Below are 132,543 nucleotides of genomic sequence, written 5' to 3'. Positions count from 1 at the left end.
CTTGTGCCCGTTTCCACCCGCTCTTCTTTTGCGAATATGCGCCGCGAGATGACGACGTCGTGACGGAACTTTGGGACAATGGGGAGTTCCAGGTGGGAATGTTGCTTTTGACGGACTGAACGGAAGTAGTTTGTTTTGTTGGCGTCCCTCCCGCATGTAAGTGAAGTGTGTCGTTACATTGAGAGCTGATGTTAATAAAGCCATCTAAAATTGCAATGTTTTTCCCCCTCAATTAATTATAAAAATAACCGTGTTTCTGCGTCTCCCCAAACATATCGTACTTTATCATCCGCCATTTATTGGTACTACAAACGTGCGTGTGTATCCGGTCTTGTTGTCGCTTATTCGCAAAATCTGTTTCCATCGCCAATTTTTTTTTCATTTTTGCGATACGCTTCAAAAACCACCCCCTCCAAGCGTAAAAACGTTTTTGCGAATTTTTGGTAATTTCTGTTTTTTCCATTCAGTTTTTTTCTGCAATTCTTGAAAATTCAAATAAAAATAGGTGGCTGGAAACCCACCTTGTGGCTCCATTAGAGTGCCTCGTTATCAGCTATGAGTGCATGCATAGAGAGAAATGAAGAAAAACGAAGTGCAGATTTCACAGTCAGCGTGTGCTTTGTGTTAGCATGGCTGCTTTAGAGCGCCTCGTTGTCACAGGGTGGAAAAGCCCTGCGATGACCCGTTGGTATATATTCCAGCCAACGGAGACTTTAAGTGGAATTTTCACAGCTCACACCTGTAGGCATAAGAAAGATACTTCATAGCAGAGGTATTTGATTGACAGCTGGCTGGTGAGTGGGGCGTGGCTTCAACGGACACACCCACATTATTCCTGAGTGGAGAGAATAATTGATTTTGTATCATTTCGAAACCTCATTTTAAGTTTTCGGATTAAAAAAGAAAATACTCCAAATTGTGCAGTGGTTTTTGTTGTTGTCCCTTTACATGGAGAAAAAAAAGGTTTTCCAATAAAAGTCTTGTTTTTGTTGTTGTTGTTGTTGTTGTTGTATCATCCAGTTGGAGGCTATCAGAATTTGTACAAATCTATCTTACTATAAACCTGCAAGCACCGCCTTTGTGCCATCTGCATCTCGACGCCGATCGATCGGCGTAGTTAATGTTCAGCGCCAAAGGGACCAATGTCCTCGTCCACAAACATTTGCATTAGGACACCAACCAGTAGTCCACCAATCAGATCTATCAACTGATGCTAAATAATCATGCTTATCGTTTCATTCTTGCTCATGGGCGTGTTTGTGTTGACAACAATGGCAGCATGAATTTATACAAGTGCTCAAGAAATCTAACATGAGTTTGAATGGGATTGGTTCATTCTGAACACAGTCACATTCAGTTATAATAGGGTGTGCACACTTATGCAACAACATTATCTTATTTATGTTTACATTCCCTTTTAAATGTGTATATATATTTCAATTTCAATTCAGTGGCAAACGTTTTAAAATGACTTATCTTGGTGTACTTTTTAATATCACTTTGAACAGGGGTGTGTAGACTTTTTCAATCTGCTACATGTTTATGTAGGGTTAACGCATTATTCTAGTATAAAATTACAACTTTTTGGGGGGATGAAATTCTACTTTATTCTACAACTATGACATGTCATTGTTTTGAATTTTAAAACTTCCTTTTCTTGTGAAATGATTAAAAAAAATTCAACTTAATATTTTTCTTTCCATTATCAATTTTTAAAGGGTCTTTTTTTCTTGAAAATAACATATTTTTTCTTATAAGATTGCAATGTTACTTTGCTAAACTTTTGAGAAAACTATGATTTAATTAGTTTTACGCATAAGACTACCATTTTCCCTTGCCAAAAATACATTTTATTCTAGAAAGAATGTAACTCTTTAAAAACAAAGAAAACTAAAACAAGTCTTGAAAGTTTGAAATGAGTGTTTAAAAATACAAGTTTGAAAAGGAGGTAAAAAACGGAGATTATTGTTAAATGTAGGTCAGTGCTACTTGGACTTTGTGTCTATTTATTGTCAAAGTGAGGAGGTGTCATACTGGTGTCTACCACAGGAGGGTGCCAAATATGGCATAAAACATGACCAACTTGCACTGCATTTCTTACACTTATTTCTATTTTCCTAAACACTAAACTTGGATTTGGAAATTATGATTTAAAAAAACATGTGAATACTAGATTGTCATTGGCGTAGATACCTCGCAATTGATATGGAACTTGAAGTTTTCAGCCTTGATGGTATGAAGGAAATTAGGAATCTTTTCAACGATAAAGGGACGCGGCCTCCTCGCTGGTCAGCTGTCACAAGCGCGGCGTCACGTGACCTCCACTTCCGCCTTTCAAAAAAGAAAAGGAGCATTGAGCGCACAATCTGCTCGTTCGATTTTTCCTCCTTGACTTAAAGGAGACAACGTTAGGTGGGAAATCACCGAACACACGAGGCGACATTGGACGCGTCGCCCCACTTCTTCCTTGTTTCGCTTCACGATACCGGAGAGTCGGTAAGTTTCTCTCACGTTACAAAGTCAAAACGCACTGTGTAGTTTTACTATCAATAAACAATCGGGTTGTGTGCGGTTCTTCGACAAATTGTTTCTAATAATGTTTTCGAACGACAATGTGTTGTTAAGGTGAGTTCAGGGACCTTCGAAACACGCAAAACTGACTGGCTAATCCAATGTTATTTTTACGTGTTACTGTTTTCCAGCGTGCTATTTAAAAGTTTGTTTTGCAGTAAAACTCAAAATATTTGTAGATGTTCTGTGATGGTGACACTAGTATTAGTACTCCGAATGTTGCTAAACTATATGTTTTAAAAATGACTGAAATAATTTCAAAAATGCTTATAATTGGCTAGTGCAAGTGAGAGTGCGAGAACTTAATTGGCCTTTTAAATGATCAAAGATTGACCGTTTTGAGTGACCCACAAGGGAGAGACATTCACCCTGATCCTGTGCCTTCAAGATAAGGGACTCAAAGAGTTGATGATGGACACAAAAGTGGGCTCCGTCTTGACTGCATTGTGGCAAGACAGACTTAATAAAATGCTATCAACTCAAAATGAACCACTCGATTCCACAGTGATGCACTGGACGGTGCTTGTGTTGGCATCAGGACTCCTTGTGGCCACTGTCGCCTTGGACAACGGTCTCATGCGGACCCCTCCCATGGGCTGGTTGGCTTGGGAACGCTTCCGGTGCAACATAGACTGTGAGCATGACCCCAAGAATTGCATCAGGCAAGTTGGTCCAATTCTGAATTGTTCATGCAATTGGTTGCTAAAAAATTCCTAACATGGCACAAGTGTCCTCCATTCCAGCGAGAATCTGTTCACAGACATGGCCGACAGGCTGGCAGAGGACGGGTGGAGGGAGCTGGGCTACGTCTACATCAACATCGACGACTGCTGGTCGTCCATGCAAAGGGACGAGCGGGGGCGGCTCCAGGCGGACCCGAAGAGGTGCGCACAAACACACGCTAACGCTAACCACACGCTAATCTTTAGGTCAATAAATGTTTTACTGAAGGCGTGACAGTCATATGACCGCTAATAAAAAGCAAGAGTCAGCAGTTTTACAAGGATGTCGGACGGATATAAAAAATAAATAAATAAAATGGTGCCCTAATTTGAGGTTTTCAAGTTAGCACGAGTCACTTTTTTTTGCCGTGTGTTGTTATTTTAACATCACCTGGCTTGTGGCATGCACATGAAAACTTGTAAATGGAATGGAACTCCTTCAAAACTAAGGAGCTGTCGATTGGTACTAGGTGGTGTACCACAAAGCTCTATACGAGGTCCACAGATTGTTACAAGTTACGAATGGTACCCAATGAGCTAGCTGCGTAAAAGCTGTTTTTACTCTGTTTTTTTTTTCTTTTTTCTTTTAAGGCTTAGTTTGTCCATGGCATGACAAAAATACTCATCCCCAGTGTTGGTCTTGTTCCTTTCAGGTTCCCAGGAGGAATCCGCCGGCTCTCCCGTTACATGCACGACCGCGGGCTCAAGTTGGGTATCTACGGCGATATGGGCACACATACCTGCGGCGGCTACCCGGGCACGACGCTGGACAAGGTCGAGGTGGATGCTCAAACCTTCGCTGACTGGGAAGTGGATATGTTAAAGCTTGATGGTTGCTATTCCAACGCCAAGGAGCAGGAGCAAGGTAACCCACATCGACGGCGGTTCGCTGTCGATCCAAATTTGATTGTGTTCCTCTTCTGGATTAGGCTATCCTCGCATGTCCAAGGCGCTAAACGCCACAGGCCGTCCTATTGGCTACTCCTGCAGCTGGCCGGCCTACCAAGGCGGTCTGCCACCAAAGGTGCCATAATCATGTTGTCGAAAAGGGATAGTGTTTTGCACTTGCTCTAAAATGATTAGATTATTATTATTTTTTTTAGGTGAATTATGGTCTGTTGGGAAAGATCTGCAACCTGTGGCGTAACTATGGCGACATCCAGGACTCATGGGACAGCGTGCTGAGCATCGTGGATTGGTTCTTCGATAATCAGGAGGTTCTGGTGGCCGCAGCCGGGCCCGGAAGGTGGAATGACCCTGATATGGTTTGTGCCATCAAATGAGAAATTGGCATATTGCGGTTGGATCTGAAACAAAACCCCATGCTATAAATGACACGGAATATGAACGTTCACAGACAGTTTATACTTGTCGCAAAGACATTTTGAACATATTCAGACTTTTTTTTTTTACTCTCTGCGAAGATGTTAAGAAACCTTTTAGAAGCTTGACAAAAAAAACAAATTAGCGACATTCGCATGCATTTGTCGGTCAGTGAGATACAGGAAACTTTTCATTTATGGATTTATTTAAATTTACACTTTATTAAAAAAAATATATAATGATGCTGACACTGGGAACTCCCTGCACTTTTTATTTTCAACAATTAAAAAATAAATAAAATTAAGAAATAATGTTGAAATTTTGGAAAACTGTTTACAGTAGAAAACTTTAGGGAACTATTTACTTGTTTCTTTAATGCCACAAATTTTTTAACGTGCGATTAATGACCGCCCCTTACTTGGAAAGTCTGTACTGGCGAATTCTAGTCGCAACGCAGCAGACACGTCGAAATAAACGAAAAAAACAATTTTATTGTACATTGAGAACAGATATAAAATTTGTGATAAATTGTGAGTTAATTATTGAAATCATGCGATTAATTACGCTTACAAATTTTAATCGCCTGACACCCCGAGTTTTAAATTGAGCTTAGCACATGCTGATAACTCTGGAAACTCCCTGCAATTTTTGTTGGAATTTTTAAACAAAGCTGTCAATTCTTTATATGTTTAAACTAATATTTTCTATTTGACTGCAAATGAATATCGCTATTACTTTTTTTTTCTTTTTCTTTTTTTATAATATCAGTATTACTAATAATCGGTATCGGCCTTGAAAAAAACCCATATCTGTCTATCACTAATTTGTATCTACTTTGTACACGTTTGTGTCCTGGCAGCTGCTCATCGGCGACTTTGGCCTCAGCATGGAGCAGTCGCGGTCACAGATGGCTCTCTGGGCCATCATGGCCGCCCCTCTCTTCATGTCCAACGACCTACGCACCATCTCCAGCGGCGCCCGCAGCATCCTGCAGAACAAAATGGCCATCGGCATCAACCAGGACCCTCTGGGCCTTCAGGGAAGACTCATCCTGAAGGTGTGATGATGCTCATTTTTCATCTCCTTTTGCTGGATATCCTTCAAAAATGCGGTCGCTTCCCATCAGGAGAAGAGCAGGATTGAGGTGTTTTGGCGTCCGCTGTCAAACGACGCCAGTGCACTGGTGTTCTTCAGTCGGCGCGATGACATGCCGTACCGCTACCAAACGTCCCTCGGCAAGTTGAACTACACTACAGGCACCTACAAGGTCTGTATCCGCCAAAATGAAAACTGTACTTAGAATTTTCAGTTGATTGTTTTATATTTATGGCTTGTAAGTGTTTTTTTTTTTAATACAAATATTTTTGGGCGTTATGACTTTACCACTGAGTTAGCATAGGTTAATGGCATGCTCGGGAACACATCCTTACTATTTTTTTCCTTTCACAACTTACATGAAAATTTGGGTTGCGTCAATACTATAGGAATGCATTGCCGCTGTAAACCGAGGACCTCTTGTGTAGTACTAGTTCAGGGCTCTTTAGTCCCGCCCCCTGTGGCTCCCTGTGAATCTCTCTCTCTCTCTCTCAAAAAAAAAAAAAATGTAGAATTTCATATTTTTGTATTCTTTAGATAACATATTCTTGGATTAAAAAAAAATACTTATATGGAAAAAATGAATAATTTAGCATTCCAAAAAATGTCTGTCAACATTTTTAAGTTGTTAGAAAAAGATGAAAACGTTTTTTTTTTATTACCTAAAAATTTCCAAAAAGAAAGATGAAAAGCAGAAATTTACCATAAAATGTCCATGAAATTGCCCAAAATGTCAGAAAATGGAATTATAAAAAAAAAAAAAAAGGAGGAAAAGAAAATGTTCAAAAAGTAACCTTGAATGTCCAAAAACAAAAGAAAGTCAGGAAATTAGCATAAAATATTTTTGGAATTGCCCAAAAAGTCAGAAATTTATTTATTTATTTTAAATTAAAAAGGCAGAAAAGAAAATGTTAAAAAAAATAACTATAAAGTGTCCAAAAACAAAAGAAGAAATCAAGAAAATTACTATAAAATGTCCAGAAAATTGCCAAAAATGTAAAAAAATAGCCATTAAATATTCAAAAAAGAAGACGATAGGCAGAAAATTAAATGAAAATATGTCCTTAAAATTGCCAAAAATGTCAGAAATGTAACAGAAAGGTAAGAATGTATGAAAAATCACACACACAAAAATCCAAAAAGTAAAGATGAAAGGTAGAAGAAAATCATTGTCAAAGTATTGCTGCATATTTTTGTGTTGTGGTGAAGCTCTAATTAGCTCTTGGGCCCTCAATACAGTAGACTAACTTTAACACTGTTTCCTTCATCACAATCTTCAAATATTTTGCGGCTCCACACACACGCACATTTTTGCTTATTTATTTGGCCTAAAATGGCTCTTTTGACACAAAAGGCTGCTTGACCGCTGTACTCGTCAAACACTCGATTTAAGCTGATCCACCTGCTGTATTTTTTGCATCTTTTAGATACATGACGTCTTCTCCGGGAGGACGGTGATGCTTAAGGACTCGAGCGTCTTCGTAGTGTCAGTGAACCCCACAGGCGTGGTCATGTGGTATGTCGCGGCCCCCGCCAAACCGAGACCCCTCTTCCGCCAGTTCTCTCAAAATGACCGACTCAGAGGACTCAACCGGAGTGACCTCGCCAACGCCATTCCGCCCGTTTTCCTGTGACCTCCCCCCGTTCTCCGAGCTTTTCGCTAACAAGACCTCGGACCACCTGATGATGAAGGATCTTCATTAAGTGGGGTGTGTTCTGAAGATTGAAGTTAACTCGGGGTCAGACTTTTTCTTTTTGTATTTCTCTACAATCGATGTGATCCGCTTTCAAATTCACACATTACATGGTTTCTACAAGCGCAAAATATCTTCTTATGATCAGCTTATAACCGATGTAGGAATATTTCTTCAGCGGGACCCATTGGGCCATTAAAAGTGACAAATGACAATGCTGCACTATTTTGTAAAGATTTGAATGTATGACCGTACTAAACTTGAATGTTAATATTAATTAGGAACTGCTCTGATTGAATTAAATATATATCACATATGCATTTGTATTTATTGCTCATATATGTTGCGTCCTCACAAATTCCAAAATGATGTCAATTATGATCATAAAAAAATAATACATTCGAAATTGTACTAATCCCCAAAATATTCTGTAATTGCTAAAACCCTGGGCAGATTATATTGATTTGGTAACTCATACTAAAAAGGCTAAAATGTGATTGGGCAAGCTAACATCCACATGTACTAGAAGCAGTGCAGCCAATAGCATAAACTGATGAGGGGGGGTTGGGGGGGGGGGGGGGTGAAATATTAGAATTTAGGTTTCAAATGTAGCTCAGTGTTTCTGACAGTGGACAAAACATTTTTAGCACTACTTTTGAATAACCCACCCCAACACACACACACACATTTAGGGTTAAAATAAATCTAATAGTTACACACTTTTATTCACACTGTTATGTAATGCTGCAGGTAAACATGAAAACTTCCTGGTGGAGGTAATGTTAAACCAGCAGAGGTCAGCGCTGCTCTTCAGACGCTGACGTGACCGCGTTCACTGCCAAAAAAAAGTGCACCTGCTGATTCACACAAGGCCAGTCAGCTGCTACCTTGGACTTGCACTACATTGTACCGTCTGATCACCTGCTTTTCTTTCTAGCCGCCTCCCCGTCTTGTGCTCGGCGCCAGCTGTGACCTTGGTACTCTTGTAACGTACCAAGAGTTGCTATCTTAAATTGCCCAAATTTCTTTTGCATTATCTCAGTTCAAATCAACTGTCATTAGATCATAAAGTATGTTGTGGTGTGTCAATTCAATAGGATCTATAGTTCAATTGGCCGTCGGGATTAATGGTAACGAAAGAGAAAAGGGAGCAAAGGGAAAGATTTAAAAAAAAAAAAAAAAAAAAAAGCCAGGGAGTTTTTTTTCTTTTTCTTTTTTAAATGAAGAGCCTTCCTGCAGAAGCTCACGTAGGCCCACAGCTGCGGCGGAAGGCACTCGCCAATCGTTGTGCCCCACTTATGCGGTCTGATTCGATTAAGTAGCCACCACCCCTCAACCCCCCCACGGCCACCACTCATCTCACACGGTCGGGCCTCTTCCAATCGCTGAAAGTCCAAGCGAGATGAGAGGATGACTGGCTTTTTGCTGACAATATTAGCATTTCCTCAATTTGGGGCAAACGCGCTCAGCGGCCTAATAAAGCTAGTTTTGGTTACGTTTTTAATGAGGTACAATACCAAGTATCATAAGGCAGCAAATATTAGTGGACAGATTTGGTCATGTTATCATTTAAATCTACACACACACACGCAAAGTCAGATATTACAAGAACAGAAGGATGGCGACCCCAAGTGGACAAAAAAATACTCTCGTCTGACATGCAAGTTGTAATGAACATTATTATACTATTATTTTTCTATCTGGTTTTGGGACGTAACCCTTGCAATAAATGATAGACTACTGTATTGTCTTAATTATTTTTATGTTAAATACATTTGTATTAAATATTTAAGCACTTTGATTAAAAACATTTAGTTATGATTTTTATTTACCTTATATGCATTTCTCTTATAAGTATAGTTTTGTTGTACTTTCCTGTGTTACTGTTCAAATTCTGCATAATGTTAAAATGGCTTGGATAACTAAATATTTTTCAAGCCGGTACGTGTAAAAAGTTCAAGATCTACTGATTATAAAAAAAACAACACTGGAAAATTACAATAGCGTTCTATTAGTAGAATGAATCAATACCCCCATTCGGCCGCTAGCGGCCGCTGTTGTAGAGCAGATGAGCATTGAAGAGGAGCCTTCCACCAGCCGCCGAAGCGAACGAGGTGGGCTGCACGTTGCCTTGAGGCGTCGGGTTCGCGTGGCTTCCGGCCAGGATGCCGCTTGCCAACTGGCAGCCGACGAGGGTCACAGTCAAGACACTGTCTCCTCAGAGACACGCACGCACACTGAAACGCTACTTTGAAACCCTAACACTAGTTGTTTAAAACCATACCTTGAAACTGTAACCCTAGTTTAAAACCCAAACCCTAGTTGTTTAAAACCATACCTTGAAACTGTAACCCTAGTTTAAAACCCAAACACTAGTTGTTTAAAACCATACCTTGAAACTGTAACCCTAGTTTAAAACCCTAAATCCAGTGGATACGTGACTAATATTTCCCAATCTTTGGTGGTCTCACCAAACTTAACATCCGCAGTGTGGGGCAACACATTAGCAACCTCCTGTACATCTGTTCTCCCGGTTTGTGTGTGTTCATTGTTGCGCAGAGGTTTTCCATGTCGGTGGCAGGAGGAGCCTTTCTGGGCAGAGGCACAAAAACCATTCCGCCGGCTGGAGCCCAGCGCGCGGCCAACACAGCAGCGGGATTTGGCCCGAATCAACCTCAGGGAGAATGCTTGGAAGCTTTCAGGGAGAGCAGGTGGATGTCTTTGGTATCAAGTGTGATACCTTGACGTATGGGTTTCATTTGTTCCATTACCAAGCTCACAACTCCATTGGCTTTTTTCCCCTTTTTTTTTTTATTAAATCAATTTACCCCATTAAAATGACTTGAATCTGTTCAGTTCCCAAAAAAAGAACCACCAGTTTTTTGTCACATGCTTTTCGTAAAGAAAAATAGTACTATACTGTATAAAAATGACAAAAATAATATATAGCCATTTTGGATTTTTTTTGTACATCTTGTAGCTATTTTGTTCTGCCCTTTATTGACTGTGGTTGTAATTCCACTGCAGGCCACTAGACGGCGGCACACTATTTTGTTTGACACAGTAAATGTGAAAGAAGTGTGAAAACCGGAAGCATTTCAAGCCCGTCCTAGAGTTTGCTGACGATGACCGAATGTGAAATCCTTTTTAATCCTGCTTTTTATGTCGACAGAAAGCTGTAGGTTCATTTTTAACATACATCTTTGTGCACAATTTTTGATGTTTGGGGGAAAAAAAAACTTGTTTGCTCTAAACGCATAGAAGGATTGGTACCCTGTAAATATTTTAGTCTTATCCATTGCTCTTGCTCTCTCTCAATATATTATATTTTTGAATGCATTATTATTAGATATGGGCGAGTACCGATACCAGGCCAATTTCATGGTATCGGTACCGCTCTTGTGGGGGGCGGGAAGTTTTGTTCCGTCACTAAATCACTATCACTAAATTAGGCTACTTGAAATCCTATTGTAGGAGCCACATTATTTATTTTTGCTTTTATTTGCGGTGGATGACCACAGGTGGCAGTGTAGGCACTCTTCACGCTCCCTCCCTAATCCTTTTAAGCACAGGTGTAGGTGATTAGGCGGTTGGAGTGCAAGGTCATGCGGTTTTTATCACTCGCAAACACGTACACATTTGCTTAAGCACGTGCTCATACATACACTCAGGCATTAATTTCAGTTATAAAGTTAACAGAAATTTATACCACGTTTGTTTTGGATTGAACCATTGAAGCCATTATTTTGTGGACAAATATTTGCCAAGTCGAGCGTGTCAAAAACATCTCCCACGTCCATCCACGGCGACTACAGGACCCAAGGTCAGTCGCTACACCTATTGTGTTGAATTGAATTCTTTGCACTTCACTCTATTCCTTAAAAATAAGTTGTACAACGACATATTTTGGTTGGGACTTTTTTTTTTTTTCCTGGCCACTGGATTATTTGTTTCATCTATTTTATGGTTTTTTGAAATTCATTTTATTGTGTGCTCTATGCAAAATGGGTTATGAGCAAATTGAAAAAATATATATTTGCGATTAATTTCATTACATTTTAAGGATATTTGCTATAGTTAAGATATATGTATATGTCATTTTTCTTAATTATTTATTATCTGTCATTGTTTTTGGGGAAATGTTATGTATCGTAAGTACTTGGTATCGGTGAGTACTGAAGGTTTGAGTATCGTATCGATCTAAAAAAAAAAGTGGTATCGAGCATCCCTAATTATTGTTGTATTATTTTAAAAGTGTGTTCAAAGACCTTAAAAAAAATTGTGCAATAAATGTAATGAAAACAAAACGAGGGAGTATTTATGTATCATGGATTTCACTTCTTGCGGGGGTGTTCTGAAACGTATCCCCTACGATGAAAGGGGATTTACCGTAAAGGAAAAATACTTAAGTCAACCGATTGTCTTGGCAGGTTCTGTGTCACACAACATAATATTTTGTTGGACGTTCAATACATTTATGTCTTGGGTCAAGCCAAGGAATGAAAACAAAGGCCTGATGCTGTGCCGAGTTGGCAAACAGCCTTCATGTGACCGCGGCGGCCAATAAAAATAGAGAGACTTGATCGGTCAACAATGCCTCTCACAACCTCTCATGTGGTCATGCGAATATCCGCGCGCGGGATTTGTTGTGCTATTTTTTGCCCCGTCAGCATTTGGACGCAGCTGGATTTTTCCCGTGTCTCCGTCACCCTGTCGGCTTTTGTCTGACCATTTTGCCCGTCAATCTGTCCCGCACTCATCTGTCCTCGCTCGCAATGATGCCACCTAAGTGGCATTTCAATTTATTAAAGACAGCTGTGTAACAAAATCCGATTCAAGACAAAAGAAGGAAAAATGATCAGCCAAGTCGATGACCTCAGTTGAGTTAATGTGTGTACACTCCCCGGACGCAACATTAGCGGTCCACTTGTCACAGACAGTGGCGGGCATTCAGGGCCATCGAGGACTTCTCTGATGGCCTAAACGCAAGCAGAAGTATTGACCTACATTTACCAACAGCATTTTAATATCTGTTCAATTAAAAATGTATCAATAAATATTTCAGACAGTCTATTTATTTTGTAGCATTCATTTTGGCTGCACTCCTTCCAGTACTGTTTGTGGCTATCCGATCTTTTTGTGCAATCACCATTTAGCCTCTTTGCGTTGCCATGTCATTCTGACCTTCTCGGCCCCACAACAGCTGTGTCAAACATAGGGCCCATGGGGCAGAACTGGCCCGTCGGGGGGGGGGGGGGGGGGGGTCTTATCTGGCCCACGGGGGCAGAACCCAAACTGCAATTTTTCATTAAAATGAACTGTTGTGTCTAATTTTGTCCACTGCAGGTTGCACCGACGACCACGTAAATTACATTCTGAAATTTAATAAGAAATGTCATATTATTCTGCAAATATAATATTAAATAAGACTTTTCAGAATGTGTACTTATATTAAATATTTGCACCAAAGAACAGGAAATATTTTTAACCTTGTCATTATTTATATCGTATTAGGCCATGGACATACTAGTCCGGCCCACTTTAGATCAAATTTGTGTGAAATTAGACCCTGAATTAATATGAGCTTGCACCCCTGCCCTACAAATATTCTAGGACCTCAAATCTTAAGAATTAGCAGTGCTGTAACTAACTTTGTGAGCAATTGGACTGTTTCGGTCACCAATCAGCTTTCAGATTCCCCGAAAACACTCCTCAGCCTGATTTTTATTTTTCATGTAATTAGATGCATATTGATTGTGAACCCCCAAAATGTTGAATAGTTTGTATTTTAAAGATCTAAAGGAGGCTTTTGGGGGAGTAGAGCAGGGTTTTCTTTGTTTCTGAAAAGAGGAAAAGAAAACCAGTACACAAAAAGTCTCATACACACCCCCACACGTTGCGGCCATTTATATCAGGGGCTGTGAACCCTGGTCCTCGAGAACAACTCTCCTGCCTGTTTTCCATGTCTCCCTGCACCAACACACCTGATTTGATGGAACAGGGTGGTTATCAGGCTTCTACAGATTAGCTGATCATTTGAGTCAGCTGTGTCGGAGGAAGGAGACATCAAAAAACAAGCAGGACCAGGGTTCCCTACCCCTGATCTATACTTTATCTGCCTAAAACCACCGCTATTAATTGTTTGTGTCCTGGTTGAAACCGACTTCCTTTCTGTTCGACGCAACACGGTAGAAACAAGTGCACACACGCGCGCACACACACACACACACACCCAGATCAAAGCGGACATGCAGACTGACCTTCAGCCCAGGCTGCGTATATCTTGCTAGGCCGAGCTCGTCTAAACATTAACTCTGGGGACTTGGCACAGTTTAGTCTAATTGAGCACGTCTGTGTGGTGAGTGTGTGTGTGTGTGTGTGTGTGTGAGAGAGAGACCTGTTGTGTAAGTGTTCATGAGAGAAAAATTAAGGTACACAAGGCGGGATGGAAGTATCAGCATTATTCTAGCAGGGATTTCTATGAAACGCCGTTTGATATCCTTGAATCGTAGATTGTACCAAGGTTATGCTGAACAAAAAAGAAAATAACTCAAAATTGGCTTACTAGTGAGGTCAAAGGGTAGTACATGGACCTTAGCCTGGATATCGAAAAAGGATATCAAATAAAAGTGCAAACGGCTTTTTTAGAAAGCTATTTGAGCACTTTCCATACCCCCGGCAACTTGACCACATGTCTCATTGCACTAATGCCTTAGCATGATGCCACATGGCTCATAAAGTCCATTTGTGTCCAATGCCACCTGCATGCACCACAGGGCCTTTTTTTTTTTTTTTTTTTTTTTTTTTTTTTACCCCCGGCCGTCAGAGTCTTGGAGCCGACGCGTGATCAGCTGCCGTTTCATTCCTGGGCGAGCACAGTTTAGGCTTTGTGTGTGGCGGAGGGAAAGCGCTGACGCAAAAGGCGACGCTGTGCTGTGACGGTGGAGTGTGCGCGTGTGTGTGACTGTGGCCACGTACTCCCTCAATGAGTCTGGCATTCGCTGAGTCAAAAGGTTTTACTTTTCCCGGATAAGTCAAAGTACACCGGATCCTTTCTTATCAAGGATGTTGTACTCTGGCATTCGAGGGCGTTAGATCAGATTTTGTCAATGAAGAGATGCTTTTTTAAAAAATTTTTTTTTACAAATAATTTCATGGTCTGTAATCCTCTTTCAGATCAACAAGGTCATTTAAATCTGGCTGGTGACCACTGGGGGGCAGTAGGGTGTTACATGTCTACAAGTGCAGGCGGCACAAGCACAAATTTGGAGAACGTCTGGAGAAAGCCTGGCTCAACCAGACTTTTGGAAGCGCCATGGAGGTCCCGTGTATGTCAGAGACCAATCCAAGCATGACGTCAAAAGGAATTGTCTGAAGACCTATGAGACGTGTGACTGTCTGAAGGAACAACACCTGGAGTAGAGTACAGACAATCTTGGTTTAAAGGTCCTAGTGAGCATAATAGCCTCCATCATATCCATAGGGGGAAGAAGTTTGTAACCATCAAGACTTTCCCTAAATCTGCGCGACTGTCTAAACTTGGTGATCAGGAGGGAAAAGGCCTTAGTCAGGGATTGTCACTCTGTCAAAGCGTCACCGGTGCTCTGTGGAAATAGGAGAAACTTTCAGAAGAACGATCATCTGTGCGGTAATCCACCGTCCCACGGAGTGACCAATCGGGAAGCCGCTCCTTTTTAGTAAAAAGGCACAATTCAGCCGACTTGGAGTTCACTCAAAGGCACTTGAAGAGATCTCAGACGAGAGAGAAAATTCTTCGGTCTGATGAGACTAGCCAGGATTAATGGAAAGACGAACGCAGCGATGTACAGAGACATCCTGTTCCAGAGTGCTCAGACAGGACAACGACCCCAAGTACACAGCCAGATATCAAACGAGCGAGTGGCTTCAGGACAACTCTGTGAACGTCCTTGAGCGGCCCAGACTTGAATCCGACGGAACAAGATTTGAATAATGGCTGCGTGCCGACGCTCCACCTCCAACCTGATGTAGCTTTTGAAGTGCTGCACAGAGGAATGGCTGAAACTGGTCAAAGATCTTTTTTTTTTGTTGCAGAAAATATACATTTTACATTGTTAAACTGATGCAAGTCTTGAAGACTTAATCGAGAACTTTTGGATCCAAAAGGGGAAATTCTACATTAGGTCCGCAGAACATGAGAAATATAAATACAATTGTATAATTCTGCCTAAAACAAAACGTTCCAACACTTCAAATTATTGTTGAAAGTCTTCCAAGAAGACCAACTCCAAATATTTCCTCCATTTACACTTTAAGTGTCATGACAGGCTTTTCCAGTTTTCCTTCCATATATTTTTTTAATGCAACTCATCCTGTTCAGGGTTCACGTGTCAGTCAATGGGCGCACGTAGAGACGGACAACCTTTCACACGGTCACTAACGTCAGGCGGGTGAACTATTTGACTTGGTATCCAGTACATTGATTCATTTAAAGGAGTTCAGGTGTTTAGCTAAATATATACAGCAAGTGAATGAGCAAACCTCTAGGAATAGAATTTGGACAGATGCTAGTTTTAGACACCCAACCCCCCCCCCCCCCCCCCTCTCTCTCCTGCGTAGTATAAACGCAGCGGTAACTACAAAAGATAGACCCGCATGACAAAATGTTTCCTGGAACGCTGGCCTGAAAGTTTGCCTCTGCCAGTCAGCAGACTACGTAAGGTTACACTCTTGAGGGCATGAATGGGGAGTGGAGAGAGAGAGAGAGAGAGAGAGAGAGAGAGGACGATTCAACTCGTGGCTAACTAAGCAGATGATCCGTGACATTTTTAATCACGTCTGTTCTATCTTTCTTAAAAAGGAACACCTATAAATCTCACGGCTCATTTTGACCAATTCTAATCCACCCCTGCGGCACTCGGAGGTGAACGTAATGAAAAGCACCAATTGTTAATTTCGGAGCAGGCCGGAGGACAAAAAATGCGGATCTTGTGTAAATGATGCTGAAATTCCACAAATAGGAAGTTGGGAATGCGGTAAATGTGTGACTATGATTGTAATTTATCCCCCCCCCCCCCCCTTGTCTTGAATAGAAATGAGGTACTGTATACGTATTCGTCAGCCATTTTATTTGTTTTGGCAATTTCTTGTCTGACGCCCCAAAAATTATTTTAGTGACAACTGTACAGGAAGAAAAACTATATTTTAAAGCTTAAGACCTAGTCATGCCCAAAACAAATCGTATCTGCCTGTTTTTCAGTAACCAGAAGTTTGCGAGTATGGACCAAACATTGCAGTACCAGTGGAAACCATGGTGGCAGTGTTGGGATTTCCAGAAATGGTGCGTACCAATGAAAAAGCTTTACTTTTCTTAGAATCCGAGCAGCGTACCAAAGCATAAATGAGCCTGAACGTAATTTACCTAACACTAACCCTTTGTTCCGATACCTGTGGAAAATATGACAGTATAACGTCGCAGGGCTTGCTGTTAGCCAGTGTCAAATATTTACTTGGTCATTATAGCCACCTGTCTCACACTAAAACACACACACGCACACACAAATTTGAGACCTAAGAGAGGAGGCTTGCTTCAGTTCCAACCATGTCCACCGTCTTCAAAATATACACAAAAACCAAACACTGATAACAGACTGACAACCCAAATGAACATGATCTAATGGCGAAAAGCAAAATAAGTAATACAGTACTTCTATCTAGAAGTAGGTCACATAGAGTATGTGCAGGTCAAATGAACTATAAGTCTCAAATGTTGACCTTTTTAAGTTTCAAGCAAGTCCCAAATTAGTGTGGCAAAAATCAAGCAAGTCAAGTCGCTAGCGTTGGTTAGCTGAAATGAGCACATTCCCAGTCACGTCGTTTTTCATGGTCCCACTCTCAAACCAATCGCCGTATTTCTTTATTGTCAATTAACCGACATTAAGGTTTGTTTCACTTTTGCCAGTTTCAATGTCTGATTGGTTTCTCTGTGAGGTTTACAACACAAAAAAAAAATAGAGCAAGGTGTAAATTGAGCTTCCCTTTGAGGGCTTATGAGTTTAATCAAAAAAGCTAAAATAGAAAAAAAAATGGTACACTACCATGACGATGCAGATTTTCAAATGTAAACAGGTAGGTCTTAAGCCAAAATCAAGTCGAGTCGTTCATAAATTTTTAGCCACGCAAGTAGCAGGCCTTAAAATTGGTGACATAAGTCTGACTCGAGTCAAATTTTGTAGCTCGAGTCTGCCACCTACAATACAATACAAGTGAGTTTCCAGAACACATGTTGTCATCTTGCATCATCCCTCAAATGAGGATGCAAGAATTCAACCCTACGACTGTTTGCGTCAGTGAGCGATGTTTATTTACAAGTAAATACTAAGAAGCGCCGAACAAATATGAGCCAATCAAAAGTAGTTGCACGATAAAAGACGCCGCCATCGCACAATGATGATGACGACGACCACTAAACTTCACAGCCCAAGCCAACTGGTGGGTATTTTCGACGACACAGCAGAATGTAAATAAACACATACCATTTAGTCACGGGTCCAAAGCCAGCAAACCTTTCCTGGCAACAGCGCTCCATCACTTTATGCTAGGTCACAATTACTGGCAGACCACAATGTATATGCGGTACGTGCTAGGCCACGCTTGCAGGCAAAAGATGATGGAAGATGGGTATCGTTGCTGGGGAATCCTGCAACTGCTTTGCCACAAGTGCCTGCAACTCCCTTGAAATGCATGATATGTGCTGATAAGTAACACATGACTGCGTCCTGTTCTCATGAGCGTTTGATAAAATAAAATAAAAAGGCACTCCAATAAGCGGAAAATTTAAATAAATGTCCTTAAAAGAAAAGCTTTGTATGCTATCTGCTGGCTGGAATAAATTTCAAGTTTTCAACACCGTGACAATGAGGCACTCTAAAAAGCCATGCCAGCCCCAATTCTATTATTGACTATGAAAGAATGGCTTTACATGGTTTATTTATCGTAAAAGAGAGCCAAACAATGGCAGAGAATTGAAAGATATGAAGTAGACAAACGGTAAAAGTACAACATTCTGAATTGTTCAAACACACGAGCAACCGAAATTCGATTTTCAAATGGAGAACACGCACCATTTGTCTGTGGGCAGAAGTTGCGCACATGTACGCCCGTCATAGATATGATTTTTAGCGGCTTCTCATGATTTATTTGAGCCATTCTTTCGTGAGTGTGGAACGATTACAAAATGTTCAATGATTAAAAAAAAAAACCAACAACACAAGTTTGGGTTGATCTGTTCCTAAACGTCTCCACCAATTTCCTTTCATCTCAGGGTGACAATTTATCACCGTACTCTTCCTTGGCAAAGTGGTGACAAGACCCACTAGCTTAAATTTATATACAGATATTTGAAAAGATGATCATGGAATCTGGAGTTGTTAAGCTATGGCTTAAAAAAAAATGAATCCCCAACTAGTATGAATCTCAAATTCTCCTCTTAGATCTTTATTGTGTTCTTTGGACATTCTCATTGTTTAGAGTATTGGTCAATCCAATGAGCGCTGTGTTTTTTTAATTTTTATGCTGGCAAAGAGAATCTAGCAGCTGCAGCCAATCATGACCGCTAACAAGAAGGTAATCGGGTTTGGCCTTGTCAAGTAAAAAGACACTCTGGAGCATTCAGCACAAACATTTGGATGAAAGTAATGTGTTTATTGTGCTTGTGTGTATTGTTTTGATCCTGTGTTGATTAGGAAAAATCCAAAATAAATTTTGAAATGTTTTCCTCCATTTGTTGGTGAATGAGTTTGTTTCCTACAGCCGTGGCGTAACCAAATCTGTACACACAAGTCGCAATGCATCGTAGACTCACAGACACAAGAGCAAAGTCGGAATAGACCGTAAAATACAAAAATCCGAGTACTGGGTACACATGTGAACTGACCAAAAGTATAGATTTTTGAAAAAATATGAAATTTGCCTAATTGTGACTTATGAGGCCAGCGATATACAAAGTGTTTGCTGTTTTTGTTCCCTCCTAAATGCCCTAAGATGCGACAAGGAATTATAGTACTGTAATTATTTCTATAAAAAAAACATAAAATGTCCAAATGTGTAGCGAGCCTGGTGGAACATCACCAGATCTCTACTGTAACAAGGTAATAAACATTTAAAATGTAAAAAGTCCGTGGATCTGTCATAGAGCCTTGCGGAATACCGCCGTTATCTACAGTAAACAGATTTCTTCTTTATGATCTACATAATTTGTAAGGCGGGTCATAATTACTACGAGTAAAAGGTCATAATTACTGTAAATATTTGTATGAAAAACATTTGTGTCATAAATATAAAGCAATCAAATAAAAAACGGTATACACGGCAGTAACTGAGTGCGCCTTCTTCTGCCAAACTAGTAAATTACCCGCCCTCGGTAACCTCAAAACCTCATGTCGGTACCGTCGTAAACCGAGGACCCTCCTAAATGTGACAAAGACCAACAACTTGCTCCAACTCATGTGCCTGCTGGCGCAACTTGCAGCGTTAGGAGAGGTCATTATCACTTCCAGGAAACTTGGGCTGTGCCACTTTCTTCTGAAACCGGATCGCCGACATTGACATTATCTCTGGCAAGATGCGTTTATTGCTGGGGGAAGACGATGAGGAGAACAAGAGAGTAGAGATGCTTGCCTTGGGTCTGCCAAAGGTCTTGAAATGCTACAAACGCATAATAATGTCTCACTATTATTGCGTTGTAATATCATATTTTTAAAAACTCAAAACAACTCAATATACAGGAAATTGTGTTCCACCAGCTGATATAAATGATATCCAATATCCATCCAATTTTTTAAATTTAGGTAAGATGCAAAAATGTCTCAACTCGTTTTTGATATTGTACATTCTAAAAACAGTTGGGTCAAAAGTAACCCAATTATGCATCAAAAATGGACTGATTCACTTTATAGGTCAATTAGACCTAACTTTCTGGGTTGTTTTATACAAAATGACCCAAGTCAAAGATCTGACCAAAGTTGTTTTACACTAAAAGACCCATTTCTTGACTCAAAGTTGGGTCAAATAGACCCACGTAGAGGATCGGTCCATTTTTGACTCATAGTTGGGTTATTTTTGACGCAACTGTTTTTACAGTGTAGTATCAAAATTGCATTACTTATCAATCCTTGTACTTTGTGAATGAGAGTTCTTAAATTTGACCCAAGTGGAACTGAAATTTGGCTTCCCTTGCAGGTACCTTGGCTTGTCTGACAGATGGGGAGGTTATCGGCAAAATGACCCGAGAGCGCCTCTCATTTGTAGTGGTCCGCGTCCGTTAAGCTGCCAATTGGGTTCGCATGCCATTCCGGAGAACTTTGAGGGGCTTGTGGGGATCTGGTGACAGGGGCACTTGGCTTACTGATAGTCGAGGCTAAAAGGAGATCTAGATGCCTCGTGGGAGGTTTGACAGTTGGGGGGGGGGGGGGGGGGGTATTGGACACTTCAGTGAGTTTACGTCCCTTGAGACTGAATCCTCTTTTATATATAGGTTGGTGTCGAGAGAGTTAAGTGGCGGCTTATTGGGGTTTTATCTCCTCTTGATTCAGAAATGTTAATACACTCCATGTACACATGCAAGGAGAGAACCCTCGCTTCACTCAGTTGTCATGGTAACGAATGTCATAGTTGGTAGTGGGCGGTCCTGTCTCATGCAAATGAGGCAAGTGTCACCCAGCCTCCTCAAAACAGGTTAATTTCAGTGAAATTAAAAAAAAAAAAAAAAGGGTGAAAAGCCTGCTATAAATCTTGATTCTTAGGACACGTGGATGGAAATATTCCCAATGAATAGGAAATATAAGGTCACAAAATATATCCTCAATTTGCTGATTTAACGGTAATCCACTGGTTTTAAGTGACAGAAGGTAACACTTTGGAAATCGGACATGGCATGATTCACAAGTCAATTCCTCCCGGACTTTTTTTTTTCCTCGAATTTGATAAATGTTTGATTTGGTCTTGGAAACGTGTATGCATAGCGAGTGTTAGTGAGTGCGTGCGTGCCCCATGTTATCTGTTCGTCCTTGAGCTTCAGCTTGCCAGACAAACCAAAAGCTTGCAAACGGGAGGAGTCAGGCTTTCCCCAAATCCATTTTGTAAACCTCTGTTCGCTGTTACTGTCGCAATAGTAGTCATGGAAAAGGTCTGCCCTACATATAGCATTGTGCTTGAGGAAAATAAATAAATTAATAAAAAAAAACAAAAAACTGAAAACTGCTATTTAGTGTCGTTTGTGGGTTGTTGTTTTTTTTTTACTTGTTAATCTGGTAATTTTTTGCTTTCATCATTTGATTCATTTTTACTTTTAGTACTAAATGTATTAGTACATACTTTTGTTGACAAAAGGGACCATTTTCCTGAGAAAGCATAAGCCTCATCTGTATAAATAAAATATTAATCAATTCAGACCCCTTTGTGTAAAAGCCACGGTGACTGTGAAAACAGCTGCATGCTACGTTTTGACCACGACGGGTTAAAATTAAGTACATGTGGTGATGTAAGAGTTTTCCAAATGTTGCCACACACTCTGCGCACACACACTTGGAGCAAACAGTTGTGTACCGTTGTTCAGTGTGATTTCTGTGACACGCCACTTGACTTTGTGACACTGCACTTGTACCTTTTGCGACGACGCGGAGGTCTGCCTCACTTGGGGGGGGGGGGGGGTCCTCCATTTCCTCTTGGGATTTGTCTGCAGCTATCAATCTACATACGTGAAAATCCTCCAATATGGCACTGTAAGGAGATTAAACGTAATCCACTTATAGTTTCAGATTATCGCCCTAATGTATAGGCAATATAGTGTGTGTGATCACAACATGACATTTAATGCGACAAGGTCACACATGATGCCTGTTTAACAGGGGATGGAGGTGTGGAAGAAAAGATACAAACATACTGACAGTGTCTATTATATTCTTGAATACCTGTAAAATTACTACTGTTCTTGTATATGTAATACCCATTTTGAAATCTGGGCACATAAAAAGTGAAAAAATACATTTGACCTGTATGTGTTTTTTCACCAGAAGATGGTATTTTACCGGCTGACACAACACATTCAGCAATGTTCTTGGTCCTGACAATATATATATATATATATATATATATATATATATATATATATATAATTTTTTTTTTTTTTATTGAATAGACACGGATGAGGAATATTTTAGCTTCTCAAAATATGTTTCAAAATCATTAATGCTTCCTAGTTTATGTTCCTCCATGTCACTACTGTTCTTGCACGATTTTGTATCCTTATAAATCCCACAAAATCTCAAATCTCAGTTTGATGACTCAGCCAAACAAAGGTAATCACATGTAAATGATTTAAGTGGTCATGAATAGGCCGATTTTAGCGAGAACACGCTGGGAATGTGTTAATCTCACTTTATCACGTCCCCCGCAAACTCGCCGCTAATCTCCTAGAAACGTCTGCTACTCTTGGACCAGACGTCTCTCGGCCGCCATCCATTCAGCGATGAAGGGTTTTATACCTGTTAAAACAAAGAGACAGACAGCACAAGACTTTAACCTGATATTTACTTATTACAAGTCAAGTTTGATCATCTATCAAAGCGAAATAATTGCTTGTACAACTATTAGGTTTTGTACTATTCATTCAATTAAAAAAACACATCTTAAGCATTTTTTTTTCACAAGGTCAATTTGCAGTTTTTTTTTTCAAAGCTCATCTCTGCTGTCATGCATTTCTTTCACTAACATCATGGCTGCCAACAGAGCAGGACTACTTTTAAAAAGCATCAATAATATTATTGTAGGCTATAATAAAACATGGTATGTTTTAACAACTAAGGACATATTTTACAAGATGAATCATGAAGCACTTGTTTTATCTGTAAAGATTGTTAAAAAAAAATAATATATTATTTCTGTGTATGTTGATTAAATAAATAAATAAATAAATAAAATAAAACTGTTTTAATAGTTTTTTTTGGTGGTAGAAATAAAAATAAATCCCTGTTCATTTTTCGTCCTCACCACTGTGTAGATATATATACACTCTTTTATAATTTACTCACCAGCTGTTACTAAAATACTTGTACTTGAGACGATTTTCTCAACAAGGTGATGAGGTGACAAACCTTTTGCGTAGCCAGTTGTCGGACTTTAGCAACATGCTAAACGTTAGCTTTGCTCTAATGTGTGTTTTACTGCTGCTGTTTTTGCCTTAAAACACAGACTGTTTGTATTTTCTTCTTTGCCCGAATGACTTTATACAGTCTGTTTACACTAAATTATAATACATTTGACTAGTTCGCTGTATTGTTTTGAAAAAGGACACACAAACAAGTGGCTAATTTTTTAGCTCGTTTCAATAGACGATAGCAACATGTCTTTTCTTCTTTGCCCCGTAAGTATATTATCTATAGATACACTCTGCTGCTTTCCACTTATTAATCATTACTCAAATCGACACACTATATATTTTTAGACAAATACTCACAAGGTGGCATAACTTCTGGTTGGCTGGTAAAAATGGACGAAACATGTTAGTTAGCTCTGCTCTCAGTGCAGCAGCTGCTGCTGCAGTTTGCTTAAAAACATGCATACTCTGTCATTTTTCTTCCGTAATAAATATGCCGATGTGTTCTGTATGACATATAATATCCCTATGATTGAATTGTACGGTCCAGAAGTCTGAAAATCTGATGACATTTTGGCAGTCAAAGAGAAAGTATATAAAAAGCCAATGAAGGACGGCTCTGCTCTTATGGGCTGGCTGCTACTTTTGCTTAGAAAAACATTTTATTTTGTAATAAATATGCTCCTATATGTGAGATATACTAATCCTTTATTTATGTTTTGTGGCCCACAAAACTGAAAAGCTGGTGACATTTTTTTGCAGTCACAAGAGAAAGTAAGTAAAAAGGTCAAATGAAGCATTGTGTGTTTATTGTCAGCGGAATGTTGGTCAAAGTTAATTGTGTTCATTCTGAAGGGAAACAAAATGGATCCTGTGACTTCTGGGAATCTAATCGCATGGGAGATAGCAGTGAAGACAAAATCAACTTTGACATAATATGCGCAGAATTCTTCTGATGTGGCCGTAACGCCAGACAAGACACCACCGAGTTAAACAAAACAAATCTGGTCAGTGTCACCTATATAAATGTGAAAGACAACCAACATATTATGCAATGTATCAATTTAATGCCTCAATAAAGCAGCCTGGGAAGTGGTCAAATGATACAAGGGGTAGAAACGTAAGATTTAGTGTGTTTAGACTGAAGAGGGTTCTGTCATATAAGAACCAGGTGGTGCATTTAAGAGGCACCGTTATGTACGTCAAGCAGTCTGTTATTTATTGTACAATATAGTATGGTAGAGCATCTTATATAGAAAATACTGAAGCAGAACATATGAAGTTTTTAATTCCAATTGTCCAAGTAGGAAACAAGAGGACTGAGAATATCAATTAATTAAGTTTATCGACAGTCAGAAACCCCACACGGTGTTTAACGAGGGAACGAACAGTGATGGTAATGTAAAAAATGAAAAATAAAACCCTCAGTGTTTAACGAGGGAACGAGCAGTGATCATAATATTAAAACTTCACACATTCATCAACCTCATTTGAGTACAAAGTGATTTGTGGTGGATCAGGAATTTGACATTGATGCCAAACTTGTTTCCCGAGCTCTTTAAAATTTGTTTTTTTTAAACAAGGCCAAGCTTGTGGCTAATAAACAGAGACGACAGCTACTATTTAGGGGGAGCCTAATAAATCAATGGTCTGGTTTCCAGAGGCTTGAAAGACAATTTGGACATTTGATTTTTGGTTCATTATGAATTTATCTTGGCTTGTAGACCCAACGCCAGCTGCATGGTGTCAGCTTTTGAAGCACTAAACAAGCAATGGCCCAACATTTATTTATTTTTGTCATTTCTGTATTCCAGCAAAACAATTCATATATTCTGTGATTCTTGGATGGAGGTTCTAAATTGTGGAAAAGGAGGACCCACTTCTCTGGAAGTCCAGGAGGGATCCTGGGTGTACCCCACCTCTCACCCACTCAGTCGAGTAACTGGAAATATTCGGTAGGGAGTTATTACCATGTCATTTTGGAACATAAAGTGATTAACGGTTCTGTGTGGGAGCTCACTATGCTACACAGGCAAAAGCAAAATTAATACATGTATTGGTAAATCCCAAGTTTCCTCTATCACTCACTTATCAACTTACTTACTTCCTCTTTATTGTATCAATTTGTCTCTTCTCCTACCTGCCAACTGATTTCCGTCTTATTATTCCCCGCTGCCCCCACTCCACTCCACTCTCGGTCACAAACGTGGGTAAATATAGATTAAAGGCATTGTACGTGTGAGTGAGCACATATTATACCTGACCACGCCGTAGACACGCCTGTGGGCCGGGCTTGGTGCCAAGTCGTGATTAGAGTCCTTTTATATCCGCAGAGTGCGCTCATTTACCTGCTGGGAAGCACGTTTACCGCCTCGGGTCTTGACTATTAGTCTCGCCAGGCTCCATGGTTTCCAGTGTCACGAGCTAAAAGGTCACAACAGTTTAGAGGGCAAAATATTGGTCCGATTTACAGCAAATTTCTCTTTCTGGGTTGGTGTGATTGTGAAGAATAAAGTCACAACTTTGAGTATTTTTGTACATTTTATTAAATAAAAAGTAATACTTTTATTTAAAAAAAAAAGCTGTAATTTTAAGAGAATGGAGTTGCAATCTACAGGGGAATTGGCAATTTTATGGTAATAAATACTTTTACAAGGAAAAATCACAAAATGTCACAATCTAAAAAGGTGCAATCTTATAAATAATCTCTTAATGCTTATGAGAAAAAAATTGAAATAAAGTTGTAATATTACAATAAAAACTTCACTTCACTAGGCCACACCCCTTAAAGGCCTATGTCCAAAACCCCAAATACTACAAGTAAGTACAGTATTTTTCCTATATTAAAAAAATGACAAAAATTGTGGTATTTTTTCATTAGGTTTTCAGTTTATATGGGCAAAATTTATTAGGCGGTAAATCTGACTTATATTTTTATGCAATTGAAGCACACTTGGCATCTACTTAGATAACAATTCCTCTTATGTTAACAAACCTGCCAGACTGACACGGAACAAGCACAATTAAACTAAGACAGGGATCTAGCTCGCACCCTGGGCCCCGAGCTTCCGTTAAATCACAGATTAAATGTTTACGGCATTCTTTTGGGAGTTGTACACCGTGAAACCAGGAGGGGCCCCCAGAATTTACTGGGATTATAGGGTGTGCTTTATATATGTAGGTATGCATGTAAAGAGAGGGGAGCTAATCCGGCCAGGAAGCGGCGGTGCAACAGGGCTTAGAGGGAACCGGTTTCAAAACAAACATGGCCAAAGATCTCCAAAGGTCCACTTAAAGCACATTCAGAGGGCTTAGATTGGTGCCATGGGGCCTGCAGATCAGATACTGCTAAAGTGTTACTGAGCAAGTTGCTAATCCCACAGCGATAACTACTACTTAAAAAAAAAACATTAAAAAAAGAGGGCAAGCAACACCACAGTGTGAATACTTTCAGTTTGATCAAGTCTTAAGGTGGTCAGGGCCAGAAAAGCCTTCTCTGCTGGCCTAAACACCAACCGACTTCATCACTAATTTATACTTCCAACCTGAATTATAATATTTCTTAAATGAAATGTAATAAATTTATTCCTAATAGTCTATTCTCTCTCTTTTTTTCCCTTTTTTTTTTTTTGCACATATGCGACATATCTGCGTATCTGATTTTTCATGCAATGTGAAGACTACAATTCAGATTTTTTGGGGGTATGTGGATATGCAATCAGTTGGAAATGGATCCAATGTTTCTTGCTTTGTCTATTGCGGAAATACCTTTCATCAAGCATCCAGATGACTAAAATGCCTTCATGCTTTGAAGTTACAGGGCATCCTGTTGCTTTGGAACGCACTTGTTAGCCTACAAATATGTTTTTGTGTTGGCAATTGAAACAAAAAAGCTTTTGATGTCAACAGCAATTTGTCATTTTATTATTGATGCAATATTTAAGCCATAGAACCTTCTGAACCTCTTGACGTAGGGTTGTTTAAGAGTAATGACACTAAATTGCGTTAATGACTCACACTTTTCCCATGACCCGCTCATCTGATGTCTTTGCGTAAGATGTTTGGCACGGAACACCAGATGTTATTGGCGCGTCACGAGCGACAGCTGCTCTCGCTGCAACGTTGCTCCTGGCTTGATTAATCGATTATTCCCGCCCAGACTTGGCGATCACGAGGCGGCTCATCCGACTGTCTTTCGGGGATAAGAGTGCTGTAATTTCTTCAGTAGACCTCTGAATCTCAGTTTTTCACTGGCTTCTGGTAGTGTCCCATCCCGTTTTAAGCAGGCAGTTGTTCAAACACTGGGTTGAGGGAATTAGAAGGCGTCTCAGGGACCACACCTAATGGTTTTGTATCTTATTTAACAAATAGTGTCTGTACCACTTTCCTCTGGGGTTCCTCAAGGGTCAATCTTAGAGCCCATCCTAAAGTACTGTTTTCTATAACTAATTGAAGCACATTGTGAGTTCTTTTTGTGAAAAAAGTTAAATAAATAAAATGTGCTAATGTAAAATAATACTCAACATACTAGCAGTCTAACATAGTGACATACTTGCCGTCTCGATAGTTATTTTTTTCCGATGTAATTGCACTCACCGTGTCGTATCCTCACCTTACCTTAACACATTGCATAGAAAGTGTAGTCACATGTTTACATTTTTAGGTGTGGGAAAGAAAACGCAACACAAGAACCTTTTCTGTATTTTATATAAAACAATATAATTTCAAAATAAATATGCTTTACTGTTTTACATGGACACATAAAAACAGGTTATTAGTGTTGGGACAACAACAACAAAAAGGAGCTAATAAATCAGGTTTCTAAGACTGATGGCGGAGGTGGTTGTTTTTTTGTATATACTACAGTATTTCGAACATGTGTTGGTGGTGGTAGTAGTAGTATTTGTAGTGTTGCTTGTAGCAGTAGTTCTTTTGTAATTGCATGTTGCAGGACGGACAAATCACACGTGCTACTTAATTACGTACACATCGACGCACGCGTTGCGTACACTTTATAAATCAGGTGTCCTCCTCGCTACTAAGGAACCATTTAGGGAATGTTAGTAAATATCTGATCTTTTTTTGGTTGGCGTATTTTTTTTTTTAGTTATATATGTAAAAAATAAGATAAAAGCACAGAGGATCCATGCCAAATGGGACAGTCGTTGGGAGAGGTGAGAGACAACACTGCATATATAAATAGAGCACATTAAATATGGGCAATAAAATGAATACTGAAAAATACTCTATGACATTATAAATTATCTAGAATGGACTATGGCATGAAGGGATAATATTAGATATATATACACAAGTTCAAAGAGGACGTACGGTGTAATCAAAGAACTACTGCGTTAAATCCCCATTTTCCTGGAAAAAAAGGAACAAATAATTTATAAAGCACTTTTCTTAGTCTTTTTTTTTTTTTTTTTTTTTTTGAAGCGAGGCACTGGTTTTCCCGATGGAATCAAACTACAGTAGAGTTTTCATTCAGTGGTTTTCTTTCACGCCAGCTATAATAGCACGTTGGACGACTTGCAGTATCCCTTTCAAGGCACTCCTCGTGTCGTGTGCTGAAAATGTCCTCGGAGGAAAAAGTAGCCATCTTTTGGAAGATTCACCACCTACTGAGCCAGTAAAAGCAGACATCCGTGTTGTGAATCCATGCCAGAACGCTCTTCCTCCTCATCCTTGTCATTTTAAAGCAGTCTTAAATCTCCCAAGCATTTTGCGCACCAGCACAGTAGACTCGCATCCAGTGAAGTAAAAGCAAAAAGGTGGTTAGAAGGCGCTTCCATCAAATGATGCGTTGTTTTAGTTGTTTGATTGTTGTTGTTTTTTTTGTAGCAGCAAACAGTTGTGTAGTATGCTGGTCTACACACTGACTCTCACACACACACACACACATACTGTAGCTATACAGTGGGAGGCAATGATCCGTCCATCTCTGTCAGTCCAGAGCGGAATGCTCACAGAAAACGGGCTTACGGGTCAAAAATGTCAAAGTGCTGTGCTGTGAAATATCCATTGTATTACGTTCTAATAATAGAACGGAGTATTCCTTCATCTTTTATGTGCACGGTGCTCCTCCTTTCTCATCTTCTGGGCTTGTCACATCTGAAAGAGGAAAATCCAAGTGAGACGCACATTTGATCTATTTATACGAACTTTTAAACGTTTTGCAAACGGATCTGAACAAAAGAAAAAAACTAATGGCAAGAAAAAAATATATAGGTAATATTCTACGTATGGTTGCGTCTATTTATACGTAAGAGGCGGGTTCTTATGTTGCTGAAACAAAAATAAACTCAGAAAAGCAAAATAAAATAAAAATCTGAAAATCGGGCCAAAGAAAATTGTGGGGGGTTTTCCATCTACAAAACACTGAAAATAATAATAATCAAGCATAGAAAACTAGAGTTAATAATTTGACCTCAAAAACGTGACCTGAAGTGAGTCTCACCTGCAGGTCCTCTCGTTCAGCTCGAGTTGGCGATCTTTACAAAACTCGTCGGTGTGTTTGCAGGAGCAGCGGCAGGTTTGCGGATCCTGCAAGAATAAATGCTTCCTCCTCTCCGAGCACGGCTTGCAAACACTGGTAAAAGAAAGACAGACAGACAGACAGGAGAGAGATGAGGATTATCAAGAGTGTTGAATTGCCAAACCAAGAAAACCGTCACCCTCTCTCAGGACATATGGCCCAGTTTGCTCTACCAAGTGTTTGCATAGCATGTAACAGTCTGGCTAGTATTGCACGCAGGCAAAAACGCACGCGGTAAAGTGAGGCCGCCTTCACGGACGGCCCTTGAACCCTTCCTCTTCCATCGGACCACTCTCACATGCCTTACGTTTGTTAGGCATGCCAACAGTAAGAAAAGGTATCAGTCTTGTTTTTACCAAGCAGAGCAATCTGCAGTGGTACCCTGACTTGCGAGTTTCAAGTCATTCGGTGAACAAGCTTGTAATTCAATTTACTTGTATATCAAATCAATATTTCCCACTGAAATGAGTTGGGATGCCATTAATATTAATCTAGTAACCCAATATATATATATATATATATATATTTTTTTTTTTTTTTAAGTATTGGAGCATATACATCCGATCAGGAATGTATGTTAGCACCCTTGTCCTCCCTTTGGCAGTTAGTTTAAATTCTGGAATATACTGTACTTGGAGAATCTCCTGCTTTACCAACACCGTAAGAAGGCTTCTTTTTTTTTTTTTTATCAGAAAGAAAATTTAGTGCTGCATCAAGTGAAGACTTTGGAGTACAAACTCTTTCGCGCTTCAGGCATGGAATAGGCATTTATCAACTGTGTTTTTCACACAAAAAAAATGTGGGTTTGGTTTGGCAGAGTAGTAGAAGTAAGAACTCGTCAGACCGTCACAATTGCTTTCAACACAACAAGGCTGGAGGAGATCTGAATCTTGGACGCTTACATGTCACACACTAATCCCGACTTCTGTTGCTGTTCAAATAGGCAGCATTGTGAAAGTGTCTGACTACTGTGGCGTCAGGCTGAACTAACATCATTCCCCCTTGTGTATCCTCAAATATTACAAGGACAAATTTGCTCGACCAATGAGTGACCTGCTGTAATTGACGTCATACGGTATGTTATCAACTGGCCGCCGTTGAAAACCTGACTAGAAATACCACCTGGTTTTGCCAATGCAAATGTCTCAATAAGAAGTGGAGCCATGTTAAGGTTTTCTGTGTGGATTCACAAGTCATCCAGTTCAAGTCAAAGGCTTCTTCAGTGTTGTATCTTAGCGTTAGCAGTTAAACTGTGTGAGGCGTGTTCACTTAGCAAGAAGAGTCCAGTTGTTTCGATTCAATTTGTTACTGTAGGTGTTGTGTCTGTTTTTTGGGAGGCTATAATCTATCACCATTTTGCTTATACAGCTTGCAACGTAATGCAACCGAACTCAACTGGACCACTTGGTGGAAACGTGACTATTATCTGACAACTATCGTCAAAGAAGACCAAGAATCTGCTTGGTGTGTCATTAGGACATTCCATTTTATTTTCAGAAAGATGGAAGGACTCAGTTTATCCATTGCTTCATACATGGATGCCAAACCAACAATTGCACTTGGGACACAAAATGGAGGCAGAATAGTTGCGGGACAAGCACTTCGTCAGCAACACAAAAACAGTGCTTGCTACACAATCTGGTTTACAAATTACCCCTAGCAGAGGGGAAGGAAAGCAACAGATAGCCATCACTCATATCTGAACATAACATAAAAAAGTACCAGCATTGTGCGTGGGGACGCAAAAAAAGATGAAAAGCACATAGAGGGCAAAGGAGACAGAGGCGAGACACAGCAAAGTCACACAGACTAAACACGGTGATTACGATCCCGCTGATAGCGGAACAGCTAACAGTCTCTGTTGTTTATTCCTGCCCGTCCTTTATCACCCATCTGAAGTTGAGACGTTCCGAGGAAAATGTACCTGTGCTTTTACTTTTCTTTAATGACACATCACAACCGTTGGGCGTGGCGTACGGAAAACTGTTTGAGCGTTTGTTTGATATCCTCGATATTGCTCATCGACTACACAGTTTGCCCTCACTAGTAAGATGATTAAGGGCACTATCACGATGACTAGATCGCTTTGGAAAAAAACGATTGTGTCTAACAATGTCTTTAAGGTCGTAATAACGCGCTCTTTGTCTTCACTAGTTTGACAAATTTGATATAATAGTAGGAAAACATATGTTACTAGTGAGGCAAAAGTGCACCAGTTAAAAAATGTGACCTACTCGTACATTAGTGACATCATAAAATTCTACTAGTTAATAGCTAACATTTCACTCGTATTAGAGATGTTAACTACGAATGCACAGTTGTCCTACTCGTATGCAAAGGTTGTCCTAATAGTATGCACAAATGTCTTACAGTAGTGAATTAATTCAACAAGGGCACCTTAGTTGTTCACTTAATGCGCTGAATCGTCATACTAGTGAGGACAAAGAACACACCAGTACACAGACCTTAAGATGGCTATCAAGGCAACGGCTTTTCTTAGTAGTGTTACGGCTAGTCGCTAACGTCGGCGGGCGAATTATTGGTCTTGACGAGTGAGATGGATTAATTCAGCAATTTAGCAGCGTATGGCGACGTTAGCGAAACACGCACAAGCATGAAATGAGAGAGGGTGGGAGCATGATGGGCACGTTAGCGACATGCTAATGGACGGGGTGCGGATGTAGTACATTAAAAAGGGCAAAGGATCTCCTCCCAAGCCATCTTAATTACGAGAAGCACGACACTCAGGTGCAGGTAGGTGGAGAAGGCGGAGCTGACATACGCATCGGCAATTGTTATGTCTCGGTTTTTCTTTCGCTTTCGTTTTTGGCCTTTAGCCGAGCCTCGCCGGGATTGTCTGGAAGAGAGAGAGCACAACAACGCAGAGAGAGAGAGTCTGAGAGCGTGAAGCGAGGGGGAGAGCGGACTATCTATCTCTGATCTCCAACTCAACAAGTTAGCCAACACAAGACGTATATATATATTTTTTTAATCACGCCAATCTCCTTCATGAACTTCAGCTAGTTTGTGTCTGCTTCCGCAATGTAGCACGCACGCTTCACTTCCCCTGAATTTAATGGGAAAGATAGTAGCCGCTTCGATTGGTCGGAATTCAAGTCGGCTGTGTTCACTCCCACACCGGCGCAAACACAAATTTCTAACTGCCACTATGAAAATACCAAAAAGAAAGAAAACTCGACCCTTGCGCACAGTTAGACTGCCCTTTGCGCTAACCACGGAGGCCGGACATTGAGCAATTTGCTCTGCTGTTGCACTGCAACAAAAAATTGTGACCCTGCATCAGGTTTTGATGCTCCACAAACAGTATTATTGTATCACTTAATCACTTTTATTACACCATAAAAACAATGTGATGGTCAAGGAAAAAGTGGGTTGCCACAAAGACAGGAATGTGCAAGAATGAAGGATTTCACAGGGGTCCCAAGGCGCCAGGGTCAACACCCCTGTCAGGTGTTCAGTTCAACTAGCATAGCAAAGCATGTCAACGCACTTGTGTGGCGACCTCACAAAAAGAATGTGCTGAGAAAGTACAGGAGACATTTCCCATGTAAACCTATGTGAGAATGTGATTTAGTTTTATGGGAATTTGATCATTAGGAGAGAGGACGATGTGACTGGTAAAGATTCAGAAACACATGCACAACAATGCAACCTCCTGTCGACGCTCTAGTCATAAATAATAGAACGTCGTGGACCTAAAATGTTCCGTGAGAAGACAAGCGTGCAAGCAATTCATTGTGTTCTTTTCTAAAAAAAATAAATAAATACATAAAACTCCCCACATGAATGAAAGATAATAAACTTCCTCCGGACCACATCAATCAACACAAGTCTTAACTTTGTTATTGATTCAAAACGCAACTGGGAACAAGCTCATAAAGGATTAGCGGCTTACAAAGGATGCACCTGGGGCTTTACATGTGCACATTTTGCTTACTGGGCATTTTACTTACAAGCATGTAAAGACCCTTTAATTGAAAGTTCTACAAGGCTCACTGGGACTTCTGAGTTCATCCCATGGCCCATAACTATTATTTTTTTAAACATACAATATTTCTTCCTCTATGAATAATCCGCAATCAAAATAAAAGGCAAAAATACTACACATTTGCATATCAGACCACAGCTACTTGAGAGTGAGTACACGTCCTGAGCCTCTGAATACAGCAACAACAAAATCCTAGATTTTTTTATTTTTTTTATTTTACTCAACCATATGTGATTGCTAACATAGCTGTTAAACTATGAACTATGCTAATTGTAATGTAAAATGTCAATGCACAATAAGTCATATATAACTCTAACTACCATCGTTGCTAGCTGGTAACATAATGCAGTTAAGTATCCATTGCATCGACTAATTTAACACACATAGTGGCTAACGGTTAGCCACTTAACAGCCAGCGCTATTCTGAGCAAACACGGCTAACCGTACATCCTCATTCGTTGGCTAACTCAACAAGCAGCTCACTTGTAAAGCGACACGCATTCAAAGTCACAGACACGACAGTGTAAAGCATGATGATGGTGAACCGAAGTGGACACAAATAATACCTGCACATCACGTGCATCTTTTGTATTGGTACTATGCGTAGCCTAAAGTTTAAAAAAATAAATATAAATGTGTAATTAATATATAGTCTCTAGTTGGCGTACTTTCGCATGCTTTTGTTAGACGAAATTATATGGTTTGATTGAACATTTTGGTGTTTAAATGTACAATATTTAGTACACTTGTGTGTTAGTTAGTGTTATAGTAAAGATCAGTCAAAGTACACTTTGCCTCTTATTTAGAGAACTGTGGGAACAAAATTATCTTAAAAGCATGTTTTAATAAGTTGTTTAAAGAGTGCGGTGTGCTAGCCTAAAGCTATATTCAAAAAGGGTTTAATTACATAGTCTTGCTAACATGATTTGAATGATGTGAACTGTCAATGCAATGCTTTTATCAAAACATGTCATTTTCCTCTCGATACCATCATTACAAGCTGATAAGACTGTAATCAGCTAAATATCCGTTATTACATTTACTCATATGTCCACATTCTTGGAAACCTGCCGTAACTGTCAGAGTCAACTATAAAAAAGACTGCAATAGATTTATCATTCTGGTGCTAAATCTGTCATTTGTGTTTGCATGAACATTTTTCTTCCTTGCCGGAAAAATTTGTCATGATTTGACAGCGCTGATGGGGTTGTTTTGAATAATTACGAAATCCGACGCTTTACTGCTTCTCCCGACCTCTCACATTGATGACTTCAGTCACACTGCTCGCCAACGTAAAACGAAAAGAGCCAGAGTTGAATGACCCCAAGAGCGTCGTTGCTGGCGACCGCAAACCACTGTGGGACAACTCGTAAACAATCAAGTGGAGGTTAAAGAGGAGCCCCCCCCCACAGACACTTAACTATGCGACAAACGGCCCTGTATAAAGCCCAAACATAAGCAAGCGCCCCTCGATATGAACAAGCGTTCACTTAGGGGATTGTCTTAACGGTTCTTTGGCAGCTTCTGGTGCCGGCGGAGCGACTTGAGCAAACGCCATAAACCCAAGGTGCTCTTCAAAAGACCCCGCTATCCATATCAGCGAGCGGCGATCGGAGGACCGGGAGTTAAGTGGATGTAAAGGAGGGGGAAGAATGTAAATAGGAGATAAAGTGAGAAGAGGAAAGGCGTAAAGGTCAGGCGTGGCGAGGGCAACAAACTCGTTAAGAGTCACTTATTTACCGGCGTGCTTTAAAGGCGGCCTTAGCCACCTGCACGGCTCAGAAATGTAGACTTTTGTTAATAATAAAAACGGGTGGGGGGAATCCACTGAGAAGCAATTAATCGTGTCTCGAAGCTGCTGAGGCAAAAAGGAATGCATTCCTCAGTTACAACCTGCAGAGGCGCTGTTGAGTTAGTCTATTGCAGCCGTAGAGAACTTATGGGAAGGCCATGCGGATGTCTGAAATATTTCTGCCCAAATACCCCCTGCCATTGAAACAGGACTTCAAAACCTTTAGAAAATGTGCCCGATCAATTTAAAAACTAAATTAATGATTACACTACTCACTAAAGGTTATATAGATATATCAGTTTGAATTTCAGGATGAACCTAAAATGCACTACAACTCTTAGAGCTTAACTTAATTTGACCATGTCTTAACTTTTCAATTGACCTGTTGTGAATTTTGCCTTTCAGAGGAAAGCAAGTTGGACTGAATGAATTACAACTTGGCCATTTGCATTTAAAAGATTAAAGAGGATCAAATTAAATTCACTGTAATGTAAAATACTTTTTGCGAGTAGTGCATTTCAGTGGAAGTCAGATAAAACTCAGAAATGTCAGCAAATCATTATCGTGATTATCGAAAAACTTATGTGCTCAATGGCCAGATCATAGATGAGGTAAATCCAGTCTTGATTTGAGGTTTTGTGTCACAAAAGCAAAAAAATATATGTATTAGTGGTAAAAACTGTTCTGTTTAATATCTTTAAAAACATTTTTTATTTTTAAACATTTTCTCTGGTTTTTGGTCAGAAAATTTAGTTTTTGGTGAAACCAACCCATGTTCTACTGCTGATTACTAAACAACACAATAAGCTAAAAACAAGTCTCCTCTTTCTTTTGATAGGTTTGTTGGGTCTTGCGAGAGCTGTCAATATGCCCTAAAATGGTTGAAAGTGAATGAGTTCAATAACCATCATAATAAAATCCCTATAAAACGCTACTAGTTGACATAATCGCCCTGCAAATGTTGTCCTGTTCCCCTCTCCATTACCTGTTTGGGTTTTACTTTATTTTAGATTTATCATACGATGGGTAACATCTCTTTATAACAAGCTAGTAAGAATGTTAAAACACTATTTAAACCACAGCCTTTCTGTAAAATTTTGATGACCCTGGAAGTCAACCAGCATTCACAGAATTACAGCTCGTGTTCCACTTTGGAGGCTTCACCATAGTTGGCTGGAGGAAAACTAGTCAAAATGGCCATCCTAAGAGACAGGCCCAACTTTTGTTTGCCGGAACGAGATCAAATCTCTGCTGGCTATTGTTCAACTCGAGCATTAAGGCTCAAAAGATGCTCTGTACTCACTTTTCGCGCAGCTCTTTCACTTCTTTCTTTAACCTGAAAGAAGGCACAAACAAAATGTGTTATTAGATACATCAGGGTAGACGGTGGATCCACCACCACCACCATCATCATCATCATCATCCTCCAAAAATGTGGCCCAACTAGCTTTCACTTTTAAATGAACCCGACTTCTTGTGACAGAGCACTGGGGTGGTTGAGTGTTGTTTCAAGGATGCGTACACACACAATAGCAAGTCTAAACACCTCCTGCTGATAATGCTCTATGGTGAAATCTCTTGTTGGGCAAAAGTATGAGGAAAGGCGCGCACTATTTCATTTTGCGGGGTCACGCACTGCGCAGACGTTTTGAAACATTTTGTGGCCAAAATCATCAGCAGGCTTTCATGAGCGTCTCAATCCATAAAGAGAATCGATACACTGAAAGCATCATCTGTGAGTGGCATTAGTGTTCCCCATGATGTGTTGCTGTTCATTTTTGGCTACGTCACATATTTTTAAAGTCAATTTTATTTTTTTGCAGTTTATGGAAAGCTACAGTTGCAAATGCATTTTTCAGCTGTTTATTGAGCACACTCGCATAGAAGCTGCTGTTAGCCACAGCTCTCGCCTAGAAACTCATACGTAGACTTGCCGATGTCACACAAATGCATGCGCGTTAAATTTTCCACCCACATTAGATAGTGTAGGCAAGAAAGCTCGGAAATGAGTCATGCGTTTATGATTGGGGTATAATTTTTGTGAATTCCTTCTTTGTGTCCTTTAATTTGCTGAAAATTTGGGCAAATTGGCAGACTTCCAATGTAATTTCATCATGCAAACGTTGGTCTCTACTAGACCAGGGGTGGGCAAAATCGGTCCTCGATGGCCGGAGTTTTGGAGGTTTCCCTTTTCCAAGACAAACTGATTACAATCAACAGGATCGTTATCAGGCTTATGCAGAGCTTGCTGATAAGCTGATCATATTTCAGCTGTGTTGGAGAAGGGAATCATCCAAAACCTGAAGGGCTCCGGCCCTCAAGGACGGCGTTTTCCCACCACTGCACAAGACCACTTCAAATTTTCATCTTAGAAAGATAATGTATGCTTAATAAAAGGAACACAGGTTAAATGATGTACCTTCTGCCATCTAGTGGAAGAGCAGTTAATTGTTTTGACTGTCAATATACGTCGCTGGCAATGATAGGCAGGAGATACATAATTTATAGTAATACGTTTCAAATAATTTGCGTGAAATTGCATCGTTTGACCTGCTGATCTCTTACGGCACACTGGTTGGGACTAACTGACTTAGAGGACAACCCTTCCTGGAGGAGGTAAAAATGCATCTCACAGCTGCTTTAAAACTCTGGAAAAAGACTTAATCGTTGGAAAGGAGACATTACTTCCGAATGGCTCGTTTTATCGCCTTAGAAGATAATGGGAGTAAAACCACATTTAATACTAAATGCGAAGAACCAGAAGGGGGGAAACACGGAGAGTTTGGGTAGTAGCTGCATTAATATGTCTCCGTGCGATGGAATGAGGATAAGCCGGCGCACATGTATGGGGAACGTCTACTGGGATACGCTTCAACCTGCAGCGGGCTGTTTTATCGCGAGCCAAGCGAAGGAAGCAGACGATAAGCAGATATGAATCTAGTAGACCTGTCAAATGTGTCACAAGCCGGCGAAGGACAATTTGACGTTTCTTTTTTTTAACCCATTCACATGTTTTAGACAGCCGTGTGTGTTTGTGTGTGTGTGTGTGTGTGTGTGTGTAGGGTTTCTTACCTACACTCGCATGCGCTGTGTTCTGTAAAACTCATGAAGATATCATTTTGCTGCCTTTGGGTTTTTATTCTTTTGATCTGTGATGAAAAATACACGAGGGTTAGTAACCAGAGAAAGTTACAAAAGTTAATCAAACAATCACAAGCCTCTTTGTTTAATCCAAAAACAGATCCAGGAACACTCAGGAGATACTTTATGGACTATTGACAACAAATTGTTGAGACGATAATTGCCTTGTTGAAAAGCCACAACCAAAAATGGCTCTGGGTGCCAGGAATAAAATAATGATTCAACACAATGATCTACAAAAGCCACATAGTAATCCATCCCACTCTCCGAAAACAAAACGACCCCCCAAAGGATCATCGATCAGCGAGTTGTCGGACCTCCATGGTCACGTTATAGCTGGTCGTGGGCATGCACTGCAGCGTCTCGTCGTTGCAGCAGCCGGCGCAGCGCGTCAGCACCACGCACGACGGGATGAAGATGTGCTCCACCTCCTCGGGGTACTCCTGCAGGATCTCCACCAGCAGCTCCCGAGGCTTACACAAGCTCTTGTTGTACACCTCCATCAAGGGAATCACTGTGGAGGCATGCAGACGCAGAGAAACATATGACAAAAGGCTCATTTAAAAAATAAAATAAAATACATTTCTTTATTGGAAAAAACAACAACCCTGTAGTGTAAAGTGAATTTTAAAATTTGTTACAAAAATGCGTTTTTGAAATTATTGCTGAAAACGTGCAAAGATTGAGAACTATGTAGTACTAAAGATATAGCATTAAAGTTTTCCCGATAATTATTATTTTTTAGGTGGCTGTGACGTCTGGCATAAAGTTGTCGCCCCTCCCCCATTTTATAAAATCTTGAACCCGTTCTCATCACCTGGCACAACTGCAATGTGTATTTAACTAGCTATCTACACCCCGAAAATGAATGTCCCTTTAGATAGTCTGCTGGCATAGCTGCTTTAGAGCGCCTCGTTATACGCCATGAGTGTGTGCACGTCACACAGAAAAAGAGGGAAGAGTGAGGATTTTGTTTTAGTTTTGAAAGTCCGACTTGACAGCCAGTGTGTGGACAGGGGCCTCGCACTGGCGCTGTAGCTTTAGAGCGCCTCGTTATACGCCATGAGCATGTGCACGTCACACAGAGAAAGAGTTTTTTTTTTTTTTTAAAGTTTGTTTTGACAGCCAGTGTGTGTGTGTGTGTGTGTGTGTGTGTGTGTGGATAGAGGGTTAGAACGCCTCATTTTTACGGCACGGAAATTCTTTGGGTACACCCGTTTCAAAATCACAGTATCACATCTGCCTCACAATAAAAGGGTGAATTTTAGATTCAGTGAAGACTAACTTCGAAAAACGTTATCCAATTCACTCAATTAGCCCCCCCAAAAACAAGTTTTACTTCAAATAGTATCTTTGTTCATTTGCTGTTATCTTTGACAGTGACATGTCCTCGTGTTGTTGTTCATACAATAAAAACTTCTGTGACATTTTGATTTGGTGGCGTGAGATTTTGCTAATATTATGCTAAAATATGAGGAAACATTGAGCCGTATGTTACTTCAAACATCAACAATAGCAAACAGTATAAGGCATTTATCAGGGCAGTCAAACTTGTTTTTATCAAAGGCCACATCGTAGTTATAACTGGTTATGACTGCCATATAAATGAAGAATCATTATTACATAAGTGCTCCTGCATTTTTCATTATCACTTATTAGCACAACACTTATCATGGCCAGGGATGCTGCGGGCCACATAATAATGACACAGGAGCTGGGCTGCCTGATTGAAGCTTTATGCTTAGATATGGACAAAACTATTGGGACACATAGCTTTTACACCTTCAGAAAGTGATAATGGAGGGAAAATGCAGAGTTCCCGTATCCGTATGGCTATAACAGCTTCCAATCTTGTGGAAAGGCTTGACAGGATCTTGGTGTGTGTGTGTGGTGGGGAGGGGGGGATTTTGAGAATTTCATGTTAGACTTAAAAGATAGCCTACTGGCTCTGCTTGTCGTAAGTGCAGAAAACTCATCCAATGAGAGAAAAAAATTGCCGCTTGAGCATTTATTGAATTGCCTTCATATCCAACAAAGTTAAGCTGAATAAGATCTTTAAGAGGTCTCATCAAACCTATTTTTAACTAACAAATTGACTAAGAGGTTCAAGTCACCGCTTTTGTCGACATGTAAATCTATCAACGACAGGCAAAGCGCTTAGCTCGTCCCTTGAGACGCTTACTGGACTGGCCGCTTCCAAGCGATCAATCTGAGAACAAGCGAGCGGAAAACAAGCCTCGGGCCGCCAATACAAACACGACGGCGGTGCCTGAAGAATAACTACAAGTTTCCTTTTTTCCCCAACTGCGACTTTTCCCAAATCCGATGGGCAATGCTGGGATTGTGCACACACAAAAAGGGTGACATTCCATTCCTTTCTATAAAAGTGAGTCTGGTGACCGTAACATTTCCCTCAGCCTAACCTCAGACATGAAAGAAAAAAAAAAATCTAAATGTCTTCATTTAAAGACCTTGGAGTGGAACGGAAAAGTGGCCACTAGGGGGCGAGCATGTGCCTGTACTGTGTCAAGGTGAACCTTCACATAAGTAGGCCTCACACGCACTCTCTCTCTCTCACACACACGCACGCATGCCAACTCACACACACACACTCACTCACACATATGTACATGACCACTCACTCGCTCACTCACTTACTCACTGACACTTATTTGCTCTCTCACAAAACCTTCGCTCTCACACCCTCCCACACTACTCATTCACTCAACTACTCAAAGTTAATCCCTAACATTCACACTCACAAACTCACTCACTCACATTTATTTGCTCTCTCACACCTTCTCTCACTACTCATTCACTCAAAGTTAATCCCTCACATTCACACTCACAAACCCACTCACTCGCACACTCACTCGCTCGCACCCCCCCCCCCACTCGCACACTCACTCTCTCACTTATTGGCTCTCTCACACACCATCACTCTCACGCCCTCTCACACTATTCATTCACTCAATCACTTAAAGTTAATCCCTCACATTCACACTCACTCACTCACTCAACAGTTAAAACCTTACACACACTTCACATTCACTCACTCATACTCTTATTTGGTCACTCTCACATACACTCACATCAACTCACACACTAAACCACTCGTAGTTAATCCCTCGCACACACTCGCTTGCTCGCTCGACCCCCCCCACCCCCACACACACACACACACGCACACTTGTACTCTCACATACCTGCACACTCACACAAACTCATTCACTCAACCACTGTCTGAATGAACCACAGACACACACATTGATGTCAACCTGTCCTAGGTCACCTACCATCATGTGGGCCTCTCTGCGTTTCCCTCGGTAATTGGGCACTCTGCAAAAAAAAAAAAAAGGGACGAAAGTGAGTTGTGCAAGGCCTTATTAAAATATATAGGTACATTTGACAGTTGAACCCCTTAGAGAACAAACAAAAATCTTATGTCTCTCTCACTATACACACACCATGGTATAGCCTGAGTGAGAGTTAAATCTATCGCATCCAATGATAAATAACCTATACACAGACGTTAAAAATAGACATGATGTATATAGTATGGGGTTTCCCATGAAGCTCAGCCTTTAAAAAATATATATGTAGGCTATCCTATTATATGGACAAGAAATAGTATGTGACATTACATTAAGTTGACATTACATTTCTTAAGACAACATTGAGCTCAATAAAATTGCTTTCAACATTATGCGCAATCGGCAACCTGAATAAAACAATCCCACATGGACCCTTTTGGGTACCTGACCCACAGTTTGGGAACCACACACACACACATTTATGCACTGTATATATAGCTTTCTAGAATAATGATTTACACAGTATAGGGGCAATGTGACCTGAGCTTGGTACTGAACGTGGCAAAACGTTTCACAACCCAGTGTGCACGACAAGTGCGTTGATTTCGTAACTTTTATGGACTCCTGGCTGTAATCATTCCCATTAAAAGCCGGTAAGAATGTCAACCAGCCACTTCCCCACCACCACCTTCTCGACACCCCCTTTCACTGCTTCGCTGCATATGTGTGTGTGAGTGTGTGTGTTTGTGTGCAGTGGTACCACACAAAAGGATTACTGGCAAGTTTCCATAGTTTGCAATACCTCGCTCATGTTGAAGGGACGTAGGGCCCGCCCCTTCCGGGTGGCGTGAGAGAACGAGAGAGTGGGGGTCCGGTTGGGAGAGACCCCCCAATTCCCCCAATAACCACCCACCAACCCACTTACTCAAAACACTGGGATGGCTGTCAGGCTGCAATGCCCCTTTGTTTTTGTTTTTGGGGGGGGGGGGTGGGGGGGGATTAAAGGGGCCTTAATTATTATATGTGATCATTTTTGGGGGATTCCTATCTTGTAGTGTTTTTCCATCTTTATCTTTGCTTTAATGACTATAGTATATGCCTTTCAAACTTATGACCTATGAGCAGCCATTACAGTAGCCGGAAAGTTCATTGAGTTCTTAAAAAAAAGAAAAAAAAGAAAAGACAATTGAGTCTTAAAAGTACCTAAGTAAAAAAAAAAAAAAATAATAATAAATAAACATAAAATATATATAATTTTAACTTTATATATATAAGTGAATCTGTTCAAAGTTCCAACCACAGGTAACTTAAAATTTGCATTTGAATTTAAAATAAAAATAATACTAAAAATTATATAAATATAATTTTTAAAAAATCATGTTTAAAAAAAAAAAAGCTTGACAATGTCATTTATGTATTTTAATAAAAATAAATAAATTACATAACATTATATATTTAACAAAATAAAATTGAAAACAAATGCAGTATATTTGAATCCTTTAAAAATCATAAATGATATAAGAAAAATAATTAACTTTTTTTTTTAATCCTTGAATATTAAAAACAAGTATTTATATTTTACCACGCCATTTTGACCCTTGTTATATTATATTTTTGTTTAGTTGAATACATATTAAATAATAAATAATAGGTATAACATTTATAAAACTATTAAAAATATATCAAAAGCCCTTGTATAATTCAGTACCAATGTTACATATGTTGGCAGTTTGGTAAAGGGGCCAACAATGACCCGGCAAGGTCGAGTGACGCGTTTTCTTCCTCCTTTTTTTTTTTTTTTTTGGACCCACAGTGGACTCACCTTGACAGCCGACAGCGTCAGAAATAATAGTGTCAAACTGTCAATAAAGTTCATGGTGTTGTCAAATCCAAATCCGGGCGAGGTGTTAGAATCCGCGGCGGTGCTGGTGGGGGCCGGTGAACTCCACGTTCATGAAGTTAGCATTGACAAGCAAAGCTTTTAAAAAAGGGGTCCTGGGGGTGCGTGGGTGCCGCGTCCATGTCGCTGGCGGCATGGGGGGCTGGGGAGGGGGGTGGGGGGATGAATAAATACAAAAATCCTCTTTGCGCCCAAGACTCTTCACTTGTTGAGTGATCCTCTGGGGGAGGGGGGCTGGGGGGGCACGGGGGGTGGGGGGTTACTATCCACACATTATACACACAAACACAGACACGATCCAGGACGTCTCACATGGTCCCGCGGCGGCGCACTTTCCCGCAGTGGCCGAGTGGCAACATTACGCACAGAGTTTTAATCCCATGCTTGTTGAGCCATGCAGTGGCAGTCAAATCCGCCGTTCGCACCGCGTTCCTGTACTTCCTTCGAGTCGAACCCAAGCCGTTTAGCGGGGAGGAAGACCGCGTATACGCTCCGTTCTGACGTCTCCTGTGCGCGCACGAAAGCGGAGTCAGATGTTCAATCCAAGAGCCGGGACGCGTCTCGCTCTTCAGCTCCAGCTGCACTCCACAGTGTGTGCGTGCGTGTGCGTGTGTGTGTGAGTGAAGCGGGCGGCCGTGATTGGTGCAATCAAAGTAGGGGGCGTGTTTATCTCTTGCGTTTGGAACCCTCTTTGCTCGTTGACTGTTGTGATGGTGCCATCAACTTGCATGAATGAGGGATGCGCTTTTATTTATTTATTTATTTAGCATAGAGGCTCAATAAATGTTCAACATAAATGTCACAATTTGAAACCTGGTGGCGTTCCTCAAGGCTGACTACTCAGTCTGCAGATTTTTGTGTTTATTAAAAAAAATACTTTGCTGCTGTGTTAGCGTGGGTTAGTGATTGACTACATGCATTCTGATTTATGTGCAGAATTGGGTTGACTTGCTATAGGACTAGAACCGCATTTCACACAGAGTACAACCCCCCTCCAAAATTTTTTTTGTTAACTTTAAATTCAGAATAGCAAATTTTTTATCAGTATGAATAACACTGAAACTTAAATATTTAGCATTACAGTCTGCTTGCAATGAGGCCAAATGGGGCAGTGACACAGAACGCAAAAAATGGCAATTTTGTAATAATGCACATTGCCGCCACCTACAGGACCGGAGACAGTCAGGAAAGCTCGACCTTGGCTCGGCACTGTGGCCCACTGAGTGCCATTCTAATTATAGGTCTTCATTATAACATTGCTAAAACAATAAAGCTAATAATGTCCTTTTGAACAGCGCTGACTGTAACTTTCTCCATTGCATGTGTGTGTGTGCGTGTGTGTGTGTGTGGAGGGGGGGCACGTAGTCCAGGCACAAGCGTGCGTGAGCGGTGCAACGTCGGCACCCACATGAGTCTCGCCGTGACTTCCCCCTTTTTTTTTTCCTTGAATGGGCTTGTCAAGGATGGTCCCGCTCAGAAAGAGCCACCTGTCTTCTTCCTCTTCATTTTTTTTGGGGGGGGGGGGGCAACAGCTGGTGTATCTTGGCTAGGATGTGGGAGGAAAGGAAAGAGGAGTTTCCAAAGTAATGACAGATGAAGAGCTTCATTTAAATGTTAATCAAAATTAAGAATGGCCGACGTGCGGATCGACACACTTGCGATTTGACCACTGATGATACACTTTTTTTCTTTTTTCTTTCTTTTTTTAAATTCTATTTCCTAATAGAGGTGTATCATGTTAATTTTTGGCATGGTCATATTGTAGGTAGACTGTCAAAATAATACAAATGTATAATCACATCATGCCATGTACACAATTGCACCTGTAGTCAATTATATATATTTTTAAACTGCAATTTCAATTTGAAATCAGAAGTCATGGAAAATAGTGACGTTCAATATAACTACAGTATTGTTCAGTTTATGTTAAAATGGGATTTGGTGAATTTTTTTTGTGATATTTGTAAAGAACATATGCAAATTGTGTACAGTTTTTCTGACAAAATAAGAGAAAAAATGTCGTAGCTTCCGTGAAGGGCCTGACCTGGCCCCCCTCGCCTTAGGTTCAACATCATGCTCCAACGTATCATCATTATTATACCTTTAGGAAGCCATTTCACATCCTTCCGAGGGTTATATGGCACTTTGTGTTTCCATTCTATTCTGAAACAATATTCAACTAATGACATGACAAAACCAAAACATTGAAATCAAATATCTCATACACATCATAGATGCTGGTTATTAAATGTTCTGTATGTGTTTCGGTTGTCAAAATTGTCTGTAACAAGTTTTGCTGACATCATCGGGCCAGCACTCTGGCCCATGGAAGCAGTGCAGCCAAGACAAATGCTTTGAAATGAAGAGAACAGCCTGCTGGGGATAAATCAGTACAAATTTATGGTGAGGCCTGAGGGCTTTCAAGGTGTCTCCATATAAAGGTGCAGCCCTCTGCTGGTCTAATAGGTCACTGCAGTTCTTATGAGGCCAACGTAGCAGTGACTCTAATAAGTGTGTGATGACAACACACTACTGCCGTCTGTGTCTGACATGACAACACCTCGGCCAAGGAGGGAGCTGAGGCATAACGGGGAAATGCCGACAGGAAGGATGGAGAGAGTCATTTCGGACGGCGTAGCGTTTATTGAAAGAATAGCATGTGGTTTTGTTAGCGGTGACACCGAGGCTCCACTTAAACATGCCCCATTTAAAGAAACGTCTCCTATTCCAGCAGTGACGACAAACACAAGTCCATGCACGTCAATGAGATGCTTTTCGATTTGTGTTTACATGTTGGTTATTTTAGGTGGTAATTATGGTTACAGACACCAGTTATTTGGTAGTTTTTAGATAAAAGTGCCTCATGGAACTTTGTAAATGATGCAACCCTTGTTAAAGACAGTTTTAGTTGTCCTCGGTGTGTCATCTACGCTACCAAAGAATTGATTACATCTGTTGTCTGATGTCCACAGCAATGTAATCCAGAACAGACACTATTTTAAATTTGTCCTAGCATCAATCAAAGGATCTTGTCAAATGGGTGGTTGCGAAGGATAGTACTGGTTTGTCTTCCAAAATAATAATTGTCTTTATTTGGAGAAGACTGCAAATAGGGAACATCTTTGCTTGGTGTAGCAACACAGTCGTCCTGCAACCCTTTGCTAAATCGGATGTCCTCGTCTTCCTGCGTGTGTCTTCATGGCCTCAGCTGTGACATGTTAGTCTGCCTTTTAGAAATTCAAGGCTATCAACGTAATCGTCCTTCAACCCCTCTATAGATCTGATGTCCTCGTCTTTCTGGGTGTGTCTTTATGTCCTCAGTTGCAACATAAGCATTCCCTTAGGAATTCAGGTTCGATGGTTCCAAGGAAGTTGGCCATATGTCGATTGGAAAGTTCAGATAAGGACAATATTAGAATCGGTCAACGTTGCGTAAAGAATCTTGGGTAGTGGCGAAGGATAGTAGTAGTTGAATTCCATCTCAAAGGATGGCAACTCTTATTGAACAGGGATACACAAAAAAATTGATTGGTTAAAAAAAAAAAACTACCAATCTAGTAGGTTAGCTCATATTGGCTTAACTAATAGATTGGTCAGACATTCACCATTCCGGGTGGTTACAGGCATACCAATTTGTTTGGTTAGCCGAACAACCAATGAAATTGGTTCCAATAGAAAGTCTTGATAGAGCACTTGGAAATATATTTATTGTTTACATTTATTGTATTCTAAATGTATTTATTAATTATTATGAGTGATTACTATATAAATATAGTGTTTAAAAATGGAAATGTGTGTCAAGAGAGATCACGAGGCGTGACCAGCTCAGTGCCCTGGTGGTAGAGTGTCTACCCTGAGACTGGGAGGTTGTGGGTTCAATCCCTGGCCGGATTATTCCAAAGACTATAAAAATGGGACCCATTTGCCTAAACTCATCGGTGGTCAAATAATTTTTGGGATAAATTGAGCGATGACAGTAATTCTGCTATCCCCGGTTTTTCGGTGAAGTGTCTGAGGGCGGCTTTTTCTGTGGGCAGCGTACACAATAGACAGATCGGCAAATGGTAAGAAAAATAAAAAAAAGTTGCATAAGAAGCATTAAATGCTTGTCTTTCAGCATCGAGGTCGGAGAAACAATCATTCAGTCTTTTCCAGATGAATACAACCGCAAATTTATCGTCATTCCATTGATTTGGTCCGCTTGAAAAGACTGATGATTTTGCACGTGTGGGAGCATGTTCATTGTTGTGGTTCTACTGTAAATTGCATCAGAGGCGCCACCAGACACACAAAATGGCTGACTGCCGAACCACCTTGAGCCAAATTCCACATTCCTGCCTTGTTCCCGCCACGTCTACGCCTATTCCCCGTCCTCTACCCCACCCCCCCAATCTTTGCCGAAAGCTACACCACAGCGATTCTGCCGACTAGACAGAGAATTTTCACCAGTTGCCCTGTCCCGGCGCTGGAAAGAAAACAAAAAACTGTTTGCAACTTTAATAATGAATGTGCCTCGGGACCGATCTGGAGTAAAAGTTGTCTGGTTGCTGGATGAGCTGCAGACGTTAAACGGTCTGTTGAGTCTGTTTACTGTCTCCCAAAGTCAGCGCCCAAGTAAAAGCCTTGTTTGTAGTCTTTGGAACACAAAGCAACCTCGTTCCATTTTTGCGATCTTTGGCCAAAACGCCACTCTGGCTCTCCCTCACTCAAAGCGGGGGAGAGAGAGAGAAATTGGCGGCAATTGCGGCTCCACAGATGACTTTGCTCACATCTGATAGCGTTTGAATAAATCATCAACCTATCAGCCTAGCAACTGTTGACCCGGCCCAGCTGAGGCCCAACAGAGGCAGTGGCCTTAGGGCCTCCTCCCCTCGTCCCGCTCTTATATTGAGAAGAGGAGATAAGTCGGGGCTTTTAGATAAAGTTCAAGTGCGTTAACCAGCAAATGGGGTAAAAAATGGCTTCCCATCATTTCCCGAGTGGCTCGTCCTATCCCCTCGACCCTCGTCACTACTCATTACCCGTCACGTCCAGTTAGCGAGCCGTGTACTTCCACTTGAGCAAAGAAAGGAAAGCGCAAAATATGAAATAATTTAAAGTGAGAAAGCTGCTAAACTGTTTTTTTTTTGCTTACGGATGTGTCAGTATTTACTTGGGTATGTATTTTTCTGACGACTTTTCAATATTACTTCCTACTTTTGAAAAAAAGATATCTGCGCTTTCAAAATAGGCCTGGTACTTTGTTCAATCAACACTGGTGACAACACAATGTAGAAAAGTGTAAACAATAAGATTTAAAGGCAAGTGTCGGAAAGTAAACCCATCCACGGCCTGAATTAAGAGAATTGTTTGATGTTGTCGGCTACAAGAATGATTTGTGGCAAATGCGTTGTGTCTTGCCTAAAACCGCAAGCTGATCTGGCATTCAAAAATGCTCTGCGTCTAATCTGAAAAATAAAATAAAAAATAAAATAAACTCAACAAAACAATACAAGTGAGGTGTATTTTTCCCAGTTGTTATTATTACCTAATTAAGCAGTTTTTGTTACTTTGCTAACAAAGTTAGCAAACGTATGAGGACGTTTTGATACAAGTCGATATTAGTCGAGCAAGTGCTAGCTAGCTCTTAAATAACATGCAACATTATTGTTTTTTCTTCTCTGTGCCAAGACATTAAAATAGGGATGGTATATAATTGACAGTAAAAACTCATTTGTACTTTTGTCCATTGCAAAGTCTGTAAGTACAGGAGTTGAAACAAGACTTTAACTTTAAAACACAAGTATCTTTACTTCTTAAGTACACAGTGTGAGTACTTTTAACACCTCTCGAGAAAGTGCAAACTTGACTGGACTTTGGTCCGAGCAATGTCAAGTCCAGTCAACATGAGTTTGAAATGTGACAGCTTCGTCATGTTATTGTAGAAGTCACACGACAGAAAGCAAACAAATCCCGTCAAAGCTGGACTTTAGCCTAGATAGCGCTAGTTCGAGGAGTTCGGGTGCGACTAGACATGTTGGGCTTAGTTAGTGCTAGTTTGTCCTTTAGCGCTCAAAAGAAGATGGCATAGTATTAGTAAGGTCAGATATGATGCTAATAACAATCATACTAAGACAGATAAATTTCCCCTCTGTCTGAATTTCTTCCCGGTGGAGACCAATAAAGTCATCTGAACCTGAAAGCTGTGCCAATTTGTGCTGCTTTGGGGAAGATGGTGACTAAACATATGTCAAAACTGGATCATACTTTAGAAGGTGCTAATTTTGTGTCTTGCATGAAGGACAAGATTGCCAATGGAGGTTGGAGACAATGCTAATGTTGACCATGTAAAGGCAAACAGAACCTTATTTAGAAAACACAATGTTAGCTTTTAGCGCTTAAAAAAAAGAGGGTTTGTGTTGGATTGGAGATGATGCTAATGCTAACCATAAAATGAGAAAAATAAGATGATTATTGTTGTTTAGGCTGACCAGAATTTTGGAGGAAAGACCATTTTCTTACGTCCTGTTCGGGCGTCCGGGTTTTTTTATAAGTTTGTGAAAATGTCCGGTTTGCATTGCGTGACTAATAGGAGATGACGTACACTGTGTAACTGCGACTGGTACCACAATTTCAAGGCTGGGGCAAGTTTCCTCTTTTTTGGGAAAATTGAAATATGGTCACCCTATTGTTGTTGTTGTTGTTATTATTATTATTTTTGTTGTCTTTCTCCAAATGCGAATGAAGGAGACACAAAAGTGATTTTACCCGTTGGAACCTTTAAGGTTGGGTAAAGTTTTATGTCATGACTCATGATGCTGGCAGGATGCAAACTGTGGTTTGTTTGCGGAGTTAAGCAAGACTAATCTCTTTGTTTTTCTTGTCTTCAAATAGCATCCAAGAGATAGTCTCAATAAACAGACCCCCCCCCCTTAAAATACGTATGAATTTGGCTAGGTCGTTTAAATGAGCAGTGTTTGCCATGGTTTGCCTTTAGAGCTTTTATCTGATGTTAGTGCATCTTCCAGGTGTGTTTGTGTTGGCGGATTTGACTACAGGCAATTCCCAAACACACGCACTATCTGCCATTGTGGTCCTGTCACAACCCTTGACGAGCGCACGGCATCATCACAAACGCAAACACGAAAGCTTTCACCTGAATAAACGGACTTTGCGTCATCAGCAAAGGGAAAGAGTCCATTAAAAGAGATAGCACAGATAGCGCCCGAGAGCGATTTCTCCGTCTGCTTAACCAAAGTTTAGTCCAAGGGTGGGCTAGCATGCAGTCCGCTACATTACTTATACTCATAATTTATTCCTGCCGACCGAGCACTTACATTTTCAAGAGTCGTGTTATTTGTTGCATTCATTTAGCTGTTTTATTTCCCAATATTAGTCTGTTTTAAAAATCGAATGTGTCCCTTGCGCATAAAGTTTGCATAGCCCTGTTTTAGTCCATTGAAAGTCCTAATCTTTATCACATCTTGGCTCCTTTGAAAGAAGCAACCTCATCCTGACATAATGAAAGTATTGAACTTACGCAAGTGTCCTCTTAAAGCAGATTTTGGCAGCCCTCTCGACAACGAATGGACGTTGTTGGGCTCATTGATCATGCAAAAGTATTTACTTGCTCCCTTTCCCATAAAATGCAACACAGCCGCACAGTTGCATCATAAAACTGTCATATTCTTATACGCAAACGTCAGTCGCCGGCGGGACGCCACACCTAGAGCGCGCTCTTTGAACTGCTTTCACCACAGTGAAGCCATTGTGTGTGCGCACAAGTGGCGATCCACTTCATTGAATGGTGGAAAGGAACTGGAAGGCATACACACCCTATAAGCTTTTCCATGGACCATGTTATTAACAGTTCAAACCAAAGCCAAGATGGCATGACGCATCCTGTTTTTTTTTGTCCGTCTTTTTAACGCAGTCTTTCCAACTGACATTGAGCAAGGCAGGTCTTGCAGTTAGTTAGCCTCTGTGACGTGATGAGTACGAAAGTCATGCGTCATTATCAAGGATTTTTTATTTTTTTTGTGTTGCTCAAGTTGAGTGATTTGATTTTGGGGACAGGTTAGGTAAGAAGAGCAGCGTGGCTCTTTGTATATGGGAGCAAAAATTTGTGGGGGGGAAAAATCATTGAGTAAAAAAGGTTTGCCGGGAAAATTATATTTTACTCTAAATTTGGAATCCAATAACTGTCCGAGGACCTAGTTTGGATCCTGACTGATTAAAAGGATTAACTCCACGAGTGGTGCTACTACGGAATGGTCCCAGTGATGGCAAAGAAGAAGAGAGCAGTTACATTAAAAAGGAAATTAATTCGCCAAGAGTTTGCTATTTTTAATGACTTTCTTATTGTAAGAAATGCATAAAAAAAAAAAAAAGTATGCGGTACTTAAAAAAAAAAAAAAAACGTCATTTATTTTGGGGGGGGGGGTATTATTATTATTTTGACAGTTGTTTCCCCAAAGCTCCGCACACACAGTTTACACGGATGACGGAAGTTAATGAGGGAATAATGGACCCACCTCACTGCTTAAATCAATTCAAATGAAACAAAACATTAAGGTTGGTTTCAAAGTAGAAGCAAAAAATGCGTACTTTCAAGACCTAGAATCACTTGTTTAAAACATGACTTTATTTTCTTTCTAGTACTTGTTTCCTCCTATCCCGTAATCAATAGGCTTAACAATAAAGAGACGATCATTTCCCCTAAGAGTCTGGACCAGTACTGTGGTCTGTGTAATCCAATTAAAAGACCATTTTGCGCGCTTCAAGTCTGATTTCCCTCGAGCGGGCCGACTAATAAAGATAATTTTCTGACTAATTATTGGAGAATGAAGAAAAAGTGAAAATATTACAACTCTTGTAGGAAAGACACAAATGCAATTAATAACTACGCACAAGTATCCGCAATAATGAAATATAAAATAGGATTGTCCAAAACTGTGTGGCTCTTTGTTATCTGAATTTTAGCAGTCTAAATCTTTATCTTTATGGGTCTGAACATTTACATGTCAAAAGACCTCGGAGATGCTCTCTGCGTCGAATTGTCTGACCTCTTTGCAAAGCTAACAAACTGCGCGACTAACTTCGTCTTCAAGTATTGTTTCAGGTGTTCTCTATTAAGACACCCCAAACCACCGAATAATCGCTCAGGATAATCTGCCAGAGACATCCGAGAAATGCAAAAATTTGGCCCAGTAATCTGCATGTGTGTGCCGTGTACCCTACTTTTGGATTATAAATGCAGTCCTTCCAACTTGATTTTTTTTTTTTTTACGCTCGATTGAAAATACACAGACCTACATCATGAGTCGTGAAAGAATGTAAATAAGGAAAGACATGTCAAGAGGAGATAGAATGCTTCATGTAAGTCAATATTCAGCAGCAAGTACAGCGAGAGATGGAATGCGTAGCCTCAGGCCACTTGTGGCGGACCTGCTGAGAAAGTACGCTGAAGAAATATGAACGCTTCTCACGGGCAGAATTATTGTTCTGTTTTTGTTTGACTGTCAGGGTCACTGCAGTGATCACAGAGAAGCAGGAAGAAGAAAAAACAGTAGTCGCAACTTTAGAAGCACCTGCTCTGTTTCATCAAATCTATTGGAGGAAATTGGGCCTTTAGAAAGATGATACAGTAAACTCTTGCTAAAAAGCGCAGAATCGTGGATTTTTAAGTGATTTTTTTTCTTAGCGGTTTTAGGGGTTTTTACGCCTTCATTGTAGTACCACATTGTGTCGCAACATGTTCAAGTACACATGGTTTTACGTGTCAGTTTTACAGTAGCATTAAACAGCTTGAAGCAAGCTCACTTAGTATCTTTTTTAGAGAATTGTGTGAGCAAGTCCGATTTTTCTTTTTCTTTTAGAGATACGTTATAAAGTGTGTTTTAACAAGTTTAAATGTGTTTAAAGTATGCTGTATGGGGGTGAGTAAAACGTTTTGTTTTTTTAATCATATGCTCTGGAATGTATCACTGTGATAAATTGGGGGTCCACTGTAATGCTCAATTTTAATTGACACTGTCACGATATGTGAAAATATTTACAGGGAAGTTGAGTAAATAAATAAATAAATAAATAAGTTAATTAGTAATAATAATGATAATAATAATGATAACATCCAGAAATACTTTAAATAAGTAGAAATCAAAGTTTTACAAAAACCAACATATATTGACTTTTTGCCAAAAGTTGAATCAGGAATTTCTGGCAAGTACCATATTTCTCAGACGTATTGAAAATAGCTTTTAAAAAGAATGCCTCTTAAGTCAATGTTATTTATACAGCACTTTTCACATGCAAGAAAAAACAAATCAAATTAAGCCACTCAAAATGAATAAAAATCAAAAACCCAAAACAATTTAATCTTCCAAGAATGACTCACCTTTTACAGTATTTTGTGTTATTTTCTATAATACACATTAAACAAAATAAGAATTTATTTAACTTCCAATTCACATTCATAGCTGTATCCACATACAGTATATCATACGGAGAGGAAACTGACATTGGTGAGAAAATCTGCGTGCAGCTGGTTTGACTTCAATGTGAAACCTTATGGGGTGTGTGTGTGTGTGCGTGTTTGTGTGTGATGTGGCAAAATTGCTTGCTTTTTGTGAGCATTGCTGGTTTCCCAGATACACAGAGTCCACAGACCAGTAGGGAAACCCAACACTCGCTGGGAGGGGGTGAAAAAAAGAGGAGGAAAAGCTTGACTTCTTTACGAGGTGTGGTTTCGCTCTTGGTGGGCCGCACGGCGGGGTGTTCGCTAAACCCGACACGGATCGCACCCGAGCCACCCTCGCCAGTTAAAATTGACTCAGAGAAATGACGTTTGTTTAATACAGTATACGTAAATCAACGCACGAGAGAGTGGACGGGAGGCTGAGCGACCTATTTGAATGTGTGAAGTGAAGGGGGTCACGTTCAGGCTTCGAGCTGGCTTGATATCTGATGCTCGCAAAACTCAACAAATCCACAAGTACCTTCACTTGCTATGATGTCACACAGAATTATGAAAATGTTCTCATATCCTGTTTAGTGTTGCAGGTGAGCTGGGTGTCTATCTTAGCTGACTTTGGGAGTGAGGGTACACCCTGGACTGGTCGCTGGTTGACAGTATAACAATATTCTCAGGCATGTACAGTATATTCTTTATCCTTTGCTAAAAATGACTCAAATTACTCAGGCTTGACGATATGGTTGTTTTGAAGCCACTGCTGATTCCAGTATTTGGCAGAATAAGATTTTGATAACGGCTGATAATTAAAAATTCATGTCATGAATAAAATAACTAACTTTTTGGCTCACTTTTCACTTGAAGATATGACTTGCAAACAAAACATTTGACTGTTTTACATTATTGTGTACGTTGGCATTTGTTTAACGTTGCAAAGAAAAAGTGGAGGGAGGGTGTTTAAATATCATTATCTTTATTTTATGTTATATTTTATGCAAATTATGTAAATAAATAAAAAAGGCACAATTTTTTTCATTATGTACAATAATAGAGTTTCCTTATTTTTAAGAGGGTGGAATGATTAGTGGCATTATCATTTAAGTGGGGAAAGACTCCACTGTAATTTAAAAATCGTGTTTTATTACGTTTAAATGTTTAAAGCAAGTGGGTGGGGCAAAACTATTAAAAGACAATTGTTTTTATATGGTCTCTCCAAAGCACGGATTTTCACCTATTGGGGGTGGGCCTGGAAAATATCCCACTGCGATAAAGGACTCACTGTATTTATTGAAATCCTCCATCCCTCCACCAATTATCCCCTAATTCCCTCTGTCAGACATTACACAACATATAAACAATTTATTGAATTGTGTACCCTGTCACCTTTTCATTGTCTGCAGACTCTTGCACTTTCCTTTTTATTTACTTTATCTACACTTTACGGTATAAGCGGACAATGTACAAAACTGATGAGTCGGTCTCTGCAGCGCCTTAATGCTTTTTTTGTTTTGTTGTATCTTGAAGATAAGAGTTGGGAAAATCTTAAGAACATTCAAACCACTTTTCTAGGTCTGTGACAGAGCTTTATAAATCAGTTTGCGACAAATGTTTTCGTCTTTTCCATTCCATTTCCAAGCACGCACACAAAATTCGAAGAAAATCTGAAGGGTGAGGGAAACTTGTTAGTTGATTTTCCATGGAATGACCCTGAGACCCTACGAGGATCCCAATTGTTGTGGCAGTGACAATTTGGAGTTCCGCATCCGTGGAAGCTCCTTGTTCATTGGGCGTCTTTGAAGATGACCCACATTCTCCACATGGCTAAGGACGCAGCGGGAGGGCGCGACCCTGTCCGACGCTGACCCGCTCATGACCCGGCTGGCCTAGCGTAAAAAGGAGAGGAGGGAGAAAGATTCGCATGGTGAACATGAAGTGTTAAAGACCCTGAAGTGAATTGAGAGACTTGTTCTAAATAAATTTGACATGTTTAAGTCGAGAGCTTACAGTATGTAGTAGTCAATTGTGGTGCTTTATCATAATTTTTTTTTTTTTTAAAGAATTTAAGTTTTCCAGATTATTTGACCGTGGCTAAAATGGTGCTATGTGACGCACTTTAGAAGAATCTGGCTGGCCTGGCTACTTAAGAGTGCCTCGTCGTCTACCATAAGCGAGCATACACCATAGACAGAAGGCTGAAGAACGGGGCTGGAATGAAGAATAAAGTTGGACGTAACAGCCAATGTGTGGACAGCGGCTTCGCGCTTTTATGGCTGCTTCATAACGAGCGCCTCATTGTTGCAACGTAGAAAAGCCCCGATGTTTTTTAAATCATTGAAATCAGTCAGGCTGGTTAATAACACTCTTCTCTGAGGTGTGTCAAATGTAGGCAACAGATAGTATTGTTTTATTATTAAAATAAAGAGATTTTTCATAAACATTTAAAGAAAATGACATCTGTAGAAGAAACTGGCTCTTGGCTAAACTATGCAAAATGCCTCACATGCATATTTCATTCATATTCATGAATGGATATGAATATGTATCGTTAATGCAAAGATATATGCAAATAGGACACGTTCCAATGATTCTCATTCTAGCGGACTGTCTGAACACTTGAAATTTACGATCGCGTAACCCAACATTTCAGCGCAACTGGACAGCAATATCCAAAACCTGAGCGATAAAAGTGAGAACGCAGCGGAGGTATTTGCTAAGTCGTAAATAATTCCGCCCTTTCATGGCCAGCACATTTAGATCCCCGCTTAAAACAGCACAAACTGTTACAGTCTAATAATCCCCAGCAGTCTGCCTGGAGGGCGCACCTCTCTGCAAACAAATGGTTCTGATTAAAAACACGCCGGACGCTGATACGAGGCTTTTATGGGCCCGTTGACGTTTTTCCTGAAAACCGCTTTTGAATGATGTGCTACTCATTCACCTCGGTGAGCCCATTTCTCTGGAATTTGACTTGGACTTAGTACAAAAGTGTTATCATTTGGAGAAAAAAAAAAGTATTTTTTTGTTGGCTTCATTATGACAGTATTTGTTGGCAAATTTTAAATTTTGTAGGATTTCCTCCCATTTTTTTTTTTTTTTTTTTTTACAAGAACATGGTTGCACATTGGACAATAGAGGCTTAATGTGGATTCAAAATGGATTCAAATTAAAGGAAGATAGAAATATATAGTAGAATAAAACCTTGCTGTATTCCATTACACTTCCAAATGATTGACTGTATATGTACTGGATAATGTATGTACCATTAAAAGTTGTTCAACCAAAGCTGACCACCTAAATAACCTAAAATTCTCATGTCTTTCTGATTGATTGATTGATTGATTGATTGATTGATTAATTTGTTAAATAGGAGACAGTGTACATTAGTGAACAATTATTATATTATATATATATTATATCACAAGGTTGATTTACGACCCTAATGAGCAAAAACACTTCTGAAAATGAATGGCTAGATGACTCTAAAAGGGGGGAAACAAAATTGTGGGAGGAGATGCCAATATTGGTCCATGTTGAGATCTCAAGGACTGTTGCAAACACACCAAATTTGAACATGACCCAAATAAAACTGTGACTGAGCACAAGTGAGGTCTGCGAAGGCGGACGGACTGTGAATCCATAGTATCCTCCTTTACAATAACATCATAAAATCGACATGCACACGGTTTTACAAGAAGGCTTGCCTTTGGAGGTGGATTTTTAGGCGTCTTTCAAAGCAGTCTGGGGATTCGGCAGATTGAATCGATTGGGAAAGACAGTCCCGAAGGGCTGGTGGGCCAGAACAGCGAAGGCTTGGCCCCCCCTTTTGATGTGTAGCTACAGCGTGGGATACACAAAAGGCAGAGTCTACAGTTTGGTCATGCAACTGGGCGTAGAGCTTGAAATGTGACTAAAGGGATGATTGGTCGCCAGAGGAGAGATACGAGTCTAGGGTGTGATACAATAACGAAGACTGGTTCTGGTTAGCATGCGGGTAGCTGAATGTGTGTGGGAGCTTTGCACGGCCAGGAGGTGTGGTGGGCCTCCAGAGAGTGATTTGTCCATTTGATTAGCTTCCTTTCTCAGGCTCTCTTCTTCCTCCTGCAGCTTTCGTGAAAACAAATCAACTGGCATGTACAATTAACACCAGTCATGTTGACACCTGTGCATTAAATACATGTTAACATGCAATCGGTTTGCACATGGTTGAGTTCACAGGTGGCAAAAGTACTCTCACTTTGTACTTAAGAAGATACTTACGTGAAAAAAAAAGTCAAGGTATTTGAGTAGACGGTTTCCCAGTTTACAACAGTCTCACTATAAAAGTTTACAAACATCTTGCAATGAATTAGCATCGCAAGAATTCTTTGGCATGTGACACAAGAAAAACAGATCTCTGGACCCCCCCTTTTCCATACTGTAGATACTGGTGGTGTTCCACAAGGCTTGCTTCTCAGTCCATAGATTTTTAGAGTAAACTACAAAAATGTTAAAATTACTCCTAGTAGAAAAGCTGCATTAAATCGCTGCATACAGGTGTTTCTTGGATTATGACGACCCCAACATATGAGGTTTGGATGTAATTATTTAGTTTGCATTTATAAGAGCATGCAGGTCACTCAGCACACATTTGATTACTTTACCTTTATGGCCTAGAAGGGTTTTTCATACAAATAGTTACTGTAATAATGACTTTACTAATTTATTGGTCTGACTGCTGTAGGAATCTAGAAAGGAATGACCCCCTGACCCTAATCTGATCTCCAAATTCTTCTCTAAAAATCTGTGGACTGAGTAAAGAGCCTTGTGGAACACCACCAGTATCTGTCAACAGGAGGTCCTCATGTTCAGGACAGAGTTCCCTTCCTTTTTGAGCCATGCATACATTCTTTCTCTCATCTTTCATTTGGGTCTCATCGAAAACAAATTTTTGGTACCCCAGGATTTTCCTCAGGGACATGAAGGGCTCCAGTCTTTTTCCTGGTTCAAAGCAAAATTAAGGAAAATGATAGACTAAAAATCGATCCCAAATTGTAAAAGAACGCCTCAGTGACAATATAAGGATTAAAGGTACAATAGTGTACTTTATCCCTTAGAGCGTTGAACAAATGTTTGTCCCCAGGAACATCAAAGACACATCAAATAATGCAGGCATTGCGTTAAAGTACAAGTGACTACGTACTGATTGATTGGCAAAGGATTTATATTCTTGAATGACTACTCTGGAGGGGTTCAATGCTGACTTTTCTACTTTGGGCCAATAGTGGGCAAAATCCTGTCGCGCGGGATGGAAAATTCCTGACACTGTTGACTTTGTAGCGGCACAAGTGAAGCTGAGTGGCAACCAAACAAAAAAGCCGAGCAAGAAAGCCCCTTTAAAAGCAATGCTTAACGTCCTGCTCCGCTGTTGCTCTCCCGCCTCGCGGGTTTCAGTCGAAAGTCAATATTGACCCGCAGTCAGGGGGTGGGGGCGCGTAGGGGGATGAGCCCTCAGATCTAACGTGATTTACTGCGTACAGTAAAATCCAGAGTCGTATGGGAGCGGCCCGACATGATTGATTGAACTTGCGATGACGTTTAGGGAGGTAGACGGTGAGACTTTGGTGGGACAAAAGGCAAAAAGCTGAGAGGGCAGCGAAGGGGAAGGAGAGGAGGGAGATTCGGTGTGGCAGTCAGGGCTACTGCAGCTCTGCAGGAGTTTGGGAAACAGTGAACCTTGCCCTCGAGCACCTCTTGCACCACTAGCCCCTCCCCTCAATGTGAGGAAAGCCTCCCGGTGCGCTGCCACTATGTTTCCCATGAGCTTTAACACGCCGCCCATTAAATTTCCCCCTCTATGACATTGCGCAACAATTGCGCCATGGCATCATCTGTTGCGGAATCTGCACCAACAACAAAATAATATTTCACCGAGCGTGGAATAACATTTTAGGAACGGAGTGTGTTAGATTACCCCGCAAGGTCCAGTGATGTACTAGAAACGCTAACTGCTACCGCTAACCTTTAATACAATTTACCATGGCGTCACAACAGTAACGTAGCCTACATTCCAAAGCGTCAGAACTTACAGCAGGTGCTTATTTCCAAGGCTGTCCACTTCTACGCCTTTCTGTGACTATTCCAATCTCTTTCGATCTCTATTGCAACATCCTGATGCCACTGTGACACTCGAAGTTCAGAAGCCGATTCCCTCTGCGAACATTCTGTTTGAAGATACCATTAATCCAAATTTGAACAGCATGATGAAGAGGACTGTTAAACTCGCTCACTGCCAGACGGTTTCAAAGCAGTGACCCCCAAATTGCTAGCTGATTTAGAGCATTTTTACTCATCTCCACCTGTGAAGATTATAGTGCATGTTAAATTCTTAAATATTCTGTTAGGTTAGGCCTCTTAATAAATAGATAGGTAACTTGAGCTATAGCCGTTGTGTCGCTGTGGAGCCTTTTCTGCTGGGTGCGGAAGAAGGTCTAATCTGTCCAAAATGGTTTCTACTCTTATCCTGTCTTGGCTCCCTCTCACCCATGTGACCTGCTGGTCTTAACTGGTTTCAACCAAGTGTGCCAGAGTGCAGATAGATAGGAAGGCACTCAGCCACGGCAGGTCACAGCGACACAATGGCCACAAGTCACCTATCTAATTATTAAGAGGCCTAATCTTACGATCCCAATTTTGGGTGATAAGTGTATGTAACCGTTAAGAGTCATATACACAATTCAGCCTGTTTGTAAGAAGTAAGGGGTATAATGAAAACCGATTTGTGAGTGCATCAAATTGTTCCACTTTAAAATGAACTTTTCTTTAATCGTCTCACACCCCATGTATCGAGAGACGTACCGAATCATCTTTTATCGGAGAGATGCACACCCCTAGTAAAAATTTGTTTTGTGGAAGTTTCCACTGTACTATTTTGTTTTCCTTGCTTGTAGCCTCTGTTGTGGTTGTTCTATCACATGTACAGTAAGTGAGGGTAACCATGGTGCATTCACAGCCCTCGGGAGGCCCCCCTATATAAAAACGTCTTCACGTGTACCACAGCTGCTTTAAAACACGTAGCCCCACCTTACATTAGATCCAATCTAACAGGCAACAAGGCAGCGTTTCGCTCTGATGTCAATGCACTGATAAGAGTCGTTACGAAGTGCGAGGTTCTGGTTGGTCGCCTGTCGAAAGGGGATAAAAAGTTTGGGAAACAGCGGCTTAGAACGCCATCTGCCCTCGCCGTTTCCAGTCCACGCTACTAATGCCGATGATGAGCGATGATAAAAGGGAAGCACACAATAAACCGTGGTTGTGTCATACCATAAACAACTTTTATCAATCCCCTATGGCAAGCCCTTTAAGCATTTACTTTATTACTTGATATCCAGCTTAGAGAGCACTTTAAGAACAACAATCTTAGTCATTAATAACATTGTTCCACTATTTGTGCCACTTTTGGTCTACAAGTTTGACCTTAAGTTGAATAGCAAGGACATTGAATAGCAGTTTGAGACAGCAATTGTCTTACTAGTAACGTTTTTCTCCACTACTAGGGCCACTTTTTGGCCTTCTAGTACAACCTTATATTGGATATCAAGGATATTGAAATAAAAGCTTAAACGGCTTCCATAATACGCATGGCTGCTGTTCTGAACTAATAGGGATTGACAAGTCTTTATCAAGTGCAGACGTATTTCTACAAAAGGGAAACTTTATAACTCTCTGACAGGGGAAACGAATCAAGTGTGTGAAAAATATTAACAGTCTGTAAAACTAATTTGAAGGACAAGAGCACTCGGGGAGCGCAGACCTCAGCCAAGGCTTAAACATTTACCACCTGTCAAATCGATGAGTGAAAAACTTTGGTGTTGACATTTTGTTTACCTTGGATCAAGATAGATTTCCGTATCCGGATGAAACCTGTCGCTCCTTTTTAGCCATCAAGATCCAACATAATCGTCTGAACATGTTTTATTATTTTATTTTTTTATGTTGAATTGCTTTCAACTTAATTTGAGGCTGTTCCAGCCTCCCTCCCCAAAAACTAATTGCTTGCAATAACCGTAATAAAAAAAAATAGAGCATGTTATTGTACTTTATATATAAATATACAATGATGACATAATTGGAGGGGGCCTTATAATACATGGCGATGATTTCAGTTTGTCAGTAATATTAGTCGTTCTTTGCAGAGGATAAAGAATAATGCATGTATTATTATATGTCCACTTGTGTTGCCTACTGTTTGTCCTCAAATACCCTGCAAACAGATGCTGGTCGTAAGCCCATCAATGCCGTTTTGTATTTCGTATTGTTTGGGAATGGAAAGTTGTGGTTGTCTTAGAATTTTAGCATACCGTGCTTGTATCTCAAATTTTTGTGTGGGTCTGTAACGTATCCCCCCACGATAAACAATGGTTCAACAGATAAACAGAGAGGCATGCAGTTAAACCTAAAGGATTACCTCCTTGGTGGAGTTGATTGTGTTGTTTGTAAGTATCCTTTAAGGTGATGGATGAGTTTCTATGGGGAATCTATCACGTAAACTTCAAGCGTTGTGTATAACTGAGATCAATTTTCATTGTAAGACAATACGATTACTACGTCTTTGATTGTGTACTTAAAAAGTAACATCGATGTGGTTAAAAAATAAGTAACAATACCGTGCACATGCTGAGCTCATCCTGCTGAATGTCAAGTAGATCAAGTTAATGGGAAAAATGGAGTGAGGCGAACAAAAGCTGAGGACGCCAAACAACTGGAAGATAAAGAGAGAGAAAATACCAAAATAGGTCCAAAAACGTTTATAACCCTCTCTTGGTTACGTCTAAAGTCAGCTATTGACTTAACTTTCATGGCCCTAAAGGAACTTTCACATGACTATTGTTTTCACAATTACAAAGGACAGAAAACACAAGGGAGTGTCTGCAAATGTACTTCACCAATGTGCCAAAGAGACACCTGGAATTATTTTACTCTTGGCGGGAAAAAGTCAAAGTATATTTTCTTTCACTTCACTTTTGTAGATTTTGGAGAGAAAAAAATTGTGTAAAATGAATTCAGTGATTTGTAAGTTTGAAAATGATTGCGGAAAATGTGTGCAAAGTCTGAGAACTATTTAAAAGTGGAGCTATATCTTAAAACTGTTGAATGTGTGGATAAGCAGTACACCAAATGGATGAAGTGCCATCTTCTGGACCTGGAGGGACACCACCACTTTTGCCCCGATGTAAAATCGCAACTGGTTGAGAGATGGTGCAAAACATCAGAGGCGGACACCCTGCCGCCCGAAAATAAATCCATCATATTTGTCCACTTTGTTCTTTAGCTAATACCACGCTTGGTGTATTCACAGGCTTTAAACAGGAAGCGCTTGCGTCTGCCTCCTAGCGCGTCCTCTCGCTCCATTTGCGCCCATTTGAGGAACGGCTGCAAAAAGCGTGCGCTTGTCTTGGCCGTCCCATCGCAGACGCACATGGGGGGGGCTATACGTAACCCGTCGGCTGACCTGAACGTGCGAGCGCCTATGAAAAATATATCAATTAGAATGCTCTTGCGATTCCTAAAAGGAAAACCCATGTCATACATTCCACCGTCTTTTCTTCCCAGCTGGCGTTTACACTGACGATTATGTTCAAATCTAGTAGAAAACGTCTTCAAACACTTATGCAAGATGCTATTAAACAACGGACATGAGTCCACATACTACACAGGATAAGGCCATTACGAATATACAATTACATTGATTGGGAGCGTACCAAATAAAAGCATAACGAGGCAAGTGCACCAAGAGTATACTTCACAGCCAAAAGCTAAACATTGACATAGGAAAAAAAGAGAACATGATAAAATATGTAGCTGGCCGGTATTCATGGAAAATAAATGTAAAAGTCAAAGCAGAAGAGGCACAGGTGCAAACAATAACGTCGACGGTGGTCAAATTCCATTCATGTTGCAGTACGAGCCAGGTCACCATAACACACTGCAACCAGTTCCATGAACACCGGCCATTATTCATGTCATTAGCTACGCCTGCCGCTGACGTCAAAATCACACTGTCACTCTTTTTTTTCTTCTTTTTTTTTTTTTTTTTTTTCAATGAATATGACTCTTACACTCTTGCTTTATTTTTTTGCAGTGTAACACCAACCGTGCAACACACGATGTCATCTATACTGAAGAAGCGGTGTCATAAACATTTACATTGACTTTAAGAATAGAACAAGAACCAGGCGCCAAGTGTATTTTCCGCTGTCCCACGACAAAATACAGAAGCGTGCTATAGATAGTGTATTTTATAAGAATTTGTGCAAAAAGTTCAAGATTATGTTGCATTAAAACTGGACTATTTACAGTTACGACAAGAAAATACACAAATCAAATCAAAATAAATAAGTAATAAATAAAAGGTTTCCGCCACACTAAATTCCGAGATGCACGGAGCAGCGGGAGAGGGCGAGCGAGGAGACAGATCATTTGATAAATATTTACGAGTGTGTATATCCCGCCCTGGAGGTGTTCTGCATTTGTGTTCCTCATCCCCCACCGCTGTTTATAAACGAGCCCCAACAACCCACCAACCCCGTTGCCTCCAGTCGACCGCTGGAGGATGAAAAGTGTCTTGTGATCATTGCTCAGATCCTCGGCCAGACTAAAACGATGCGATTGTCCAAAAAAACTCCCATAATGCCGTGGCGGGCCGAGGCTTCCAAATACTTTCGAAGCACTTTCAAAACGTTCCAAATAGCCTTATCTCATTTTAAATGGGTTTGGATATCAAGGAGATTTTTTGTTGGGTGTAGGGGGATGGCCTGAGTGCGGGATTCCTGTCAATCGCAATCTGGCAAGACTGTACGCTACTCACAAAACGTTAGGGATATCGGGTGAAATTTCAGGATTAGCCCAAAATGAACTACAGTGAACCTCCATTTATTGTTCCAGGTTCACTTTCAGTTTACAACAAAATAGCAGTGCTAAAAGCTAGTATACTAAGCTAGTACAGTACCAACTCTGTAAATAAGCTAGCTAGCACTAGATGTTAGCCATGACTGCTAACTTGGTGGTGATACGGCGATACTGTAGTTTAAATGTTATCGATACAAATCAAAAAGAGGTGATTAACTTACCTGCAGAAATGTTATGTTCTGAATCTTCAGATACTTGACGTCCCTCGCTGTGCTTCTTTTTGCTTCTCTTATGTCTAGTAAGTTGTTAACATAAGAGGATCTGCTTCTTTTTTTTCCCGCTTTTTTTTTTCTCGCTTTTTTTTTATTTCGCTTCCCCCCCTCTTTTTTTTTTTTTTTACTGAGGTGAATATTACAACACACTGTAGTACTGAATCATTCAACAGTTTGAAATTTGCATTTAAAAGTTTAGAGGAGGTCAAATTAAGTTCATTTGTAAAGGTTTATAATGCATATTAGGTTCACACTGAAATTTTACCCGATCAGCCAAACTAACAAATACTCCTTACATGCTCGCCAAGCGTCCTCCCTTGTGGAGACATCCCGTCCACATGCGTGCCAGCAGATATGGCGGAATCCTCACATTCCTCTCCCACACTGCACCTGTGCCAGTGGCGTCATGTGAGAAACGCGGGATGCTACCGGTAGAGTTATCCGGGATGAGCGCACCGTCAAACATGCTGTCAAATTACTGCGGTTCTACGGCTGCAGAGTAAACATTTGCAGGACTTTTTAGCTGCACGCCATCCTACTGTACGTGCACTGCTTGTGTAGGAGAATAAACCGCATAGCTGAGCACACGCTATCATAATCCCGAAACTAGAAATCAATACTGAAGAATACCACAGTCAAAACAAAAAAAGAAATATGATTGTTGGGAGCCTTAATGCAATTTTAGTTGATTCACATTTGGGTAAATTAAGATGATTTATGACTATTCCGAATTTTTTTTTTAAAAGGCTTTTATTTTTTTATAGGTTAGAATGTTGATAAAAACTATCATCATCATGTCTGAATTCTCTATGGAGTTTAAAAAAAATATGTAAACGATGCCTTTCGCAAGCATAAACATGACTTGCGTTTTGGGTCTTGGAGTTTATAACAGTGACGTAAAGCACACTTGATAAAAGCGCATTTTACCGTCAGCTGATGAGCGAGTGAGGGGGGAGTCACAGCAACATGATGTGGAAGAGGAATGTTATTTGGAGCATCTGGGGACTTTGGTAGTCAGGCTTACTTGACTGGAACTTCATCACCAGCATGACACACTGATTACTGACAGTTACTTGCCCGGCCTACATTTGGAATTTTTTTTACTTTTAACTCACACTGTGTAGTTAAAGACGTTGTTTGAAGATAATTCTTGTTTTTCACCATTTCACTTTTCATTTTTGGGGCGTGGCTAAAAGTGAGTGACACACTCCGGCATGAGTCACCCCTCCCCCAATATATATATATATATATATATATATAGCAATGTGCAGTTATGCCTACACCCCAAAAATGCGTCTTCCTTTCAGATATTGGTGTGGCTGCTTCAGAGCGCCTCATTGTTGGCCATGAGTGTGCGCATATCACTCACGTTAAAGTGTGACTTGACAGCCAGTGTGTCGACAGGGTCTTCAGGCTGCTTCAGAGTGCCTCCTTGTCACAGTGCGGGAATATTATCCTTTGCTCGTCGTTATACATTTCACAATGTTAGCATTTATTTTTGAATGATCAATTATTGCACATAATTGACAATTTAAAAAAAAATCACAACTTTTTTGGCTTTTACGCAATTAAAGGAGTTGAAACTTTTACCTAGTCTTTTGACACAAGTATTTGTATTTTAGTACAGAGTGAGAGTACCTTTGCGACCAAAGGTAAAAATACTGCGTGAGACGAGCCCAGGGGATGAGCGTCGTTTTGTGGTCAACTGCTACATGTGTGTGTGTGTGTGTGTGTGTATGTTGAACACCTGGAACTTGAATGGACTGTTTAGAATGTGTGTGTGTTTCCGTATATGTTTCAAGTTCAAGGGTCGCTGCGCTGCAAAGGTTTCTCGTGTCAACAAACACGTCAACACACACACGATCACCAAGCGAGTGTGTTCATCATCATTACGTACCGGTGTGTGTGTTTGGGATCTTGTTTCACGAACCCAGCCTAACCCACAGATGCGTCTGTTGATGCTTGCTTCGATACAACAAACAGCACTCCCCCCCCCCCCCCCCCCAATTTGGTGTTGTGCTGTAGATGCGCAGATGTGTCACGCAAGCACACAACGTGTGAGGTCCAGATATGCTTCAATCCAAAAGTATTGGGTCAGCGATGCCAACCTTATTTTTTGCTGTTTATCGACTGACAGTTGAATAGGAACAATACAACAAATCAACTTTTCAGCTTTTATTTACTGGCTAACCTCAGATACACTCTCGTTCGCTGATTCCCAAGTCACAAAACAGGCCAGGCCCTGCATTTTAAAGCCACACGCATTCAAGCTCACAGATACTACAGTGTAATAGGTGAGACTAGCAACCCCAAGTGGATAAAAATAATACCTGCAATTCACGTGCATATTTTTTATTGGTATTATGCAGAAGGCTTTAAAATTTTTATAATAGGGGTGTGAAAATTAGTGTGTTCATTTTAAGTTAATTTAAAGTTCTTTTAACGCCACAATTTCTTTTTTACGCGCAATTAGTGACCGCCCCTTACTTGGAAAGTCTGTACTGGGGAATTCCAGTTGCATCGCAGCAGACAGGTCCACATCAAAATTTTACGGTAAAAAATTTAATAATAATGCATATATTTGTGAAGACTTTGGTTAAGTTGTATTCTACAATTTTAAAAATGTGCAGATTTCACAAGTTCATATTAAAGATTAATAGCTCTTAATATGAAAAGAAAAAATGCACTGAGCTGTCAACGTCTTCGAAATGCAATTATGCCATCTAGTGGCAGAAAAATGACCAACACAAGTCAATATCGCACTCACAAATTTTTGTTTAACTCAATTGTATGAATTATTAGGAAATTACTGTATCAATGACTAAAAGATGCAGCCATGTCTCTATTAGTTTAACATTTTTTTCCCACTTTTATGTTAACGAGAATGAAAACTTTTATTTATAAATATTTTATTGTACATTTTATTGAACGTTTAGAAATTAGATTAGATATAAAATCTCCGATTAATCATGAGTTAACTATTGAAGTCATGCAATTAATTACAATAAAAACATTTTAATTGCCTGACACCCTTAGTATATAAATAATCAAATCAATGCACAGAATGTAACTAGAGTGTAATCCAATAAATGAGGGCCGACTTTAAAGTGTTCCGCCACTATATACTTTATAGTGCGGATATGTATCACCACTTACGAACTTATGAGCATATTTGGCGAAGAAACACTTATGGATGGTTGGGTAATGGATGGATGAAGAGGAAGAGGTACACTATAGCTTATGTATGCTAATTTCCATTAGCCTGTGGCGCTTTACATTCTGTGTAAGCATTAAGCTAGCTGGCTTTTGTTAGACAAGACTTCAAGCTTTGGTTGAACATTTTGGTGCTTAGATGTACGAAGTTTGGTTATATTTTGCTTCATACTGAACTTCAACCGGGATTGACAAATGAACAGCTGGTCTACGATCTACATACAGACATCCTGCCTAAATCGTATTATAAAACCACAGCAAAATGTAACTCAGGCGCCTGTTTAGTCTACAAAACATTGTTTACATCAAGTCTCCGAAAGCCTATTTTCCGCATAGATGGGAACACGTGTGTCAAATCTGATCCTCCTAACATGTTGCAAGGCCGCCGCCCTGGGCAACCTCGCTGACCTCGGCGTCCGATGTGACGTGTTTAGATGAGAGATGAGCCGAGAGACGATGAAGGAAGTGAAAGAAAGAGGGGTCCGTCTAAGTAGCTTATGTCAAGGGATTTTTATTTTTGCTCTTCATTTGTCCGGGATCAAAGCTGGCCGTTGCTAAAAAGGCTTTTTTTTTTCTCTCCCTCTCTCTCTCTCTTTAGGAGGATTAGGCGTAAAGAAGCCCTTGCTGTCTCCCTGGAGGAGGAGGAAGCTGAGGATGGCTCATTGCAGCGCACAGGTGGGCCACTTATATTCTTTTGGGGAGTCTGAATTTCTCAAATTTTTATATCTGTTCTAAATGTACAGTAAAAAAAAAGAAAATCTAGGTATTCATACTCTTGTTAACAAAAGTGGAAAAAAATGTTAAACTAATAGAAATAGTTCAAATGAATTTTTGACGTTTATAGCCGTCAATGGCAGTGAATGGATTAAAAAAGAAAGAAAAGATTCTTAAAAATTCGGGGCATCAGGCGATTAAAAATTGTAATCGTAATTAATCGCATGACTTCACTCGTTAACTCACGATTAATTAAAAAAAAATCGATCTGTACTAAAAAAAATAAAAGTTCAAATGAATTTTTGACGTTTATAGCCGTCAATGGCAGTGAATGAGTTAAAACATGGAATAAGCAGATGCTATGATTTTTCCTGGTATCCCACCCGCCCTCAGCGGTGCCTGTTCGATGAGCGCAAGTTCGGGGAAGCCCTCGTGCAGCCCGCCCCCATCTGTCAAATAGATAAGCCTGCAGGTTCCAGATGAAACCGTTGGACACAAAATCCACACTGCCTGTGCCGGTGCTTATCTTATCTTTTAATAGGAGCTTTACTCCAATCTGCACGCCACTGCTGGAGGACGTGGAGAAGGGGTGGTTGGGTAGAAAAACTAACACCTTTTACTCTCTCCCGGGACCTTTTCCACGACAGGTGACCCCCGTTTTAATATCAAACTAAAATAAGAAGCTATTCAGCTGTCTGCCCAACTTGGCAACATCCTGGCCACGCAGGTGACTTTGCCATCAACACCCAAACACGCACTGTCACTATGCACGACCTCTGCGGGTGCGTATGAGAGGCACGAGGGTGCGGAATGGCTGCTGGATGCTGGTGACAAGAATAGTACCGATCAGGCATTGTGACATTTGAGTGGACAGCACACACAACCTTCACCTTGTCCCACTTGAAAAATGTATTTAATAATTTATTGGCAGCATGGTATAATATTTTACATTGGAGCGCTTTCATCCGTGTATTGAATGTTACAAACAGTCGATCTACTGCCATCTAATGGAAGAAACTTTAATTGCTCTGCCTGTCACCGTACGTCGCTGGCATAGATTTATAGTAGGGGTATCAGGCGATTAAATGTTTTAATTGTAATTAATTGCATGACTTCAATAGTTAACTCGCGATTAATCGGAAATGTTATATCTGTTTTAAATGTATAATAAAAAAATCTAAAAGTCTCAGAACATCAAAGTGGGAAAAAAAGTTAAATGAATAGAAATATAGCTGCATCTTTTAGTCATTGATAGTAATTTCATACTAATTCATAGAATTGAGGTAAATTAAAAAGATGTACTGTTACCTACGCAGTGGTCTTGTGGTAGAGTGTCCGCCCTGAGACTGGGCGGCCGTGGGTTCAATCCCCGGCCGGGTTATACCAAAGACTATAAAAATGGGACCCATTGCTACCCTGCTGGACGCTCAGCATTAAAGGTTGGAATTGGGGGGTTTGATCACCAAAAGTTTCCCGAGCACGGCCGCTGCTGCTGCTGCTGCTCACCGCTCCTTCAGGGAATGGGTCAAATGCGGAGAACGAATTTCGCCCCACTTAGTTGGGTGTGACAATCAGTGGTGCTTTGGTACTTTTAACTTTAAAAAACGAGTGTGATATTGATTTGTGTTGAGGTAATTTATCTGCCACTAGGTGGCATAATTACATTTGTAAGACATTGGTGACAGCTCAGTGAATTTTCTTTTCCTATTAAGAACTATCTAATCTTTAACATGAAGTAACTTGTGAAATTCTGCACATTTCTAAAATTGTAAAATACAATTGTCTCCACAGATATATGCATTATTATTAAATGTATTACTGCTCAATTTTGGCATGGACGTGTCTGCTGCGTTGCGACTGCAACTCCCCCAGTACAGACTTTGCAAGTAAGGGTCATTAATCGCGCGTTAAAAAAATTGTGGTGTTAAAGGAACTTTAAATTAACTCAAAATTAACGCACTCATTTTGACAGCCCTAATTTAGAGTAAATCATTATTTTAGATGAGTCACCTCCACTTCTGCCAGGGTGCTTCCACGGCTGCCAAAAGGATCACATGTACACAATGTACACTATGCAGTCCATTAGGCTCCATTAAGAAGATGACAGTATAATCGTAGCGCTTGTGTAAATCGCCGCGGGTCATGTGGCAGGTCTGCACAAATAAACAGAAAGCGTAATCAGGCAGGAACATAAAAGCACATCAGGGACATTTGATTTAATCAGCGTGACTTCCCGGGCGGGTGGTGTTTACTCGACCGGTGACATGTTCAAAATGTGTCGCATGGTTTGGCGAACATTACAAACACATTGGTTGCTACCTGTCTGGGGTGTGTTCTTTTGCATCGAGATTGGACGACACTCTGAATAGCATTGAGGTGAGATGTCATGCACATTTAAGGTACAATGAAACTAGAGCTGGGTGGTAATGCGCTACATTTGCTTAGTTACATTCACTTAAGTAACTTTTTTGATAAAGATCAGAGATTATCTATTTGACAATCATGCGCTGATTAAAAAAAAAATCTTAAGTTACTCACTAGTTACTTAGTATTTGAATACTTTTCACTGAGTGATTTTTAAAAGTACTTATTTGGAGGACTACTTATTACTTAATTGTGTGCAAAATTTGTCTTCCCTGGTTTTCTAAATGAAACAAAAAAAAGTTATTTTATTCATTGTATTTTTTTTAAGTGGCACTAAGGTACTTTTTAACCTTAATAAAATATTTTCATATCTCTTCTGATGAAACATAGACTTAAAACTAGTTGAATGGTACCTTTTCCATGGCCGCAGGGGGTCTGTATCATTTATGCTGGCACTAATCAACTTTGGCCCGAATTTCACTCGCTGGAGTGAGCTAAAAAAAAAATAATGATGCAATGCGCTTGTCCTCATAGGAAATGTGGTCTTCCTTCAGACAATACCGCTTTTGTCCATATGGCGTCGCCATAATCAACGTAAACTGAAAGTTCCTAAGGGTTGCTTTAAGTGAAAGGCATTTTTTTGTAATTTAAATTCACTATTATTAATAAATTATTATTATTATTATTGTTGCTGTTGTTGTTAACAAATTCAATATATTGTACTGATTACAACCACTCAAGTGGAAAGTCCAATTTTGGAGGCGTGAGAACATACGAAAAGCGCGGTGCACAGAAAATGTCCGAAATCGCCTGTTCAAGCAAACAAAACCCACACGAGAGCTAACATGGGATAACGCATTTAGTCATAGCCGGTCATTTTTCTTGCCCGGTGACAAGTATCAAAGCTGACTTGTTCCGAGCCGTTTCACTTTGGTACACAAACAACATGCTACTGTCATCACCCCATCCTTCAAATGCCAAAGACCCCTAAGGGAGGGCCACCCTAAGGGCCAGGTCCCAAAGTTGGGGCCCCTAATGAGGCCCTCCTCCCACAACTTCTCCATCCCAAAGGATGAAATACGTATGCTAGGCTAAGTAAACATCGAGTAGATGTAGGCTGTTGCTTCCTTATCAAGCATTGCTTCGAATTCAAACGCACCTTTCAGGATAAAATTGACTTTCACGCCTTGTGACATCACGTTACACTTCTACCCACACACTCCCCGACGGTGTTTTACAGCTGGCGGTCAATCTGTCACCCTGTAAAGCTGCCGGCCTGTCAGTGTGCGTTAACGGGACTTTTCTGGCAGGTTAGCGCTCTCGCAGCTGCCTCGCACTCTCATGATTTAACTTTCCCCGTCGCCGTAATGCCTTTCACAGGTTTTTGCGACCCCCGGGGCCCAGACGCGGGGCCCGGTCCCACACTTTTCCCTTAATTACAAGTGGCGGGCCGGGCAGTTGATACCTGAGCCTTCAGTGGGGACTTGGCCGACTTAATTCAATTATTAATACGGCAAACGGTGCTATACAAAAATGCGATATAACAGTCAATATTTATTGAATAACTTGAAAAAAGCATTTATTTATAAAACCTCTTACCATTGATGTTGATTAATGCTGTCACTATACTGAATATTTTTTTAGAATATCGATTATTCAGTTGACTAATCGGATTCATTTTAATTTTGCATTAAAGTGTATTACAAAAGCACTTAGTACTTCGTATTTGTATAGTGATTTAAAAAAAAAAAGGGGGGGACTACTGATGTACTGTGTTACCGGTTCAGTCATTGTTTTCCAGAGTAAAAACAGATCTTGTCTTATTTTGATTAAAACATACAAGATAATCAGTCTTCTTTCATGAAGGACTACAGAAATGAGTGAACAATTACTGTTGATATGCTGAAATCAGAGGATTTTGACAATTTTAAATGGAAAAAAAATGTCTCTAAATGATTACTCGATTATTAAAATAGTTGTCGATTAATTTGATAATCAATTACTTGTCGATTAATCAATACATTTTGACAGCTCTGATGTTGATTAGTAAATATATTAACATGTGCAAACAAATGCTACAGACTTGCTATTGTTTTGAAATGGCTACAATAGCTTAATGCTAGCGTAATTGTAAAAACACCAAACGCCATAGACTTACTAATAATTAGCGGCTTATTGTTTCATTGCTGTTGTCGTCAGTCACGTTTCATGTTTTTTTTTTCATATTTTGGATTATTCCAAATTGCCTTTTTTTTTTTTCATTTTTACTCTGAAATAAATGTTATTTTGAAATTACTCCTGCTTACCAGTCATGCCTCCCTGTTTCCCTGCACTTCTGGGTCCTCTACATTCAACATTGGATCAATGAGAGTAGTATTTGTATTTGATATGTGTAAGTGGGAAAAAAAATGGAGCAAGCGGAAAAATGCGAGAGAGCATATCCAGTGGTGCTACACAGGAGACGGAAGCAGACTGTCCTTGCCTCTGGGGGAAAAGCTGTGAGAGTACTTGGAGGGACGGGGGTCCGCACCGTCTATCTGGGTGGGGAGACCACAGGGGACGCCGAGACAGGAAATAAAGACAGCGCGCCCGAAGGCAGCTCTGCTCGTTGAAGGTCAACTAAATAGTATTTAGGTTAAGAAAGCTTCCATTTATTACCTCCAGAGGGCCTTACGAGGAAATTTTGAGGGAAGACTTTAACATAAGGGAAAGTCATTTTGCAAAACTTAATTTAAGGAGCAGAAGATTTGTTTGTAAAGTTTGCGAGTGTTGCTGTTATGTCTGCCTGTGTTTTGGGATGTGCTGACGGATGAGGGGGAGACAAGCGGATGCCCGTTTAAAAGGACGTCCATCCTCTCCTGTCGTTCGCCCGGCAGATATTTGAGAAGGAAGGAATGAATGGCATGGGAGGTGGGGGGGGGGGGGGGGCGCACAAGGAGAGAAAGCCGATCGCCTTCTTTGAAGAATCTCTCGTTTGTATCTCAGCAGTGGGTTGTCAGCCAAAATCAGACCCCCACGACACCCCTGAAGAACAACATGAAAGGCTAAATTTCGCCTCATCCTGAAGAGGAAATGATAAATCAGCGGCCGAAAACTTGAGACGATAACAATGTCTCCTGCTGCCTGATACCGATAGCTTAGCTTAGCGGTTGTGCTGCAATAATAGTAAGGAAAGTGTGGATAAGAAAAAGGCCCCAAGGTGCTGCTGTAGGCCACAATTTACACAAAGACGCTCACACTGCACAAGACTCCAGCTTCTGATGTGACTTGCTTGGCCCCGCCCCTTAAAGGCACACATCAATGCCTTCTTAACTCATTCACTGCCATTGACGGCTATAGACATTTTTCCCCCACTTTTGTTAACAAGAGTATGAAAGCCTAGAAAAAAAAATATTGTACATTTATAACAGATATAACATTTGTGATTAATTGTGAGTTAACTATTGAAGTCATGCGATTAATTACAATTAACAAATTTAATCGTCTGACGCCCCTAATTTTTTTATAATATTTTCTTTATTTTTTAAATTAGCGGCATCACATGACTTCACTAGTTAACTCACGATTAATCACAAATTTTATATCTGTTATAAATGTACAATACATTTTCTTCTAGGTTTTCATACTCTTGTTAACAAAAGTGGGAAAAAATGTGAAACTAATAGAAATAGTTTGAATGAATTTTTGACCTCTATAGCCGTCAAAGGCAGTGAATGAGTTAATATAATTGCCAATGTAATTTTTTCACATTTTTCAACCTTTTGCATCATGAGATGATTTAGGCAAAAATATATTTTTTGCAGATAAACCAGTTCAGTGATTACACTATAAACCTTTTCTTTTAGGGTTTTATACAATAAAGTGTTTTATTCATTTAAACAAAACCAAAAATCAAAATGTTGCTATCTTTTTATTTAGTTTGTGAGATTATTTCCGTTGGAAATTAGCATGTTGCCTTTTTCCACGATATTTACTTTGGTCAAAAAGAAGTGTGACTTTGAACGGTCCATTTTCTCATTAATATTCAAAAATATTCAATATGTAAATAAGCTTATTTTGTGAGCCTTTGGTGGAATTTTACCCGGCTACAGTGCACCCAAAGGTGGCCACAACAATGCGATGACACGGTCGCCCCTGGAGGAATTTTTTCCCACCTCCACGTTGACGGGTCTGAAGGGGTTAAAAGCTAGAAATGTATTTGTATTTTTCCTGAGTTGAGTTGAGCAACCATGAAGTGGGCACGTACTTGAATAATGAGTCACGATTCTACGTCACCAAATTTAAATCTGAGTGTCTTGAAAGCCTTTTGTATTTTTATCAGCTATCACATCCAATCCACAAAGCATATTTATGTCACTTAAAACAGGTCACAGACTCTTTTGATATATGTTATGCATGAAAAAAGGAGGGGAAAAAATGAATTATGACAGAAAGTCAACTCTCCACAATATATCCCCTTTTCAGAATGATTGTAAATCCAGTTCTCATGGGTCTTGATGGAATGTCAAGATTGTTTCATGTTGACTTGTGAGGATCAATCCCACTCACGTCATTCCACATCTTTCCCATCCACTCCTCTGACTTGCTGACGTCAAGTTTGATTTCTACAAAGTAGCCCTAACAGGGGTTTCCCCTCATGTTTTGCTTGCAAACAGGCTGTCAGTCATTCTTGTATTGGGACTTTTTTTTCTTCTTTTTTTTTTAATGGACTAGTGTACCAGTTTCCCATCAATCAAATGAAAACTAGTTTTGGAATACTACTTGGGATTACAGCTTTAGCTGGCGGAACATATGTAATTAAAATAATATAATAATAATATATATAATAATAATAAAAAAATTATATAACAATAATATAATAATAACACAATAATAGCATAATAATAATATTATCAAAAGTCCACACACCTGTGTTCAATAACCATTTGACGAAGATAAATATTTTCAAAACTTTTTGCACCATTAACGTGACCTTTAACTTGTAGAACTCAACTGGGAGAAAAAATATATTTTTGAGCGGGGAAGTAAAAATAAATGTTTTGTGGTGTGCAATGCTCCAAAGGTTGACATAGTACAGTTGGAACGTAATACTCCTTAACTTCTTGTGCGATTTCCTGCAAAATTCTCATGAGAGATTTTAACGGTGTGCGTCAAGAGAGTAGAAACGTGATTAGATTTTTTTTTCTTTTTTTTAAGTTATTTCATACAATCAAACTTGAAGTCAGCATAGCGGATTTGCTGGTGGGAAATAAGTGAAACGGGGTCAGCGGGATTCATCCTCACGAGACGGCGACTGTCCGCGTAAAGCATCCCAACGATCCATCAAGCGTCCGCTGCCATATTTCAGTCGGCGTTGAAAGAATGCAAAGCGACGCCTTCCGTCCCCAGGAAGACGCCATTAGCATGTAAACGCGGCCTGGGCTTCCATAATGAGCAAATCAGTTTTGACAGTGCAATTGAAGATAGAATGTACATATTTAAGCCCACGTTCAATGCGCTTTGGGGGAGAGAGTTATGATTTAAAGACGTCGGCGGGAGCGCTCGCAGCTGTGCGCCTTTCAGAGTAACATCTGGGAAAATACATTTTCTTTTTTGTTAGCGTGAGCATGTAACGCAAAACGACAAAACGTGCGTGAAGCGGGATACACAAATACCCATTTTGATTATTTTAAAAGATTTTTAAAATGCGAGAGACGCCACTCCTGATGGAATGTGGCCATGGGGTTGATCGTTAACTACTCCGCTACAGTTAAGTGCATATTCACTTTTAAATGATGGTTTTTTTTTTTACTATATTTCGGGATTTTGTGGTGATAATTTTTCCACATGGACCGCTACTGCAGACTCATGTAGCAATTAGAGCTGTCAAAATTAATTGGTTAATCGCCAAGTAATCGTTTATCAAATTAATCGACAACTATTTTAATAATCAAGTAATCGTTTGGAGCCATTTTTTTATTTAAAATTGTCCAAATTCTCTGATTTCAGCATATCAACAGTAATTGTTCACTGATTTCTGTATTCCCCCAAATTTGCAAACATCTGATTTTACTTTGGAAACTGATAACATAGCATACCATTATTTATTCAGTATACGAGTACGAAATAAACACCAATCACTGGTTAACTCATTGTCTCCCAAAAACGTATAAATATGTTCTATTTTAAACATTACCATGGTCCCAAAATTATATTTATACGTTTTTTATGTTTTTTTTTAATTTATGCTAGAGCATACAGAAAGCTTTGATGCAGCCTCTGACCTGAAGAGGATGCTTAAAGCAATGGTAGTGGCAGCAGAGTATAAGAGATCAACCAGGGCCATGTTGCAACAAAACTCTTTTCCCCACTGTTTCAAACTGATTTTTTAATAATAATTAAACTTAGCTATATGCTAATGCTAATTGCTGCAAAACGGAAACTGATAGAAATTTACTTTTTTCCTGATGAAAGAGACTTTAATCTTCCTTTTGGTAGGTTCCATATTTTATAGCAATAGAACACAATATTCTGTGGGCCTTACAAAATCTGTCAAAATCCAGTAAAACAGACTGGAGCGAAGAGGGTTGCTTCAGTGAAAATGGCTGCGAGTGAATGAGTTAATAAACAGTAATCACTGAAAAATGCTTTTGTAATACACTTTAATTAAAATGAATCAGATTAGTCAATTAATCGATTGATCCATTAATTGATTAAAAAAATATTCGATAGTGACAACACTACTAGCAATAAGCGCGAGCCAAGAGGAACGAAGGCGCAAAAGACAGAGAATGTTATGAGTTATTCGCCACAGACACTGCAAACGTTGTACAAGATCGCCACATATACGTGACAAGTTTTCGTTTTCGTTTCTGCAACCTCTCTCAAGAAGGCTGCCGGAGGAAGGGAGTAGAAGAAGAAACAGAAGGAGGTAGGCTAACTGTTAGCTTATCTGGTAACGATATTGCGGTTGCAACCAGTTCCACTAATATTGGTGATAAATAATTGACTAAATGTCTGACTTTGCTTGGTGAGTTTCATCTCACTGTCATCACATCGATTTACGATTTTTTTATTATTAAAAAAAATAATTTATTATTAAAAAAAATAATAATTGAAGCTGGGGGTCTCCGGATGCGCTCCTTGAGGTCCCTCGCAACTTTTACAGTCTTCCAAATCTATTTAATAAAAGCTACGACATCAACAATATTAAGTCCTTCGGGATATTTGCGATTTTCATCATCCTTTGTTCACATCACTGCTGGGAAGGAGCCATATCTCCAGCATGAGGTAAGAAATCACACCCAGGACAAAAGACAACTGTGAACTGTTATATAAGATTTATTCAAACGATTTTGACGGACGTGATGACAGTGTCATTGAATTAGATGTGGCAGACTAACACCCTCTCTGAGGACACACATCAGGGTCTTTACTTTAATTGGTTGTCAGCGTGATTGCGATCTGGCAAAGGTCCCGGACAAACGTGAGGACGCGGCGAAAGACGTGTTTCAAACATTTTCAGTTTGATCAGGTTACAGGTTGTTACCTCTCAGGCTGAAAGCTTTTTTGCAGATTTCGTCCTGTCAAGTATTATTAGTGCGGAGTGTGGCTGAGGGCAAGTAAACCAGGCAGATGGTTTGCATTTGGAGTCAAATTAATTAAACAGTAGAGTAGGAGGATGAGGTTGGTCACATTATTGCTGTAGAGACGGCTATGACACGATCTCGGCCTCTGAGGGGCAATGAGAGGCCAAAGAGTGACTAAGTTCATTTGTGACAAAAATAAAAAATCAAATATGATTGTGTATCAAAATTTTATTGGTTAGCCGTGAGGTGTCCCTTTTTTTTCTCGTCTTACAGAAAATCAGAAAGACGCAAGGGCCATGTAATGTTATGAAGAGAAATTGTGTTTATTTATTTGTAACTTTGCATATCTAGAAAAATGCTACAGTATGTAAGCCAATTTATTTGTAATAGTGGCACCTATTTTTTGACACACTCCCATTTTCTTGAACCGTTTTTTTCCCCCCTGTTTTTATGTACAGCACTTGGGCTTCCACTTTGGATTTTTTTTACATGTGGTATACAAATAATGTTGATTTAATTTAATTTTGATTTGAAATTACATTTTTAGTATATGTCGTGGGCCACTGGAAAATGGATGGAGGGCCCCAAATGGCCCCCAGGCTGTAGTTTGGACACCACTGGGTTATCTCCTGGTAACACAGTAGCACTGTGCATGTCCGCCAGTTTCTCGGTTTGGCAAGCAATATAGGCCTACCAATATTAACTCCCAGGCATTTTCACTGAAGCAACCCCCTTTGCTCCCAGCTGTTTTACTGGATTTTGACAGATTTTGCAAGGCCAACAGAATATTGTGTTCTATCGCTATAAAAACAGGGAACCTACCAAACCAAAGGTTCGAGTCTCTTCTTTCATCAGGAAAAAAAGTATATTTGTATATGTTTCCATTTTGCAGCAATTAGCATTCGAATATAGCTAAGTTTCATCATTTTGCACAAACCTGTTGAAAACACTGGAAACAGAAGCTTGTTGCAACATGGCCCTGTCTGATCTCTCATACTCTGCAGCCACCTGCTGGCCGTCTTTTGTAATAACTACCATTGCTTTAAGCGAAATTTTTAGGTCAGAGGATGCATCAAAGCCTTCTGTATGCCCTAGCATAGGGGTGGCCAAGTTCGGCCCTCAAGAGCCTCTATCCAGCCTGTTTTCTATGTTTCTCTTCACTAACACACCTGATTCATGATCAAGATCGTTATCAGGCTTCTTTCTGCAAAGCGTGCTGATGAGCTGATCATTAAATTCAGCTGCGCTGAAGGAGGGAGACATGGAAAACAGGCAGGATAGGGGCTCTCGAGGACCGAACTTGGCCACCCCTGCTCTAGCATAAAAAATTTTTTTGTGACCATGGCTATATTTAAAATAGAACGTTTTTATAAATTTTTGGTAGCAAATGAGTTAAGATACTTTATTATTCATTGGTTCAATAAAAAAAAACTGACAAATGACATTTTGTCATACATCTGTTTAGGAAGCGTATGTGCCCCCCCCCCCCCCCCCCAAGAGGCCTGCTGAAAAATTGTGGCCCCCTCCTTCATTTACGTTGCCCATGTCTGCCTTAGGCCAAGCCGATATCACTTGAAGGGAGAAGGATCAGCTCATGCTCGCCTATCGCGCGTCCTCAGAGGCGAGATCTTGAACGTGATTTTCCCGACGATGCCAAAGGTATGTCCTCCTTGGAAGTGTTGGCCTGTTGTAATAAAGATATGGAATATCTGTTTCGCATTAGCCACCGCCTCCCGAGGTTTGCTCTTACAACTAATGAGAGCCACATTTGTGCTGCAGGGAGGGAGATTGTGGACTACTATGAGTACTGTAATATAAAGTAGGACAGTCTTTCTGTGCTGCTGGGGCGAGCTATGAGAATCAAGCAGCCTTCAAGTCTTTTTTTTTTCTTTTTTTTCTAATGCATGTCATTTCCTAAGCACCCTGATTTTGAGGAATAGTATTAATACTTTCACCGGTTTGAAATCTGACCTTGCGAATAAACAATATACTGTAAACACACGCTAGACATTCCCGTAAGTTATACCAAGAAAGATTTAGAACGTACCAGGCATATGACCAAAAAAAAAAATGCTACCTTAGATCAAATATCATTAAATTGCCCATGAAATCAGTAATTCGATGAGATGCAGTAATGATTGAAGCATACGGAGCTCTTACGCAAACAACACACAATTCTCCTTAACGTGGAACAGGTGGAGCACTTGCAAACATCACACAAAACACGCCGCATGGAGTATGCGTGTGTGTACACGTGCTTTCCCCGTCAGCTGCAGCATTTGACATGGAACATTTTGGATCAATTCAATAAGATGCAGGTCAAGATAACATGAACATTCTCCGCAAATGACATGAAAGAGCGAGACAACGTCGTGGAAGAACTGACATGATCCAGATGTGGTCTTCAACATAAAATCGTATTTAATAAAGTCATAAATAATCACAAGTGATTCAATTATTTGTTGGATTACTCAGCACATCAGGATGCTTGTCAATCAAATCACATCCATATGATGTGTGTTACTCACAATGAGACTTTTTGGCAGTTGCGTGCGGATGACATGAATGAACCCACCATCAGTGCAAATCTGCAATATAGGCACATCGGAAGATTTTATTTGAATTTATTTTTTTTAGCTTTAACCTTCCAACATACTTTAAAAACATTCAAATGTAATAAGCGACACTTCAATTTATTAAATTAAGTCATCTCCATCCATTCTATGGGGATACATTCCAGATCACATAACGTAAAAATATGGTACAGTGTAACAGTATACCAATCACTTTGTGTTTACAGTAACCAAATCTCATTTATTTTTCCAAACTAACAAACTTATCATCTCACAATATACATCAATAATCATGCTCAAATAAATCTAGCGCTGTTGTTCTCTGTAAGCGTAAAAAGCAGGATTAAAGAGGATTTCAATCCAATCATCTTTCATAAAAACTAGTGTGCCACCCTCTAGTCTAAACAGTGGACATACACCCAAAGCAAAGGAGGAAGAGAACTAAATAGTTGTAAACTGTACCAAAAAATAAATTTTACAAAATCTGTGAACTCTGAACCCGGTTTACTGTACGCTTATTAAAATGTTCCTTAGTGCCTGTTTTCACTCTCACTGTCAAGAGAGAATTACCAGATACTCACCAGAGATGCTGATTATTAACTCATTCACTCCCAGCCATTTTCACTAAAACAATCCCCTTCACTCACGGCTGTTTTCCTGGATTTTGACCGATTTCGCAAGGCCCCCAGAATATTGTGTTCTATTGCTAGAAAAACATGAAACCTACCAAAAGAAAGACCAAAGTCTCGTCTTTCAAAACTATATTTGTATCTGTTTCTGTTTTGCAGCAATTAGCATTAGAATATAGCTAAGTTCCATCATTATTCAAAATCTATTTAGAATTCTGAGTAATTGAGGGTTTTTTCAAAATGGTGCTGGTTCATTTCCTATGCTCTCCTGCCACCTGCTGGCCGTTTATGTAGTAACTACAATTTCTTCAACCGATCTTTGCAGTTGAGAGGCTGCATCAAAGCCTTCTGTATGCTCTTGCCTGAAAAAAAAACAAAAAACGTATCAATACGTCTTTGGGACACTTAAAAATAGTAAGTATTTATACGTTTCTGGGAGGAAATTAGTTAAATGCATCCATGTGTGCAGATTGTACCAAATGTGTTTTAATGTACTGGTTGATGCTGGATGTAACAAGTTTTGATTAAACCAACCAATCGGAGAGCAGAAAAATGCTGAAGTCCTCAAGGGCCCTGTGAGGATTCATTAGAAATCTGTTTTGTTTTTTTAAATACTCTCTCTAAAAGAGCTGGGCAATAAATCGAATTAATTCAATTAAACATTTTGGAAAAAAAAATGTTGTTAAAAATTTGCAAAATCGTGAAATCGAATTTTGTTTTCTGGATTATTACAAGATGTTGCTTTTATGTTCTGTTACATCCAGATGTTACTGTGAGTTGTAATTTTTGAGTTGAGTTGTAGCAGAATGCTGGATGAGTGGTTTACAAGACATGTTTACAATAGTTACCAACTACTTATTTGTGGCAGTTAAGCACAAACTATGAATGTGAAGTTTATGTTGAAACTAATTTTGAATCTGTATACATTGTTGTCTGAACATTTTGCATAGGAATTATTTTTGTATGTATGGGTTTTATTAGATTAAAGTCGAAAAAAAATTTAATCGTCCTAAATGACTAAAAATATATATATTTTTGGACCATATCGCCCAGCCCTACTATTTAATAATGTATAATAATATGGTTTAAATTGGCCAGCACTTTTTATTCTGAAGGCTGTGGGCCTGAAATCTGATTGGACAAAAGTACTAATTGGACTGGAAGCAAAGCAGCCAAGACAAATACTACGAAATGAAAAGAATAGATTTGGGAATAAATGAATGCAATTTCATGGAACAAATACTAGAATGTAGGTCAGTGCTGACCTCAGCACTGTATCTATTACAGAAGTACGTATACATTCTATGATAATATTATCCTGGCAGATTGCAGCAAACATCTGCGAGGTGAAAGACTTGAAAGAGTCGCTCCAGTGTGGCAGACATGAGCGGTCGTCGTCTTTGATGCTTTTGTGCTTTTTTTTTTTTCTTTTTAAGGAGGGGGGCGGTTGAAGTGACAACAGTGTGTTTACCAGGCACAAAGAAAAGCAAGTCAGCCGAGAGAACTCTGTATTCTTTTGCTTCACTTTGCTGCGTTTAATCCCTCTCGGCCGCCATAAAGGTCCCTTGTGTTTGGGATCATTGCGCTGACCGCAGCAAAGAGAAAACAGCCCACATTTGTCCGGGGTGCTCTTTAAACAAGCGCCGAGCAGCGGGGAGGACAATGTGTATTCTCCTTGTTCTGTTGTAGCTGTCGGGCGGCTAGAAAGGAAAAAGGAAAAAAACGGAACAAAAAAAACGTGTGATCGCGTCTAATTTTTCCGCGGTTGACATCATCCTCTAAGCTGCTTGATACGAGCCTCCAGCGCCCTGGTGAGATTGGGGAGACTTCCTTTTATTGTCCTTCCTGTGATGATACAAGATGTTGGGGATTTATAAATCATCACACTGGTTCTGCTTCTCAGCCAACTTTTTTCTCCTTGGACCGTATGGTTTGCGCGGCCTTTTTTGCTTTGTCGGGAATTAATCGACGTGTGCCAGATGTTGTTTTGTTTTTTTTACTTAAAAAAGAGAGTTCTTTCTTCCACTGAATAAATCCAATTACCATGTTGTTTAAACAAATTAAACCCCCTTGCGCTCAAAGTCATCAAAGACCCAATGTCTATCAAATGTTGCAAAAAAAATTATCCTGAGCCTTGTTACATTTTTCTTACTTGAACTGCTTAAAGGGGAAGTCAACCCCCCAGTCTAAAATTTCTCATTAATATTCAGAGGTGGCAAATCCAGGTCCAGAAAGTAAAAACACAGTTTGGCTTTAGCCATTGATGCTAGCTAGCTAGCACCTGGGGCTAAAGCCAAACTATAATAGGGTTTTTACTTTCTGGATCTGGATTTGCCACCTCTGATCATAGTTTATTTTACTATAGATTAGCTATAACAGAGGTGGCAAATCTAGGTCCAGAAAATAAGAACCCTGCCACAGTAACTATGGTGTTTGTTTACCTGCTAGGGAACTAGCTAGCTAGTTAGCATCAATGGGTAAAGCCAAACCGTGGCAGGGTTTTTACTTTCTGGACCTGGATTTGCCACCTCTGTTAATATTGCGTTAGTGGAATAGGAGTTAAGCAGCAAAATCTAACAGTTTTTATCAATATCAAAAGGCGGCCATTTTGCCACTTGCTGTCCCGTGAAAATGACATCACAGTTGCTCAGGTCTTAGGTAACAACCAATCACAGCTCGGCTTCAGAAAACAAGTGAGCTTCGATTGGTTGTTGCCTGAGCCCTGAGCAACCGTGATGTCATCTTCAGTGGACAGCAAGTGGCAATATGGCCGCCCCCTGGATGGATAAAAACAGCTGGATTTTCATCCAAACATGTAATATTAATCAGAATGTCATGTTTAGACTAGTGAGGTCACATATTGTTAAGAAATGTTTATGGTTGACTTCAGCTTTAAGTGGGCTACAAATACATGATAATAATTAATAAAAGATATGAATAAATATTATATATAATAAAATTCATGAGTTTTTGGTTATGTGAAGACACCCTCAAAAAAGTGATTCATTCATTGGATGAATTCAACCTTGTCCGTTTCAACAACGGATTCATCAGTCCCTCTTGGATTCCTCGATGTTGCAACGGCGACAGTTCCTGCCTGTGAAAGTCTTTTTGTCCAATAGCCACAACACCCCCCCGATCCCAAAAATAACAACTCTCAGAATCCTGCAGGAGCGTTATCACATTCCGAGAATCCAAAGAAGAAAATCATCTTACAACATTCCCATTTTGGTGTTTTTATTTGATGTCGCTGGCACAAAGAATAACTGACTTCAAGGAGGCAACCTGCCGAGCTCTCAAGGACGATTTGGTCTTCAGGACCATGCATGGCCTGTAGAAGATCCCGGCGAACAATCCAACTTTCACAACAAATATACACAATGTTCATAGAACTAATTCGAACCATCTGCCGGACCTCTGAAGACTACATAAGTATAAAGCGCTGCAGTGGAACGTCTTGAAATTCGGATTCTGTTCAACATTTTCAGGGAAAATACATCAAGTCATTCAAAATGTGTTCCAAACTTATAAGCATCGGCTTATTCCAAAAGAAGACACAGCCTCAACGAACGGCAAAGTCGAAATTCCGAACAAAGAACCTTCAACCTCTGATCCATATTTAATGTGGATCACAGTCATATGTGAATAAGACTCGCTCAACAATTTTTGCGGTGATAGCGTCATGATGCGTGGTGGGAGGTTGTGGTTGAAGTCTCCGCTTGAGGTTACCTTGTGACGTTTGCAGTTCATCTGACTCACAGAATCCTCGCATTGAGCAACACAAAATAGAAAGTCCCTCGGTGCTCACAGTCACGTCGGCCATGGAAGGAAAAAAAAATACTGGACTGGTTTGTTTTTAAAGCACAATGTCAGCAACATGGGCATTAAATTGGATGTATTTAAAAAAAGATATCATCTGTTTTTGGGATTCTCACTAAGATTCTGAAAAACTTCTAATGAGTGTGCACTCCCACATGACAAAGAAGTTCCAGCAATGCGTTTCCTCTTCCTGTGTTTGGCTGCAGTGGAATTCTACTGAAGATTCGGCCCTTTGAGGGGCCATTGAATGGGACCTGGAAGGACTTGAAGTTGGCTTCTTTTCAGCGTGCTCGCTTTTGTTGCATCACGTCTCTCTTTTTGTCCCAGTCCAAATGTCTCTTCATTAAGCAACCAGGCTGCAAAGCTCTTGACTTGACCGCTCCACACTGTACTACCAACCAGCCTCCTCATACACTACACTCACAATCTAATACATACAACAAATCCTTCATTGCCAAAGACATAGAGGCGCACAATATTAATATTGTGGCTGTAGTTTACATCAAACTAATCTCTCGTGTGCTCTCATCTGGTGGTTGGGCTTGTGCTGCCTGTTAGGGGTCTGCAACCTACAGCTCTGGAGTCATATGTGGCCTTTTAGTCCCTCTCCTCGGGGCTCCCTGTGGCTCTCTAAAAAATAATAATAATAATAATTTGTAGATTATTTTTTTTAGGTAAAATATTCTTTAAATTAATTAATGATTTAAATTATAAAAAATATAAATATTATGTTAAAAATTTCAGAATCCAAATTTTTCACTTGTGAGAGAAAGAGAGATGAACGGTAGATGAAAAAGTAAAACTATGTGTCCAAAAAGTGACCATAAAATGTCAAAAAAGAAGAGGAAAAGCAGAAAATTACCATAAAACATCCATGAAATTAAAAAAAAATCTGAAAATTTAATTTAAAAAAAAAAAAGGCAGAAAAGAAATAATTTGAAAAGTAACTATAAAATTACAAAAAAACAAAATAAGAAATCCTGAAAATGACCAGAAATTTTTCAAAAAGTAAAACTAAAATGTCAGAAAATTACTATAAAATATTTTGGGAATTGTCAAAAAAGTCAGAAAAAATATGATTTATTCATTTATTTATTTATTTTAAAGAAGAAGAAAAAGGCAGAAATTAAAACTTTCAAAAAAGTAACTATAAAATGTCCAAAAACAAAAGACGAAATCCCGAAAATTACCATGAAATGTCTATAAAATTGTCAAAAATATCAGATATTTGCTGGCAAAAAATAGCCATAACGTGTCCAAAGAAGGAAGAAGAAAGACAGAAAATTACTATATTTTGTCCATAAAATTGCCAAAAATGTCAGAAATTTAACAGAAAGGCAGAAAATCAAAAATAATATGAAAAACAAACCATGAAAATGTTAAACTAAATATATACAAATAAAAAAAGGAAGACAGGAGAATCTCTACATATTGGATGCTGCATAATTTTCTGTCATGGTGCATCTCTAATTAGCTCTTGAGCCCTCAGTAAATTGGACTAACGCTAACACATTGCTTCCTTCATCACAATGTTTAAATGTTTTACCGCTCCAGACAGATTTTTTTTATTCTTATTTATTTGTCCTAAAATGGCTCTTTTGACTGGAAAGGTTGCTGACCCCTGTGTTAGCCCCACCTGACAATCACCACTGCCCCCTGCTGGGAACTCCATTGTCTACAATCTAATAGATTGATAGATACATGCAATAATACAATAGATAGACAGACAACATAACGAGGGGAACCATAACTACAAAATGGCTTGTGACAAAAACGAGTTGCCTATGTAATTAAGATTCTAAAATCATCAACTCTAGTGAGTCCAGTGCTTTTGTACGTCGAGATTGAAGAAGGATGTGAGTGGACACAGTCTTAAAAGTGACAACTGCAGCATCATTTAACCATTACGTTTGAGTAAAGGGACTCCAAATACCACTGCAGGCGCCATAGCAACGTCCACGCAAGGCGAAAGTGAAGTGCATGCTTGCAAGTGGCGCACAATTCAACGCGCCGCTCCGCTAACCTCCTTTCGCTAAAGAGGACCAGAAACCGTCCATCCCTGACGAGAGGCTTTCTTGTCGATTTACTTGTTCCGAGACGCCGTGGAGGGGGCGGGAGGAGGTGACCCTTTGAAAAGGTCGCACAAACACAACTCAAGCAGAGGAAGACGCTACCTGCAGGTGGTCTAGCAGACTAAGGGTTGCTTTACATGACACCGTTTTTTTTTTTAAACAAACTGATTTTTTTTTAAACATCAGTGTGGAAATAAAAAAAAATCCTTACAGGAGACATATTATGGGTAATGGATTTTTTAATTATTTACCTTACAATGATCAAAGTTATGAGTGGTACCGAACTAGTTTGAGTGTCTTTAAATAATCAGATTTGAGATTTGCCCTCACAGGGCCAGATTGCTTAAATTAATTTTATTAATTTTTTTATTTTTTTAATCCATGCAAAAATCCTTTTCAAAAATAATTATTGAATTAATTGAATATTTCAGGAAAATATAAGTTCATAAAATGAATTTTATGTTCAATAGGCTAGTCAATTTCATTATTTTAAAAACCCGGATTCTCACCCACATACTAGAATGGTTCGATCCAACTGGTCACGTCCCGCCTCTCGTCACCTGTCAATCACTTGAAAACAATTAAGTTAATTATTTCTTTTTGATAACAGATCTCTACCATGATCCAAAAGAGGACACTTTATGTTGATTATTTTTTGGGTGGACAAATATGTATTTATAATTAAGTTATTTCCTTTTGAGAACAGGTCTGACACTTAACGTTGATTATTTTTGTGGGCAAATATTTATCAATAATTAATGTTTAAATTATTTTTATAAATATTTATTTATAATTAAGTTAATTCTTTGTTTTTGTGAACAGATGTTTACTATGATCCCAAGAGAGGACACTTTACTTTGATTATTATTTTTATGTACGCAAATCATTAGCCGCCCATCCATTTTATAATTATATTTTTTATTTATGTTTTTATTTCCAAATAGTTCAGGAGAGACCAATACAAATGGAGTTTTTTTTTGTGTGTCTTTTTTGTTTTTGTTTTTTAAACCCCAAAATGCTTTGCGCTGGTTAGGGGGTACTTGGCTGAAAAAATATTTCACAGGGGGTACATCACCGAAAAAATGTTGAGAACCACTGATCTAGGACATACAAAAATGATTTTGGTCATGTAAATATGATTGTAAAGTGCTCCTCTCGTCTGTCGGTTTTCACCCTGGTCTGTAAGCCCACTTTCTCCGCCGTCCGCAACTCTTGTCTATGTGCACTCAACGCACTGAATTCCCTTGCAAACTATACAACACGTGTTCATGTGGACATGTCCTAAGCGCCCCCCCCCCTCCTGAAAAAAATCATGACAGGGGGGAGACGTCTGAAGAAGTGTTTCAAAACATTGGAAGAGGGCCTCTTTGGGGCTATGGGAGCCATTGTATCACTGGCAATGCAACCTGCATGAAAATTGGATTCGGAGGCCTTCCTGACGCAGGGAATGTGATCATACGGGAGCGAACGAGGCAGGGGGAGCTCGGAACAGAGAGCTCAGCCAGCAGGGCCAGGGGGGGAAATAAGGATAAGAGCCTCTTCAAAGCAACACATCTACTGAAGAAGCCAGCGTTGTGATGAGTGTGGGAAGACTATTGGCTGAGAAGACAAAAAATAGCGGGGGGGGGGGGGGTTTATACTTGGCTGAATAAGGATTCCTGTCACCTTCACGGAACCTTCGCTGAGAGGAGACGATGACACATGAGCGCGAGGCCTTGATCTGGGCCCAACCTGTTTCCACTTGTCCGCTTCTTTTCCTCCTTCTCCGAGCAGCGGGCGCCTTCCACCCGAGTCATCCCCTTGAAATAGGCTAATTGTGTTCAGTTGACCTCTTTGGATGCAACGGACCTCACGAGTTAATCACGCAGCAAAGCCTCTTAGTGACAGCCCGGGCCCTTAATTGCATACCATCAATCTGGTCGGCAGCAAATCTTCGCATTCCATCCGCATGGGAATGAGCGGACGTCTGCTTTGGGATGAGGCAAATCTTTGCCAGATTAGTACGATTCCCTCCAAAAATGTCTCACTCTCCATCACGCCTATGTTTTGGGTCCAAATGAAAAGACGTTTGAAGGCAAGAGCAGTTAGCACATCTGCATTAGAGTGGTGTGGTACCGGGTCCAAATCTCGATTCAGTCCGCATTGTTTCATGGGTTCATGTCGGGTTACTACGTATTTGTTCCGTGTTCCAAAAATGATTAATTGAAGACTCTAAATTGCCCAATTAAATGATTGTATGGTTATATGTGCCCCGCAATTGGCTGGCGACCAGTCCAGGGTGTACCCTGCCTCTGCCCTGAAGTTGAGCTCATGCACAACCCTAATAAGGACAAGTGTTATTTAAAAATACTTTAGATGGGCAGAACAATAGTATATGTCATTAGCCTCGCAGTCAAAGGTTCCGGGTTTATTTCTTGTACTCCATTTTCCTTCCACATTGCAAAGGCATGTTAGGTTCATTGACTCCAACTCAGAAGTACTCAAATTTAAATCTTATATCCCCCACAGATACATTTTTTAATGAGTCAAAGCCAAGCCACTGTCACATTCAAAACAAAATGTTGTTTTTTGTTTTGTTTTAGATTTCATTTACCAAATGACCTGTGGTATCGGTACTTGGTATCAGTATCAGTGGACGTATCCCTACTTAAATACATAAAAACTGTTAAGGTAGCAACATTTACGCCGTTAGCATTCCACTTCCTGAATAATGCTCTTATTCTGAAAGACTAAGTGTACCACTTCCTGTAGCAGAAATGAAGTAATGGCTAATGCTAGCAAGGCTAGTTGTGTGTCACAACTCACTTTGTCTTTGACGCAAACAGCTGAATGAAATGTATCCATACGTGCCCTGTGATTGGCCGGTGACCAGTCCAAAGTCATCTGGGAGAGGCTTCAGCTGACCCTCATGACGCTAATAGAAAATGGACATGTGGCAAACCGATTTCATTGTTATTGTTTCCATGGACATGGCCGATGGGTGTTTCTTCCAACCATGGGATGCCCAGCAGGTTTGGCTCTGCCAGCTCCCCTCTTATGGTCCCTATATGTATTGGGGCCCCTCAGTAGACGCCTGAGCTTTTTCTATACATTCAAAACGTTCACGGTCAAACAAAGCGAGCAGCGTGACAATAAATGGGGAATGCGGCCGGCCACCGGGTGGGGCAGGCGGATTCATTTTCGTGGGCGCGCTCGGAGATTCTCAGCTCATCTGCTCGCTCCACGCTGAGCGCTGGGAAGTGAGGTGAAAACACTAACCTTTTCCACAAAGCAATAACTTCCCACCATGACATCGAGGCAACATGGCTTCAGTTGTTCCTCGGCCCTCGCTGTGAGAATGTCAGCCGAGCTCTTTTCATCTGAGGGGGAATCCTATCTGATTTACTTTGGCTGCGGCGCCTGTTTGTACGGGGCCATGTTTCATTTGAATATCAAAGGCGGGCGAGGAGGTGGCCAGACACTTTCGATGCAATATTTGGGACTTCCCTCCAGGAATGCGACGGCTTCAGTGCGGCCGACAAAGAGACCTGATGACGGGAGACAATGGCGCTTCTGTGGCGGCGGCCCGATGCTAATCTATCAGGCCTCTCTTCGACGCAAATGAGACAAAACCATTTGCATCTCAGTGCGCGCCTCCCCACGCTAAAAACGCCATTTGAAGAATTTGTCCCATTTTTTGCCCATTAACCCAACATTTTCCCTTCTGGTGTCGTGTTTGTATTTAGCACGCCGAGTCAAGACATCTGTTGGCGAGACAAAAGAATGGACCAGGAAGTGTTTTAACCTTACTGGCAATAAATGTTTTTGGTGACATTTGCATTGTTTTGATTTCATGCCATGTCTTGCTTTACTGTGTACCAGAGCTAATACTCGGTACGCACGCTTACAGTGAGGAGCGCCACTGCCACCTACTGTAGTGGATGTGCAGTTACACATTATTTTAGTACGGCATAAAAAAAAACTACAGGGTGTCAGGCGTTTAAATTTTTTTTATTTTAATTAATTGCATGACTTCAATAGTTAACTCACGATTAATCGCAAATTTTATATATTTTCAAATTTTATAATAAAATGTACAGTAAAATATTTTTTCTAACTTTTCATACTCTTAACATAAAAGTGAAGGGAAAATTTAACTCAGAAATATGGCTGCATCTTTTAGTCATTGATATAGTAATTTCATAATAATTCATAAAATGTAGTTAAAGTTCAAAATATGTACTGTACCGTAAAAATTTTTTGTGTGATATTGATTTTTGTGTTGAGGTCATTTTTCTGCCACTCGATGGCATAATTGCATTTCTAAGACGTTGGTGACAGCTCAGTGCATTGTTCTTTTCATATTAGAGCTATATAATTTTTAACATGAAGTAATGTGAAATTCTTATTATTACATTACTTACTGCTAAATTTTGATGTAGACGTGTCCGCTTCGTTGCGACTGGAAGTACAGGCTTTCCAGGGGGGCGGTCATTAATCGCGCAATTAAAAAATGTGTTGCATTAAAGGAACTTTAAATTAACTCAAACTTAACGCACTAATTTTGACACATCTAAAAAAAACATGTTCCCTGGCATTGGACCCCCTATTTGAGGAGGACTGATTTAAACACAAATGTTCAGCCAAGCCATATAATAACAAAAGTCTGCTCGCTTACTGCTAACATAAAGCAATCACTTAAAAATCGACGTGTGGCGCGAACGATGAACCGTGAAACAGTGACGACTCACTGTATTTAGACATCTGTTTTTCAACAGACTGTTTCTCTGTTTAATGCACGCTCATGCTCCTCTGTTGCTTAGATTGGAAGACACCTCATCAATCATGTCAACAACAATGTAATGGAGGACAATCGCTGAGTGAAAATGGGAACGTTTCTTCCTTTGCCTTTCATCTTGGATGACAGACAACATTGGACATGGACCTGCAAAAGCTAAAAAATGCTATAATGAGCCAGTAGTTGACAACTTTGTAAAGAAAAGAAACATTACACGCATAGACCCAAGGACAAAAACAAGTAAGTAACTGTTGACAGTGTAATGTTAAAGAAAAACATTTGATTAGCCATTAGCTAAGCTAGTCATTTGATTGCTGCTCTCTGTGTTCTCAATTGCAGTCTTATCGTAACATTTTAAGATACGTGGCTCGAGATAACCAAAATAAAGACTCCCGATAGCATTATGCCACCCTCATGCTTACATTGAGAGTTAAAGACAGGAGACGCTTGTTCTCCATTATTGTTGCTAGCTAGCTTGTCTCGTTCCCAGTGATGCGATCAATGTCCCGTGGTGCTGCTATGTTTTTTCTATTGATGTTGTTTTGTTTTACATTTGAGACATTCAAAGTCGATGGCAATCAAAGGTGAAAAACAAAATAAAGAAAGCTATTGTGCCCCCGCAGCTAAAATGCCTGCTGGCTCGATGCAAGCAGATCTGGCGATGTGATAACGGCAAAAAAAAAAAAAAAGTTAAAAGCACGCTGTTCTCAAGAGCAAGAAAAACTCTTTCTCCCCACTGAGGCTTTTTTTTTAAAGACCGAACCAGCATCTTGTTTCACAACCACTGTTGACCATATTGTTCACCCCCCCCCCCCCGCCCCGCCTTCCCCCAACCCAGTACAAGTAAAGCAGCCTGACCTCATCTTTGTTTTTAGATTCCATGCAACACAAACACAAAGAGGACGCCATAAATTTTTGCATTTATTCCCCTTGTGCATAATATTTAAATAGTCATTGAAGACATATGCTTGAACTTGTTCTTGCATTATTAATATTTACACTTAAACATTTCTGAGAAGTGCTTTTCCTCAGATTACGCATTGTTATATTCTCCCTTGTGTTTAATTTTGAGCCAGCATTCTGCTTCAAAGCTGTGATCATAGATTAGCTCGATTTACATCTTGACCCATGTTGCACATCCTTCCGGGGGACATGTTTCTGATAAAAGTCCCTATAGGTATCAATAAATCTTAAGATCCAAAGGAATTTCCGCTTGGCTGTGTAGACGGTTGCTTGAAAGCCAGGAAGGGATAAATTCAAGAAACTCAAGTGGATGGTATTTGGCAAAGTATGGGGTAATTGAAGTTCAGGTCAAGTCCATTTTATTGATATAGGACCAATTCACAACAGAAGTTATCTCAGGGCGCTTTCCATATGGAGAAGGTCTAAAGCGAAAACTGCAACAGACTTCAGACTCAGTGTGAGGTGGCAATCTGCCTCAACCAGTTGGCTTGGGGGCAGTACAAAGTCCAATTCAAATTTACCTCACACTTACGTTTCTGCCTGGATGTCGCAGTAAATCATATTGCAACGGTGCGTCTCCTGCAAAGAACTCAAGTGGGATTCATATAATCATCCTTGGCACAGGATAAAAGAATACAGTATAAGACCTATTGTCTGTCTTCATGTGTTGCTCTAATATTTGTGTTCAGCCTTATAACAGCCACATGGGTTATGTTAGCATTAGCATTAAGTTAGCAGACTTAAAGCTAAGTTATGTAGTTGTTTTAAATTCACATTGTGTGCGCTCTTTGTTTTCTTATTTAGTTTGACTAACTTAACTAACTTTTGCATTTGGATGCTAGGTTTGGGTTTTAGTTTTTTTTTTTTGTCTATTCAGATTTCAGCCTCATTCTATGCTCAGTCCACATGTTCATTCAAGCCATTAATTTAAGGATTGCTGGCCAATGTAACTTAATGTATAGTATTAGCAATTAGACTTTTTTGTTAACAAATCAGATTTCATCCTTGCGACCCTTTTTTTTTACAGTGCTTCCTGTTGTGTCAGTGTTATTTTTGCTGTATAACCTTGCTTAATTTTTAGTTAGCCCCTTTGTTAACAAACAGTGCAGAATGGCTTGCTTGTAGACCCTTTTTAGAAATAGGCACATATCAAAATATAGATTTGGCTGTGTAATTTCACTCTTAAAATACTACAATGTCAGTCCGGAGACTCAACTTACAAGCCATTCAAAAGTCAAATGTCCTGTTTAGGATCATATATTGCTCTTCCTACCTCACCCGGAGGCGGCAATGGCACACCCTGACCGCTCGCGTCGCTGTTTTTAATCTCGTCAGCGGAAGGAAGCAAGGTCAGAAATCCAACATGGCGGCCCGCAGTCTGCTGCGGTCCGTCTGGAGCTCATTTAAGGCATTTAACTGTGGCATTAGCGGACATTTAAATGCGCTGCAAAGGATACAAGTGCCACAATTGTCGCATTCGGTTTGTCAGCGGAGAGGAATCCGGCAAGGTGAGGCGGTTTAACGCAGTTTTAAGAATGCTGTGTGTGAGCTAGTACGCTGGATAACATGGACATGAATTTCAACAAGATGCGTCATTGTTGCTTTTTCAATTATCTAAATATTAAGGTGCCACAATGAAATGTTTCCCTCTGTTTATTTCTGCAGTTGTGGAAAAGCGTGAGGGCAAAATTGTGACCGTAAGTACAAATATCCAACTATTAATGACTTTATTGTTATATGTTATGTTCTTGACATGCAGTATGCTTTTTACCAATTTATTCAACTTTAAAAAATGTTGCTATTCATGTAGATGTGATGTCCTAAATGTATATTTTGTTATAGAACTGTGAGAGTGAGAAATGTATTTTACTTGCATTTGAACATACTGAACTTTGCCAGCTAATTGTTGCTAATTGTCACTTTGTGATTATTTGCATTCATTTTAGTGGAGCACCATTAAATGTGTTAAAAACTCAAAACTAAGTTGGATGAGCTATAAATGTTAGCAAATGATTTAAATCGGATATATGCATTAAATGAAACCACGCACATAGATATACCTTTTAGTGAAGGACAATCAACTGAGACAAATTGAATATGTTAACAGTTGCAAATGTATCAAATTAATTAAAAAAACAAATGTCTGTCAGATTGAAGGGAAAATATTGGACACTGCAGTTGCACCTGAACCTCCAAACCCCACCGCCAAGTGTCCTATCTATAGATGGAACCTGCAGAATAAATACAACTACACGGTAAATTAAATTTACATCCTGTGATTAGTAATAACTAGGTCACCTCTAAAAGCATTATTTATTTATTTATTTATTTTCTGTCTCTCACCTATACCTTGACAGGACGTGTTGCTGCTCAGTCAGTTCATCAGGTCAGATGGAGGGATCCTGCCCAAAACAATCACCGGCCTTTGTCCAGAGGAGCATTACAAGATTGCCGTGTGTGTGCAGATGGCTCACAGAGCAGGTGTATATTGATTACTCCCTCACTTCAATTATGTTTTATACTTATGGCCTGGAAGTGTTTTTCATACAAATATTTACGCAGGAACTCCTGTAGATAGACACACAGGTGGGGTTCCATATAGCTCTTTACTAGGTCCACAGATGTTTTCATTATAGTCTGCATTGTCATTATTTCTTATTGTCCCAGAAAACTGGTGGCACTTAACAAAGCTCACTACTCAGTCCACAGATTACGGCGGACAAGAATGTTCTCATTCAGTTACTGTAATTACAGTGACATGACTCCTGTAAACAATACTTGTTTTTTCTCCTCCAAGGTTTGCTTCCCAACCATAGACCAAAACTTCCAGAGGGCCACGTCCCAAAGCCCAAACCACAATTCAACAGGTGACACCAACTCAAGCATTTTGTTTCATATGCACTTAAGACTAAAGTCTTGGTCTGTCTGCAGATACCTGACCCGCTGGTCTATCAAATCCGTCAAGCCCATCTACAAACGCGGGCTAAAGTGGTGCAAGAAACGCATGCCTGTCGGAAGCCTTTTGCTCAAGGACAACGTGCGGTACGGCCCCAAGCCCCTTTACATGAAACACTGAAGGCTGCAGCTGATGGAACTGCAGATTTAAATCGGGGTGAGGAACCTGTTAGACTATTTGATTCAACTTGCCATGCAATTTTTAAAACAAAACCCACAAATATTTAAGTGCATGGGCTCATCAACATTTTTTTGCATCATATTTTTCTAAAATTAGGCAAATGGCTACAAAAACGGTTTATATTACTTTTTTTTATGAATGTGTCATCTTCCCATCTATGTGGTTGGTCCCCCCCCCCCCCCCCCCCAAAAAAGCCCATACAGTTGTATAATGGAGACTAAAGTACCGTCAGTGGGCAAATAAAATCTGCTTTGTTGACCTCATTTTGTATACATTGTTTTTATAACCATTCAGATTGAATGAAACTATAAGACAAACACATTTAGTCATACAATACACCACATGCGTCTTTTAAAGCATAAAAGGCAGGTCTAAATTCTTGGTCCCGTAGCCGATGTAGATGAATCCGTGCAGTGGCGTCATGGGCACGTGATAGAAAGTCAGGCCCAACCACAGCAGGCTGCGAATCACGCACACTTTGTTGGCACTCTCAAACTGAAGACTCCACGATCCTTCACGCGCGATTGGAACAAATTAATTCACATCACATTATTACACTGTACTTCCTCACCTTTTGGAATGTCCTCACTCAGCGGATCCAGAAAGTCCAAAGCGGGGTTCAAGTCAGCCATCTCCAACAGAGATTTTTTCTTCAAGTTATTGGGCTGAGCAAAGTGAAGAAAATGTTCAAGTTTCCCCGCCTGAGTGTAAGAGAGACCTAAGGGACAGACGTCGCTTTCAATTTTCCTGCCCAGCAACTGTTGCGCGCCCACAAGAAAGCAATTGGACGCCACGCTTACCGCCAAAGCTGCGATTAATCTGGACGACGCCGTGCGTGCTGCTGATGAAGGCGCCCCGTGGCACTACGGAAGCTTCCTCGTTGATGTGGTGAACTGTCACAGCCAGCCGCGTCTCCTCCGTCACTTTGGTCTGAATGCAAACAAAATGAAGTGCAACTGGATTCATTTCTGGAGTGCACCAATTGGCTGCAACCAGATTTTGTTCTTGTGTAGCCATTTTTGTTGTTTATTTACTTCCTGCTGTAGCACCCATCCTCTGTTTCAATTGAGTTCCGGTACAAAATTGCTTGATCAATTTGGGAATTCATTCGTCAAAAATGTATATTTATTTATTTGTTTTGGCTCTGTTTTTTAAATACAATATTTTAACATGGGTGCTATTTTGACTTTCTGTTTGCAAATTCCTCATCAAAATTTGATCATTCAGAATGGTACACACTGTTGACTCCTCCGCTGAAGGATCAGGTCGTTCTGCTTGTCTGGACTCGTACACAAATGATGGGTCGCCTTCGAATCGGCCCTTTGCTGTTTTGTACACGTCTTCGATCATTTCTGTTGTGGTCGAGGGGATCAGGAACCAGTCGATACAGTTGAAGCTGGAGGCCCGAGCCACAATGAATTAGGCAAACGTGCGGTTTCAATGACATTTAATTGGCGTGTTACCTGTAGAAATGCTGCGTGTCCTTCAGCTCGTCATCCCTTCTCCCCTGAGCGATGAAATAATGCTCCTTTAAACCGAGTATCTTTCCCCAAAACAACACTCGATTGAACTTGTAGTTTTTCTTCAAGATAATCAGTGACGTTTGTAGAGCTGCCCTTTGCTCCGTGTTCAAAATGCACCCGCTACCCGCCACCAGCTCCAACGAGTAGGACAACGAATTCGCGTCCATTATGTTGTTTTTGTTGTTGTTTACAATGGCTGTCGGGACCGTTGTTAGCCCGCTAGCTCACGCCAGACAACGCTAACGAGCAGGAGGTTTGGTTGTTAAAATGTCAATAAACCCACTCGTCACAAATCATTAGCTAATGGTTCGTCTTTGGCGTCGTTCTCGTCAGATTTCTATGGACTAGTAATGGTTTTACCGTCACTTTCAGGCGAGCCGGCTTGAGCGTTACTTCCTGGTTACCATGGCAACGTGGAACCAAACCATTTGATTGGTACGCGCGTAGCTAGGTGACATCAAGTAAAATACGAATATTTAAATATGTCGGCGCCGTCCACAAGAAACAAACTACATGTTGAATGTATTAAACTGCAACTATGGAGAATACAAACACTTTTGTTGCCGTAAACCGGCGCGTGGTTCCTAAACGTGCCCACCACACACGTCATGTTGCGTTGAATCACGTGACAGTCCACGTGACTCTGGTTGCTAACAGCAAGTCATTTGATTGGCGGGCGAGTAATTTCCGACACGTCATTTCCGAGCGTACGAATCTTATTAAAAATGGCGGTGATTTAAATGTGACAGACAAATTAAATATCAAGGTACAAAACTACAACCAAGGAGCCACAAACTCAAGTGTCGCGGTAAACTGGTGTGTTTTCAGCTGTAAACATTCTCACGTGTAGCATTTGCTTTCATACAGCTAATAAATATTGCCTGTTAGTGTTCTCTTCTCAACCCAACAAAAACAAAATAAACTTAACAGTTTGTTGGGTGGCATGGTATGTTTTAAATCCACAGACACACAGCGACAGTGCTTATCTGAAGAAAACTGGATCAAAATAGTTATGTGATTCGATATGTGTAAGTATATAAATGTGATTTTTTTTTTTACTTCTTTTATTGAAGGTTTCTGAAAGGCAACCAGGTGCAGACAGTGCATTACTACAGTACTGAACAGTACATGGTAAGTGCAACACTACTGTAGTCTATTGGAATTATTTAATTCAGAGAGTATTATTTTATGTCATTAAACCCCATGTTACATTTGGGGAAATCTGGAACTGATTCATGGTATTCGCATTCATTCATTTATTTCAGTCAAGAAAAATAGTTTAAGTTTAAGTGTGGTCATGGAAGGAATTCAGTTCCTATTTTAAGTCTCTGCTTTAGCTCAAGAACAGCATTTCCACTATTCCCCTTCTCAAAATTTGAAAATATCCATTCATTCCCATGCTTTCCTCTTCCCAAGCCTTGGCTTCAATTGTCCAAACAAAAGGGCCTCAGTTTGGAGTCACATGCTCCATTAGCAGTGGTGGCTTCAGCTGCCTGCCAAGCTAATGTCGCCTACTCATGGAGGGTGAAAAAAAAAGGAAACGCGAGTGGGGTGACATCTTTGGAAAAGTGGGGAGCATGCAAGGACAGCCCACACATTCACAGTCTTTGCTCAGGGTAGCAGACACTATGGATTGTCTTAAGCATGAATATAAATCGTATCAACACGTAGAAACATTGCACCTTAATGGCCATTTGGAGAAGGATGTAATTCATACAAAATAATGTTCTGTCAGCCATGCATGTCTACTTCCTGCCCATAACTACTGTACAGCATTTACTGTTTCATGCAATATCGACATTTAAAAAGGCCTTAATCTGCTGATTAATTGGTCGGGCCTGGCATTATTTAAGGTTTATCATGAAATTTGACCCAAAAGCCAATATTCTAAATAAATAAAATCATTTTATTTTAAGGCTACTTGGTCCAGTCCCACTTGGTAGAGGATAGGAAGAAAACTTGGAAGCAGTCACAGTCCCCGCTCGTTCTGGGAAACCCACCGCCCCGGGCGACCGGCGTTGCCACGACACTAATCCCGCCACACAAAAGGCAAAAGCGCGTCACTTAGCATGTCACTGCCAGACGCTTTGGTTGGCTCGGGGGTCACATCCATCGATCTCGGCGCTGACACGTGGGCGAAACCTGCGCACTAAACTGTCTTTAATTCCCATTTGATGGACTTGAGAGACGAATAAAACACCGCGGCTCTTGCTGCACCTCAATGGCCTGGGAGTGCTGGATAAAGTGAATACTGAAAGAGAGGCATCGAGTCGACTAAATAATGGTGTCTGTGTCGCACAAAAGCGCAGACAACAACAATGGCAAGAATGTATTGAGAGGGAACTTGACGAGCCGGGTTGCACACCTACACACAACTCAATCTAGAGTTTTTTTTTGTTTAGTTTAGTTTTTTAACTAGCTGAACTTGAGTGCTTAACAAACCACCTCCAGCAGTCCTTCCAGCACCAGCCAAATTTCTTGATGTGTTCTGCAATTGAATTAGGCTGAGGTTTTCGCACGCTCATCAAGTCCAGCAGAGCCACGTGTGGGTCAAGCTGTGCACCACTAACATGGTGGTGTGTTTAGGGCAGTTTGCTTCTGGAAAGCGACACTAAGCTTGCCTCCATGTCATCCAAATGTAAATTTCAAAACATACAGTTAAGCTCAAGTATATGGATGGGGTGGGTTTAGAGGTGTCAAAATTAGTGTGTTAATTTAAAGTTTCTTTAATGCCAATAATGCGCGATTAATGACCGCCCCTTACTTGGAAAGTCTGTACTGGGGAATTCCAGCCGCAACGCAGCAGCCATGTCCACGTCAACATTTTGCAGTAATACGTTTAATAATAGTGCATATATTTGTGGAGACTGGGGTCAAGTTGTATTTTACAATTTTAAAAAATTTGCAGAATTTCACAAGTTACTTCATATTAAAGATTAATAGTTCTTAATATGAAAAGAAAATGCACTGAGCTGTCACCGTTTTACAAATGCAATTATGCCATCTAGTGGCCGAAAAATGACCAACACAAATCAATATCACACTTTTTCATCTTTTTAATTTTAACTCAATTTTATGAACTATTATGAAATTACTGCACCAATGGCTAAAAGATGCACCCATATTTCTATTAATTTAACTTTTTTCTCCCCACTTGTATGTTAACAGTATGCAAACTCGGAAACAAATATTTTATTGTACATTTAGAACAGATATAACATTTGCAATTAATCATGAGTTAACTATTGAAGTCATGCGATTAATTACAATTAAACATTTTAATTGCCTGACACCCTTAGTTTTGAGTGTTTTGACTTTATACACAACCACCATAGATTTGAAATAAAGCAATAATGAGATGTTCAATTTAGGAATGACAACCATTTTATACCAGAGTACCTTCATTTTCAGGGGCTTCGTGAAGGTATTTGGATATTCTGCTTGATCTCAAGCCAATAGAGTGCCTTTCACTTACTGGAGACAAAACTTGCTCTCCTTTCCCAACAGCTGTAAATCTACAATTCTTCTTCTCAGATCTTCACCAAGTTTTTCCCATTGTTCTAGTATTAGCTCATCTGTCAAACAAGTCTTTTAGAAAACTGCAGCCGTTGTCAATCATGTTGACTAATGGGCAGTACTGTATATATGGCTTGGCGTTGTTAAGTAAACATTCCAAAACCTCCAGTAGCACTTTTTAAAACATTTAGAGGAATGTATGAAAGTGGGGTACGGTAGAGTTCTGTTTCTATGCTGGCAACAAAATCCTCATTTTTATGTATTGTAGGTCAGAACGCACTGTAGTTAAATATTGAGACACTTCAAGGCTTCTATATAAAACAATCAAATGAAAACAGTAAGTACCGCAGTAACTGAGCATAGATGGTTTTTGTCGCGTTATGACGTATTCTCATGCCACCCAAAACTTCGTATGTCAGGACCATCATAAGCCAAGGAAACCCTCTAAACCAAGATATATACACATCAATCAAATACAGTGGTGCCTTGAGATAAGAGTTTAATTTAATCAAGAAAAATAGGTCTAGTAAATAAATAGTAGTAATTATAAAAGCAGAGTAATAGAAAAAAAATAGATATTTTTAAATTAAATTCATTGTATTGCCCGTTGTGCCCGTCTTGGCCACCGGGAGGCAGTATAATACTCTACAGTCATGCAGACTCAAATGAAGACGAATGCTCACAAGTCAAAGCAACTACAACAAAAAGTCTAAATGGCAACTAGTACCTGTGTAATCCGGGTCACTCGGAGTCATATCTCAAGGCGTCACTATAGTTTTTCCGGACCCAATGTATGTAGATGACCCAAGTTATGTTTACATTTGTCAGTGTTGTCATTGTAGTACACGGATCCGTAGTAGTAGCCTTGGGGAGAGAGAAAAAACAAAACAGTCTTTTCATGTCGCCTACTAACCTACATATGTATATTGCTAGGGCAGCACTTCACCGCTCAAGCATAACAAGCGCGTTAATCAAGCGCAGCCGAAAGTCTTTACATGACAACAGACTAGCGGAGGCCTCAGTCTGCCCGGGTGGGAAGCGTGTGATGAAAAAGAGAGGGTGAAAGGGGGGTAAAAAAATAAATAAAAAATGGCAGCAGCACAAGTGGGGCCGATAGTGGTGAGAGATCAGGTGAGGGGGCGGAGCTACAGGCACCATTGTCCAGTACCAAGTCAGTCAAGTTTGTGCATTGGAAGAACTTATGTTGCAGATCAACAGCGCCCCCTTAAGACACACCGTGCTCATTACTTCATGGGTTTGTATAAGCTAATACAAAGGCTTTGTTATTCAACAGTTTCAAATCAAGACAGTTTTTGTCAATGTTTTTTCTTAAAGACTTACCAAAAACTTTAAACAAATGTTGAAGTGAAAAAAGGTATTTTTTTGTTCTTTAAAAATACATTTTAAAAATGAACATTACAATTTGTTAAAAATTACAATGACTGTCAACTTGTGAAAATGTCATTTCCTGTACAAAAGTGTAAAAACATTTTGTTTAAAAAAAAAAAGGACCCCAAAAATGATAAAGATGTTGACTTGAGAACAGAGAATTTAACAAAAAAATGAAAATTTTGTGAAAGTACAAAAATTTTAGTTTTAGTAATGTGCAAAACGTGTTGTAAGTTGTGAAAAGGATTTAATGTGTTACAAAATGTTTTACAGATTGTTAAAAAAAACTAACAAAAAACGGAAACACTTTTTTGGGTTAAAAATTAATGTTACAATATTTTAATGCAACAAAATTTTGTTGTATATGTTAAACTGTGAAAAGCGAATTTTGTTTTGAAAAAAGAAAATGTCAACAAAATTATCCAATTGTCTACTAGTAACCCCAGCGTGTACATAAATAACAGGTGACATAGAAAGTGTATTAAACCGAAACATGGAATGCTGCCTCGGCAGGGGTCTGTTTGAATCATAAAAACGCTCACTTACATCTTTGGCATCAGTAATGCTTATTTTGTTCTCATGCAACATTAGTTTCATCATTTCTCAAGACATTGATTCAGCTGTTTTTTTTTTCTCAAACAAAGCTGTGCAGAATATTTTTGGGCGACTAATCAGAGGCCCAGAAGTGTGCTTTCTTGTAAACATGGCACTCTAATGTCAAACAAGTGGCATCCTTTCCCATGCATTCATCTTTGACACAATGTCTTCATACTTCTGTTTCCTTTGGTGGCTGGGTTAATTCTCAACTGCGAAGAATGCCAAGCAAGATGTTAAATTAGGGGTCTTTTTTTTGTGACGCTGCCCTCTACAGGACTGGGGCTGCGTGCCGGGCTACCCTCTGTGGAGCCGTACGACTGCTGGGCCTGAGCTGCCTTCGGAGCCTCCGCTGACGATTTAGGATTCAGCACTCTGGGTAGGTAAACCTGTAAAAACAAAAACAAATATGTTTAAAATATGAATTAGTGAAACTATATGGTAGCTCTATTATGGCATTTACCACGGTGTTTTCTTCCACCCCCTCAGGCGTGTCCTCGTCTTCCTCCCTCACCTGTAGGAGAACATAAGATGTCACCAGATGAAAAAATGTGTAAGTCGACACACACGACATGTGGCTCACCGCGTAATTGTGGGGACTGAGGTACTTGAAATGGCCAAAACAGGTGTAGCTGAGGCAGATGAGGATGGTGATGACAAGCACCACCAAGGTAAACAGAGAAGTGGGTGCCCAAAAACCTGGAATGTAAAAGAACTTACTAATATTTTGCCACTGGCTAAAAATGTTTCAGAAGATGGCAAAGTTGAGTTGCATATTACGGACCTGTCCTGAGGACAGAAAAGAAATAAAGCCATATTAGGCAGATGATAGGCGCGGCCAGAGCTTGATTGACAGCCTTCAGGTGGACTTGGCGGTCCAGACGTGTCGGCAAGTAGGCGAAGTACAAGTTGTGCTTGTCTACCAGGTGCTTCAGCGTCATGTAGAGGAGACCTGGTGGGGGACACGCTGCCATTAGGAACATTTTAAAGGGTGTCTGGTCTGTGACATTTTGAGGTTGAGAACTGCGCATGGAACGAAACAGGAAGGCAAGCTAAGTTAATGTCGTACTTCCCATATTGCATTGAATTGTTTCATATTTATGGACTTCATACAAATATGATCCAGCCCACAGATTTTTAAATAACTTACATAAATGCGACAATTACTTGCCGTTTCCGTAAAAAACTGGTGGCATTCCACAAGGTTTGCTGCTAAGTCCACTGATCTTTTATAAATGTGACTTTACTACTGCATGAGTGTAGTGATCTAAATTCATGTAAACATTGTGGTTACGTCGCTGCTGTAGGAACGGAACTCCTCTGAGCTGAGGATCCCAGGTATACAGAATATTCTCTATTGTGCTGTAGTACTCACCAAAAGGCACAATAATGGGACAAATGACGCTGTAAGCCATGATGACAGTAAACACGCACAGGATCCAGCCATACATGGCGCCATATTCAAACTCATAGGCTTGGTTCTGGCAATAGAAATAAAAGAAGGTAATTTAATAAAACAGAAAAATAAAACTTGCCACAGTATTATCTTGAATATGTTTAGTCTGGCCTTCTAAACAACACATTAAAAGTGTGTATAGTTGAGTGATAGGAGCAATTATTGATATAAAACATTGCTTAAAAATAAACCAAAACAAACCTTATCAGTTTTGCTTCCCGTAAAAATGAGTCAGTCTGGTCAGAAATGTGGATACATTTCGATGACAAATCATCTAAAAGCTCTTTCATTGCAATAAAGTAGCTGTAACCGTTTATGTTATGCAGAGACTATTGATATTCTGAAGAAGAGGCTCAAGACACACTTTTTTAGTTTGGCATTTCAATGATCTCTTAACCCCTTTTATTTCTTTACTTAGTTCCCAGTTCTTTTTATCATATTGTCTTTTAGCTTTGTTTTTGCCCTTTATTCTGTTTTCTTTTAGCCTTTAAAAAATTTTCGGGGGGGGGGGGGGGTATGTTTTTTATTTTTATTGTATTATGGATGTTTTAATACTTTAGCACCTTGAGTTGCATTTTAGATGAAAGGTGCTATATAAATAAAGTTTGGCTGAGTTTGATATGTTTGTTGCCGTGCCCGTCACAAACCTGTTTGACGTATTTCCGTTCAGCGGCCGAGCGGGCAAACACCAGGCGGATGGTGTAAAGGAGCAGACCAGGCAGCCGCATCAGATCCATGGCCGAGCCCACCAAAGCCGCCGCAATTACGTAGTTGACAAAAAAGGCCCCTTGGTCAGGTAAGAACACACATCTAGTATAAACAGGGTAAAATAAAAGAGGTAATATGTTAATTGTGGCTCTTTATATAGCAGAATATGGTGATAATGTGCAGAACATTTAACGTCGTAAGCAAAACGGACATTTGTGCAACCGCGAAAGGAACTTACTCAAACCTCAGCTTCCCATCTGTTAGAAATTCTTTGTCAAACAGCCAGCGGAAAAACAAGGCCAGACTACAAGGAGAGAAACAAAACCTAAATACAAACTGCTAAGGGCAAATTACCCAAGAAATGAAAGATTCTTAAATGTACAAATATGAAGTTTTTAGTTATTTGTTGACGGTGTAGATCAAGAATACGAAAATGACCTGGTGAGTCCTAGCGAAGGAAGGATGAGCACCATGAAGAGCAGGAAAAAGTAAAGCTTGTGCATCATGCTCAGCTGCTCGCTGGACCTGAAAACGCACACGGGGCACAATTCAATCCAAAGCGCAACCTGGCCCCGCCCACCAACCTGAATGCGTCACACCTGCTCCAGTGGGCCTCCCCCAGCGTGGAGTAGTAGACGATGGTGGGCAGCAGGGCGGAGAAGCACCACAGAAGGAACGTGGGGAAGAATTGGCTGATGATGGGACTCTGGGGGACGGGGGACGGGAGGAAGGTCAGATTTGTAGCCTAAAAAGGTCCAAATGTCTCAAGCGCGTACTAGTGTTAATTTTATCAGACATTTGTAAATGTAGTCTCAGTTTTAGTACAGTTTCAATCATGCCTGTTAGTTTTTATCATAGTTAGCACATTTGTAGTTTTTTGTGTGGCAGTGTTCCTACCATCCTCCTCAAAATTGCTTATTGCCAGTAAAAATGATACAGACCCCCTCCGGCCATGGCAAAGGTACCATTCAACTAATTTTAAGTCTTCATCAGAAGAGTTATGAAAATATTTTATTAAGGTTGGAAAGTTTCTTAGTGCTACTTTAACAAAATGAAAACTAGCGCGTACGTTCAGATAGTAGAGGGGCTTGGTGACATTGAACTTGTCTATGGTGTTGATGATGATGGTGGGCGTAGTGAGGAAGGTGAGCAGGAAGAAAAGCAGGAAGTTGAGCATCATGTAGCGCATGAACCAGGAGAATCCCTGCACTGACAGATGTTCCCTGGACAGGAAGAGGAAATTGATTCCGAGTATTTTTGTCAATTCCGTTCTTAAATGAAATCAAATCCACTCGAGTTGCCTTACCAATAAACGTTTTTCGGATGGGGTGCGAAGCTGACCCTCCACTTCCTCACTTTGATACTTGCACTCTTGCTCGAAGGTTGAGGCTGTCGGCCACAACAGCAACTCGTTCCGCCGCATTCGAGCGCGTTGAAGTCTTTCAGAATGCTAATGAGCGTGCAGGACGGGCATTAGTGACAGGAATGATGAACTTTTCAACAGTGGCAAGAATCCAGCTTTCCGGTTATGCTAGAAAAGAGTTGAGTCAATTTTGGCCCTTGGCCCAAACACATCACACTGAGTCTGTGACAGCAAACGCCGCTTAGCAGTGCTGACTGTGTTGGACTGGGTTCTAATATGGATTCCCGGCTGGCATGAAAGTGGCGGGTGGGGGAGATAAATGACTACTCACTACTTGGCCATGGCTTCCGTCTGGAGGGTGACAAAGGCGAGCCCCAGGGGGCGCTGTGGCACCACTTCCACCTGCTGCCTCACCTCCTCCAGCAGGTCTTTTTCTTTGGTGCTGTAGTACTCTATAGCGTCCACCTGAAGGAATGAGCATGCACAAGTGATTCGTACCTAGGATTAAAAGTGAAATCAGCTTGAAGCTTATTTCTGGGGCAAGACAAAAATTCCAAAACCAGATTTATTCCTCTCACAGCCTCAAAGGGGAAGTCGACCCCCCAATTTTTGGGGGACAATAATATGTTCTATGTAGCCCCACTGGTCTAAATATAGTATTCTGGTTAATATTGCGTTAGTCCAGCAGTTTTTTATCGATCTCAGGGGGAGGCCATTTTGCCACTTGCTGAAGACATCAATGTTGCTCAGGGCTCAGGTAACAACCAATCACAGCTCATCTATTTTCTGAAGCTGAGCTGTGATTGGTTGTTACCTGAGACCTCAGCAACATTGATGTCATCTTCAGTCAACAGCAAGTGGCAAAATGGCAACCCCCCTTGAGATGGATAAAAATGGCTGGATTTTGCTTCTGATTAAATCTAATATTAATCAGAATGTCATGTTTAGACTAGTGAGGTCACATAACATATATAAGAAATGTTTAAGGTTGACCTTTAAATTTGAATGTATGTATGAGGGCCAGTCAGCTAAGAAGAACAGTGTTTCCCACACCATGTTAATACTTGGGCGGGCCACCCAAGTAGATTTCAAGAAAATTTAATTAAAGTAATGTTGAATGTTTTCAGGAGTCCTTAAAAGAAAATTCAGCTCCCATATTTTTTTTCAAACTCAGCTTAAACATGAAGGACACCATAGGACACCTTTCATGACGACGTCAAACTGTCTGGTCCACACTTACCTTTTCACAGTTGGCGCAGCAACAGAGGTAACCGCACAGTCTGGGATATATTGTTTCCCGCTGGCCCGTCTTCTCCAAGACACGCTCGTAGTAACGCAGGTTTTTTCCGGCTCGAACCCTAGGGTGAAAAACAACTTGGTATATTTGTCACACCCGGCATTGAATTGAGCTGTTGTTGTTTTTTAACATTCCTGAACAAATGTTATCACAAATGTTTCAGGTAACATTTGTCAGGCATGTCAGAGCAATAAAGTTATTTTTTAGACAAAACCTTCATAATCTTACCTTTCCTTATCAAGGTGCATGAGCTTGGCCACATCATAGGCAATGTTAACCGCACACACTTGGCAGCTGGGATACGCCTCTCTGTACAAAAGCATACCAAACAATAAGGAACAGCGCAGAAAGCAAGCAAACTCCAATCAGTCCACTCACGTGAAATGCGTCTTTACGTCGTCCTCCGTCGCCGTTTTAGGGACAGAGGTCACAAACAAGGTGTTTCTGGCCTACGGACATGACGGGTTAGTGTCCAGCACGAGCACCTCTTAAGCGTCAAATTACGATTCGATTTCAGGCCGAAACTCACCGTATCTGGACCCATGCCTTTCATTTGCGATGTGTGGTGTCGTAGCAAAACAACAGTGAGGCCAAGATACAGGACGGCAAACACCGTGTGAAGCCACAACCAGTCGTTTCTGGAGAGAGAAAACAAAACAAAAAAAGCTCACCCGCTCAATCATGTTCAGTCAGTGTTTTATTATTATTTTTTATTTACCATTATTTAACCAGATAAAAATGTTTGAGAACTAACTCTCATTCACAAACATGACCTGTGATATGTGAAGTGTACATGAATCAGACCGCGCCATGGTCACACTAACCTAAGCCAACACAGTACTCAAGTTATAAATACAGTAAATATTTGTATGAAAAACGCACTCATCTCTGGATTCAGTATTAAGCCTTGTGAAACACCACCAGTTAACTCATGTTACAGCAAGTAATTAATAAAAAAATATAATAGTCATAATAATATATAAATAAATAATAATAGTAATACAAATAATAATAGAATAAAAAATATTTTAAAAAGAGTTTATTCTGCTTCCATGTTACTGTTTATTACCCCTTTTGAAGATTCCCAATGGTTGTCCTTCCAAAATTCTGCGGCTCATTGCCTGAAAAACAATTAGGATGTAAAAAAAGTGTGCTAAGAGAGAGTTATTGATTTTTTTTCTCTTTTCTCTCCACCTCATTCAGTTGTAATATTATTGACATTAAACTGGGAGCTGTTAAGATGATGTATGTTGCGTTTACATAATAAACTGACATCAATTTTAAAGTGGGCAAAAAGAAGAAGCCGCAGCAGCTTTTTCTTCCACGTTCACAAGAGGAAGTGAATCTGGTGCAGCCATTTTTATCTACGAAGAACAGGCTATATTTTGAAAGTGAAGCCGAGTGAAATGACGAGGCGCCAAAGCTCACCCAGCAGGTCACCCGTCAGGTTGACAGGCAGTATAATTGAGAGGGAGGTGACGGTAATAACCAGCAGCAGGATGACCAGATGACGCTGGAAGGACAGGTAGTGAACGGCGTCTCTGCCGCATCGGGCTTTTATTTTTTCATCGCTGAAAAAGACAAGCGGAGGCGTCGTTTAAAAGGGATCGGCACTTGAGCTCAAAGCAGACGGTGACAAATGACACTCACTCCATTCTGAGAATGAAAGGCAGCCAAGAACAGAAGCCCTAAAGGATGATGAGACATAAAATAAATGTTCAGATTGTGGCTATCATCATAAATAATTTGATTTGAACAAACCATTTCGTACTCCAGGTCATCACAATTGGACACAAAAGACGACGTGTGTTTGTATAGATGGCGTCCCGACCCGCTGACCCTAAAACACAAACTTCAGGTGTTAACAATGCAATTCTTTTAACAAAGTGTAAATGTGATTCATTTAATACCGCGACAAAAAAGACTGAACAGTTTGCAAGAGCAACAGTCAAGGGCCAAAATTGTACCTTGCTTCATAAGCCATTCCTAAAACTTTATTGACTTTATTACTTGCTTAAAAGTCAGAAACTATGCCATTTGGCATCTCTAAATCCAACCAAAAACTAGAGTACCTAATCCAAAACTAACCCTTCGTTGTCCGCAACCAGAGCCAGACGTCCATAGTCCCAGAACTTCCTCCGTATAATCGAGAAGAGGATCAGCAACACCTGTAGGACCAAAAAGATAACAGTCCATCCATTTTGCAGAACTTTATCGACAAACGGGGAGCTCGTACCAAAAAGAAGCTAAAGTTGAGAAGCAGCACAACAGGCACTCCCCCAAACTGGACTCCGTTCAGGACGGTATTCTCCGTGTTGTTGTAGCAGGTGTTATCTTTGGGGCCGCCAGAACCAATGGTGCCATTCGAGCCCACTAGGGACCACTGCGCCCACCAAGACGACATCACTGCAGGGGAGCTGGCAGTTTTTGCCTGCATGCAATGATATACGTGTGGAAATTTTGTCATTTTTTGTGTGTTTTGTACAAGCATAACAAACAAAGCATTTCAAGTTCAAATGACAATTTCCAATGTTTTCCTTCCTAATTCTGACCACGGGGCTTTGGTCACGCACCTTGATGCGTTTTGCGCCGCTCCACGCGTGTCCGACATGTGAAATAAATCAACAGTGCATGTGACCCTCACGTCGCAAGTCACGGGTTCTGCATTGCGCGGCTCGGTCTAACATCCGGAGTTCGTCTTCAAGTGGACGAGTTATACTCAAGAATCCAAATGACAGACGCATCCGCCATTTTTGCGTAACGTATTTCTTGGACTTTTCTTTCTTTCTTTCGCGCTACTGACACGCTGAATGAGGTTACGAAACACTAACTAAAAGCTGTGGTAGCTGGGGAAAAGTTTCGAAAGTCGATTAGAGAACCAGAAATTGTCGTACCTCACTGACGAGTCACCAGCGTCAACATCCGCCATCCACAAACTTGACCAGCTGGTTCGAAAGTGAGACGCACGACGTATTTGCTTACGTGGCGGAGAGAAGTGCAGCACGCCCTGCCTGCCTGTTGTTGTTGAACCGCAAAGTAAACTTAAAGCGGCGAGGACATAACTGTGAGCAAGTCTGTGCGCAGACGTCCTACTTCACGTTCCGCGCATGCGCACACTGTCGACAGCTGTCAGAGCAGGAATGTTATGTCATGTGACTTCGGAAAGCATATTCGAAACTATAATACTTCATATTTAAACGTATGAACATAGTTTTTTCCCCAGTAGAATAGTAAGCACGTGTCAAGTTAAATGCATATTTTTCAGCTAAATACTTATGTAAATATAAATATATAAATAGTACAGTTCCAGTGAAATAAAATGTTGATCATAATTGAATTGCAATGTGTGGTGACTTGGCTTATATTGCTTGTACAGTACAGGATAATGAATGATTCGCAGTGGGGTGTGTGGAAAAATCTCTTAAGTTTGAAATATTTTTTTTCTTTACGTGAGCAGGCCCAATGATTATTACTTTTTGCCTCTTCGTAATTGAATTACATTTGTGAGGAAAATATTATTTGACAGTGAAGGCCTAAAATAAATTCAAAACAGAACTAAAAATGTATGTAAATGTCACAAAACTTCTTGGTAATGGCAAAGAAGAGTGTGTTGATTACAACAGAACCATAAATTCCTGATTTATGTCTGAGCTAACCTATGCTAAGGCAGAGACTGCAGTTTGTTTGTTTAATCTTTGTAAAATGAGACATTGTAGCCAGACTCTGAAAAGTTGTTCAAATTGAACCATTAACATTTCACTTGCGTATTGTATTGCAGATCGACGTGCAAATTAAGTGACCGTGCTACGAGCCTTATTTTTAGCCATGTCGCTAGTCAAGTAGCCATTCAGTCAATGCGTCTGTCCTGGCTGCTCAGTACAATAATAATCAAAGAACAGAAGGTAACACTAAAGAACTGTTAGCTCAATTGTGGTAAACATTTATTTTCACAGACGCAAGTGTGACATGCTGTCGATCTTAAGAACACAATCTATTTCATGTGACCATTCTCATTCCACAACATCGAGCCTCACGAGAAACCAAAATAAAACGTTTGTGATTTTCCCTATCAGTAATTTGGAACCAATATTTGAGCAGGGATTTGCACGGCATCCGACATGGCGGTTGGTTCCACATGGGAGCCATTTGGGAGTTGTGTAGTGATTTGTGTGGGACGAAGCATCGCTAAGCAATGTCACGGGTGCAGATCAGATGGTCAAACTAATGAAGCCAATGCAATTAGTCATTCAATTTACTGTAACATCGTGCGGTTGTGCAGTCTTTCCCCCCTCTAGATTCCCATTATGTGATGTTTATAGGCTTCCATCCGGACTGTTCATTTCTGCCTGCTGTGTGTTTGTCCCGTGTCAATGTGTACTCACATTGATGTTCATGTTGTGACTGTGTCTACACTAGTATGTGTGCGTGTGAGTGTGTGAGTGTTCATGCCTTACTGTGGGACACGTTGATTAGCGCGCGGCGCGGCTCAGCTCCCAGCTGTCCTCCTGACCGACCGCTGATTGAAACCAATCAGGCTTGCGATGGCCCCATTGCAGTGACCCCTCACCCCGCCCGCCCCCGGCCTAATCACCTGCTGATTGGCCCACGCAGGCCCCCCCCCCCCCCTCCGTACCCCACCACCATCGCCCCCCTCCCCTTTGCACAGAAGGTTAATTTGACCAGCGGATGAAGCCTCCAGGAGGGAATAGGAACGTGTGCCGGGTGATATTGCGTGGATATAGCCCACCTGTCAATCATGGCCACTTAGGGGAGGGGGGGGGGGGTGGCAGGCAGGGAAAACGGTGACAAGTCAGGAAGGATGGAAGGAAGATTCCTGATGAAAGAGGAGATTTGGGTTTTATTAACTTAATACGCAGATTTATTTTGTATACCATATTCATATTTTGTGCATTATCACTATTTTAAATGTTAAACCTATTCAATATTTTCAATGGCAAATTCTTTAGTGTGTGTGTGTGTCAACACTAAGTTGGGCTGAGCCAAGACATGGGGCTCATCTCAAATCTTCTAATTGCAATATACCTAACTCCGCAAAACATTGAATGTGACCAAGAAGTTGTTCTCACGCCGCTATATTGAGGAGCGTCTTAATTGCCTTAAATCTGCATCGTTCAACAGGCTAGCTTCAATCAAGGAACCTCTGATGAAACTTTGGATATTTTTATGCGCATGCGCCTATGGTCACCTATAACCAGTGAGATGTTGTGCCACCCTACTGAAAAATGTACGACTACGCCCCTGCCTCTGCAGAAGTCTGCAAACAATTATTAATCGCCATCTTTGTTGTTTACATTCGCCTGGGAACACTTTTGAGGTTGCAGCTGGTACAATCCGAATGGGATAAACCTGATTTCTCGCTTTTCTAGACTGTGTATTCCGCGATGGTGACGTATGAACGTGAATGACACAGAATTACAAATTAACAAGTTAATACTGATTATTTTAGTTTAAATATATACTGTTCATATTTTACACAGTGTCTTTTCTATTTGGGACAGTGTTTCACTGGCACGTGGAGTACGTCTCGTTCTAACGTTAATAGTGGCTGTCATTTCGTCAGATGCATTTGGCCAGTAAAGAAAATAAAAACGTTGTCATTGTAATACAATACATTTATGCCAGTAAATACTGGTCAAACGCCTTTGCAGTTGTGAAGAGTAGAAATTATTTGCCTTTCATGTAATCCCACTTGAAATATGAAGCATAAAGGAGAGATTATGGCAATAGTAATCATCTGAGCCACGGAGGCGAATGATTTGTGACATGAGTCGTTGACGTCACGCTATACTCGGTTGCCGTCTCTTGTACATGACGTCATCTAGGAACGATCGTCGCTCCCGTTAATCTACTCATTTGCCTCTTCTCATCGATGGAATTTCTGTTGGGAGTAGCGTGAAATTACAAAGGTGCAATTACAGACATGAGATGAGCCCAATAATTTTTGTGATTGTGGAATCACATATGATAGCTCACTGAATATAAGACATAACTAAGAGTCTTTAGTGTTTGTATAACATGTCTCATAAGCACTCACCACAATGGAAACGACAAGTAGAAGAGTTTGCAACTGCAATGAGCTAATATTAGCTAATAATTAGCATAGCTTCTTCGCTTTGTTCTTCTACTAGATTCTTTCTTCTTCTATGTATTTTCCAGCTGTCTGGTTGCCTGCGGCACCACGCTGCCTCTCATAGGTGGCACGCGTTTTTTTGTTTCACCTCATTTTGTATTAAAAATCAGATATGATGTTAAAAATTGGTATGTGTGTACCCTGCTTTTACCAAGATCATATTTTAAACGAAATGTGTTCTTTTTTTCCTGAAATCTAAACGGTGTTCCACGTACAGTAAATGCTGTAGTTACATGTTTATCCAGAGAGAGGCGCTGTTGCATTCAGTGTCATTTCAGTAGTAAATCAATTCCATTCCTTTTTAATTTTGAGTTGCTTTTAGCTTCTTCTTCTTCTTCTTTAAATCAACCTCTAGCATCCCCTATCTATGCATAATTCATAAATGAAACACAATGTATCAATTTGTCATCACAGGTCATGTGATCAACAGTTAAAAATTTATCTTGAGCTCTTTTTTTTTAACCCACAAGTTTTGTACAAGTTTAAAATCTCCTTTATCAATATTTTGACATAAACTTAGCCAACTTTCCTTTGCCGTGTGTGTGCACGTGCGAGTGTGTGTGTGCGTGTGTGTGCGAGTGCGTGTGTGCGCGCGCACACAGTTTGTGTCAGGTTCCTCTGCCTTCTAGTCCCCGGTGGGCAGAATAATGTTGCCAGATTAGCATAGCATTAGCATGTAATTTCCATGTCATTATCCCAGTAGCACCATACAGCTGTATGCGTGCATGTGAGTGAACTTTGCATCAGATCAACTGTTTCCCTTCATCTGTAGCTCACACACACACGACACGGCTCCTTCAATGTCACAAACCCCATCTTTGTCCTCCACACATGTTAACACATACTCATTCTCAATAATCCGTCCGCCATTCCTAATCCCGTTTAACAGAATGTACTTAACAATGGTAAATTTTTAGGTTGACTTGACTCATTTGGCAGTGTTGAATGTGGTTTTGTATTTTGTATAACTTGTCTAACTAGATATAGTTTATGGACCTTGACTTTGAAATAGAAAAAAAAAATTGTCTACTGAGATTTGTTTCTGTAGATTTTGAGGTGTACCTAATGATTTGGCCAGTGAGTGAAGTCATATCACGGCCTTCCAATCCATTGAACCATTGGTTAAATGATGACTTAACATGCATTGCACATGTTACATGCATTTTGAGCCATTTTGGCTGCGATCCTTGCTCTTCAACGTCGGCCATTTGCTGGGGGGGTTGTGGGGATCTGCAGCTGCTAGAATGAACCCGTTTAGTGAGTGGCCTGTTTGGGGTCGCACCCTTGTTTACAAGAGGGAGCCAGAGCTGATGGTTTTAAAATGGCGTCCAGATGGTGACAAAGGCTTGATTGCGGCAGGGCTTCAAAGTCCCGCCCACTCCTGCTGTCCAGCGACTTTATCTGCATCTCTCGATGTGCTCACTCTCTGCTGTATAACTCACGCATCAGGTAGACTATAGAGTGAACCGTCATTTATCACGCGGATACGTTTCAGATCCACCCTGCAATTGATGAGATGCGAAACGCCATAGATGAGCTGACGGGAATTTGCATAAATGTTACAGCAGTTTTAATACACATGGAGCTGCAACATACACAAACAGCATTCATAAAATAAAATAAAATAAAAATCTACTTTTGAATGAATGAATTATGAAAATACTTGTGGTACACTGCCAACACAACTGAGTAGCAACCTCCATTTTTGTTCACACTCCAGCTCTATCACATTTTTTTACAGTGTTATTTAATGGGTTCATTTTTTTACAGTATACTTGCCGCAATGACCTTACATGTGGGAAAGGGGAGCCACAAGTCACATTACACTTTTCAGCCATTTAGTATAATTTACTCATCAACTGCTGTCCGCCACAACTCACACCCAGACGCTCACACACGACTCGTTTTTTACAGCACATATTTTTAATTGTAACTAAATTTTATGAATTATTATGAAATTGCTTTATCAATGACTAAAAGATGCAGCCATATTTCTATTTAACTTTTTGTCTGCTTTTATGTTAACAAGAGTATGAAAACTTAAAAATAAAAAAAAGTACATTATATTGTACATTTAGAACGGATATAATGTTTGCGATTAATTGTGAGTTAACTATTGAAGTCATGCGATTAATTACGATTAAAAAATGTAATTGCCTGACACCCCTAGTATTTTAAAAGTGTGTGGGAGAAGCTAAACATGATTATATTGCAGCGTTACACTCGTCGGGGCACGTCTTGAGTGATTTCCACATTGTCGCTACCTATTCAGCTTATCCTTGGAAATCACTCTGTATTAAATGTAAAACACGACTGGAAAGAAATATAGCCCCATCTGGTGGACTTTTAAGGAATTTGACGGCAGGTTATGACTTGAAGGAGAAGTTGGCAGCATCATCAGCTTGTGTGATTGTATCCGAGTGAAATCCGATTAGGGTTCGCACCGAGCGAGTTGTCATGGCGTGAAAGTGCCGTAAAGTGTCCACCAGCTTGTCGTAGAACACCAGCATGAGCTTTTTCTGTGCGTGTTGCACATTCTGCCTTCTTGCCATTCTGCCCGTGCCTGCAGATGTTAATAATGCCCGCGGCGGTGCTGGTGGCTGCTGGCCGAGCTCCAGCGCACTGCCCCTGAGGAGGGAAGTTGCCAGAGGAGAGAGCACAAACAAGCGAACACCAGCAGGAGAGAGAGGTGAAGAAGGAGCGTGAGGGGCAGTCGCTGTGTAATTAGTAGCAGGTTTTTAGCAGCCCCCCTGCTTCACTTTAATTAAAAGCTGAAAAGAGGGACGGTGGAAACAAGGCAACAAGAGTGAAAAAGGGATTTCAAAAAACTAAAAATTGCACGGCGTTCATTCCGGCCTTGCCAAGGGGCAGATGTGCAGTCGGCGCCTTGGAGTGAAGCCTGATAGCTGCGAGCTTTTCCCACTTGGCAAAATTCACCCGCAGTTTATTCATTTAAAAGTGGAGCAGGGTTGAATCATCCAATCTGAAAGTATTTAGACACACCTCTTAATCAATGACTCAATCTAGGCCTCTTGGTTTCTAAGCATCCATTTTCGATGGCACTTGTCATCGTTAAGCTCGCTAGCAAACTCTTGCTGATTATGAGCAGAAGATGAGGACAACCTGGATTAACCACAGCGCTAGTGAGAGACATATGATAAATTCAAAGAATACTTGCAAAAGTATGTTTTCAAATGAGTTGAAAGCATGTGGGAGGAGCCAAACAATATGTACAGTATAATTTTTGAATGGCCTCTATGACGTCCTCCATGCTAACCAGCTAAAGGCTAACTGGAGAGCAGGGGTGGTGCCCGCAGACATCAGGGTTAAAAGAGTTCTGGATTTTTCATAATTACTTTTTATTTCGTTTTGAGTTTGGTTTTTAAAATTCAGTTAGTTCTAATTACTTTTCAGAGCAAGTTTCCAGTTTTTTTATTAGTTTTAGTGTGTATATATATATATATATATATATATATATATATGTATTCGAGTGCATGACTAAAAGAAACTACAATTCTCTAAAAACTGAATTTTCTTCTCTAGATACAGATACAGAAATAAATGAACCTTTAAAATGGACATTTAAAATGATATTAATTGTTAAATAAAAAATATTTTCGCTATAGTTAACTTCGTTTTACTTCGTTTTCTAAACATAAGACACTTGACCAGTGATGTGCATTAAAAAAAAAATTCATGTACCAGTAACTTGCAAATAGTTATTGTTGTTTGTTAAGGACAATATTTAAAATAAAATAAAAACTAGTGTAAGTCAAAGGTCAGCATTGTAGCGCCAAATAAACCTAGCAGGTGAAACAATGATGATTTACCCCCAAATAATTAAGAAGTTTGTATACACCTGGAAGCCCTTTGCAATTTTCAGTACCCAATACTCAATTTCAGAAAGAGTGGTGACCCCTGACGACTTGATTTGCATAACGATACGGCAAACTTAGGCTACTATGTGAATGGTAGACACACACACATACAAAAAAAATCCTGGCCCTTTTGTGCCAACGTCAATGTCTTTCGCTCTTGACCGATCACTCCCCTTGTTGTCATAACGACGAGGATGATGAGTGTCAACGAAGGTGATGATGACCGCAATGATGATGATTGAGACGTTTTTATTGTGTCTGATAGTAGTGATGAATCAGCGGTATCGACCGCGGTGCTCATGGAGAATTCTTTGTCTTCAATAACCTCCAGCTTTGGATCCATATTGCTGAGCAAGCTCCTTCTCCTCCTCCACCACAAACTCACTTGTTTCTTGTCTTGTTGCTCGGCCTTGTCTGTTCCTCCCCGCAGCACCATCTTCCGCCACATGATGGCAGCACCACTGGCTGGGTTGCAGTTGCCACACTGATGCTCTTGAGACTGCTTCTGGGATGATTGATTCACAGAATAATGATAACTTGGCAGTGAATCATGGCAGACATGATTTAGGTTAGCGTTCCCTGGAAGTCATTAGTCTCTTTACTTGATGAATGAAAGTCGGATGGCCACGCTGTGCCCTGTAGCTCCGGTTTTGATCACGTTTCCGTCAAGGCAATAGGGTTCGATTTACCACTCACTTAATCGGAATGGACAGTCCTGATGTTGCTTTTGTTTATAATGTGTACAGATAGCATCAATTACGTAAACAGTGTGACCTCATAGCAACATGACATGCACGTAAGCCACCAATTAATTTAACAAGAACACTGAGGTCAACGGTGGAGGACGTCGGCCATTTTGTGTTCTATTCGCCAATCGATCTGACACATTGACGGTAGGAAAAAAAAATCCATCTAAGATTTTAGGAGTGACTTCCAGCTGTTTCCATGACTGCAATTGCAGTCAAAAATAACTCAACTAGTGCAACGCTGGTCAGATAATAACCGTTTTTATAATTTCAGTACTTTTAGAGCCGGAGGTGGCAGGAAATTAGGTGGCGGTGGCCATCTTTTAATAGAATTTGTGTAGAATTTAGGGATGCCCCAATGCCACTTTTTGCATAATCTAAAATGGAAAAAAAAGACCCAAATAGTTTGACATGAACAAAAATTCTGAATGTCATACGCAAACATTTATGAAATGCTTTACTTTAATACATGTAGTTATGTTTATTGCTCAAACACAACCTGTGCTACCTTAAACGTAGCCATCCGCTGTCAACTAAAGGATCATTTGCGCTCAAAATCAATAGTGTGATTAATCTGCGTTAATACTTCATTAATGCGATCATTTTTTTGTGATTAATTAATTACTTAATGCTTTATCTTTGACTATTATATACACAACTGAATGCAGTTTTTATAGCTAACTTCACTTTCGGAGAGTTTAGTGTACAGTATACTGTGTGTGTGTGTATATATATATATATATAGCACCCATCCCTGTGTTAAATCTTCATAGCTGCATAATGCGACTTTTTCTGGCTGCGTTCCAAGCACAGGTATGAACACTGCTGCTGAGTGCCACTTTTCTACCTCCCTCTCTTTCCTTCTCTATTACAGAATTTTTTTTCTCTCTCTCTTGATTTGACATGTCATCTGTATGAAAGGTCTTTGCGATTAAAAGGAAGTGACACTTGGTCAGGTAGGAGGAAACCGATCCAGGGGAGGGGGATGCGTGGGCTCTGTGGAAAAGAAGGTTGGCAGTTGAGTGGTGGGTTGGGGGTGGCGCTCAGCTGCCAAAAGCAGCCACTTGGGGGAGAGTGAGGAGTAAGGAGATAAGGAGACAGCCATAGAGCGACAGCTAGCAGCCAGCCAGCAGAAAGACACTGATACCCTTCAGCCCCCCACCCCCACCCTCCCCCCACCACCTCATCCATCTCCTCTGCACCTCTTCCTCCCTCCACTCCCAGTCATCTTTCCTCCTCCTTTGTGCCGCGTCTCACCGGAGCTGGGCTTGAGTGGCAGGCCGTCACACATCAGCTAGCAGCGAAAGCTCGCTTCATGCGTGTGTGCGTGTGTGCGCGTGTGTGCGTGTGTGTGCTAGCCCATGCAGGGAGGCTGCCAGCCCAGAGCCAACAAAACGGGGGTAAGAGTCTAAGTGGGTTTATCAGTGCTGCTGAGAGGCAACACACACACACACACACACACACACACACGTCGCACAAAAACAGAAAGTGAAGAAACAACGGCAAAAAAAAAAAAAAGCCTCAAATTTGACGCGCGCACACACACTCCACTCACGCAGAGAAAGAAAGGGGAATTAGAGCAAAGCAAAGCAAACCTGCCAGCGTGAAAGCGCCTTACTGCCTGCCTGCTAGCAAGAGATGTGACCGGATTCTTAAGCAGAGTGAGAGTGAGAGCGCCGCTGCGCACGCACACACTCGCACTCTCACGCACACACGCACACTCATATCTCAAGGTTCAGTTGAAGGCTGGTGTCTCATTGCTCACAGGCCCGTCGAGGCGGCGATCATCAGGCTTGTTTGCACGCCTTCTTACGGCGCGTACGCGCGTGCGTGTGATTTCCCAGGGCGTCACATCACTACTTTGATCACATGTATTGACCTTTTAGGTTAAACCTGTCTGACAGAGGGAGGAGCTAATGCGGGAATTGGATGCCGAGGCGCAGCCGGCCCAGTATGTGCAGGTCCTTTCAGTTTGATTGAATTGACGTATTTGTGGAAGGAATGGATGAAATTACTTTTGACAACGGGAGGAAATGTTTTCCTCTCTTCTCTGGCGACCGGTCCTCTTCAACTCCCACCATTTTGATTGCATATGCAGAAGTATCAGCTTGACTGTATCGACCAATGAGAATCGATTCAACTTTATAGAGCACAAACACAGATAAAGCAAAGTGCTGTACATTTATAAAACGGAACGTAAAACACAAATAATAATAAAATATTACATGACATAATTTGTGTTGCATTCAGCAGCTGTTGGTTGAATGTAAACAAACAACTGCCGTTAGTTCGTCTTGTGGCGAGTAACCTCACATTCTCTATCACCTCGCCATATTTTCTTCGTGACACATTCTCAGCATGATAAGGACAAGGCAGTAGTTATATCTGGTTGGTAGTAGTTGAAGCATTGTAAACAAGAAGTCTGGTTGTGTTGATATTCTCTTGGACTATAAAGGAAAACGAAAATCACTTAATTTTCGCTTAATTTACTATAAAATGTATAAACAAGGAAAGCCTTATTTTGTGTTTTGCATTAAAATTGCTCCATGTGAACACAAATGTTCTACTTTTCAAGCCAACATTTCACAAATCGATATTTGCCCCCCCCCCCCTAATTTTCTCAGTTTTATATTGTTAGCTAAAAAGCAAACAAAAATGGCTTTGTTCAATCAGCTATCTTAACCAAACATTATTTAGCACAAACTGTAAAAAAACATTAAATAAAAATTGCAAATATAGTTGCCAAGTACCACAATAGTGAGCTCATAAATTTAAATCGTACAAAATAAATGACGATCAAACATGACTATGACTCAGCAAAGTAGGCACCACTTCTGTTTTTGTGACTCATCATGCATTTTCTTATCATTTTAAAAACTTTGCAGTATATTTTCATTGCAAAATTCTTTCCTCTAAAAATTGTTTAGATTCATCTAACCCCTACAAAATACGCTCTGTTATGTTTTGCACAACGTTTTACTAAACTGACATAAGAACAGACTCCTTGTTAGGGGTGTGATTCGGCAATATATCGTGATTTTACAGCGCACAATTCTCGTATTGATTCAACATGCAGGTGAATTGATGTTTAAACCTCAATTTTTGATGGAAATATTCAACAATACATCTTACTTGGGGTTTGGGTTCACACTTTAAGCATGGAAGAATGTTAAATTAATGGAACATTAAGCCTTAATATTTTACAACAGATTGTTTGTTAAATCCTTTTGGCTCACAGTTAAAAGCTTGAAATACATTTTCATACAAATCTTATAGTGTACATGTACAAGTTGACTCATGAGTATTTTCTAAATTTGAGTTTTAAAAAAATCGCATTAATAGATTCGTATTGGGATTAATCGGCATCGAATCGTGATACAGATCGAATCGCCAGGTACTAGACAATTCACACCCTTACTCCTTCTCTTGTCTGTTTCTGCCAATTGTGTTATCTTGACAAGAATACAAGCCATTATCATTGTTTCCAACTACACCCCCCCCCCCTTTCCCCTCTCCCATCTATGTTATGTGTACACAATTCAGATGTAAAGGCTAATTAAGATACATGCATATGTGTGAACCTTCTCCCGCCTCGCCGTGGCGCGCAATATCTCTTTGCGGGCCTAATTACGTCTTTAAGTGTGTAATTAGGGGGCCAACGTAATTGGCGGTTTGCACACACGACACGCTCGTGGTTGGGGAACACAAATCACGCTTGACACCACGCTAACACGGCCGTTTAGCCGCCATGACGACAGGTAGCGCGTTCAGCTAACAAACAGAAACAAAATAGAATGGAACTGTCCACGCATTTAAGATCCTTTTTTAAAATATTTATTTCAGGTAGCATTGTGAATGTAATTCTCGTCATAAAGAAACAAATTAATCGATAAGTAATTGATTATAAAATTAATCGATAGGCCTTTTGATTAGAAATTCCCCAAATCCTTCAGATTTCATATAATAATAATAATAAGTCTGTAAGAGCAGACTGATTATCTTTGTGTTGACTCAAGATCAAACATTTGCTTTTACTTTGCAAAAATGATTGACATTTTGCCTATTTTCTCAAATAAATCAATCATAATTAATTAATAATTTAATAATAATACATGAATGGAAATTTAAACATTTTATTTTATTAATTGAGTAATCGACAAAATACTCAACAGATTGCTCGTTTATTATAATTATACTTATTATGCATAAATGTCATCAGAGCAGATGTTTTTGTTGACTAACTATCTAGTGTAAGTATCCTTTAACAGTTAACACAAAACAAAAGTGTACGTGAGCTGCATTATTTTAGTGCTTAAATTCCAGTAAATATCTTCATTTGAAGAAGTACAGATCTCAATACCATCAATACAAACGTCTGTGCCGATATTATCGACACTTGGATCGACCCGCCCACATCTACGATCTTGTACCAGATGCCATCGTTCGCCATTTCCTAATTCTGTCAATTGTCCAGCATTCATTTGATTATTTTATTGTTATTATTACACACAAGCCCAAGATTGCCAAGGAGAAGAAAGTAAGAGATTGACGGCGTTGCCTGGCGTCTGCTGAAGGCTTGTTTGTTCTCAGCAAATGACACGTGTTGCTGAAGAGGAAATGATCTGCTTGGCCCCCCTCCTTGGCATCAAGAGTACCGCACTCAGCTACCCCCCAACCCCCCACCCCCATCACACACACATGCTCGCACCCTCCTTCATCTTCTCAGCTCCGGCACATCCATCGCTCGTCTGTCAAGGCGGGAGCGCAGCCAATCCATCACGGCTCGAGACGCCAAATACGGCCGTCGTGTTTGTGTATCAAAGTGTAGATGTGGCGCGCGCGCGCGTGCGTGCGCACATACACTCACACACACACACACACACACACACACATGCATGAGGGTCCATTTGAGCCTCTCTCTCTCTGCGCCCTCACCTTTGATAAACACTTGAGCTGTGTGATGTCATTGTGGTGCATTGGCTCTGCTTCTGATGAAATATCACATTATGAAGTGAAGGAGGGCTTCACACACACACACACACACACGCACACACGCGCGCGCATCTTAGCCACACACCTAATCCAAGTGTTAACGCAGTGGGCTAAAAATTCCCCCGTGGAGTCATTATGATGTCGTAGTAACAACAAGCCAGCCTTACTGATGGCGTGTTGTTTTATTTACATAACGCCCGTTGATGTGGGCTCCATTCTGTATTATTTATTTTTTTAATGAATGAAAAAAGAAGCTCTTTGGATTTACGAGGGCCATTTTCACGCTTGTTACCGCAAGAAATATGAGTGTCGATAAGCGGGTATTAAACGAGGGGAGCAATGGTGGCACAAACACACAAACGGTGGCTGTGTTTTGTTATCTCTGCTTGTTGTAGGAAAATCAAATCCAAAGGTCGTATTTATTTGCTTTTCATACGCTGGATCCAAAGTGAATTCCACCAACAATTTGGATTTGGACCAGGATTTGAGGGGGAAATTTTGCCTATTCCAAAATGGATGCTAACACATAGACGTGCTAATGGTTAGCATTGCTCGTTTTGGTAACGGATTTTTAAGCAACCTGACACATTCTCGTTTTCGCCTTATTAAGCACAAAACGTTTTCTAATGCAGCTCCACAATTAATGTCAATTTGGAGTATAAATGATTAGTAACGATATCCAGACATCACAATACGATAAATATCACGATATTGTGGGAAGGGTGGCAATATTAAAAAAAAAAAATAAGTCACGATACTGTGTAAAAACTCATATTTCAAAATAAAAAATTAATTAATAAAAAATAAAATGAAAAAAGCTAATATTGAAAAAAATATCCCAATATTGTGTTTTTGAACACAATAACAGCAGTGACGGAGAAATAGGCTTGGCCATGTCATTGTCATGTGCTCCTATTGGCTCAGCGGTGCAAAGCATTATGGTCTATGTAGTTCACAATGTCGTGCTTGGCTGCAGCGGGCCAAAAGTATTTTATAATTTTTTTTACTCAGATGTTTATAAAATATTTGTTGGTATAACTGATTTATAGAAGTGATAACTTCTGCAGTGGCCAAAACATTCCTAATTAAAATTAAACTGCACTAATAAACTAAACACCAGAGAGTGCCAGAATGGCACAAATGGAATAAATACAACCTCGCTTTTTTTAATATATTTTTTTAATATAATGACGTGGATATTGTGGCAACTTTAATATTGCGATATCACGATATTGCCGTTATCGTTAGACACATAAATGATGTGTCGGAGTACCCGCAAAGCACGGACGTCACTGAAACGACATTTTGTTTTGAATGTTTTCAAATACCCAAAGTCGCCTTTCTCATGTCAAGTCTTTTAAGAGCGAGGGGCCGCAGTGACCCGCTCAACAAACCCACGCAGGCGCCGTGGAGCGCAAAAGCAATCTCAGTATTGATGGTTGGTGTTTTCATAAAAATCAATGGTGCTTGCCTTGTGTCAGGTGGGGTCGACTCTCCAATTCAATTTCCTCTTGGGATGGAGCCACACGGCCAGGGGTTCGGCCGCTCTCTGTGTGTGTGCGTGTGTGATGTACAGTATGTCACACTGTATGTCCTCGGGTCACGTCCCATTGCAGCTTGTCTGTGGCCATCTGCTACGGCCTAACCTTGAATTTATGCACTCGCTGGGCGCTTCAGTTGGAACGTCGACACCATCCGAATGGGATGCAATGCTAGAACTGTGTCCAATAATTATTATTACAAAGATAATATTGTTTACCTTTCATTGACATGCTCTGATATTTTGATCCTTGCATGGGGATAAAAAGAAAATACTGCTACTAAAATTTCTGGCTACCCTCCTGGATACCTGGTATCGGTATTCGCCCACTCACACTCTAAAAACAGTTGAATAAAATTAACCCAAAAAGTTGGGTCAAATTAAATTAACAACGCACAAAACAATTCAAAAACTGGTTTATTTTGTGGGTTATACGTTTGACCCAACTTTCTGATATTTAGCTCCAGAAGTTGGGTCAAGTTAAATTAATAAGCCACAAATCAAGCCAATTGTTGGGTTGTTTTGTGGGTTATTCATTCTAGACCCAACTTTTTAGGGTAGTTGAATAACCCAATTGAGTTGGGTAAAAAATGAACCAACCCAACTTTTTGAAGTATTTAACCCTAATCGTTAGGTCAAATTAAATTAACAACCCGCAATTTTTTTTAATGTTTTATAGGTTTAAATAAACCAATCAATCAATCAATCAATCAAAAGTCAACCCAATTTTGGGGTTGTTTTGTGGGTTATTCATTTGAGACCCAACTTTTTGGGTTAGTTAAATAACCCAATTGAATTGGGTCCAAATTAACCGACCCAGCTTTTTGAGGTATTCAATCCTAATGGTTGGGTTAAATTAAATTAACAACCCACAAATCAACCCAATTATTGGGTTGTTTTTTGGGCTATTAATTTGAACCAACTTGAACAATTTAATTGGGTCAAAAATGAACTGACCCAACTTTTTGAGGTATTTAGCCCCAAATGTTGGGTCAAATTAAGTTAATATCCCATTTTTTGGGTTATTCATCTGTCCTTGGATTGGTTTGTGGGTTATTCATTTGACCCAACGTTTTGGGTTAATTGAACAACCCAAAATGTGGAGTCGGTCAGTTTTGGACCCAATTTGGATACATTTTGAAATTTTTAAACTGTATTTGATTTTCTTTGATTGGGCAGGTGCATCAAAAAATATTGGCGCTATGTTTTTCAGATTTTGTTCGTTGCATGATCTCTCCAGCATGAGTGACAGCTCCCAGTTCTGCGGTTTTGTCTCCACGAGTATTTTTAGCACATATTACCATTCACAAATCCATAAGTGGTTTGTCCCTTCTTAAACGGTTCCTGCGCTCAAGTGTTATTGATGAGCCGGCAGGAGCTCCGGCACGTCGGTGCGAGGGCGTAAAAGTGTCGTAAAGCGCGTTGAGTGACGAGCAAATTGCCGCATAAATACAGAGCGTGTACCGTTTTATCTTCATTTGGAATGCATTGGAAGCTTTTTAGTGGTGGGTGAAGGCGGTTCCTTCCCCCCCACCATTTGCACTGTTGGACTAGTGAGCTGCAGCGTGCAATTCTCCCGGGCTCTGCACATAGAAAATACATCAGAGAGGAAAGATAGGCTTCCAGTGGGATGCTGACGAACCCTCCACACAGACATTCATACACAGGCGGGGGGGCTTCACAAGCAGAGCTTCTCGTGATAGGAACCGGGCTGAGAGAGAGATGGGGAAACCCTGCAGTGCAGATGATTGAACCTTCAATGTCTTAACCATATATAGCTGGATATACCTTGACATATTTATAGTCGTGTCCTCGCTTTCTCTCTCGATTCTCTTCACAGCAGTCATTTTCACATTGTCAAATAGTAAATAGCAGGATGGGTGTTTAGGTGTTACTTTCATTTCATTTAGATTTATATTCACATGGAATGGACGATTTTACCCTTTCTTTTAGAAGCTGGTTTTTTTCAGACAATAAATCAGCAGTAGATTATCGCTATTGCGTGGGACCGCGAATAGCGAAAATACGCATACATTTGATGTCCATTGAAATGCATTGGAAGGGGGAAAAAACGTATTTAAAAATCAAAAATCAAATTAAACCCCAAAAAAATCATCACAAAACGCTAATAAACATTCAGTGTATGTTTTCGAAAATTCTAACTTCTAGAACTGAAGGAAAAAAATATCTCGAATATGTGGGTAAGATTTTGAATGAATTTTTCCATAAGAAATGGAACTTTTTTTTCTCCTGATAAAAGAGACTCTAATCTTTCTTTTGGTAGGTTCCATGTTTTTATAGCAATAGAACACAATATTCTGTGGGCCTTGCAATATCAGTCAAAATCCAGTAAAACCGCCGGGAGTGAAGGGGGTTGCTTCAGTGAAAATGGCTGCGAGTGAATGAGTTCATTGTTCGGGCCTAATGTGTACTGTACGCCTCTTTAAAAAGAACACTGTAGTTTTCTGTCGCTCTTCCTTTTCTGAAAGTGGGGGGTAAGATCCAAAAAGGAAGGACATAAACAAATCAGGATGCGCCCCCCCCACCCCCCCTTCCCCATCTTACCATTTTTCCCACATTGTTTCCTGGCTGATCCCAGCCATCTGCCTGTGGATATGAATGTTGGCGGAATGTGTCGACACGCTGCGGAAGGGGGAAATGAAAATGAAATGAGCCGAGCCCGTCCCACCCTCACCACCCCCTCCCATCTCTCTCTCTCTCTTACTTTCTCTCTCACTGCTGATCCTCACACGCTCCATCCTCTCCTCAATCTCATCACCTCCTCCCTCGCTCCCTCCTTCCTTCGCCTCTGTATCATCCTCATCCCCCCCCCCCCCCCCCCCTCTCGGGTAATCAGTGTGCTCCCTCATTCCGCGGCGCACAGAGACACATTGATCTGGCAGCACGCACTCACCCGTCGGCTGGCGCATGCCTACACACACACACACACTCACACACACGCACACACACTCACACACGCACACACACATACGCCGCCGCTGTCTTCTCACACGCATTAACACACACGCATTGATTTGGCCCACGGGTCAAGTTCAATAGGAACAGCCTTTTTTTTTTTCTCTCCCTCCTCCCTATATTACTCCCCCTTTTTCAATCCACACACACAATATAGACAATTGGGGAATTGACAAATCACTTTCTGCTTTATCGTGTGCCCGCTTATTTATTTGCTCAGGCACATCAGAACACTTATTTTCCCCACAAACAAGTGCAATCAAAAAGGATGAAAACTACAAAATACTACACGCATCCTGCAGCGCCAAACAAGGGTGGTGGATTTAAATTGGGGGGGGGGGGGGCATGCACCGACAGACAGAAAATCAAAGCACTGGAGACACACAAGCCAAAGCATGCTGGGATTGTTTAGGAAAGGGAATCCCACTTGAGTGAGCCCCCCCCCCCCTCCAACCCCCCCACACCCAACCCTTCCATTTCTCGGTAATTTTCTGCTCTTTTATGATGCTGGAGTAATTTATCCCTACGAGAGGCAAGGAGACAGACACGGCTAGCAAAAGTGGGGGAGGGAGGGGAGTCGCACATTTGGCACTACACTCTGATTTAGCCGAGCAAATTTAATTTTGTTTGCATTATGCGAGGAAGAGAGAGAAGAAAAAAAGCTTGCAAGGGCTTGTGTTGATTTCCACCGGAGGCAGAAGCTACGCTAATGGGAGTTAGTGCCGCCTTCTACCGGGCTACGCCGCTCGCCGAATTAGCCTCATGCATATATTTAACGCCGACCTGCCGCACAAATTAGCCTGGCGGTACATGTAGCCTAGCACCTCTCCAGTGAGACTTTTGAAATCTGAGCCGCAAATTAATTGGCTAGGTTCGTCTATGAGAGTGTGCGAAATCCCCCCCCCCCCCCCGACAATCCTCCTAGCCAAAAGGATGCTTTCCGAATTGCTTGAAAAGCATTTGAGATGCGTGTAAGGCAGCCTTCTCAAACAACGCTTGACACAAAAAAATTGCAAGCAGTACAGCTTGTCGATTGTCGCTTTGACATTTACTAAAGCCGTTCTCCGAGTCCCATTGGAGTTCAAAAGCAAATCTTTCGAATCCAAAGCCACGCAGCTCCTGCTGTGTGTTATTATATCGCGCGTGTCAGCTGGAATCAAAACATTTAAACGATTCTCCTCTTGGAGATAAGCAAACAGTAGGAGGGGCATAGCTCAGGTGGTAGTGTGGCAGTTTCCCAAGCTGAAGGTCGGGAGTTTGTTCTTCAACCCTTGAGTGACTTTTATTTTATTTTTTTTCAATTCTTCATTTTACTCTCTTTCAAGTAAGTGTATATTAGCCTACTCTGTAATTCAATAAGCATTAATGCTTTAAGACATTGCAACAAAGTGATATTTGTATTTAAAACATTTTTTGATTTCCTTTTACTGAAAATGAATATCAGCAAAAACAGAAAGGCGGTCATGGTTCAGCTGTTTTCTGGATTTGGTCCTGTCACATTCACAAGCCCTGAGGCACTATGATGTCATTTTCAAGTGGCAAGATGGCCGCCGATTTGGATAAAAACAGGTGGATTTTGCTGCTTAAATCATATCCTACAAACGCACATAGAACATATTATTAAGGAAGCATTTTTACATGCCTTAGCCTTTAAGCTAAGTTGAGTGCTAAAACGGACTAAATCTTACCTTCGAACACTTGAACATCCCCAGATATTTAAAAAGAAAACATTCCAAAGAATTACACACGTTGCCGTTTCCCCTCGCTGTACAGCCGCATTGATCGGCTATCGGTAATTGTTACCTGTTCTCGTAAAATCCATGCGAGCGCTCCTGTCAATGTTCCATTAGAGTGTGAAAGAGTCGATCATGTCCGTCGCTTTTATCGCTTAAGCGAGTGGAGACGCAACAATTAGTTTGTTTGGCTGATTATCTTCAACCTTTTTTTTTTAACACTGCGACCCTCGCACGCCTCATTGTCAGACAAAAGTAGTGCTGCCGAGTTTTTTATTGCAGAGAGATTTTATCATCTGATGTGGGTGTGAGAGTTGTCAGCTGTATTTATTTATCTTTTGTCCAATTAGTCAAATTAAACAGATTAGCATTCACTCGTGTTGGAAGTTACGAAATGAAGAGAATAGACTGTGGAGGAGGAATACTTTAATTTAGGTTTGAAATGTTGTTAGTCTTTCAGGTGTTTAAACGTTAAACATTTCTGCACAATAATATGTTATATGTAACCTCACTAGTCTAAACATGACATTTTGATTAATATTACATTTGCGGAATATGAGTTAAGCAGCAAAATCTTTTTATCCATCTCAGGGGGCGGCCATTTTGCCACTTGCTGGTGACTGAAGATGACATCACAGTTGCTCAGTGCTCAGGCAAGGACCAATCACAGCTCACCTGTTTTCTCAAGTTGAGCTGTATTGGTTGTTACCTGAGACCTGAGCAACAGACATGTCATCTTCAGTTGACAGCAAGTGGCAAAATGGCCGCCTTCTGATATTCATATTCATATTATAGTAATGCAATAATAACAAAAATACCGTATTTAGGCTAGTGGGGCTGCATAGAACATATTATCGTCAATATTTTTGGGAGGGGTTGAGTTCCCTTTAAATATTTTTTGATTTTACTCAATTTTGATTATTATAAGTTAGAGCTAACAAAATTTGTCATCTCTAAAAAATATTGTCAGTTTAAATTATTTTTGATACAGAAATTAGGTAGAAGTGTTAAAG

The 132,543-nt window shown here is 40.3% G+C and overlaps 5 protein-coding genes and 3 long non-coding RNA genes across 9 annotated transcripts; 4 read left to right on the top strand and 4 right to left on the bottom strand.

Moving 5' to 3' along the window:
- The first annotated feature begins 2,272 nt into the window (after positions 1-2,272).
- naga (N-acetylgalactosaminidase, alpha) lies at positions 2,273-7,721 on the top strand. Its single transcript, XM_086061892.1, has 9 exons — positions 2,273-2,496; positions 3,077-3,233; positions 3,315-3,455; positions 3,947-4,158; positions 4,223-4,317; positions 4,397-4,558; positions 5,476-5,673; positions 5,743-5,883; positions 7,139-7,721. Exons 2-9 carry the CDS (start codon positions 3,079-3,081, stop codon positions 7,343-7,345), a joined length of 1,311 nt encoding a protein of 436 aa, XP_085918018.1. The 5' UTR covers positions 2,273-2,496; positions 3,077-3,078; the 3' UTR covers positions 7,346-7,721.
- Positions 7,722-22,070: 14,349 nt separating this feature from the next.
- Positions 22,071-23,970, bottom strand: LOC147158746 (uncharacterized). Its single transcript, XR_015090949.1, has 3 exons — positions 23,898-23,970; positions 22,820-22,926; positions 22,071-22,162 (listed from the first exon to the last, which is right to left on the bottom strand). It is a non-coding gene; the product is annotated as an uncharacterized LOC147158746 (long non-coding RNA).
- Positions 23,971-24,278: 308 nt separating this feature from the next.
- LOC147158744 (uncharacterized) lies at positions 24,279-81,358 on the top strand. The gene is made up of 5 exons (XR_015090950.1): positions 24,279-24,311; positions 24,393-24,544; positions 25,352-25,492; positions 69,652-69,728; positions 81,256-81,358. It is a non-coding gene; the product is annotated as an uncharacterized LOC147158744 (long non-coding RNA).
- Positions 28,227-44,813, bottom strand: vegfab (vascular endothelial growth factor Ab). 2 transcript variants are annotated; one of them, XM_086061295.1, is made up of 8 exons: positions 44,157-44,275; positions 42,317-42,359; positions 39,338-39,534; positions 38,952-39,028; positions 37,183-37,215; positions 32,861-32,935; positions 30,001-30,132; positions 28,227-29,654 (listed from the first exon to the last, which is right to left on the bottom strand). In XM_086061295.1, the coding sequence occupies exons 1-8, from the start codon at positions 44,208-44,210 to the stop codon at positions 29,633-29,635; spliced, it is 633 nt and encodes a 210-aa protein (XP_085917421.1). In that variant the 5' UTR covers positions 44,211-44,275; the 3' UTR covers positions 28,227-29,632. The 2 variants fall into 2 exon arrangements, with proteins under 2 accessions (XP_085917421.1, XP_085917420.1); XM_086061294.1 differs by lacking the exon at positions 32,861-32,935 and having other exon boundaries at positions 44,157-44,813.
- Positions 81,359-95,862: 14,504 nt separating the features above from the next.
- mrps18a (mitochondrial ribosomal protein S18A) lies at positions 95,863-97,931 on the top strand. Its single transcript, XM_086060834.1, has 6 exons — positions 95,863-96,040; positions 96,198-96,229; positions 96,683-96,787; positions 96,890-97,013; positions 97,330-97,399; positions 97,464-97,931. The coding sequence occupies exons 1-6, from the start codon at positions 95,896-95,898 to the stop codon at positions 97,606-97,608; spliced, it is 621 nt and encodes a 206-aa protein (XP_085916960.1). The 5' UTR covers positions 95,863-95,895; the 3' UTR covers positions 97,609-97,931.
- Positions 97,870-99,820, bottom strand: rsph9 (radial spoke head component 9). Its single transcript, XM_086060833.1, has 5 exons — positions 99,132-99,820; positions 98,908-99,064; positions 98,469-98,598; positions 98,240-98,386; positions 97,870-98,180 (listed from the first exon to the last, which is right to left on the bottom strand). The coding sequence occupies exons 1-5, from the start codon at positions 99,356-99,358 to the stop codon at positions 98,020-98,022; spliced, it is 822 nt and encodes a 273-aa protein (XP_085916959.1). The 5' UTR covers positions 99,359-99,820; the 3' UTR covers positions 97,870-98,019.
- A 91-nt stretch (positions 99,821-99,911) lies between these two features.
- Positions 99,912-107,554, top strand: LOC147158741 (uncharacterized). Its single transcript, XR_015090760.1, has 5 exons — positions 99,912-100,007; positions 100,265-100,322; positions 104,968-105,069; positions 105,180-105,243; positions 106,817-107,554. It is a non-coding gene; the product is annotated as an uncharacterized LOC147158741 (long non-coding RNA).
- Positions 102,515-112,637, bottom strand: tmem63a (transmembrane protein 63A). The gene is given in 24 exon segments (XM_086060832.1): positions 102,515-104,935; positions 104,938-105,079; positions 105,154-105,204; positions 105,274-105,389; positions 105,475-105,642; positions 106,066-106,171; positions 106,794-106,956; positions 107,093-107,158; positions 107,293-107,379; positions 107,454-107,560; positions 107,924-108,077; positions 108,161-108,304; positions 108,549-108,682; positions 109,458-109,575; positions 109,743-109,823; positions 109,893-109,963; positions 110,044-110,152; positions 110,584-110,635; positions 110,943-111,085; positions 111,165-111,202; positions 111,276-111,354; positions 111,603-111,682; positions 111,751-111,945; positions 112,409-112,637. Coding segments are annotated over 23 exon segments (2,421 nt in total). The 5' UTR covers positions 111,919-111,945; positions 112,409-112,637; the 3' UTR covers positions 102,515-104,891.
- Between the last annotated feature and the right edge of the window lie 19,906 nt (positions 112,638-132,543).

Source organism: Leptonotus elevatus, chromosome 18 (genome assembly GCF_054856555.1).
Source record: "Leptonotus elevatus isolate MCC_2025b chromosome 18, RoL_Lele_1.0, whole genome shotgun sequence".
Lineage (NCBI taxonomy): Eukaryota > Metazoa > Chordata > Actinopteri > Syngnathiformes > Syngnathidae > Leptonotus > Leptonotus elevatus.
This window is presented reverse-complemented; position numbering and strand designations above follow the sequence as displayed.

What these genes read in the sequence shown, in the direction of transcription:
- naga (XM_086061892.1), top strand. Translation starts at nt 3,079, where the DNA reads ATGCACTGGACGGTGCTTGTGTTGGCATCAGGACTCCTTGTGGCCACT. An exon ending in AGGGAAGACTCATCCTGAAG is followed by an intron (nt 5,674 to 5,742) that starts GTGTGATGATGC and finishes GCTTCCCATCAG; the next exon opens with GAGAAGAGCAGGATTGAGGT. An exon ending in ACACTACAGGCACCTACAAG is followed by an intron (nt 5,884 to 7,138) that starts GTCTGTATCCGC and finishes TGCATCTTTTAG; the next exon opens with ATACATGACGTCTTCTCCGG.
- vegfab (XM_086061295.1), bottom strand. Translation starts at nt 44,210, where the DNA reads ATGAACTTTATTGACAGTTTGACACTATTATTTCTGACGCTGTCGGCT. An exon ending in CACAGCGCATGCGAGTGTAG is followed by an intron (nt 37,216 to 38,951) that starts GTAAGAAACCCT and finishes GCCTTCTTTCAG; the next exon opens with GTTAAAGAAAGAAGTGAAAG. An exon ending in CTGAACGAGAGGACCTGCAG is followed by an intron (nt 29,655 to 30,000) that starts GTGAGACTCACT and finishes TTCCTCTTTCAG; the next exon opens with ATGTGACAAGCCCAGAAGAT.
- mrps18a (XM_086060834.1), top strand. Translation starts at nt 95,896, where the DNA reads ATGGCGGCCCGCAGTCTGCTGCGGTCCGTCTGGAGCTCATTTAAGGCA. An exon ending in GCGGAGAGGAATCCGGCAAG is followed by an intron (nt 96,041 to 96,197) that starts GTGAGGCGGTTT and finishes TTATTTCTGCAG; the next exon opens with TTGTGGAAAAGCGTGAGGGC. An exon ending in AGAATAAATACAACTACACG is followed by an intron (nt 96,788 to 96,889) that starts GTAAATTAAATT and finishes ATACCTTGACAG; the next exon opens with GACGTGTTGCTGCTCAGTCA.
- rsph9 (XM_086060833.1), bottom strand. Translation starts at nt 99,358, where the DNA reads ATGGACGCGAATTCGTTGTCCTACTCGTTGGAGCTGGTGGCGGGTAGC. An exon ending in CTTCAGCGGAGGAGTCAACA is followed by an intron (nt 98,599 to 98,907) that starts GTGTGTACCATT and finishes GTTTGCATTCAG; the next exon opens with ACCAAAGTGACGGAGGAGAC. An exon ending in GAGTGAGGACATTCCAAAAG is followed by an intron (nt 98,181 to 98,239) that starts GTGAGGAAGTAC and finishes TCGCGCGTGAAG; the next exon opens with GATCGTGGAGTCTTCAGTTT.